This window comes from Melozone crissalis, unplaced genomic scaffold, assembly GCF_028551555.1.
Source record: "Melozone crissalis strain CALT ecotype California unplaced genomic scaffold, PUWL_Pcris_2 ptg000004l_1, whole genome shotgun sequence".
Lineage (NCBI taxonomy): Eukaryota > Metazoa > Chordata > Aves > Passeriformes > Passerellidae > Melozone > Melozone crissalis.
In genome coordinates this window covers 36,190,124-36,299,417 of record NW_026535782.1, presented here as the reverse complement: position 1 = coordinate 36,299,417, position 109,294 = coordinate 36,190,124, and the positions used below count along the sequence as shown (strand labels likewise).

The following is a 109,294-nucleotide window of genomic DNA, read 5'->3' as shown; positions in this document are numbered from 1 at the left end:
AGCCCTGCAACCTGCACAGGAAAGAAGTACAGGGAACAGCAGCATTGAGGTTAGCCTCTGTTAGCACTGAATTGTTGGGGTGTTCTGACTGAAGGCAAAGCATACAGGTGGTGGGACCCTGGGTACAGTGGATTTCTTTCTTCTGTCTGATTAAAGAATGTGGCAGAAACATGAGAGAACAGCTTCTTAGGGGGAGCAGGGAGTTAAACTTCTGTAAATATAGGAACTGTAGACACTCTCAACAAACATTCCTGAAAATAATGTATTAACATGCAGTATCACTACTAAGAGACAGGGTTGGGTTTGTTTTCCCACTGGAATTTATTTTGCTTGATTTAATAAGTGCAAAAAAATTTCCCTGAAATCAGCTTGGCTTTCAGCCATGATGTAAAACAAGATCTTTATTGAAATAAACAAACAAAAAGCACAAAACCACCGCAACCAGAATTCTTCTCCACTCTCCATTAAGTGAAAAAACAGTGTCTCCAATTATTTGATGTTCAGTGTTAGTAACTGTGAAAATAATTGTCATTACTTATTTTCTTTTCAGTTGCAGTATTTTTTATGCTGGTATTATGGGAGGGAGGGCATAGTTTGATGTGTATATTTCTTTTTAATCAAGTGCAATAGTTGGTGTAGAATTTGTGAAGACTTTATTCTGAGGAGAGGGAGTGGGTGAGGGGAAGGCAGGGGAGAAATCTGACATTTTACCACAGTCAGATAAACAGTGAATAATTACTATTTGTGGCTTCAAGAACTAAGGAAAGGACAGAATTAACTTAATAAATAATGATATAACTCAATGTTTAGAAAATTCAATTAAAATACTTAGAAATATTTAAAGAATTCTTTATATGTCCTAAGTCTTTGCACAGAGAATCAGGAAGGACTGTGCTGGTTTGCAGTCACTGGAAAAGGATCAGATTGGGCACACCCATCTTATCCTAACCCAGCCCTACCTCATCTCAAGTGGGAAGTGGAGTAGAAACCAAAACCAAACAAACAAGAGCCCAAACAAGACCAAAAACTGGTTCTGATCCTAAGAATGCTGTGACTCTTCATGGTGTTTTCTTGCCATCTCTGTTATAATCTCCATTCTTCTCTTCAGCTTGCACAGCCAACTTCTGCATTGGCCTCTTGAAAAAATAGTTAGTTTAGCATTTTGTTAAATGGGTTCAGAAAGCTAGACATGCAAGAAAGGAATACCATGTGTTAATAATGTTTACATAAGAAAAACTCCTTTACCTATTGCATGATTATACATTTATATAATCCTGCCATTGCTATTTGATGTAGTTGAAATGTTACATCAGGCAGCCTCAAGGACAGGCAGGAAAAAGGTTTTATTTGTCTTATAAGAAAGGATGTTGGGGTGGTAATTCACATTCCCTTCACACCTGGGAATGTGAAGGCTTCTGCTCCAAGGGCATCCTGTTACAACTCTGGGAGATAACCTCAGTACAAAATGAAAGTAAAATCTAAAATTTATGTCTCTACAAAAGATTGCTCACTGTCTTGACAGAATCTGACAGGGCCTACATTGTAAATTGGAAACAGGAAAGTCTTGCACTTCAATCTTGGCTTTACATGTGGCAGAGGACATAGAAAAAGCTATAAAAGCAGCATAATGTTAGTTATGTAAATTAGAACAACCTAACTGGTGATCAGGTGCATCTCTTTTCTAGGTTTTTTCCTCTGTTGGGTTTAAATCACTGAAGGATGTGACGCACATCAAGAAATAATAAAACATGTAAAGTGAAGAGCAAAAGCCTGCTTTTGATGCAACTATGGTCGTTTTGCACAGAGTGAGACTGTAGTGCCAGGAACTCTGCCATGTGGAAGGCCACCCAAGGAGGGAGGTCTCCCATCCTGCTTTCACTGTCACATTTCTTACTGTGTGCTAACTGCTGGTATGTGGTGACATCTTCCATGTGCCATGTTAGCTCACTAGACTGGAAGATATACCTGGTGAAAGAGGTGGATGGTTCTCCACATCTGGAGACTTGAAGGGCTGGTTAAAAGGTCTCATGCGTACGAAGCTGGGATTTTAAGGCAGATGAGACTTTTTCTTCTTATTGCAGTGAATCATCAGCTGTCCCTAAAACTGGGCTCCAGGCAGACTCTCTGCAGATTGTTGGGGCAGCTTCAGTGTAGAAAAGTCCTTCCTAACTTTTTCCTAGAGGGAACAAACAGCCCCGGCATGTGGTGGGACAAGCTAGCCAGCTGTGCCCATACTCAGGATCAAGAGAAGGCAGGAGCCTGGGCTAGTCTGGGCTGATGCCTCTGCCCTTAGCTTCAGTGTGGGCACCACTTCCCCCCTTTAGGCTGGGACTGTGTATTTTACATATTAGTGTGTGTGTCTGGCCTGCAGTCTGAGCTTCCTGTGACAGTATGCCTAGGCCAACACAAAGAACTGCAGTGCTCCTAATGAGAACTCTGCTCAGCTTCTCAATCAATTAACCATACTCTGTCAGGATACCATTTGCTTTTATATTCTCATACAACACATCAGGCATTCTTAGGATACTCCTTACACCTACTCATCATGAGCCTCTAAAACACTCCCACTCAACAAAAAGTTGCCAGACAGTGTCTTTTCTGCTTGGTGCTGCTTGGCAGGCAAATATTTCATTTCACTTTGGTAGCAGTTCTCTGATGGAAAAGCTCTTCAATAAGTTGTTAATACCTGTTCTATAGGCTTTTGGCAGCTTTTGTTTGGAGGTTTCTGGAGATTTAGTTTCTTATGAAAATTAGCACAATTTTCCTGATTTCTCCTATTTCAGCATTCAGGACTACATGAGGTTTCCTCTAAAAATTGTCTAATGGATCCCTCTGCTAGCTTCAACTCCATTACTGTTGAAAGTCCAATTAGTGATTGGCAGGACTGATCAAGACCCAGTTTAAATTCCTTCCTATTTCTGCTTCACATTATATGCATTCATGCAACTTCTCATTTGATTGCACTCCTGTGATGTCTATTTGCTCTGAATTCTTAGAGAGGCACTAAAAAATTTCACTGCATTTTAGTTTAATATTAAAATGTTTGTGTTATGCAGTGCCTCTGCTGTAGGACATCTATCAATATAGATCTGATGTCTGCACTTCAGGAAGGGTATTTAAAAGCCAATGGTTTTCTGTGAACACATAATGACTGCTTATCTGGGGAATAGCAATGCAAAAGGTGAATTTGCTGCAGGAAAGATACGTGATCCACTCACCCAGGAGTTGAAGCTAGACAAATCCAGTGTAAGCATGAGGTTCAGTTTTGCAATCATAAGGGTTGCCAGCTAATTATTAGCTACTGAATGACATAATAAACAAGGACTCCAGCATTTGAAGTTGAATTAATTCAGGCTTATGACTGATACGAAGTTAACTGCATAATAACAACTAGTGCTTTCTGAAATCAAAATCATTGAACAAGAAATTCAGGAACAAAACAAGAAAACACAGAAGCTTGTAGTTAATTCAGAAGGTACAAGAGCCAATTTTCTTGTTTGGTTGGTTTTGTTTTGGGAAACCAAGTCCCTTTCCACTATGATTGAGACATTTTACTGCTGCATTCAATGATACAATGGAAGATAAACAGAGATTAATGTAATTAAACACTTTAGTTTCGATAACAGAATTTAATCTCTTCTGAAAGTCCATCTAGGACTAGCAATCAGGCAAATTTATTCTCTGCTATTTTTAATCAACCAAATATATATCTGCTTTCTTCATTCCCCATCATGGCAGAACACGGCCTTTAAGTACAGGAGATTATAAAGGGCTTGTTTTCAGATAAACTTGGAATGGTCTCTCTGATGCTAGCCCTGCACAAAGTATTGGACAATTTTACATTGCAACAGTGAAAGATTAGGAAAAGTTTTATTTTAGTAAATGAAATTGCTTATTTTCCCTGAAAAAGCCAACTGAGAGGATGCTGTATATAGGGACTGCATGAGGCTTAGTAAAACAGTCTTGTACGGTTGATTTGCTGTACGTTTAGCATATTAAGTTGTACTGTTGTTGGAAAGTTTTGCACAAAGCCACCTTTCCTTTTTACCCAGGCAACCTGGGTCTGGTAGTATCAAGGTGTACCAAAAATTGTCTGCTTTTATTGACTAAAGTTAACTGTCTTGGTGTGTGACCTGCAATGTTTCTCATAGTATCTCCATTTTGTGCAGCACTGTGGAAAGATTCAACTATGAAAATGTAATTTTTGTATATTTGGTTGTGTAGTCATGACTGCCTCTAAGGTGCCATTAACATTTTTTAAAATAAAAATATTTACATTTATTTGATGATGAATATTGTCTCTTAAACTTTGTCTGATCACTCAAACCCCTATCAATTTTCCTTTCTCAGTACAAATTATTCAATTGACAGTGATAAAGTTAATCCATTGAGCACAAGGCCCAGTTTTAATATACTGACAAATCTGAGCATTCTGCTCTGCTGCAATTTTGACAAAAACCTGTTGAGTTTCACCTACAGTTGTGACATGGCAAAACTGTAAACATCAAACCGGGTATCATCATTGCTTTTATCCAAAGCCTGTGTGAAATTTGGCATGCAAATGTTGTGCTATTGTGCCAAGCGACTGGACTTACTTTGGATTTTTTTTATTTTGAAAATTTAGAATTAGAAATTTAAGAAGTATTTTTTATGGTATTGTCAGAAACCTTGGTCACGTGTGCCAAAAAAATAACATAGCTGATATAAAGCAAAACATTTGCCTTTATTATTTGTAAAGCAGAGGTCTTGTCAGCTGGCACTGGCAGCCACTGGCAATGTTGTTATTTTTGTTCCATGAGTAGAGCAGAAACAGCCATAACAGATTGCTATGCAATCACACTGTATTTCCTATTTTCTCCTATTTGATGAAATGGCACAGGGGCTGCTGTGTCACCTGCAGACTTTCCTAGGTCTTGTCATGCTGAGTTTCACATGTGTTCCTGAAACTTGTTCTATATTAAGGCTAACTCCATTCACAAACAGCAGCTTCTCTCAGAACCACTAATGATTTTGTCCATTTCTGGCATGGGCTGAATAATCCCTGCTAACCAGGCAAACCAGACATAAAAAAGTACACCTCACTCACCATCAGTTCTCACAGTTGCTCAAAACTCTGGCTTTGGAGAGTGCATAGCACACCCTGGTAACTGCTTTAACACCCAAAATTAGAAAGGCAGAGAGTTAAATACAACAATTCTGTTTGACAGCGCAGAAAGAGAAGTGTCACTTGTCACCAAGAGGCAGCCACTGTGTTGTTAGTGATCACTGGATGAAACAATTAGCCCTTAACAGCAGTGTACTCTGAAAATATTTTGTGTTGGTGCCCCAAATAACTGCAAGAACCAAAGTTGTGTGACTCTGCCAGAATCAGCTGAAGGCACCCAAGACTTCATCTGCTGTTATGCTGCAACTCATTTTGCAACATCCAGAACTGCTCTGAACTAGCTGGCTGAGGCAGTGCTAGCAGAGCAGATTATAAACTTAGTGATAAATTCTTCCTGAAAGTGTGTGCTTATTTCTCTGCTTGTGGTGCTGCAGAAGGTGCAGCAGTCAAATGGCAGGTCCTGCCTCCCCTGGCAACTGGCACCGCACTGATGTAATTGAAAGGAGAAGTTTCCACACTGTATCCCCTTCAATTCCTGTTTGGACTGTGACTGAGGTGACAAATCATTAGTTTTGTGAAGTTGCCTAGTGGATCGATGCTATGCCACCTTTTATGTGTAGCTGCCCAGATTCTGACAGAAGTAAAGTGGAGAGGCTGAACCACTGGACAGGCTGGTGCTAGACATTTGTGGGGTTCTGCAGGACTCCATCCCCTGCCCAGTTCTCTTCAACCTAATTGACATCTTGGATGCAGGACTCAAAGGAATACTAAATAAGTTGGCCAATGACACTAAATTGGGAGGAGCTGTCGAATCCTTTGAGGGCAGAGAAGCCCTGCAGAGAAGAGAAGCCCATCACCACAAATTAGAGATGGGCGATCACCAACCAAATGAAGCTTAACAAGGGAAAGTGCCAGACTGTGCCCCTGGGACAGGGCAGTCCTGGCTGTGTGTATAGAATGGGGAACGACTGGCAGCACTGCAGAAAGGGATCTGGGGCTCCTGGTGGATGGCAAGCTGAACATGAGCCAGCAGTGCCCTGGCAGCCAGGAGGCACCAGACAGCCTGGGGTGCCCTGGGGGAATCAGGCACAGCATCTCCAGCCAGGCAAGGGAGGGGATTGTCCCCTCTGCACTGCACTGGGGCAGCCTCACCTCGAGTGCTGGGGACTGTTTTGGGTGCCACAGTATAAAACAGACATTAAACTGTTAGAGACCCTCCAAAGAAGGGCCACTAGGATAGTGAAGGGGCTGGAAGGGCAACCTTTGAGGATTGGCTGAGTTCACTTGGTCTCTTCAGCCTGGAGAAGAGTCTTCACTCTCATGACCAGCAACGAGACCTGAGGAAATGGCATGAAACTGAGTCAGGGCAGGTTTAAGTTGGATATCAGGAAAACATTTTTTTATTCAGAGCATGGTTGAGACAGGAAGGGCCTCTTCAGGGAAGTGGTCACAGCACCAAGCCTGTCAGAACTCACAAAAGTTTGGAACAAGCCCCTCAGATACATGGTGCAACTCTTAAGGTGTCCTGTGCAGGGCCAGGAGTAGGACTCAATGACCTGATTGTGTCTTCCAAGTCAGCATATTCCATGATTCTGTGATAACTTACACCTCAGGACAAGCTTGAAACTGGCCAGTGCAGAGCTTCTGAAAGAAACACAGACCTGCTTGTGACAGAAACTTTAGGAATTGAGCTTGCATTTGATGTAGTCATGATCCCTTCAGCTGCTGAGTGTGTGGTTCTACCCACCTGTGTGTGTAAATTTGGAAAAACTTTTTAGTTATTGTGCCTAGAATGGAATCAATCTAATGGAAATGAAAGCACAGCCAGGACTGAAGCTGGTAATATATGAAAACAATATACATGGGAAGAAACCCTTGCAGCCTAAAAAATTCCTTTTATTTTTTTCTGTTGAATACCATTTTAATGAGTTGGTACTGGTGAGGAGAACATCCTTTTCCTCTGTAGTTATAGGCACTTGGTGATAAAGACAGAAGATCAGCATGAGATACTGTACATCCAGGCTGAACAGAAAAGGAGAGAACACAGTGCTTGTGTGGTCAGCAGTCCCATACAACTCACCTGAGTAATAGCTTGATAAACTGCTTTAGGCTTTATACCCACTGATGTGCTCTAGGCTAAAAATTGTACTCTGGTCCTACTGAGCTTAATGGTAAAAACCCCTCTAAGTTTAATTGGGCAAGATGTATCATAGCACTAAGGGATTTAAAAGCAATTCTGTCTTTTGACTTTGTAATGCCAAAAATATTCTTTTTCTCAGGCAATCTATCCACCACAGTGTATGGTTATAAGTCTCTTCCACAAATAGCACACTACATAGTCACAGACATCTCTGCCACGATTGTATGGGATGGTGAAACAATCTGGATGCTTTCAGGATCTGCTGACTCAGATGATGAACTGAGCTTGTACTCCCACACTAATTCCCCTCTTGGCCTCTATCCTGCCAGGCTGGATTCAGGTCAAGGTGACATAGACTAAGCATGGATTAAACTACAGGTACAACCAGCAGCGTGTGTACAAAACCTTCTCTCCAGGTATGCCACAGGGCTACAGGAGCTTGAGGATTTGTCTAATCTAACAACTATTTTCAGCTTGCTCAACTAAGGCAGCAAAGAAGTCTAAATGAGCTTTCAAACTCAAGACTTCTTCTGACCATACTAGTCAGTATGCTCCTCCAAAGACTGTATCTGCAAAATGGATTGAAATATTTTCCTGGGCTTCTCTACATATTTTACAGCTCTTCCTATTTTATTGCTTTCTTTGTGTGAGGATGAACTTTGTTGTTCTGTGAAATGTTGATCCACCCAGAACTAATATAATATGACAAAGAGTCACAAACAATCTCTAATAATGTTGATCAAAATCTGTAAGCTCTCTAAATGAAATCTCTTTACTTTTACTTGAGCCATAGTAAACTTCAAGTGTCCTTTAAAGAGATTTTCTTTAAAAATAAACTAGTGACACCTGTAGCTGCATAAATTTGATTTTACAAAAAAAAATCCCTGCCTGTGTTGTGGGAAATGTTTCAAAAAGAGAAGTTTGGAATAATCCTTTTTTTTGTGTAAGGGTGTTATACATGTTTCCTTTAGGTACTGAGTTAGAAGAGAAATCAAATAAACCAACTTCAGTATGTGGTTCCCCTCTCTCCCCAACAGAATCACTTCATATTTACTTCTCACTTATTTTCCCCTATATTTGCCTAGTAATATTTAAAGTCTTAATTTTCTAGCTGTTTCTGCCTCTTGTTGTCCAGATCCCTCTCTTGACTGACCGTCTCTTCTCTTTTTGCTGTGTGCATTATCCCCACTCCTACTCCTATAAGCTCTGCTTTCTATTCCTCCTTCTTTCAGCCATTTCCTCCTTGTGCCCTTGAAGTCCACCTTGATTCTTGCTTTCTCTCTCTTTCTGGGTACTCTGCAAGATTCCCATCTGAGTCACTAGAGCAGTTCTCCTTTGAAAGCCAGCAGGGGCAGGATGGTCACTGCGAGGAAGAATGGCCCCATTACCACCCACACTCCAGAACCACTGGCCATCAGTGAGTAACTGGAATTATCTGACTCAGCCAATCTCGGAAGGAAACAAGAACACTTCTCTGATTAATGTGAAAAACGTGGAGGCAAAAATAAAGTAACACAATTTCCACCATCTTGAGTTATTCTCTTAGAAAAAGATTATGCATTGGAAATACTTACACAATAATTATTCCTTGAATCAGCTGGCAAGAGACACCCAACCCTGTCTGTTGATTTTAGTTACCTAAATGATTTTAGATTTTGAAGCTTTTTTACTGTGTCCCCCACAGGGCTCACACTGAGTGATCCGGATTCTTGGTGTCATGTCTTGTTTCTCACGTGAATGAATTGTTTTCCAATATATTATAGCTATGTAATCCTGCTATGAACAGACACTAATAAAACCAGAGAAAGAATCTGTGCCATTCTACCATTCCTGTTAATGCAGATGTAAAAGGGTGAAAGGCTTGTGTTTGGTCTTAGTTAATATTTGTAGAGCTGATAGTGAAAAAATAAAAAAAAATTAAAAAAAAGAAGCAAACTGGATACAGAAAAGGAGAGTTTAACTTCATTACATCTTCTAGAAAGATTACTTTGCAGTGTAAAACTGAATTGATGGGTTTTAATGACCATATTTTTCATCAAAATTAGTTTTGGATAAAAATTCATTTTTAATTCATTGCAGTCATGCGGAGTCATTTATTTCCCTATAGGTGTACATTGCTATGGATGGAGTGCTGTCGATATTTCGCTTGTAGCACTGCAACAAGTGCAGCATACACGAGAGCCTGCGCAGCGGTTTCCAGAGTGGGGTTGGCAGGAGCGCTGAGCTCCCGCCATTGCAGCTGAGCCCATCGCGGATCCAAACCCTTCATTAGCCGGCAGCCACCTCTGGGGAGCGACCGCAGCTGTCATCTCCCGCGCTGGCAATGTCACGTTTGCCTTGGGGGTTTTTTGTCACCTTTTCTTTGGCTATGTGAGTGTGTGTCATCACCAATACCCACCTTCTAATATACTAATTGAAAACAATATTAATCCTTATGAAAGCGCTGTTAGCTTTATTAGAGGAATGCCAATACCGATTCAATCTCTTGCTTCATTCAAAGCGATTTTAGAGGGACAATGAGGATGTTTATGAAAGACGGTGCTTACATCATTTCAGCCGATCTGTGCGCGAGAGCAGCGGCACCGGAGAGCTCGGAGCGCCCTGAGGGCGGCCCCGCCATTGCGGAGCCCGCCCGTCTCCCCGGCAACGCTCCCAGCGTGCCCCGCGCGGCGCGGGCCCGGCGGCGGCGCGGCCGGCGGGAGGTGAGAGGCGCCATTTTTAAATCGCTCGGGCTGGCGGCAGCCGCGCCTGGCTGGGCTGTGGCGGGGGTTCCGCTGTGCCAGGGGGAGCCGGGGCGTGCGGGGCACCGGGATGTAAGGGGGGAGCCGGGCTCCGATGGGGGCTGGGCTGACCGCGGCCCTTCTGCGTGCGTGGGGCCGCAGCTCTTGGCGGCCGGGCGGGGAGGAACCTTGGCCCGTGCCCGGCCCCGCGCGTTCCCCCGGCCCGCGCCGATGGTGGCAGCGCAGCCGGGACGGGCGGGCCCAGCGCCGCTCTGTGCCCGCTGCTCCAGCCCCGGCAGCGGCTGCCGCGGCCTCTGCGGCCTGCCGCGCTCGCCGTCGCCTTCAGAGGCAGGCGCAGCCCGCTCGCTGCGGGCTCTCGAGTGTTTCCGCTTGTTTGCTTTGCTTTCCACCAGCCATCCTCATCCTCAGCCACGTTCGCTGGGAGGAAAATTGTTATTTTTCTGTGCTTCTGGATGTGTGTCAGCCGTGTTAGTGGTATTCCTCTGACCGAGCTCCTGCGTCTAAAAGTAACACAAAACAAAAACAGAGCAGCAAAAAGATCACAGTGACTTATGCAGCTCGCTTGGCCTCTCACTCGATCTTCGTCCACGTACTGTAGAGTGTATATAAAATCATGTTTCTGCCTACAGGAGGTGTAGGATATGTATGACAATGTGAAACCCATGCCCTCCCTGAACATCTCTGTTTTTGAGTCAGCATGAAAGGGAAGTGATTTTTCAGAAGAGTTTTGTTTGTGGAATATAGCTTATTTGCAAAAATCCTGGGTAGAACTTTGAATGAAACTTTAGTGAGTGAAGGTTTATGTGTGTTTGAAGGCTTCTTGCCATGAAAAATCATAGGAAAACATACATGGTGTTTGGAGACTGGCTGCTCTTGGCTACGGCTCAATTTACAGGTGTAGCTCCCATTCAGAATTCAAATTGATCAGTAACTGCTATTGATCAGTTTGGCTTGGTAGTGTGTGTGGGTAAAGCACAAATTTTAACCCTGAGTTAAGAGAGAACCTTGTTTGTTGTTTTTCACCTAATAAGTAACCAGATCTGAAGTGTAAGACAGAAACTGAGAGGGTGGTACCATGTGCAGTGTGTAGGGATGGACACTGCCATAATATGGTTAATGGTTGTTGAAACTTGTACCTTGAACACTGCTGTGGAGGGAGTGAGAGTAGCTTGCATGAGCTTGGTGTCTTCTGAAATGCAGCTGTCATACAGATATTCTCCAGTATTGGTGCACAAAAGTGTTAAGCATTGATTTTCAGGGGATTCTCTGCAGCAACATCTGAGCAGTGTCTGGGTTGTGGAACTCTCTATAACAAAGGATTTCCTGTTTCTCTTTGGTTTTGCCTCCCTAGATTTTTTTTAAGGTGATTGCATTGACTGTTGCAAGTTGCTGATGACAGATCAGTAGAATAAAATGTGGTGTGCTGCCACATTTCTCAAAAGATATAGAAGGGGGTTGGGGGTGTTTTTTGTTGCACACTTGATGCTCGTGGGAAGTCTGATCTCTTATGATTGTGTTGCATAGTTGTTTAAGATAGGGTTTGTTTCACTGAATTGTGACCATGTAAAATCTGGGCATCTAGTCCAAGGCTGTGATTTTGTGAACATCTGAGCTCTGTGCTGTGCCAGCTCTGTGCCCCTGAAAGGAGAAAGGCTTGCTCCTCCTCCTGTCTGTTTACTTGGCTCTTTGTTCCTTTCCCCCATCCGTACCAGCTGCCCACTTTCACTGATGATGTCGCTTGCTGGATTTTTCCATGAGCTCGTGTGACTCACTGACCTCACAGAAAAACTATTGAGTGTCTTCTGCTTGTTTGAGTGTGTTGGCTTCTTGAGTTAAAACAGTTCATGAAGGGGTCTGATGAATGACAAACACAGCAATGGGGACAAAGAAAGGAGCAGTGGAGCCCTCCCGTTCCTGGTGACTGCGAGCTCTTGTGTTGGATTACCCTTTTGCGTGTGACCATTGTCTGGTCTTACTGTAGACTCTTGAGCAGGGATGAGAAGGGGTGGTGTTTGAAGAGCTGCTTTAAAGAGGCTGTGCTTTCCTGGAGTTTTTCACTCTTTCAGGCAAATAGTTCATTGTTTCAGAAGATCTTGGCTAATTGGATTAGAAAAAAAAGAAAGAGCAAATAAAGAGGTCTGGAGTTGTGAGAGAAGCAGGCAGAGGAATTAGACCATGAATTGTGTGAAGAAGCTCTTTGGCTTTCACAGATTTTAATGAGAATTTTACTGCTTGAGCAAAACCTGGCACAAGGCTAAATACTGTCAGTTTTTTTGTTAGTTGCAAAATTATATTCATTGTATCATCTAGCTGTTTCAAACTGTGTTCAAAGACAATAAATTTAAGTGTTTTAAGTGTGGCATGGAAAAGAGAGCCATGAGCGAGTTACGTATGGCACTTGGGAATTACCAATACATGGTGCAGTCATGTCATTTGGTTATGCCAGGTGAACAAGAAGGAAGCCTTGGTGTTGTAAACAAAATGCCATAAAAATTCATATAAAGAAAAAAATCGTATCGATATATAATATTTTTCTCTAAATGCAAGTATTCTCACTTTTAAAGAGCTTGTAGCAAAGAAAAAGTTAAAATAATATAGCTGAAAAATATTGCAAAAGCAAAGCCCTTTCGTGATGTGCAGCTATAAAGAGATGTATAGTAGGTAATTCAGCAGTGTTTCTCTCTTTAGGAAGAGAAATAATAATAATTTGAGAAGAAAGGCAAAACAAAGGTGATTCTTGGAAATGTAATTTATTTACTTCACTTAGGTATTCTGCAGTACTACCATTTTAGCCATAGAGTGTGCATTTCCTAGGTTTCAGGACTCTGCACCAATGCCTTTGTATTTATACCTATGGAAAACTATGTTAAGGCTTCATAGTAGGAATTTGGGATGACTGATACAAATTTGCAGTTTGGTAGCTTGCTAAATAAGAAGGTGTAGAATTAAGTTTAAATATGATGGTGGGTTTAGTTTCTTTAAAGTATGTTTTATGCTTCTCCACTTCGTGAACACATCTCCAAGAGAGGAAGAACCTAGTGTTCTTTTAAAGTATTTCTCAAAAACTATGACTGTAGTCTTTGTGTAATTTTGAAGATTAATTAAGGCCTGTTCACTGACTGTGAGCAACTACTGTCAGCCATTAGCACAGAAGAGATTCTGGTTGGTAATATACTTAAAGTATTGGTATCCCTAAATGTTGTTGACTATTAGCACTTTACTGCCAGAAATTATTTTGTGATGCGGGAAAAAGAACCCCAAAACAAGACAAAACTTTTCTGCATGTGAATAGGTTAAATATTACTAATTGCTCTTTGTGTTTTCGAGGAAAGAGTTCATGAAGTAATCAAATCTCTGTTTCACAGTTGTCACCAGGAATGCAAATCACGACATTTGCCGCTAGATGTCCCTGCAAGCCAAAAGAGTTTTGTTTCCTTGAATACAACAGGTTTTCGCAGTCTGGAGCATTGTTTTGTCAGCTGCAATTATCTCCCCTTCTTTTCTCCTTTTATCTTTTTAATGAAATCTTCATGCATATGAAAACATGGCCAGGTGTGTGTCTTGCGTTGTAATTTGTGCGCTTTTTGATAGCAACGAAAGCTGTGAGGAGAGAATATACTTCTCACCTGCAGCAGCTTGGAATAGAGAGTAGGAAAGGCTGTGTTCCAGTTTATCTTTTGGCTGACATTGTCTGAGAAAACGTAGCGTTTCCTTGGTGTCTTTGACTTTATCTCCATTATGCCACTTCAAAAAATACTTCTTACTTGAGTAAGCAGCAGGATTCAGATCTGACTTTAAATGCTGTGTTCCTAATTCTGAACTTTGGCTTACAGTTTGATAGTGACATTTAATATCTATAACATATGAAAGCAAAGTGCTGTTGCCTGATTGTTGGGCTTTTTTTGTTGTTTTGGTTTGTTCTTATTGTTTGTGTGGGGTTTTTGTTTGATTTTAATAGTGATCATGTTAACCCTGTTGATATGCTTAGAAATTCTTAGGCACATGCTGCCTTGAATTTTCTGTGTGCCAGAGCTTTCTCTTCTCTCACATGATTTATTGTCTTTAGCATCACTGACCTGTTCTCCTCGTCCAGCTGTTGGTTTAACAATTGAAAATGTCTTTATATTGAGTTTGAAAATTGCTGTTGTCCTTTGTTTCTCAACAGCCAACAAAATTCAGGGATGAAAAAGAGATTGTATTGATTAGGAGGGTCTTCAAAACCTGTGTCATTAATGTTTGAAATTGGTTGTGCATTTAGAACAGCCACAGAGGAGAATGTTCCTTATTCTGATTTCTTCCTCTTCGTTCTCTCAGCAAATTTGGGTAAAGCAGAATACAAACTTGCTGTTGTTGCTTTGCCTAGACTGGTGTTATGAGTGGTAGGTTTTTCTCTGACCTTTACTCGTTTTAGCAACAGAGGAAGGAAAACAGGGAAAGAAAGTCTTACATTTACACATTCTTGACATTATCATGTCGTAGTGGAATGGGTTTTTTCCCCATATTTTCATCTTGCTTATAGTTCAGGGGTTTATAAAATCAAATTGAACTGTTTAAGATACATTCATGAAGGAGTGCTGTGGTAGAAAATATACATGCAACTGTGCATGTAAAGAAGGCAAGGTATTTGTAGTGATGGTAGGGATTTATCATTTTTCTGTTTGAGTTTTACTTTAGACAAAGGTACACTTTGCACACTGCAGACATGGACTTCTTAGGCATCAGTCCAGCTATGCAAAAAGCTAAAATGGCAGAGTAGTTGTTTTCAAGTCTTTGTAACTTCCCTAAAATTCAGCTACAGTCCTCCCTCCCCCAGATACTGTGGAAGTGTCAGTAATGATCAGATTTATACCTATTTCTTCAAATATCAAAAAGCACTTATGAGGCATATTAGAATACTTTCTTATTTGTCAGGAACTCTTGATTTGCAGCTTTCTTCACACCATTCTGATATTATCACATTTTGCAAAAGTCTTTCTGGAAAGGTCACAAGCAACCACAAAATAAGCTTTGAAAATAAGGAAGTGACATATTTCAGAACTGAACTGTGGGCAGGTGTCTTCCAGGCTGTCCCTGATACCTTAGCTCTTCTCCAGAGAGGGCTTGGTAGGAATTCAGTAGAGAATTATCTGCTTTTCTTCCAGCTGAAGTATTTGTGTGTTGATTAATACAGCATGTTAGGACAGTGTGACAGACTTTTTAATAAGTAGTAAGAAAAGCTGTGTGTCTGCTATCTGTGACCTCTGCTTGAACTCTGATTAAAAAGGCATAAAGAGGGCATCATGGTTGGAGTCTCAATGTAGACCAGAAGTAAAAATGTCTTATAATGTTTCAGATAGTAGTGCTTGTTCTTATTTTGTATTGACTCCAATGACCTTCATGTTTAAGTGGATCCTGTGCCCCTGGAAGCGCTATTACTTCTCTGCCCATGCAGCCTGCCCTGAGAAGAGTTGCACTTCCAGTAAAGGTTTCTGCTGTAAAGCAAAAGCAGTGTGTGAAACCTTTGAACTGTGAATGTACTTGAATGCTAATCACATGTCCTTGTATTTGTTCAGGTGTCTTGATCTTCTGAGGTGCCAGTGTAACCAGTGGATGATCTTGTAGATCAGTTATACGTTAATTGTCTCCTCCATACTCATCGTGAGCAGTGCTCAGAAGATGGATGCTTTGGGCAACCTCCTTCCCCTTGTGGGTGAAAGTGGTGAAGCAGCTAATTCACAGGAAATACTAAAACTTTTGATGGATGAAAAAATGCGAAGTGAGCACCACAAAGCAAATTACCAAACTCTAAGGGCAGAACATCTAAGGTACATCAATTTAAGCAAGTTTCTCTCTTTGAGTTGTTAAAAGGTGAAGCTAAATGTTGGAAGGGATTTATTTGTATGTGTGAGATGTGTGTTAGCTATTCCTGTGTGTAAGGAGAGATTTTAAGAGATTTTTGTTCATATAGGAAAAGAAGCAATTCGAAGTACCTTAAGACGTTGCAGGTGATGTTTCTGCAGCACTTTTTATGCTTATAACTGTGGGATAACTTTTCAATATATTACAGAAAGATGATATTAATAGCTTAGTTCTTATTTGGTGTCCGTATGTTTGCTCCTGTGTGTGAGTCTTTTGAGCTTTAAGGTCTAATTTTAAAAGGTGAATATAAAGTAAATTTTATCTTTCAGATTGCAAGAGGATTATACCAAATCACAAGATGAACTGAAAAGGTTGTTAGTTGAAAAAGAGACTGTACATGACAAATTTCAGCAGCTTCTTGCTGACTTTCAAGAGCAGTTGCTGGCTAAAACACAGGAGCTGGAACAAGTGAAGCAGCAGGTGAGATAATTTACTGGAAGGACTTGGGATGTATTTTTATCATGTAGTAGGACCATGCATATTTTTCTGTTCATGCAGCATGGATATATTTCAGATGACTTGAAATTCACCCAGTCCAAGCAATGGCTCTTCTCTAGAGTGACTATGGGTTGAAAATAGTGTTTCCTTGTTTAACTGAATCATCCAAATCCTGTTGTTAGGTGCTGTGTAAGGCTCTCAGTCTCTATCCATGCTTGCTCTGCTGTTAAGGGGAGAATCATCTGTCTTGGAGGGTAACTTAGGTGCCTAAATCTGTTAGGACAGGTGACTAGAAAGATGGATATTTGTTTTTCTTTGTGATGACAGCTTTCCTCTTTCTTTTCTTAAAAAAAAATCCCAAACCAAAATCAAACAAAAAAACTCCTCAACATTGAAGATAACTTGGGTGACACTCTATGTAACTGCTTGTTTCCTTAAAGTAATGCAGGACATGTTTTTAGGAAAAAAATATAATCTCTAACCAAAGGATCCCAGACTCTGAATGGAGGAGATGTGCTTCAGTACCATATCTAGGACTAGTTTCCAGGGACTCCAGGGTACAGATAAGTGAAAGAAAATTAGAATAAATAAGACTATGTCACAGTTGTGGATGAATTTTTTTGTTTTAAACTATTTCTTGGTAGATAGTTTGTTGTGTGAACCCTATCAAGAAATTTTAACAAAATACCTTACAGAATCGAGCTTAAGGCCAGGAGTCTTTCCTGATGGTTTTTTCTATTTAAACCAGTATCCATGTACCTGTTGGAGAACACACATCTAATGTGTTTTGCAAATAATTGTTTGGTGTTGCTTGTTTTGATCTTTTTGGGTTGGTTCACTTACTGTTTCAGTTAGATATTAATTCTTTATCTTTCATGTGAGACTGCTTTTCCTTCCCCCATCCCCCACAAAGGAGATAAATCTCTTGGCAATTCAGCCTGAAATTTGTGTTGCTTCTATTGATAAATGCTGACATTCCAAATGTTTGTTATCTTCCCAGAATATTTTTAATTCACTAATACTTTTTTGCTTTTGAAACTACTATTAAATTTTCTTTAGAAAAGCCTAGAAAATTAAGTAAAATTCCTAAAAACATATTTGAAATACCTTATTCCTGGCTATGTGACCAATCACAGTGTAAATAATATGAATGAATATGACTAATTATTTGTGATACTTTTCTGTTTTAAGGTGCTAACTCCTCAAAAATTAGAACGGTTAAAAGCAAAAATGTATGAGGAATTGGAGTCTCCTATGAGAGAGCGTTATCAGAAGCTAGAAAATGTAAGTCATAAGTATTGAAATTTTATTTCATTTAGAGTAGTGATTGCTGCTTTATAGTTGTTCCTAAAATCTTAGGAAATTAAAACTGAAAGGGGGAGCAAAGTATGGCATTATTTCTCTGGTACTGTTGTCCCAGATTTCAACCTCAGGAAAGGTTGAAATCATAGAAGAGAGAGGAGGCAGCATTCAGTTAATCAAAGACAACTTGTGAAGCAATAGAAACATTGCATGGACATTTAAAGGAAATAAATTTGAAAACTTTAATTTATTTTTTTTTTCTGACTTAGGAAGTAGAAAAATACAGAACACTGTATAACAAACTTCGTTATGACCATACCTTTCTGAAATCAGAATTTGAGCATCAAAAGGAAGAATATGCACATATTTTAGAAGAGAAGAAAATAAAATATGAGACTGAGGTATGTAGAATATTTTAGTAGCTTAGAAAGTATCTCTGACAAAGCTGCTTGAACATTGTGGAACTATTGGTGCTTGAAGGGTTGTCAGTTTGACTGCATTTCATGTTTGTTTCTATTCTCTTCGTTCTCGAAGCACTTCTGTGACTTAGCCTAAGGCTGCCTCTAAAGATTTGTTCAGTGATGGGTTGCAATATTTGTGCTATTAAAAGTAAGAATAACTTGCTTTCTGGTAAATGACGTTTGCTTAAAGCTGTTTTTAATCACATTTGTGATTTGTGACATGATGCTAATTTGAAATTAATTATCTGACTGACCAATGGAAGTTTAGGCTTTAAATTACTTATGTGGCAACTTCTCAAGGAAGATATATTGTTAATAGCAGATAAGGGTATGTTTTGCAATGTACTTACCATGATGTTAGTTTGGATCAAGATAGTGATAATCAAAAGGATACTGAAAACTTTGGTAACTTTATTTCATTTGTATTAGCTCCTGAAGAAACCTTTTTTTCATTTCTTTGGACTTTCAAAAGTGTATGTAGCTAAATAAATTGTCAGCTTATTTATGTTTTAAATAGATACATCATTGTAAATGAGTTGCAGATGTCATTTGCATATCCATTTAAGTATTTGTCTGGAAGCATATATTCTAGGATGCCAGATTTGAATGTATTACTCCAAACATCAGACAAAAATCAAAGCAATCATCACTTGCAAAATCAATCCAAGTTTGCAAATGTAGTGCATTAAAAACAGAACAGTTGTCCTTCCTGGAGCTAAACCCACATGCTGCTTTACAGCCTGCCTCTCTCACGGGCTTGTTGAGTTTTTGCTAGTCCTGCAGCTAATTAGCACATTTATACAGAATGCAACTACCTTAAGCCCAGGGCATTGTGTGATCTGGTTTCTCTCAAAGGTTTTCTAACATCCCATGTCATTTTGCACAAGGAGGCTATAAAAACATCCTGATTCTTAAATGATGGCTTGGGCATATAATGCAATTGAATCTCCTCATAAAAGGCATTTGGAGGGCTTTTGCTGCAGAAATCAGGTTTGTTCATAGACAACACTGGTGAAACTTTTAAAAGGACTGCTGCAGATCAGAGTTTGGACTAATCTCCAAATATGGAGAGAATTCTTACATACCTTTCTTTCTTACTCTTCTGGTCCCACTATTATATTCAGTCCATGTAAGTTATTTTGAAGTGTAGCAATCTATGAATTTATGTTTGTTAATTACAGTCTCCAGATTGGCTTGTACCTTTTGTACTACTTTGTAAGAGAGAGTTGGGGTTTTTGTCGTTGTTGTTATTGGGTTTTGGTTTGGGTTTTTTGTTTGTTTGTTTGTTTTTTGGTTTCTAGTCTGTCAGGGCCCGGTCATGTTGGCTGTCTGGAGTTATTAGCAGATTTGAGTTCTGTTGTAATTATAAAATAGAGGAATCATAAGAAGTTGGAAGAGACTCTTTATACTCCAAAATCTTGTTTAAAATATTGAAGTGTAATGAGATCAGATTGCTCAGGTCCATGTCCAGCCAAGTCTTGAACATCTGCAAGGATGGGGATTCCATTATTTTTCTGGGCAGACTCTTTCAGTATTTAACCATCTTCATGGTAAACTTTTTTCACAATACGTAGTTGGAACTTCACTTGTTCCGAATTGTGCCTGTTGCCTCTCTTCCCATCATTGTGCCTCTTCTCTGAGCTGTGGCTTAGTTCCCTCAGCTTGTCCTTATATGTCATATTCCCCAACCCTCTGAACACCTTAGTGGCCATCTGGACTTGACACAAACTCCAGGTACAGCTTTACCAGTCCTGGAAAGGGGACAAAGGATCGCTTCCCTGGATCTGCTAGTTATCCTTCTGCCAATCTGCCAGGATTGGATTGGGTGCTCTGCTGACTGACCTTTAGCTTTCTGTCCACTAGGACCCCCAGATCCTTTTCCATGGAGATGCTTCCTCCCCTTGCTATGGGCCTGTACTGTTGCATTGGACTACTCTATCTCAGATGCATGTCTTGCTCCTCTTATTGAAGAGGATCCGGTTCTGTCCATTCCTTCAGCTTGTCCAGATTCTTCTGGATAGCAGTTTTGCCTTCCAACAGATTGACCATTTCCCCCCAGTTTGGTGTCAAACTCAAGCTTGCTGAAAGTGACTCCATGCCATCATCCAGCTTGCTAATGAGGACATCAACCAGTGTTGCACTCTGTAGTGTGCTCAAACAGACCACACTAATAACAGGCATTCAGGTGGTCTTGCTTTGAATTTCCTACTCTAAGCAAATGAATGTTTAAATGTCCACTGCTACTCTTTTCTGAATTGTTAATTACTGTAAATATTGCTGCCTGACACCTAACCAATGTAAGAACTTTTATTTTTCTGATTAACAACTATCAGATTGCAAGACTGGATAAAGATAAGGAAGAACTCCATAATCAGCTGCTTAGCATTGATCCCACAAGGGACAGTAAACGTGTGGAGGCACTTTCCAGAGAAAAGGCACAACTGTGTCAGAAATTAAAAGCCTTAGAAGCAGAAGTCGAAGAACTAAGAGCAGAAAGACACAACAGTGTTGTGCAAGCAGAAAATGTTCAAAGAGTACAAGCACGACAGTTAGCTGACATGCAGACCATGATTCGATCTCTAGAGGTAAGATTTTCTGTTCTTATTTTACCTCCCTGTAGAGTGCAGTAAGAATAGCACTTGGCCTGACAGAACTGTCACAGAAATCACTGATAATTTTGCCACTGACTCCACAATTTGAATTTCTACATTTCAGATTTAAAGTCAAATTGTAGTTGACTGGGAGTCATGCACTGCCAGTTCAACTTTGGAAAGTCTCTCAACTGAGAGACTATGCTGAATGATTATCCTTTCAAAACAAGCGAGTCATATCCATATTTGTAGTCAGTAAGAGGGTCATGTCAACCCTTGCCACTTAGCTGGACTTAGAAACCAATATGTTAATAATCTGCTGCAGTAAATTCTTTATTCTTTTCAAGAATGTCACATGATGCACCCCTCTTTAGTCCCTTCATCATCTGTCATTGTCCTATGCCTCTTCTTGCTCCACCACATTACTGCAGTTGTTTATTACTCAGCTGTTGCTCTCCTTGGTATTTCTGGACTGTTGCACTTTTCCCAGGATTCTACTGTATTCCTCCAGACCTTCTGTCAGTCCTTGCTACCTCTCTAGGCAGTGAGCCTCTTCATCTAGATTTTTTGCACAGTTGCAGCATGCAGATAGATGGTTCTTTTTTTTTTTTTTTTGTTACTATTATCAGTGCTGTATACTTCAGTTACAAAATGCTCTGATCTCAACTTAAAAAGTGCTGTAATCTTCTTAGACAGCTTTAAAGAGAGCCCTGCTGAAAGCAGAAGTGTTTAGAAATCATGTATTAGATTACCTTTTTCATGTTCACTAAAGATCAGGGTCTTGTCTTGTAAAGATCAGAGTCTATAATGCCAAAATTGTATTTTATTTCCTCTCCAGGATGTTAATTTTTCCATCAGTATAACTGCATAGGCCAGCATATTACCCTTTGTGAACACTAATTGTAGTTACACTGTTTATAGCCCAGTAATTTAGTGGTGAGCACACCTGCTGCCTCCTAAGTAAGTCAGATTACATCACTCCTTATCAAGGAGGATTGAAAATGGGAGTGATTCTGTGTAGGAGGTGTTAGTAAAAATAGTTGTGCCTTTCCAGTAAAATTCAAGACCCTTGTTGTATTGGAATATATGGTAGAACAAAGTTGAATATTTATATGTGATACTATATATTATAATGAGACAGTAATATCTGAAAGCCCAGATTAACCAAAGGTTTCAAATGAGTAACAAGAAGCAACCCAGCTCCAAAAATCCTAAAAATACTTCCTTCATTCAAGGCAGAAAAGAAGTCTGCTGAACTGCAGGTTGATCGCATTGAGAAAGAGCTGCAGACGAGTCATGAGCAAAACATTCTCTTAACTAGCAAACTCCACAAAGCTGAACGAGAAGTCAATTCCTTAGCTGCTCAAGTAAGTACTTTTATGGTGTCTAAAATATATTTTTCACATCCTTTTATGTTTTTCTGCTTATATTTTAGACTAAAAGTTACAATGTCATCTGCTGTGACTTAAAATAGATATGGAATTTTTCCCTCAATTCCAGTTGAAAGACAAAGAATATATGACTTTACAGGAGATATGTCATACCTGAAAGTCTCTCTAAAGATTGAGGTTATGTTGTTACTATTCCTTCTTCTAGATCTTTTTCCTGAACAGAACAAGACTTGTGAAGTGGTATCTTTGTATTCATGTTTTCAATGTTCATGAAAACAGTCAGCCTAAAACTGATCTTTCTATCTTTTTTTTTTTTTCTGGAGGTCTTAAAAACTATCCTCTGAATGGGCTGTGTTAGCTACAGGAAGCAAGCTGCATTGGAGTTACTTGTGGAGATTTAGGTTAGATTAGAAGCAGAGTGATCACGTTAGCATAGCTTTTTTCTTTGGTTAATGCCAGCATAGCTTGTACAGAAACATTTCAGTACAGAATTGCATCACAGCATTTTAAGTTAACCATTGTCTTAAAACATATTTGAGTGACTTTGTTGTGTTGGCACCAGATCTTAGAGGTTTCGTTTTATGATTGTATGCTTTTCCTTTTTTTTTTTTATTTGAGATCTTTTTACAGTGCATATTTGAGTGCTAAGTATTTAATTTTGGTGATTCATTAAAAAAAGTTTTAATTTACCACAGGAATAAGGTGTAGCTATACTGCTATTTAAAGCCTCTTTATGTAATATACCCTACTTGGCCCCCATGAATGCTAAATAGGAAGGGAAAACTTCTGGTAAAGATTTTTCAGTCATTTCCCAGAATATATAGAATATTGTTACAGTCTTTATTTTTTGTATCAACTGGTCTTCTCTGCTCCCCTCCAGAAGCAGGAGAAAATTAAATATTACAGTCATGTTTCTCAAAGGGAGGAAAATAAAAGCTTTATTATAGTAACCTCCACCTGCTTCTGCTCCCACTCAAACCTATTCCTGAGCACAGGTGCATGTTTGTCCTCTGGATTTTCTGCCTTAAAAAAGCCACCTTAAATCTTTTCAAGTTGCCCTGAATGTTATCAACTTGATATATAAGCAACTAAATCTTCCATGTAGTTACTTAATAAGCTACTGTGTCATTCTTAACCTTTTGCCACTTGTATATGCAAGCAGGTTGTAATTACATTTGTCATTGTGAATGGATTTTCATTATAAGTGCTTTTCTCCAGATATTTAATTTGCATTGACCGTGTAATTACTGCGTTCAAATGCCTAAACTATAGAAAGTTTCCATGCAAGCAGTAATTTTCATTGATTTGATGTTCTTAAGGCTCCTACTTTTATGAGGCCATTTGATGTGTCTGTAGAGCAGTATTTGATTTAAAATGCACTTCAAGACTATGCAGACCTGGATTTTGAGAAATTGAGTAGCACTCCAGGAGGCCAGGGAGACTATAAGTAGTTACCAAATTGAAATTACTTGGGGAAGTAGTTGATATTCTGGCTTTGGATATCACTGTTTTGATTTACTTGTGGAGATTCAATTTAATTTTATTTTAGCTTGATTCGGAGGTATCTTTAGTCAGAAGTAAAGTAAATATACATAAATTTATTATAGTTAATTTGACGTTGGTTTTTACTAACTCATAGGTAAAAGAACTTAAACATTCACATAAATTGGAGGTAACAAATGTCAAACTGGAGGCAGCAAGAACAAAGAGTGAAGTAGAAAGAGAGAGAAACAAGATTCAAAGTGAAATGGATGGTAAAGTATGAAATTATTTTGTAATTATTTCATCTATTTACTTCAGTTAGAATAATACAACTGGTTTTTTTGTCTGAATGCTCCCCAGCAGTCTCCAGCTTCTACTTCTGGTCTAGGTGATAGATCTGACAATTCATTTGGTATTTGAAATACTTGTGTTGTTTCACTTGCTCTACCAGGCAAAGAACAATTGAGAGCAGTTTTTCATTTATGTAAATTAGTGCATTTGTGACACAATTTGAGCATAATGTGTTTCAAATTATGTACTTCATATGGTTATTTTTTTCTATTATTGGTAAATTCTCGAGTCTTTCATACTCTGCTTGAAACCGTATCGTGCCACAGAGCTTCAGTGGTTGGGTTTTTTGATTCTGTGTCTGTGGAATTGATACCAATTCCGTAAGGCTGCCACATGAAACAAAATACAGCACCTAGCTCATTCTTTGAAGGGAACAGGCATTGCTGTAAGCTACCTGATGCAGCTGAGTATCTAGGCAACTTGAAATAGCTTTCTAGAGTGAAAAGGCCAAAGCTTTCTAGTACTAGTTGTGTTTAAATCACACAACTACACAATTACACCGTTTTAAAGAGAACTGTCCTCATTGATTTGCCATAGCCCCAAAACAGTACATTTGTCTTTCTGAAATAGTTGTTTCTGTTCACTTGCTTGAATAGTAAGTTCACTAAGAGCAATGAAAAAGTGGTGTTTTCTGTATTGACAATATGCTTACAGTGTATTGCAAGCTAGAAATGTTGGCTCTGTGAAATATGAAACTGAATACAGACAAGATTTAAGTTAACCTGAACTTACTGTGGAATTCCATTTGCATTGCTGAATTAGCTGGATAACCAGGAGTCACTGTTAGAGCATGTTGGCTTATTTGCCAGTGAATACAGGTGTCAGTTACAAGATTTTAGTTTGTATAATTTGTCCCTGCCTAAGAAGTCATGGTTCTAGAAATGTCTCATTTGGTAATATAGGTGGATTAAAATTGAGATTTGTTGTTGCCCAGTTACTGGTTTCAATGACAACCAGTTCCTGTTTACTGTAAGCTTTTTCCAAAAATGAAAATTTTCTTGCTTGACCTTTGCATAGCTGTTATGGAACAGACACAAATGCTTTGTATAAATTGCTGTGGAGTTTAAATCTGTAATAATATTAACTGTTTAATTACTATCATTTATTAAAGTAAGAAACTCTCATAGACAGTTATTCCAGTGTAATGGTTACTTTTCAAAAGTTTTGGAAATATAACTGTTATACTTAGAAAGGTCTCTTCTTGTTTTCTTGTGTTTTGTTTTTTTCTCCTTCCCCCATTAATTCTGTCATTTGAATTGAGATTTTTAGTTCCCTTTTGTGAATTTATAAAGTTATTTGAATATAGGTTCCTAGGAGGTTCTTACCAATAATGACATGTTTAACTTTTTTAATGTATAATGCAGGATTGCTGTCTGACAAGGAAATTCTTACTGCAGCTGTTGAGCGACATAGAGTGCTTTTAGTGGAAAAGGATCGGGAGCTAATTCGTAAAGTGCAAGCTGCCAAAGAGGAAGTTTTTGACAATATTGCAGCCTTACAGAATGAAAAGTATGTCTACTGATTGCCTCCTCAGTTTCTAAAAGAGGATGGTTTTGTGATACTTTTAAAAATATCACTCTTAACTAAACACTTCTGACATTTTCTAGTGATTCTTGTGTGTATGTTGAATAATGTTTTAGGTTAGAACTCGAAAACAGACTAGCTGATCTAGAAAAGATGAAACTGGAACAAGATTCTTGGAGGCAATCTGAAAAGGATCAGTATGAAGAGAAACTACGTGCTGTGCAGATGGCAGAAGAATCTAGCAAAAAGGAACTTCAGCGTTTGCGGTAGTGTGACTTTTCTAATCTAATCTTAGCACAGATTTCTCATTTTCTCTCCTTAATGTCTTTACAGTAGACAGTATGAAAGCTTACTATTCATAGAGACAGAAGCCTTCATTATGAAGTGTTCACTGGTGTAGATTAAACAGGATTATCTTTTGCACTATGTAAAAAAGAGTGCAGGATTAAAAATTAACTGTTTGAAATGGTAACCCTTTTCGTCCAAACCTTTAAGTGTTATTTTCAATGACCCTTTTGAAGTAATAATTTGGCAATACAACTTTGTTAAAACTAGTTTAGTGCTGGCTGCTGACATAGCCCCAGTGTTAGAGTAAATAATTTCTCATTCCACAATGGCACCATAGCAGAAATTGGCAATCTGAGACCTAATATGATATCTCTGAGTTGGTTATTATGGTTGGGAGTTTACTTAGCTTACTATAGTTGAAGGTTAGCATGATAAAATTAATCATACTCCAAAAGTCTTATTCCTATGTGAATTCCAAGAATGAATAGAAATATATTTTCAGTGCTTTTTTAGTTAAATATTTATTAGCCTTTCAAATAATGCCATTTATTTGTCAGGCTGATTTGTCCTAATTTATAGCATTGGAATTTTGATTAGATAAAAATAAGGATGTCTTACACAATTTTAGATTAAAAATTCAACAGCAAGCTATGCAGACAAAAGAGCTGGAAGAAAAGAAATGTGAAAATGCTGATCTGAAACAGGTAAGGTTTTATTGCATTATAATGTTTTACAAAGAAATACATTCTTCCCTGTAGTTACCATGTCCTGCGTTTGAAGATTAGATTGAATTTTTAAGGCTTTTTTTTTTTCCCCTGGAGGGATGAAATGTGTACTTCAGATATTTAAAGGAGAAGTGTTCAGAAATCAATCGTGCTTTCCTGGACCTCTATAAATGGATTACAGTTTTTTGCTTCATGTGTTTTGTGGGTAACAGGGATTTCAAAGCTGAATGTTTATAGACTGGTATATTGAATATGGTTATGCACTATTTAACTGGAGATTCAGTTGCCATGGAGACTTATAAATTGTTTCTAGGTAATGCTTTGCATTTACACTGCGTCTCTCATCTGAGGTTCTTCAAGTGTTTAACAGATGTTTCATAAATGAACAAACTAGTGTAAAGAGGTATATTTCTATTGCATAGTCAATTGATGGCAGTGTTGAAAACCAAACCTATATTTTTTAACTCCTGCTTGCCTGTGATGTTATTTAGTAGGTAATAACAATAGCTGTGCATCAAAGTACTCTGCAAGCTGTGTGCACTTGAAGTTTGAGACAATTATTTTTTCCTCCAGAAATCAGAAATTGGGGGATCTAAGTGTCCATGTGAGGGGAGGAAAAGGAAAGGGAAATGATCATTTGTGTATGCTGGCTGCAGAGGTTGCACTTTTCAGTGCTTCCTTGTTTTGTGAACTGATTGGTACAGTCCCTGTTGGCTGTAACACTCAGTATGTTATGGAACAGAAGAGCCTGGAAAGCTCCACAGCTCTGCTGCTAAATATTTCATGGTCCTCGAGTTCTGTTCAGGCCTGGGGCTGAAGTGTTGGATTTCTGAAGTTCTGGGGGACACTTCAGTGGCAGAAGCATCCTGCCTATCTTTTTCATTTTAACTAAAACAGAAACCCTTTGTCTTGTAGTCATTTACTGTAAAGCTTCTGGGGAAAGTGTTGAGTAAAGAGAAAAGAAACGAGTAAAAAAGGCTAATGAAAAGCTAAAGCTAGTTGGTGTCTCCATTTTGCATTGTCTCAGTATCTCAAAATCAGTTGCTGGTTATTTGCATATCTTCTGAAATAGAAAAATTCTTTTTTGTTTTGGCAGCAAATAAATGATATCCAACTCCAGCTTGCCTCACTTTCTCAATCAGAAAAAGATTTGCTGGAATCTAATCAAAAGTTGAAGGAAATAATAGAGAGATTGAAACAAGAATGTCAACATGCAAGGGCTCAGGCAGAGAAAGCTCAACTGGAAACAGAGAAGTAATTTTTTTCTTTTGGCTTTATTTTTCATGCTGCTTGTGTTCTTCTCATATGGATTACTTAACTGTGGATTGTAGATTCTGAATAAAGTCAGAAAGTTAAAATGATCAGGAAATATTGAACAGTTGTAAAAAATGGCTGTACATTCTGTGGGCATAGCATGTATAAAAGCTTTCCTCATGTCAGCTTTAAAAACAGAGGAGTTTGTTTCCATTGGTTTCCATTTGTATCTGTTAAAATTAATTATTGATTAGTGAGGTACACTTCTTGCATAAATTGAAATTCTACTTGACTGAAGAGGGCGTCAAACTTCTATAGGTATAAATGGATCTAGAGTTTCAGAGAGTTCTTTTAAGAGTGTTTAAGCTGTATGTGTGAAAAGAGCATTCAAACATTGTATTATGCATGATAAGGTTCCACAGTCCCAGTCAGTACATGTGTGAATACTTCTTTCCCTTTCCCACTAGCTACTTTTAGCTGATATGAAGTAAGTAAAAGCTTATAAAATATCTTCTAGTTCCTCTCATCAAAATTAAAAATAATCACTTTCCTTTTTTTGCACAAGCTTGACCGCATGTCAACAAAGTATGACAATAAATGATGAAGGAAGCCAAATTTTATTCAGATTCCATACAGAAATGAACACCTTCCTGCAATTTAAAGATCAGTTTGTCAGTCTGAAATGGTTTTTCAGAATTTACTAGTTTAGTAACCCAATATTTGTCAAACTAGTACTGGATTATTGTGTGGTGGATGCTTCAAAAAGTCGGTGTCCCAGATTAAATACATTTCCAAAGGATATTATGTAACTTTTGTTTTAACATCTCTTTTCCTATTAATGGGTGCTGCAATTGCTATGGTGTCATTAGTTTAAGTAGTGCTTTTCAATTCAACATTTGAAGATATTATTGCATTTGGATGGCAGAGTATGTCACTAGCACATTAAATATTTGGATGTTTGCTTTAGGGAGGTGTACTCACATGTTGAGTGAGATCATTGCTGTTACTTGAATGAGGCTGTCATTGTCATTTACATATTTATGGATCACAAAACAGTCAGGACTAGTTTTTCCTGGGAAGGCAGTGGAAGGGACTTGTCAGTCCTCAGAGATCATTGTATACAAGTATGTAGGTACTAAGAGATGCACTAAGGTTGGTACTGCAGAAATGAAGCAGCTCTGTAGCCTGCATGTAATTCCTGCAGGCCTGTGCCATTGCTACCCTGGGAGCCTTGGGTCATGTTCCCATTGTTTTTATGAATCTGTGAGTGATAGAACCTCCTTTCTGAGTTCAGTTAATTCTTATGAGCTTGAACACCAAAGAGTTAATTGCACCAAAGCAACAGGAAGTGAAAAGATGAGACAACAAGATAAAAAGTTCCAGATAAATAGTGCCAGTTGAGCATTGAGCATAAGTAGGCAAAGCTGCTGCATATCTGGCTGTGTCAATCTTAAGCTTGGAAATGAAAATGTGAAAGGAGAAAAACAGCTGAAGGCAAACTATGAGCCTGATACAGATCAGAGATGAGCTCAAACAGGGACTTGTTTAGCATTTTGGGAACAATGTTAGTGGCATTTAAACCAAACAACAACAAAAACCAAAACACAAAACACCTCTAGAAACCCTCACACCTAACTCAAGCATTTTAAACCATTGCTTCAGCTGAAATCCTTTTGCTGCTAAGCAGCGCTCATCCAAAGTGCTTTGGTTCCTGGGTGCTAGTAGTTATTTGCAGTCTAGAGTGAGGCACAAGCCATGCTGCATCAACTAGAAGAGCCATGACAGGTGACACAGGGGCCAGGACTCTGTTTCCCAAGTGAGAGTGGATGCCCAATACTTCTGCTGTGGGGAAGGGAGAGGTGGTTTGGTGAGAAATTTATGGAGATGCATTCAGAGTCCCCGCAGGGAAAATGCATCTGCCCGGGACTGGAGTAGTGGTGGATGCACTAATACCAGGCCTTGGTCTTCTTAAAATCTGCTACATAGAATCTCACCATTTGATTTTAATTTTTAACAGTAATATAATGAAATATTCCATTAGTTCTTGCCTGCTTTGGCTCGCAATGCAGGCAGCCCAAACAAACAAGGCAGCACGGAGAAATGGCTCCTTTCCTATACACTGCTAGAGAACACAGCCTAATTTTAGTGTGTTGTAACCATGCAAAAGTCTAAACAGATAACATATGCCTTTGGTGGTATGTGTTCAGCTGGAATGTTGTCTAGAAACCATATTAGTGGGAGCTTCTTGTTGAGCTGGTGTTTGTTCTGGTTGGGAACACATCCTAAGCAAGTCTGTTATGAAGATTTAGTAGACCCCATAGGGCAGCACCCTGCCCTCCTAAACAGAGAAGGTAGTTGTCAACAGTTCTGACAACTGATGTTTGGAATAGGCATCTCCTCTTGTGTTCTACTATGATGGTTTGACCTGAATTGAGGAATTTTCTCTGGGTGGTTTGGCTGCATGCTGATCCAACAAGACACCAACAATCAGCTTCTTGGAATCAGTTTTCAAAATTTGATAGTTAAAGAAATCCTAGGATAATGCACAGGTTCAAATGTCGTAGTCACAATTAGATTGTTAACATAATAAAATTCACATCAGATCCTTTAAGTATATAAAAGTAAGAGTTGTGAAAAGATGCACCTGTTTTAAGAGCCTTAAAGTATTAACTGAATGTGCTGCATTGTATGACCTCTTGATTTTTTTGCCCTGATTTTTCCAAAGGACTTCAGAATACCAGCGTATGGAATGGCTGCAGGAGAAGCATGTGCTTACACAGCGTGTCACAGAGTATGAAGAGAAATACAAGCAAATGAAGAACAAGCTATGTCGAGCTGCTGTTGCTCAGAAAAAGGCACATTGTCTCTTCCTTTTTGAATGATCCACCCTGTGTAAAGTTCAGCTTTATGTTGGCCAGCTAGAATGGTTTCAATGTTAAGAGTTTATTTGCAATCTACTGTATATAATAACTAAATATCTTGGGTTCTTCAAGATTAGCATAGAAATAGGTTGAATGACCTGCAAAATAATATTACAGCCAACAACTTTGTTGTAATGCCATCAAAGATTTTGTGAGGCTTTCTTTGCACATATGTGTGCATTGATTAAGAGGTGAACCCCTTGATGGGAGAGGATGATGATACTAGATACTAGACAAATGATGTTCTACTTTTCCTTGATGGAATATTAAAATTTTATTTCTTCTCCTAAGCTTACTTTTTAAAAAATAGTTTGGAAGGTAAGGCAGGTAAAACCTCAAGATTAATTAGCGCTGTTTTACATTGAACATAGGTTATGAAACCTACCAGTGTCTTTTAAGGTCATAGATAGTTAAGATCAATATGGAAAAAAAACCATAAAAACCAAACTACAAAAAAACCCAAGAAAAACCAAACCAAAAACCAAAAACAGCAAGCATACTTTTTTGGTTATGCTTATGCTCATTTCTATGTGTCCATTTAAAGGATGACCATTGTGATTCTCAGATACTGCTAATGTTTGTTAGTACAGCTGGTCACTGACCAACAACTGACTGGCAGTTGTGCCTCTTTCATTCCCATCTATGGATCATTTTCCATCTCTTCTGCTTCCCAACATGGCAATCTAAGCACCTTCAAACATCCCAGCATCTCTTCTTAAAGAAGGAAACTCCTATAAAATGTTTCTTTATAGCTTGAAACCACATATAGTTTAGATTTAATTTTTACAGGATCTAATCTATTAAGGTATTACTTAGCTGTTTGAAATATCTGTTTGACAGAGAAAGACTCTCAATGACAATAAACAAAGGAGGATGCATGAGAAAATAGAACTTTTGGAAGCCAAGATGGAAGAACTAGAAAAGGAAAATCAAGTGTTAAATAGGTAATTTACTTTGCTTTTTCTTAGCTTAAATAATTACATATGCTCAAGGTATGACTTACAAATATGGAGTATGTTTGAAGATACATGTTACCTATATTAGTAGCCAGAGTCCAGTCTAATGGCCTTTTCAGCACTAGAATTCTTTGAATAGATTCTGTTTAGGATGGGCAGCTGAGAGCTTATGAGACAGTTGCAGGGCTGTCTCTTCAAGAAGAAAAAGAGAAAAAAATATCTGATAGGTGCAGTTGCAGGAATCCCTTTAAAAGAAGGAAGTGAACAAGACATCAGAATTGCAAGAGAAACAGACATGGCATCCTCTTTGAAAGGTGAAGTTCTGGTTTTTCCCTCTTCATTGAGCCCCTACAGAGGGCTTGATTTTAATAATTAATGTAGCTTCACTGACTCACTATTCTGAATGGCAATAAAAGCTTAATTTATTTTATGTAAACTCTAATCTATAATAGAGCAGATAGCTAAATATGTAGAGGGGCATTTAGACAGATGTGTAGGCAAAAGAACATACACAGATCTACCTTCCAGTTCTTCTGAGTAAGGATAGGTGGAAACTGGAGGTGTTAAACAGCAGAGCACTCGTGGAGAGCTGTGCTGCTGTGTTGGGATAACAAAGATCTTGAGCAATAAACCATCTGTTATTTCCTAGACAGAATGTTTCCTCTGAAGAATATGCTCGCCTGCAGAAGAGGCTGAAGGACTTGCAGCGTCGGCACAATGAATTCCGGAGTATAATTCTGAGTCCTGACATACCGGCACTCAACCCAGTCGGTGTAACCCCATCGTCTGCTGGGCCTCCTGGGCCTGCAGCATCCTTCTCCTTTCTTCAGGTGGGATATAGCACAAGCTGTGAAAATAATACAGCAAAAGAGGCTACTGAAATAGTCCTTTTTTACTGACCTTAGTCTTAAGGAAGGTGTATTTCATCTTTGAACAGAAGTAAGAAATTTTGAGTTGTCTGGAGATGTTCCCTTCATCGCAATAGGAAGGAGTATTTGAAAGACAAAGGAAAATGTTACTGAATGTAACAACTGGGTAGTTTTAAGTCAATTCTCCATACTTTGTCCTTCCCCTCAGAGGCTTCAAATGGCTTCTTCTGAGCAAGGAATGCTACTGTTGCTCTCACACCATGGTTTTGTTATTGCAAAGAAGTATTGCTGCTTTTGATTTCTTGTGTGGTTAAAAGTCTTAGGTTGAGCTGCTGAGGGTGAAAATCTCTCTGGCTGCGGTTGAGCAGGTTGACTTTACAGATTCATGGTTACTGAGACCTCAGGTTTATGTGCTCCTTCATCTGAGAGGAGGAACATCTGCAAATGTATTTCTTCCTGATGCTGTTCATCAAGAATATCAGAATAATAGCCATGAAACACTGATGAGTAAAATTTAACAAATATGGATGTTCTGGACTTTACAGTTTTTATTTTCCTTAAAGAAAATTAATGTATTGCTCATTTTGGTCCCTTGTGTGTAAAATGTAATAGAGCCACATTCTTTTTCCTTTAAATTTCAAGGAGGAGCAGCATCAAAGAGAGCTTGCCCTGCTTGGCAAGCGATTGGAAGAATTAGAAACCAGACAAAGAAAACAGCTGGAAGATCTTGGACCGTCTAGAGAGCGGGTAATGGTGGGATGTGGGGACTTGGCAAGAAATAAGATAACTGGGGGAAATGAAGCACAAAGTGAGGACTCCAAATAAAATCTGCATACTCTTTGTACTGTTAGCTTTCAATAACTTATCCTTTGTACATGCTTTTCATATTTTGCCAAAAACATGGTTGTGTGTGCCTGAATAGCATAAAATATATTCTGCATAGTTACCCCTTTGTGGCTCAACTTGTTTTACTGCTGGATTGAAGGACCAGCAGGTCTAAGGACTTTTCTCACTGGGAATCATACAAAGAATAAGCAGGGTTGCCATTCATGAGGAGGCTACACCCTGAATTTGTGTTACCAGTGCAATGATATTTAGCATAGCAGCAGTTACAGGCTCAATAATGAGATTCAGTTGCAGACTTTTTCTGGTCCACTTGACTTCACAGTTCTCTGAAGTGCTGCTTCTCTGGGCATGTGTAGGGGAAGTGAAGTGCCTTCCACTATAAGCCAAGAGCAGGTTTGGGATGATTTGATGAAACTGAATAGCCACAAGTCTGTTGGACCTGATGTGCATCTCAGGGCCCCGAGGAACTGGCTGATGTTGTTGCTTGTTTGGACATCGTGGCAATCAGGTGATGCCCTCAGTGACTGGAAAAAGGGAAACTATGCTCCCATTTTTAAAAAGGGAAGAAAGGATGAACCATGAAACTACAGACTGGTGTGCCTCACCTCAGTGTCTGTGATGATCATGGAGCAGATCCTTCTAGAAGATGTGCTGAGGCAAGTGAAAGACAAGGAGGGCAGCCAAGGTAGCCATCATGCCTTTTCTATGGGCAAATTGTGCCTGAGCAATATGGCCCTGTATGATGGAGTGACAGAAATGGTTGACTGGGGAACACCAACAAATGTCATCATGTAGACTTCTGTCAGGCCTTCGGTACAGTCCCACATGACATGGCTGATCTCCAGACAGAAGGGACATGGATTTGATGGGTGAATCATCATTCAGTGGATAAGGAATTGGCTGGATGGACACAGCCAGAGTTGTAGTCCATGGCTCCATGTCCAGGCAGAGGATGGTGCTGAGTGAGGCCCCTCAGAGCTCACTCTTGGGATGGATGCTCTTCAGTACCTTCACTGATGACTGGCAGTGAGGTCAAGTGCAGCCTCAGCAGGGTTGCTGACACAACAGAAGGAAGGGCTGTCATCAACACGTGGGCCCATGGGGACATTATGTAGTTCAGCAAGTCTAAGTGCAAGGTGCTGCATCCGGGTAGGGAAAAATCCCAAATGTGAATATAGACTGGGAAAAGAAGTCACTGAGACCAGCCTTGCAGAGAAGGACAGTGGAGTTCTCATGGATGAAGGGCTGGTCATGAGCCAGCAGTGTGCATTCACAGCCCAGAAGCCCAACCACATCCTGGGCTGCAGCAAAAGCAGCATGGCCAGCAGGGAAAGGGAGGCTTCGGGGAAACATTATTCTTCCAGTATCTAAAGGGGGCTATAAAACTGAGGGGGATTTTTTCTATGTCCAGAGAGTGTCAGAGGACAAGGGACAACAGTTTTAAACTGAAAAAGGGCCGGTTTCAATATTAGGAAGAAATCCTTTACTGTGGAGGTGGTGAGGAACTGGAACAGGTTGTCCAGAGAAGCTGTGGATGTCCCATCCCTGGAAGTGTTCAAGGCCAGGTTGGATGGGGTTTTGAGCAACCTGTAATAGTGGAAGGTGTGCCTGCCCATGGCAGGGGGATTGGAACCAGATGATCTTTGGTCCCTTCCAACACAAACCATTCTGTGATTCTGTGAACTATTGCCAAGATCCCTTCTCAATAAGGTTTGTTTTTCAGTTTTTTTCCATAAAGTCAAAACATTAAATAACCTTAGCACAAGAAACTTTGAAAATTGTTTTACAAGGTTTGGATTGTTTAAAATAAAACTGACATTTAATATAAAAATTTAAAACAATTTTTTATAATGCCTTTAACACTTGATAATATCCTCTTACTCTTTCAATGTGAAAGTTAATGTATGCTACTCTGGGTTGCAGTTTTGATCACTAACAATGCTGTAATCAACATCTAGGTTGGTATTTTGATGCAGATAAAAAGGATAAAATGAAATTTTAAAAGCTCTGAAAACTTCTATTTGTTACCCTTGACAATGTGCCTCTTGTATTTCTATAATGGGAATGGGCAATAATTGGATTTTTTAATATAATATAGCAGAGATTAGTATAGTAAATTGCCTTTGCATTAAGTAAATGTAAGTCTGTATTTATTCCTACTCTAATTTGTTAACCACAACAAAAATATTGATTCTAGGTTGAATATATTTTTTCAGTTCATTATCAGTCCAGAAATTTGTGAAGGATCAATTATTTATCTAAATTTTTTTTACCTGATAATCCAATAATGATTACTTTCCTGGAACTGGAGGAATTTTTGTTATCTAGGTTTTTGTTTGTTTGTATTTGGTTTGTGGCCATTGTTGTTGTTTTCAAAGTACTGCACAGTGAGAATACACTGTGCAATGTCTTGTAATAGGTTATTGAGTATTGCTGTTTGAGTATTGCTGTTAGACTGTAGGAATAGCAAAGGGATGACACCGGCATTGACTCAATTCTTCTCTCCAGAGGCTGCATTTTTCACTTTCCACAGTGTGTAAGTACAAGGATTTGTCTTGGTTCCAGCCAGGACAGGGTTAACTTTTGCAGTACCAGGGGGGCTGTGCCTGGGAGCTGGGGTTATTCTACACTACTCATTTTCCAGGCTCAGGGTCAGGGGATCCTTTTGGCTCATGTAGCATGCCAGGCTCCATGTAGTGAGCAACCACGTGTAAATCTGCCTCCCTTCTACCCTCTCTCATTAGTATTGTTCCTGTTACTGATCATTTTCTTATCTCATTGCTGTTTCCAGTAAGTTCTTCTTATCTCATGATCTTTACTTTTTCTGCCTCCAGTTCTCCTCTCCATCCTGCCTCAGGGGAGGGGAGGTGAGGCAGTGGGAGAGCAGAGGGTGCTTTCCAGTGTGTCAGCGGGAGAACTAAATTAGGGAATACCATTCCTAAACCAGAGTTTATGCATTCTTGGGGAATTTGTTAAACTTCTCTGAGGAAAACAGTGTAGCTATTGGAAGTGACAGGAGCTATTTGTGCTGCTCCTGCATATGAACCTGTACACAGTAACTCTCTGTGCCTGAGCCAGCTTTGCCAAACGGGATGGTCACCAGGATCTACCAGCACGGAACCGCTGTCATCAGCTTCATGTTTCTGTCCCCAGCCGAGGCTGTGTCAGCAAGGTCCTCTCTGATGTCAGGGGGCAGGGGAGGTTCATACAAACCAGGTAAGACTTGGAGGGCACAAAAAGGGTAATGGCAGGAGGAGGAATGAAGGTCAGCACTTGGTTTATGGGCTGCCTTTCCCAGTGGGTCCCAGGCCTTTTGTGTGAAAGCTTATTTCCTGTCCCTTAAGCACCCTCTCCTGAAAGAAGGATTATTGAGTTATCATCTTTTTTTAACGTGTTTAGTTTTTTAAAAGAATCATCACCCTCAGAGCTGTTAAGTGGTGCAGTTGAAGTGAAAATCCTGAAGGCTGTGTGGAGGTGTGGCAGGCACTGCACAATCAGCCTGTCCCTGGCCTTTTCCAGCTTCTCACAGGTGAGAAGGCAGCTGGGAATCCTCTGGCCCGGGGAATCCCCCTCCATTCAGACTCTGCAGCTGCTGGAGTTTAGGCCAGTGCCTACCCTCCCCAGCATTATCAGAAGTTAGATTCTACCTTCCTGTTCCTCTTCCCAATTTCAGGCTGATGAAAGCGTGCTGTGCTGACCTGTGGGGCTGGAGCTGCAGCACTGCTTCTCATCTGATGCCACTCTGTGTCTCACACTCCATTCCTTGCATGACCTTGCCTTGTTACCAGCTGTGTTTGCTTTCTTGTAACCATTTTAAAGTACACAATCAAACTAACCTCCAAATGCTTTTATTCTAGATAAACCCATACAAACACCAACATGTATTTGTCTTTGCACTTTTTTAAACCATTCATTTTAAACAACAGATTAACTTCTGTACAACAGGAATTACTTTACACATTAGTAAGATTTGACTTCAAACTAGATGACTGCAAAATAATGCTCTGTAAGCTAGTGTTAGAAACACGCTGTTTGCCATAGCAGTTTGCCTGTAAACATGGAAAGTTGAGGAGAAGTTTGCTTTTCATTTCTGAGGATGTGATTAGAACTGTTGTGTTGCCATAATAGTCAGAGGTGGTTCTTTTTCTCTGTGTGACAGTAATGGCAAATTGCAGATACAGAAGGTGTACCAATGTTTTGTGTGCTGACCCAAACCTACCAAAAGAGCCACAATCACTTAATTATACTTCACATCACTTAGTGAGATCCACTTGATGGGTTACGAAGTCCCAGTATGATTTAAAAATGGTTTACTAACAGAGTGACACTGTTTAGGAGGCTTGAATAAAAGGCAATAATCCTATTCCAGGCTGTAGATAAAGCTACAGGGCCTGCTTCAACACATACTTAATCTCTAGAAATCATTAAAGCTATTGTAGCAAACAAGCAGTAGTACAAATACAGAATAGGACTGATTTTCATTTCCTCATCAATATAAACACATATAGTGAAGTTCACAGGATCAGACCCACGCAAACAGATTATATTTTACAGCTTTTCAAGCAGAAATGTTGGAGTTGTCTTTTCTGCCTGTACAGAAGGTTACTGTTGAACAAAACTATCACAGTTCATTTGAATGCACTGCCAGCAAACACCTTAAGCAGAAGAGAACTAACTGGAAAGTGTAATCCACTCCTGCCTCTCCTTCAGTATCAGTTACTGTGCTTTTTCTATTTATTTGATGCTGCTTTAAAAGGTTAGATTAAGAACAATAAAAATCAAGCCCTTACGTGCAGGTATTCCAAGCTTAAGTGCTAGTCAAGCCATGGTCCACTCTTTTAGGACAGTGGGCAAGATAGGTTAGAGGTGTATGGGGTTTTTTCCAATTAAAATTGAACTTATCAAAATACATTGTGCCAGGCAGAGAACTGCTGAAAGTACTGCAACATTGTAGTGCAGTGTCCTGAACAAAGCCATACATTCCATCAAGTATAAAGTGTAAACTTAATAGCAAGTGTAAGACTTGAATTAAAAAAAAACCAACAAAGCCATCACAGTATGGGTTGGTTGGTGGCTGCCCTCTCTGGTATGCAAGAGGAACAACTTGTGCAATCACATGGTAGGGAGGGGGCAGACCAGCAGGACCCTGTTTTGTGTTTGCTTTTCTCCACATTAACAGCCTGCCTTGCTTCTGCCACTGGGATTGTGCCTGGGGCCAGCTGCCTTTGTGACCAGAGCAGGTGGCATTAGCACCGATGCCTGAGCTCTGGGGCTCCTCCAGCTCAGCACCGTGTGCCCCTTCACTGCCTGGGGACCCTGTGCAGCCAGCTCTGGCTGCTCACAGCCCCAGCACTGGCTTTCTGTACCACACTTGGGCCACCTGTGCCATTCACAGCCCATGGCACCTTTCCCACTGCCAAGGCAGGTGACAGCTCTGCCCTCTCCTGTGGGCCACTGTGCTACACCACTCACCTGCAGTGGTGGGTCCCTCCAAAAATGTATGGAAATGTATCTATCTCCTTGTCATGAATGCCTTACCTCAAATCTAAGGGCACGTGACAGCCTCAGAACGTGCCTCCTGTGGCTGAAGCAGAGTCCAGGCTGACAAACCCTTTCAGCTCTGTAGGGTTGTGCTGGTGCTGTAGCAGAGCCAGAGCCACGGCTGCTCCTCTGTGGCTTTGCTCAGAAGCCACTGCCCCAGCCCCATCCCAGCAGCACAGCCATGCCCCTGCTTTCCATGCAAGTGTAATGGACACCTTCCTTCCAAAATGGCCAAGCCTCAAAAAAACCCCAGCTGGACTAAGGCAGACAGCTATTCCTCCCCACCCCAACCCCAGCAAGTTTGTATCATTGTGTCAAACCCCAGTCTTCCTGTTCTTATTAAACCAATCTTTGAGCTGACCCCCACATGCTGGCTTTAGGTCTGTGAGGCCCTTGTACACAGATGGCAAGGCTGGCCAGGACCATGGGCACTGATGCATGGGCTGATCATGCACCTGAGTACAGCTTTGTGCACCAAAGTGCAGCCATGGGCAGCTGCTTCATCAAATCACAAGTGTCCTGATGCAGTGCAGTTTCAGCTGTGAAGCTGCTCACAAGTGTTTCACAGCTTATTTAAGGATGGAAAGGTCAAAAATGTAAACACAGACTGATGGTGGCTGAATGCCCTTCTCCAAAAGCCTCCCCTCACCTCTTCCCCTCAGTGGTTCGCTTCACTTTGGACATGGAATTTCTAACCTAACAAAGGTAAGCCTGCCATGTGGCATTTGGCCTTCCAACCTCAGACCCACTGTGTCTGCTAAACACACATCCTAAGTGTCACTTTGGTGCCAGGTTGTTGTTGTTGGGTTTTTTTTTATGTGTTTGAGGTGGATTTTTTTTTTGTGTTTTGTTTTGGTAGTTTTCCTTTTTTTGTTGTTGTTTTTTTTGGTGGTTTATTTTTTCTGAACAGGATCTAGCGAACATTTGACTGGAAGGAAGGAAACTGCAGCTGACCCGTATTCTCACCCTCACAGTTTGCCAAGCTGCTGAAAGGATGTGGTGAAACATCAGCTTTTTCTCTTAAAAAAAAGAGGTAAGTGACTTGCAAGTTCACATGGGCAACTCTGAACTTACAGTGTATTTTGCACATCTCCTATGACCTTATTTTAAAGTAAGCAAAAAGCTTACTAGATGGTACTTTTCAACCAAAGGGCTATGTGTGCTCAAGTACCTAAAAATGCTGACCCTGCCAACATTAGGTTCACTTTCACATGCCCCTGTGTGAATATGTAACCATGCCCATATTTCACTCCCAATCGTCGATTACGTGGAATGGTCAGAGTGGAGAAGAGTGTCCAAACGTTTCAAACCCTGTACATAAAGTCAGTCAAAACAGTTTTGGGAGCAGTAGCACTAATAGAAAATCCCCCACAGTGGTGCTGTGAGTCAGTGCTCTGCTCAATGCCATTTGCATTTTTTCTTTTCATCAAATAAGGCTTTTACTTGCTGGAGCTGTTTCTGGACTTCTTCAAACCCCCGTTCTCGCTCGAGTTTGCTGATAATCTGTTAACAATTAGCAGAAGAGAGAATAATTTTTTTAATGCTTATTTTACTTGCTATTTTATAAAGCCTGTTTTTCTGTACTCTAACAACTACTGACAGAAAAATGCATTGAGTGCCTGCTTATCTGTAAACATTCTTTTCAGACTTTAACACTTTATTTTGGTAGTTTTCCCTTCAAGTCATTCTGATCACAGGATTTACAACACTTCCACAAAAGAATGACTGAGCCAAGCAAAAAAATCCAAAACAAACCCAACACATGCTCATCTCTCAGACTGTGAGGCAAGGTCAGTGCTCCAGCTTTCACCCTACAGAAGATTTGCAAGTGATATTTTATTTCTCTTCCTCTGCCCTATAAGCCAAGGGCAATAAACTGCCTCTTTTCCTCTAACTCACCCACTTGGCTCTGGCCCAGGTGATAGAAAGGAGCACTACTGCTGTCTGAAATCTCAGCTGGGAATGCTACACAGGGACAGGTCTCAGTAAACAATGAAAGAGATTTGGCTGCCCCCAGTCAAAAGCCAGAGGGGGAAGAGCAGAGGGAAGATTTCCTTCTAAGGATGAGCTATGTTTAGCCTGTACTAGCTTCAAAAAAGCAAAAATGGGCACTAAGACTAGAAAGTACACTGAATTCTCCTGTATCAATCATTTTAATGAGCTTAATAAAGGATGATGCCATTTTGAGTATCATCTCAAGCTTGTTTCAGGAGGCAAAGATTTGATGCTGAATCCAGGTAATTTGGGATGTCAGAGATCAGAAGTGGTAAGCCAGCTAACAGGTGACTGAGAGCTGGATGACTACAGCAAGTGCTGGTGCTTGCTGCTGAGGATGAAAGAGAGAAAGGCCTGGTTGCTGGGAAACCCAGACAACCTGCTGGAAGCATAAGGAGGCCTTCAGGCAACACACCCCAGCTGGCTCTTATCTGAGTCCCTGCACAGGCACACGCAGCCTCTGTTAAGGATGCTGAACAAAATGGAGTGGAGAATCCTATCATGCAAAGTGGAGGACAGGGATTTTCTTAGAAAGCAGCTTAGAGATAGCCTGTGACTAAGTACTTTCAGCTGAGAAAAGATTTCTTTTGTTAGTAATAGCAGGGACTGGAAACTATAGCTGTTTCTTTTTAAGAGAAAGACTATTACAGGAGAGCATTAAGACAGCTATGATGGGAAAGGAGCAGACAACTCTTGCTTTAAGGCTGTGTGCTCCACTGAGGTGTTTGCACTGACTGTGAAATCAAGAACCCTGGTGCTACAGTCTAATCTGATTCTGAGCCTCCAGGGAAATGAAGCACGTGCACAGGAGTTGTGACGGGCATTTGCAGAGACTCTGCAAACACAGTAAAACAAGAAGCCTTGGCTATATAGGAACTTCCTCAAAACTGCAGGGAAAATGTTATTGCTACTGTCTCTGTGCAATGCAGCAGTGACAGTAAAGGGCACTGACAAACCCTTGGCCTGTGCCCCCTCAGAGGGGTGGGGGCTGCAGCGCCCTGGGGGCTGCGCTGCTCCAGCCCCTCCCAGCTCCGCAGCAGCCACGGCTGCATTAAGGAGGGGCTGCCTTGGGAGTGGCACCCAGCAGGTCCCACAGCAGCCCAGCCCTTGGTTACTGTGTTACCCCACATTAAGGATTCAGCTGAAATTGCAGATGTGCTTACCTCATCATAGTATTTCACTATGTATTTGTAGATTTCAAACAAGGCCACTTTCTCATTAAATTCATTTTCATGTTTCTAAAACAGACAACAGTTCTGGTCAGATATTTCTCCTTTAAAAATAAAAAACAATTTAACATGAAAGCAAATGAAGTTGCTGCTTCTAAACCATACCTTAGATTCCTGAGCTAGAAATTCTTCAACCTCTGCAGTGGTCAATGGAGGCAGATCCCTGATGGCTTTGTAGTACGCTTTCACCTCCTTCTTGTAGAGAGGAATGTCCTTAGCATAGAGAAGTTTATTTGTTGGTGCTTCCTTAAAAGAAAAAAATTGAAGCCTTGTAACTTTTCACAGCACAGATTTCCTGAGGTTCCACCTCCACACAGTTAATTACATCTAATTGTGTCTGTGTGACTCATTTTTCTTTACTGCGCTTATATGCAAGGAACCAAGATTATAAAACAAAGATGCAAGCCAGAGGCAAGATTTCACTAATAGTGTATTGTGTTTCATGACAATTGCTATGTAATTATTTCTATTGACATCAGGATTGATGACTTTTTGTCCCTCAGACATATTTTTCTTTCTCACTTCCTCCTTACAGATCCCTAGACCTGAAAGATTATGAAAGCTGAACCAAAGGGTCTGAGGGCAAAACCCAATTTACGTACAAGATACAGCAGTACTGCTGAAAGGAAAGTTCCCTGGCAGTGACACACCAGAGAGTCTTGTTAGATGCTGTCCTGGCAGAGGCTCCCCTAAATCTCTTTGGTCCCTACTACTCCTTTCCCTCAGGGGTTTGAGAGCATGGAGAGTTCACTGCCAGACACACAAAGCCAAAGGGATTTTTCTTCACCCCAGGACTTCAACAACCCAGGTCAGCATTAACCTATCCAGGAGCTTTAGGGTCATTTGAGGAAATAAATGCTGATGCTTGTGATAGGAGCCAAAGCCCCACCTGGAAAACTGATTTTCAGAATGTAAAAGTGGGGGCTGGTAAGCTCTGGGCAATAAGTGACATAATCTCGTGTTATGTTGTCACCACTGCTTCCAATGTGTGATGAAGTAATTTAAATGTTTGTTTTCTAAATGGCTAAAAGATGTCTCAAGAAAAAAGCCTAAAAATCATGAAGGTAAATACATTCTAGTACTAAAAGGTCAGAAGACGTTTGTTGCATTGCAAATCTTTATCAGGTTTCAGCACCCCTTTTCAAATAGCTAACAGGAGCTGTTGTTTCAACAATTCTGCATAGTGGATGTTAAACACAGAAACCTAACAAGCATGCTCATTTGCAGTTTTTCCATCAAGGAAGTGATGTGATTAGCTTTAATTTATGATACTTCACTCCTAAAGTAAGAGAAACAAGCACATTAATTGCTATTTACCTTTAACAGATAAGCAGTTGGATTAGATCACATAGGAAATTAGTCCATTTTAATATAATTTTTTTCAGGCTAAAAAGTTTCTAGCCTGTTTTTCTCGGTAGTATGAGCCTGAACAAAAGCTTCCTGCTTTGGTCCAAAGAAAAGGAAAATACCCTGGGGAAAAAGGAAGTATTTCTGAACCCCAGAGTTCTGGACACTATACTAAAGAGTTTTTGAATGTAAGATTCCTGAACTTGTTGCTCCAGCAAATAATTTTGCATATAAAAAGGGAGCAGCTAATATATGTGAAAGGAACTGTTTCAGTCTTCAGAGGCCTTTCAGTATTGTTACAGCTTCCACTAGCTTATTGTGAGTGTTTTCAGCACACTGGTGTGTGGCAGACAAAATTTGGACTACTTATCAAATAACGTTAATACTTTTAAGACCTTTGTTTAAAACTCCATTAGAACTTTACAATTTCCATCTTCTTGCCACCTATTGTGTAAACACACTGTGCAGAACTGAACTGCAGAGAAAACAAGCAGCAGTTAACTATAAGTAAGGCATTCTCATAGCTGTATCTGTCTACCGGTGAATTCTTCAGTCTCAGGAGACAGAGAAACGAGGAATGGAAACCCAGCTTAATTAGGCCCTTGACAATTCTGCCCCCAATATCAGCAGATCCAGAATTTCATCATCCTAATCATTATACATTTGAAAAAGACATTTGTTGAGAAAGTAGGAGAAGACTGGAGGGGCAGCATTACCTTCCCCAGTGTCTGTTCTGCGAGAGAAAAGGCATCCATGAAGGCCTGTGCGATTACAGACAGACAGCCATCTATGTGTGAAGTCTTCTTAATGTCAAAGACAAACTGGGGATTCTTCAGTATGTTCACCCAGAAGCGAAGAGGAAGACTAGACAGGAGAAAGAACAAACATCTTTAAAATCAACCACTCAAGTAGCACAACTGCTTTTAAATGGTCCTTAATTGCAACTGCACTCATGGAACAAAGCACATTCCTGGCTGCTTCTTCACACTAAAAAAGGGGTCAGGGAACAAAGGCTACAGAGCAAACACATCTGTCAGGCACCCAGCTTCAAATAATGCTCCCAATCTGCAGCTACTTCTTTCAGAGTGAGAAGTTGGTGTGCAGGCTGCACAGACCTGGAAGCTCTGATGATTTGTGTTGTATTAAATCAATGCACTAAAGTTCCTGTTATCCACAAAGCCAAACCACATCTTATTCCCAGACATGCCAAAATCTTATTCTTCTGCTCACACCTGACGCATTTCATTTTTGCAACTATGTGTTCAGAGAGCACACGCACCCCTGTGGATATCCCATGGGCATACCTGTTGGTTTTCCATATGTGAACCACATCAGGATCAGTAATTTTTTTGCTCTCAGCCTGGGCATCCAAAAAGTCAAAAAAGTACTTGATGGCAACAGGTGCTTTATTGTTGGGTAAACTCCAAATGCTCCTGAAGAGCTTTTCAACAACTGCATGAATTGCCACCTAAAAGTAACAAAGTTAATATTTTGTTACTATTACACAAGCAAAGAATAGGATGTTTTACCTCAGAGAGCTGTGTGTGCCCCTAGACAACCACACACAGAAAATTACCATATGCTTGTGGCAAACATCAAGGCCATAGGTTATTGGCAAACAGGACAGTAACAAAAATGGAACTACAATACATCACAATGAGCTCCTTCCACATGTCACATGTCCTGTAGCTCTGTTACAGGAGAATCATGGTGAATTCCGTGATAAATCACAGGTGGGAAGAACCACTTGGGCTAATAAAGACAACATCCACTCTTGGGATACTGCTGCCACTGTTGCTAAAAGCATTTGAAATTTGTGACTGGAATTAAGAGGGAGGTGAGAAAAAAGCAGTTTAGCCACTTTCCTAGGGCACTGGTCTTCCAGGTGCCATCTGTGACACAAACTCAACACATGTGCTCATCAACACTTCACAGCCAAGTGGCTCTGGCACTCGATCTAATTCTAGAATAACACCTTTGGGTGCTATAAGACACTAGTATTAGAGAGAAGAACTGAAAACTGGATATTTCTGATACATAAGTGTAGATATTTGGCTCATTAAAGGTAGGGTTTGGTTGCTGCTGGACTCACTGACATAATCACTGAGTATTTATAAGTAGAGGCAAACAAAGGAAAACACTGTTTTGTGCTTTATTTCTTCACATCTGTTCTGAAGCTCAGTTCAGCCCAATCTTCTCTTGACAAGAAGGATTTAATCATATCCCAGGGCCCTGATGAATTCTGGCCAGTTCATTTCATGGGGTAAACTCTGAGATTGTGTCTGTGTGCATGTATGGGAGACAGGGGAGCAGAGAGAGAGAGAGAGGGTGAGATGCAATTTCCTTTAGTGCACAGCCTATCATGAGAGGAATTTCACAGCAAAGAATATCACAGCTCTGTTGTTCAGGGCAGTGTCCTACTTTGGAGAAGATGATTAATTTAACGCCCTTTAAAAGGCCTATTTCTAAAAAGCCTGATCTTTTCTTCTGTACCTCAGTCTTCCACCATAAGACATTACTGGTTTACTCCAGCATTTCCTGAGGGCTCATGTTAGTTTTCACAGGTAATGAGAAATGACCAGTCTTCACTCTCACTTTGGGGACTGTCCCAAATTACTTCAGATGCTATCAACAGCCTAATTAAATAATGATTGATAGACTTTTAAATGCAAGAAGGCTATAATCATCATCCTTTCAGGCCTCTTGCACAGCTCAGTGTTGTGCACCCATGAATATTTTATGCAATATGCTATTGCAAAGAGCTTTCTAACCATTTGGAGTTAAGTCAGAAACAAGATGACGTTACCGGAGGGAGTGAGCAGGACTTATTCCTAAGCAATGCACATTGTATAAATTAGGTACTTGTATTATAAATCCTAAGGACCTTGCTTCTAAAGTTAATCTAGTTACTTTGAATGCCTAATCTGAAACCATAACAGATTATTTCATTTTGTGGGCAGTATCTTGTGAAACTCAGGCTTCAGAAGTCATCTCTAAGCTGGGCAAATGCTAGAGCAGAATGAGGAGATTGTTGACTGAAAGCTGTCATTCCAGAGTGGCTCATTCTCACCCTATGCAACTCTGTGGTAAAACTCACTTTCCATGGGCTAAATAACAACCTTTTTTTTTAACCTGAGAAGAAGGTTGTGCTTACTAAGGAGATACTATGTGTAATCAGACAATTTTAGAACTCTAGTATTAGAAAACCTGAAATGTGTCTGTCTTTGCAAAAGGTCATGCCCCATAGTTAGCGTGGTGATTTTTGGATGCTACCTTTTCATTTAACATTTGATTTACACTCAGGAAGTCTGCAGTACTTCTGGTTTTGTTTGTGTTTCTGTTATGCCAAACTATCCAAGCCAACACCAGCTCTCCCCCAAAATAAAGCCTTTACAGTTTACCTTGGTTGACAGAAGTTTTGTGAGATACATTTCTTTCACTTTGAATTTTTGTTTTCCTTTGTGACCTGCTCCCTTCACATCTTTGTTTGCTTCAGAGTCTGGTAAAATCTGTTACAAAGAGATTAGAGAGATTACACAGATCTAAATACTCAGCTCAGTATTAAATCTACCGCTCAGCAGTGGGATGATTCAACTCACCAAATGACAGTGTTCATCTGAGTAGTCCACATCTAAACAACAAAAGCAGAGAGCCATTAATGAAACACACAGCCACAAGCTTGTGAGTTCTGCTGGGCTCTGGGCCATGCAGCAGGGTGCATCCAAGATGCCAAACAAGCAGAGTCAGTGTCATCCTTTCCTGCCTGCACTGTGGGGGAAGTCTCTGAGAAATGCATGGACCCTGTGCACCCCTCTAGTGCCAACCTGTAGCTTGGACCACTGTGATACAGCATCCTATCTGCTGCTGGGGTAAGCTGGCAGCAACCCCAGCTCCTCTGAAAGGAGGACAAGATGAGATGATTGCAGGGGTTTAAGCCTCTAGGAGTGCTGAGTGCAGGTGGGCTGAGGTCAGGCTTGAACACAAGGGCTGGGAACAAACGACCTCAGCTTTGCTGAGGGGGAGATGCACGTCTCTCCTAACTTTGATGATAAGGAAACACATCTTAGGAGTGTGCTTCTGCACAGAGCTACAGAAAGTTCTACCCTCATCCACCAGCTGGGTCAGAGCAACCTGCATCACAGGGCTAGGTGAGATGAACTGGCCCCCTGTAAGCACCCTTTCTCTGCTGACATGCTGCTCAGACAGTGAAGTCAAAGCTTACAGAAACACACTCAAGAGAATAAGGACAATTCCCAAACAGTGGGGGTTTTATCATTTGTGTTTCTGCACAGTGCAGCACTATGGCTGTGATTCACAGCTCAGGGCACCAGGCAGAGAGAGCTGTTCCCTCTCTTTGTGTCAGCTGGACTTCCCTGTCCATAGGCTTTCCTGCCTATGAGCCTGTATCTCTAGGCAATCATTTGCTGAGGACTGTGAGCCCTTCTGTCCTTCTTTCCTTTGCCTTCTTTCTTGCTTTTAGGCCCACTGTGCCTGCCAGAGGCCCAGAGCTGGGGCTCTTCATTTGGCTCAACTATTTCAAAGTACCAATTCCTCCAACCTCCTGTTGCCCAAGATACAATCAGAGCTCAGTTCTCTGCATTCCCAACCATTCTGCACAAAAGTTTAAAGGGGTCACAGTGAGTGTGTTACCTGATCGGGTGTTTGCCTTCTTTTTGAAGACTTTTATGGTTGCTCCATTTGAAATCTGAAAGAAAAAACAAACATATCATGCTGAAACAGAAGTGCTTACAATTCACAAAAGCCTCAGTTTCATTTCCTCTGTCCCTCAGCCAGTGGCAGTGCAGGACAGCCCAGCCTGCTTTGTTCTCACCACAGTGTGCACAGCCTTCAGCAGGCAGCCAGGGCTGGGCTTTCAGGCACAGGTAGTGGCTGCACCTTGTCAGCACTACCCAGACACGTGGGAAGGCACCTCTTCCAGTGCACCAGCCTTGAAGACCTTTCCCTTCCTTTGATTTTTCTGGTTCAGCACATATGTGGACATTTTCATGTTCATGTATTGCTCTGTGCTGTTTCTTGCATCCATTTTTCCATAGATTGCTCAGGTTAAATTCTCTGTGCCCAGTGCAACAGAATCTTATGGGAAGGTGAGGCAGAGAGGTGCGCACAAAGGAGAATTCTCTTCTGCTCCCCTTTCTTTCAGCTCAGTCTGTTCTCCCCATGTCTTGTGGAGGGGCCATTCTGAGGGTTTAGCCTGGTGCTCCCAAGAACTATTTTCAAACTGAGCAAAATATTTATACACCATAAGATCAAGATCCATATCTTACCATCTTGGGATTTCTAGGAAAAATCAACCTCCTCCTTCCCTGAATTTATAGTGTTGCCAGGATGTTACTCATTATCTTTAAAACAAACTGGCAAGCCATGCTTTTATTGTCAAAGAGTAACTAAAAAAATGGCTCCCACTGAGAACTACACCACTGCTCTGCTATCAAATGTTGAGTCTTGCCAAGTGCTAGTGTACTTGCCTCTATAATTACAAAAACAACCGGCCAGTTCTAGGAAGGGATCTCTGCCAAAATAATTTAAGTGTTTTTTAAACCTTGGCAGCCAGCCTGGTGTGAGAAACCAGTTTAAACATTAAGATACTCTATCAAAAGCTGTGTCTTGTGCCAAAAAAATCTGCACTCACATTTGCTCCTGGAAAGTAAATGCAATCTATTTTATGATTTTTTTTTGCAGAGATTCCATCTATCATACAGACTTTCAGAACTATTTTAGATAGCACAGAACACTTGAAAACCACACTACAAATAGGAATATGCTGTAAGGCTAGCTTGTGAGGGGATACCAACACCCAGACATTCCTCCTACTTGTCCCTGGAGACAGATAAACAGGAACAGTGCTACACAGCAGCTCACCCCCTCCCAGAGCAGTGTGGGCAACATGCTGCCTCCATTCCTCCCCAAGAGGTAGCAGGGCAGCTCAGTGCTGAAATGTGTTGACTTCTGTCCTCAGGGAGATGGCAGAGCTCACAGGGAGAACTGTGCTGCCCTCCAGGAATCTGAGGCATTGCAGCAGAGCAGCCATGACCAAAGCCCACACTCTAGATTTTATTTTTGGGACAAATTATGCTTTTAGCAGTGAGTAGACTATGCTTTCCTTTTATCATTACTGCAGCAGCCATACTTGCTGTTTCTTACAGTGTGATCCAATTTAAAAAAAAAGCATTTTAAAAACTCCTTCTTTTTGCATCTTGCTGTCTAAATCACTTTTTTGTGGTGGGCTGCTCCCATGGGCATCTGAAAAAGTGTTTGCTTTGCCAGTTGCATTGTTGAGGGGGACAAACAGGGAAAAGAGAGATCTATTCCAATCCAGACAATGTGGAATAGAGCTACTTTGCAAAACAGAAGACACGGTAGTGTGGCTCTATGCCTCTTGCTCCCCAGGCCTCCTGTGCTCACTGTAATCCAGTCCTTGCCAGTGAGCTCCCAGGATTACATTCAGTTTTGCTTGATGTGGCTCTGCCTGCTCCTGGAACGTGTGGTACTCTTGAAAGCTGAGAAACTGGATATCTGTGACTGCACAGCAGGTCTGAAAGTGACTGTCCAGCTCTCTTCTTGTGTGGGGAATGAGATGTCAAGATAATAAGCAACTTTCTTATCATAGCTTGTGGTTATTCTCATGGAAGTGATAATACAGACCTCATAAATAAACATATTGATAAACCTCCTAGGAGCCAAAAAATAGAGCAAAAGTAGCCCACAGGCCAGAGGCATAAGAGAGTCTAACAGAACAGTGGATTTTTTTCTCTTCACAAACACTACACAAGAATGCAAATGCACCATTCTTGCATATTTTAAAAATCAGTGTAGAAACTATGTCTACTTTTTCAAGACTGACTGGTGATCTTGGACCCTCACAACACAACCCTCATGCTCCAGTGTCTTAAAAAAGTTTGATGGTACTTCCCAATTTCAAACATCTGGTTACTTTGTAGCATTTAAGGCTGGTAAACAAAAAGGAAAATTCAAGCTTGCCACAAAACTGAAGGCATTGTTGAAATGTAAGTTGGAATTTCTCAGGCAATGTTACTGCCCTCACAGAGTGTATGCAATGTTCCTTTTTCTTGCTATCTAGACACTTTTACATTCCTTTTTGCATCAATATACATACAAGAAAATAAACTAGAAGTGCTAATGGCTAATACTTGCCACTAAGCCACTGCCTAAAATACCACTGAGCTTTTGCCTAAAACATATATTATTTTGTCAGTGTCAGAAAATGTGAACTAAACTATGGAAGAGACATGCAGTACAATTTCCATAAGGCAGCTGCTAAGCTATAATTAGTGTAGTTACAGCTTTGCAAAAACAACTGTGCCTCCTACCTAACTTGCAGCTGCAAGAAACCCTTGCCTGCAGAAACCTCAGACAAAACAAGGGCTGGGACAAAGATACCCAGGGATGACAGAGACCAGTGGGGCAGACTTACCTGCCATGATGTCTGACACCCATGAGCCACAGCTTGCCATGAGCTCCAGGCACAGAGCAGCTCCAGGCTGCTGGGGAAAGCAGGGAGCACCTGCAATGGCTGCCTGTGGTAAAGAGGGCAGGCACTGCTGCATTGGACAGAAGTTCCAACACCTAATCTAATTCAAATCTACACTGACCTGTGCTGTACAGGCTCAAACTGCAACACTACAATGTCCTAATTTGTAAAAAATCTCTACAAGTGGAGTGGAGGAGGTCACACATTCACCTATAGACAAGATTCAAGACAGGCACAGAAAAGCCACTGGATGGTGACTCAGGACATCTGGGTTCACTGCTGAACCCCTGTGAGGTGAGGAGAGCATCAAATGCCTACAGAAATCTGTAAAGTGACTCCAAATGAGCTTGCTTCAGATCTAAGCAGCCTTGTTCTCTGCCCAGGATACAAATTTCTGCTAAAAATCCTTGCTTCTCTATAGATGGCACGGTATTTGCTCATGCAGACAGAATATGTTCCGTGTTGGCTCAGGTTCCTCAGCACCATACTGCACTGCACAGCACAGACCTATGGCAGCAAAACTTCTAAATCAATAAAAATTTATGAACTTGTTAAGAGCCAGACTTTCAAATTCAATGAGGCATGAGGAAAGACCTGTAAAAGCACTCAGCATGGTAACCTCCATTTCCAAAATCTATCTGTAAGCATCACATGTGAACTTCCATATCACCTGAGGCCAATCACCTGCTGCACATTTTCCTCCAACATCTCACTCTCTGTTTTGACTGGTGTCACTGAAAACTCCTCAGAGAGGAAATGCTGCTTGCTCTGCTTTCACAGTGTGCTACACCCAGGAGGGCTCTGCCACCAGTTGCAGTTTTGTGTGTTGTTGCAATGATGGACAGATTATCGCAGCATGGCAACAACTGCTTTACAGGGGCAACTGGAAGCAGAGGGGAAGACACAGTACAAGTGCCAACAGCAGATGGAAGCAGAAACAGAGAGAGAAAACGGCAAGGAGACTGACATAGGAGGTATCAAGAAAAGAGGGAGAAAAGCTATCAATCCTTTTTATTCTGACTTGCAATGAGATTTCAAAAGTATCAATACTGCCTGTTCAGATAATCAAAATATGAGGCAGGATGAGGTAAACAGTTGCTCATGGTGCAACAAAAACTCAACAGCAGAGACTCAAAAAGACCCAAGGCAATGTTCGTAGCTGGAAATCAGATTTTGTTTTAAATGAAATGCTTGACAGAATTAACAGTTTACCTGGTATGTTTGAACCAAGCAACCCTGCAACAAGGAAACCTCTGAAAAGTAACAGAAAACATGACTCATTGGCAAGAATGTTGTGTGCCACACAATTCTTTCCTTCTGTTGGTGATGCTCAGCTACGACTTCAAGCTGTGCAGATCACATTTGAGAACAGTGGAGAAACATCTCAACTCGCTGATCTGGCTTCTGTGCTTACCTCGTAATGGCCGATGGTATTGAGCTTCCTTATGCCATCATCCATCACCTCTGAGGAGCCATCAATATCTAACAGTTCTCTTTGCTGCTCCTCAGACACAAGTTCTGCAGTATGACAGCAACAGAAAACAATTACACCCCAATGGCATTCTCACTGTACCGACATTTGTAAAGAAAAACAACACCCAACTATTTTTGGACCAGTGACTCCCAACTGAGCTGCCTCTCTCCATCCTTGTGCTAGATCACATGAAAGTGGTTTTGCACTCCCACACTTCTGATTCCTTTTCTGGGGTGACAACCTGGGTGGCTTCCCTTTCAGCAGGTTTTGGTGCTTCACTCTGTGTAGGTCAAGGCAGAGTTTTTGGAGGTGCTTTCACCTAATCACTATTCTGCTGCACAAGTGTGTCCTGCTGTAAAGGTTACACTGGGACTAGAAGAAAGGTTCCACAAGCCATTTCTAAGAGATCACTAAAATGAGCTGCACAAGACTGATACTGTACCTGTGAAGGGTGGTCAGGCACTAGTACAGGATATAGGCATCAAGACATCAGATATGAAAGTAAATTATGAGCACTTGCAAACACAGAGTCTGAGATGGCGAGGAAGTATCGACATCTTAGGGAGTGTGACAAATGCCACCAGTCCAGGAGGTGACAAATGCCAACAATATAGAGTGAGTTAGGTTTCCTACTAGGGTAGGTGGGAAGTGGTATGGTGGTGATAGCTACAGACCTTGGGCTCTTGAAAACCCACCAAGGAAAGGTGGTTTGACTCATCTTCTGGAACAGCCTTATTTACATCTGCAGATATTGTAGGTGACTTTGTGAGTCACGGGCAAGTTATTATATAAACCAAGTCTGACTATAAATAAGATTTATTTGAAGGCTCTTCTGATCAAGGGCAATGTAGGCCTGTAGGAAGGAAGGAAGGGAGGTAGGAGGAAGAGTAGATAGGGACTAAAATACTTGATTATCATGATATGTCATCTTTTCCCCTGACAAAATGTAACAACCAACCAGCTGCACTTAGGTGGAGGGCCTGCCACCTTACTTACCCCAGAAAGGAATAGAGAAATTCTACACACATAATAAATAACATCACTGGTAATTGCAATGCTGACATCCTTGCAGAAGTGAAGCAGATGTAGCTCCAGTGTTCTAACTGGCAACATAAATAAATCTAGTGCTTGCCTCAGAATTCCTCTCAAAAGCTAAGTTCTGTATGAACTCTGAAAAGAATCAAAGCTAAAGGTAGGTGCTCCTAATAAGAAAACTCCACAACAGGCCAGTAAATACAGCATAGTGACATTCTCTTACCAAGACCAATTTCATCCAGCTGAAGACCATAGAGAAAGCCATTCTTATTGAAGAAAGCCTGAAGGCTCTTCTCCTTGGCTTGGCCTATGGTGTCACAGTCCAGAACATTAACTTGAATAGTTTGAGAGGCATCTCCACTCTCGTTTTCGGGGATTTTTTCAAAGATAATGTTCAGCGTCTGGGGAAGGAAACACATGTTATTCTGACTTATAGGGAACACCTGGCATAGGAAACCTACAAACTCCAGAGAGATTTTCAGCACCTGAGAGATTTTCAGCATATTTATTATTAAAGTTGTTTCAAATAAAGATTATTTGAAGGAATTACACAAAGAAGCATTTAAAATTCTTCCTGTTAATAAAATGAAAAATAGATATATATAACTATGTATTTCCAAGAGTGTATTTTGTCTTCTGCTTTTGTGCAAATGTATTTCAGTGAATTACCAAAAAAACAAGAGACAAGGAAGAATTACAATGCATGCTCTAAAAAAAGCAGATCTTTTATGTAAAATGAATGCCTTAACAGCAAAACTGTAAGTGACAAGAGATCTGATAAGGTTGCTGAGTAAGCAGCCATGGTAAGCATGATTGATTCTGAGTGGCAAGAAAGCAGTGTTAAAATGCATATTTACACCAGCAGATTATGCTGAGTGCCTTATATCCCACAGAAGGTACAGCTCCCCTGGAGCTGTTGGTGTCTGTCTGTGCACAGCCCTGTCTCTGCAGGCAGCACTGACAGGGCTGCCACAGAAGCAGTGAAAATAGACAGAATCCAAAGTGGTACAGATAGAATCCAAAGTGGTACAGATCTGCACAGAAAAGTGCATTGTGTTCCATTAGTTGTTATCTCAGCTCAAACACCCATGTCTGGTTCCAGCACCCCTGCCCTTTAGTCACTGCTACTCCTGGCTGGGACACAACTCCTCTGCTGGGCTGCACACGAGCTGAGCAGGGGCTGGAGGGAGCTGCCAGTGACACTGAGTGACCATCCCCAGGGAATGATTTTTTTGTCAGGTCATATTTCTCATCAGGTCAGGCAGATCAACTGCTAGAAGGCAGGAAATAAGGGATGAGCACAGAATTGCTAAGTTGTAATTGTAATTGCCAAGAAATAACATCAAAAATTTCCAGTGCCTCAGCCCGCTCTGAGCAGTGAAATCGCTGTCCAGCTACATGGACACAGATGTTCTGCTGGAGATGTCTTGGGACAGGATTAAAACAAGTGTTTTAGGTGCCAGCACTTGATTGCAAGTGGCATAGGAAAATAAATGTACTCAAACCATTCTGGCTTGAACAGTTGTGGTATAACATTTATCTTCAGACTGAAATGAGAGGACTCCATGTGACTCTGAAGGACTGAGCATTAAAACAGGAAGCAAGTAAACAATTTTTTTTCTCTGCTGTCACGTGAAGGACAGAATTTCTGTCCAGGGTGTTGCAGGGACAACTTTTCTATCTTCTCAGAAAAACAGGTAGTTATTAATAGTTGTAGAATAGTATTTTCTGCTTATTACCCAGCAAGAGTGGAAATTACAACATGCTACTAGTGAAAAAAACTAATCCAATGCAACAAAAATTAACTTTACTGTCTCTACAGAAGCAAAGGGACTATCAAAAACAGGGTTGCAAAACTATTAAGATTAAGATTTAAGAAAGACTAGGATGTAACTGAAGTAAGAGGGAACAACTTAATCAGGACACTGAGATGTTTAATTGTGAGGAAAATGAGTCCATGGAAAGGACAGATGGAACAAGAGACAAGGATATGTGGGAATTGTAGAAGGAGAAGCAGACTGGACACCATGCCTCAGGTTGGGATTTCATGCAGAAAATTAATAAAAAATATATTGGCACAGCAATGAGGGAGTCATGCTTGGTTAGGCCCACAGACCAACTGTACAGACAGCAGTTTTGTCCTTGACTCTGATTGCCGTGAAGTCATGGTCTTGTAGGATTAAAATGTGGACAGGGACTAACTGTATTTTGTCCTTGGAAAACTCATTTTAATCTGTTTTTGCCCCTTCTAGTCTCTGAACTGCTATTTCTGAAGCAGCTCCTTGCACTTTAACTGGTGTTGATTTGGCTCTATTTGGCTCTTGGAAGCATTCCTTCCTTCAGATGATCCTTTCCTTCTAACAATATTCCTACACTGCAATATTCATATTCCTGCTCCTGCTTCATTTTCCACTCCTTTCAGACCATCAAGAGGAACTGTCTATGTCTCTTCCTCCTTTCCTTTTCAGCATACACTCACACAGTCATTAGCACATGAGAGCCCTCCCATTCCTGCTCCACTCGCTGGGGGATGACAGGACTGTGAAAAGAGAGAAGTCATCCTTCATGTAGGTGGAATACAAGTCATGTATGGAGTGCTTAAGTGAAAGTATCCACAGTGTGAGGATAATAGGAATGCTTTATAACTCAAAGAAGTGGTCAGATGGGAAAGAATATTTAAACATGTAAAAGTCTCTAAGCCATGAGAGCCAGATGGTTTTGCTGATATGATTTCCTGCAGAAGTTAATCTTAAGTGATAAAGCAATTGATGGGGAGCTAGGAAATCCAATTATTATTAAGCTGTCCCTCTGCAGCTGAAGTTTTCATAAATCAGATTGCACCTGCCTGACAGCACAGTCCCTGGCTTTAGAAACCATTAATCAGAAGCCGACAGTCACAATCACTATACTTAGACACATAGAGTAGAACTAGAAAAAGAAATTATTGTAAAATTATGAAAGCCCTTTTATGATCAGCTCTGGAGGTCAGAAAATATATGAGAAATCAGAGGAGGACATGTGAAAATCAAAAAAATATCATCAAGCCTTTTTCTAAGCTCTGTCACTTTGCGGAGGAAACAAAAGTACTATTAACTTAGCAAAAGATTCAGGAGAAAATTATAGAAACTGGTTCAGGCTAATAATATCTAGAGATGAGACTTCACACACTAGAAATCATGACAGTAAGACAAAGTCACAGTACTCTTCAGAACAGCTTTAACATGGGTTGCAAGAATTGTTAAAGGCTACTTAAGGAGAAGGTGGCACCTGCAACTACTTGTATAGAACTGGCTTGGAACCTAGCTACAAGACAGGAACAAACCTAAAAAAATGTATTTTCACCCATGCAGTCATAGAAATAATGACATTTGATGACAGTGTTTGCAGATGGCTTTTCAGATTTGTAGTTTCCTTGAAAATTAATTACACACAATGAATTATTTAGCAGAGCTATTAATAACCATAGCAGATAATAAATGAGATGTGGTTTAATAAAGAAATGTGATAGTATCATATTTTCTTAGAAATAAAGAACAATAATCCGGGCTATTCAAAGACTGTTATTCATTACCCTATGCATCAGCTATGCATCTGAAGAAATCATATTTCCATTTATCAGATAGATGGAAGAAAACCCAAAAAATCCTCTTTGATTGGTGAAAGTTAGGCAATTTATGCAAAGAGCCAATACCAGGATGTACCACATAACAAAACTGCCTTAAAACTACACCCATTTCCCAGGCTATGAAATACAATCCACAGGAAAAATCAGATTGATTGTATGATCCTTCTGCAGCAGCCAGAACAGTCACCTGTGAAGAGGATATAGAACAGCTGTAGGAGAGTTAGCCAACTGGCACAGAAAATGCTGCAGGAGTTAAATTTAGGCTCGATGGGCACTGCACAATGGAAGGGTTGTGCTGTTGATGCTGCTGTATCTGACACTCCATCTGTCTCTAATCCAGAGGACTCTCCTGTAGCCAACATCTGCACTGCTCACTTTGTAGTGAGGGTTGCTGTGTTCTTTTCTGCTGACAAAAATCCCCCTATATCACATACTTTTAATAGCTTCCTTATCTCTCACAAAGTGTGACTAATAATACCACAACCATGATGTCTTATTAGGAAATTGGTTTCCTTGTCTCTGCTTTACTCCTTTACAGCCCACCCACCTTTTTTTAACACCCCTCTTTTAACTCATAAAGCAGTTAAACACTTTAAACAACCTTCCACTACATGGCTTTGCTTCACTTTTGATGAAAGGCAGTTGTCTGAACATGTGAATTAGATAATTTCTTCCCATCTAAAAATGCAAACAGATTTCAGCAAAGCATTCAACAGCCCAAATGCCTTTTTAAAAATAAGCAATGACTACTCAAAGGAATGCTGAAGCACCTAGTCCAGTGTAAGAAGTCTCCCCTGGTTTCCCACAGGAGATCCACCACTGAGAACATCTCCCATTCCAGGCTGGCATTTTCTATTCAAAATGAATCTCTTCAGTGAAAGGCTAGCACTCAGCTGTGGAGCACACTCCTTCATCAGTCATTGAACAAATTATCTGCAGAGGGGTGCAGCTGCTTGTCTGCCTGTGAGAGAGCAGCCCTGCTTCCTCAGCCTGAGAAAAGGATCCATGACACATCCAAGTCTCTTTCAAGGCAGCTTTAGTTCTCACTACTCAAATATAAGCACAGCATGAAAGAGCACAGCTTCTCAGCCCATACTTGACCAGTGCTTTTAGAAGCATCTTTCCTTCAATTCCTCCACTTGAGTATGTTCTTCAGCAGCCTATCTCTGTTCAGGGCCTCACCCTTTCTAGCAGAGAGGGTTAACAGAAGGGTGTCGGGTGATCCAAGGTCTGTGGCCTTTTTAAAAAAGGCATGGGGCCCTGCCAGGGAACAGCTCTAATGCAATTCAAACACTACATGTTTCCAGGTCCTCTTTTTTTTTCTGGTTACAAATGGCCTGAATGTTAAAAACCTCTCCTGATCTGTGGAGCTCGCCCTGATTTTTAGGAGCCTGTCTGTATCCTGCTTTTACTGGTTTGGAACTGAACTCCCAGTCCTGAAAGGAGAGATTCTCATGCAAAGCATCTACACCCTTGTTTGTATCCTGTTACTGATTCGAGAATTGAACTCCCTACCAGATATATCCCTGTATCTTCAAGTGCCTACACAGCTTAAAAAAATCTGGACACCAAATGGCCACAGATTTGCTTCACCATCTCTATATAACCCTCTTTTTGGCTGTATTTTTTTATGCTTTGCTCTGGAGAGGTACATTGAAATGTACTGCTATTGTAGGGCTGGGCAAAGAGGAAAATCAAAATACCAACAAAATACTGCAAGACTCAGAATGTAAATGCAATGAGCAACTGTACAAGTGCACTTGAAAACTGAGATCAGAATTTATTCCATTTAGCAAACAAAACCTGCATTCCTTTAGGCAGAAATGTTCTTCCCCAGTAAGGAGAAAACACTTGGTTCCCAGTCTGTAAGCTTACAGGTCCTGCACATCAATGTAGTGCATCTGAAGTGGTGTTAGTGAGGGAAGGAAACTGCCTACTTTCTCTTAAGCCTCCTGTTAAATGCCATTTTTGAAGGGAAAATGTGCACAGCTGCTTGCTTCCCCAGCCCAGAAAGCCTCAGTACTCCACCTAAGTCTCTTCACAGCACAGTTTCAGCTTCCAGCATAAATCTCAGATAAATCACCTAACAAAGCCATTTCCCAGTCCAGCCAGAGCTACAGTCCTTGACCTTCATCTCTGCAATTTTATTGCAGGAGTCCTCTCTGCTTTTGTGATGGCTTTAAAGGGAACATTCAGCACTTCTCAGCTAAGCCCGAGGAATGCTGCACCTAAACGGGAAAGCTGATCTATATTAACCCATAGCTGCATCATTATCTCCCATTCAAAAGCAGGAATACAAAGTACAAAGGCAGGAAACAACGTTCAAGAAGGGCTGTAGGCTCTCACTTCCTCATCCATCTGCAGTGTTCCCCAGTGATAGCAAGTCCTTCAGACCACTTACCTTTTCTCCTCTTCACTGCAGTCTGAGCACAAGATCCTATCAGTGACTACATGCATAGAAGTAGCTCTAGAAAAAGTATTTAAGGCTCTTCAGCAGTTGCAGAGTCAGCTATCCCCCCCAAGGGGCTCTCAATTTGAATGTGTGCTATAAATAAGAAAATATTTCTGTGCAGTCTACTAGTAACAGGCATATTGAGCTTGCTTGAAAATTGTTGCTCTGCATCACCACTGCATTTTGCATCCTATGGATACAGACAGCAATATATTTAAATTTACTCTGGATCTCAAATACATGCCAGCAGGCAGCACACAAACAAGGAAACCAAAGACCTTGGATTATATATTCGATTTTTAGTCACAAACTTCCTTTCCAAACGCACACTTGGTAACTTAGCTTGACATACCTTCAAATGCAGCCTCTACCAACAGCTTTGTAAGAAGAAGATTTGGCTACTGCTTTATCAGTTTGAAGCTTTCATTAGAGAATGACAGGTCAGAAATGACCCACAGAAATGTCGCCATTGCAGTGAGTTTCCTATGTGGCCCAGTGAGAGAAGTCCAATGGACTGCTGACCAGCCACATTTTCCAGGGTCATGTAGTCTGCTCCAGTATTATATCTTAGCACCTCCAAGTTCTTGCTTCCAGGCAGACCTGGAAACTTCAGCCCTACCAGAGGCTTAGCCCATGGGCTCAGAAAAGGACTGAAAGCACTTGAACTGTCCTTGCTGTGGCCATTGCTGCCTGCCAATTTCTGCTCCCAAGGTGTGAAGGCCACTGTTCAGCGGCACTTCTCATACTCCTCATTATGTCGCATAACTCTGACTGGAAGCCAGGAGTTAGGAAGCAAGGAAGCTACAAAAATAACTGGAAATACACATTTTTAAGTTCTCAGACCTAAAATCACTTGGAAACTCTGGAGCAGAAGAGTGCTCTGGTTATTCTGAAAACCCTTTTCAGACCTCCTCCTCCAAAAGCCACAATTTTTACATGCTCCAAAGTGCAATAATCCTGCTATCCCTTCTCATCTCAGTGTCACAATGACAATCAGTAAGGGAACTCCAGCTTTTAAAGATGTTTGGGTGCAACTGGAAAACAGGAAGTACTTCTTAGGTGCTTTGAGAAAGGCAAAAAAAACTATGGTAAAGTTCAGAAGCTTAGCTAGACTTCCCAGATATCTTGTTTTTAACCAAGCATCTAATTAAAATCCACAATGCTGTAACCATGCTAATTTGAAGATTATTTGGTGCTAATAATATGGAAACACACAGCAAATCATTGCCTGAAGATTAGTCACAAGTAAACACAATAGAAAAAAAAACTCCTCTGCATTCCATTCTTTCATTCATTCACAAAGTGTAGTTTAGTTTAAATTCTAAGCATGTTTATATTTTTGTAGTATACTTTGAAATAAGAATGATTTTTTAATATCCTGAGACTTCATTAAACCTGCTCTTTGGAGATTAATGCATGCTGTGAAGTGAGGAGTAAGTGCTATTTGTGAAATGTATATCAGACAAACAGTTAAACTCTTACCATGTTTAGAAACTTTGTCAGCAATAACAATTTACTATCTGGGCACTTAACCACTACCTTAGTGTCTCAAGAGCCTTATTTTAGCTTCTTAGAAACAGAGAAAACATTACAGCTGTCCATGCCTGGAGGAAACACAAGCTGGCAAACATACCACTGTTTTGAATTCAGACACTTGCCACAGCAGCCAGTCTTCGTTGAGAGTGTACAGGGCTTTGCAAGTGATTGCGTCAACAGGTCCTTTGTTTATCCTCTGATTGAGGGTTGTCACCAGCAAGTAGAAAGGTTCACCAATTGTTTCCTAGGTCAGGCAAAAAATACAAGAAACACTTATTTTTGCAATCATTAAATGTGCATGAATAACTGGAAAAAAAATGAAGTGTAACAAATGGTGTTATTTCCTTTTAAGTAACTCATTAACTTGCAATTAGAAAAGAAAATCCCTCCAAGCAGATTTATCTAGTTATTGTTTAACCTCCATCTTTTGCTTTTCAGTGTGAAAGTCTCATGCAAATAGCAAGGGACATCTGGAGTGAGTGGCAAGATAGCTCACAGCCCCTTGCTGTGCACAAGCACACTACAGACAAGCTGCTCCTACTCCACCTGGCAGACACTTCCTAGTTCCACCAAAGAGTGGGCGGGGGGTGAGACATGCACATGTTCACATGCATACTTCAGCTCCTTCTTCCATTTTCAGTCTTTTGAGAAAACAAGCTAACAACCAGTTTCCTTTTGAATTGGTGTCTCCCCTTTTTGTCTCTGAAAAATGGCTTGGGAACAAGCTGGTGGGACTTACCCTGGTGTATCAGCAAAAGAGGAAATGAAACTGGGGATTTCCTCTCCTGCCTTACCCCAGGGCTCAGGAAAGCACCTGAGAAAGGAAGGATGTGCCTCTATTTCCACGTGACACCATTCCTGCAGCCCGGCTAAGGCGTCTCACCAGCACAGCTCTGTAAAATGTCTGGTGTATGGAGAACATATCTCTGACAGCTCCTTGGCACTCTCCTCAGTTCCAGGAAACCACTGTGAACTGCTCAGCCTCAAACAATTCTGCTGCTGTAATAATGTAAGCACTGAAGAGAGTGATACCAACAGTGTGATAGCATCACGTTGATAAGAGAGACAGGAAGAGTAACCAAGCACTGAAACCAACAACAAAGTGCTATCAAGTTACTAAAAGAAGCAAATATTAAAATGAAACAAAATGCTTATTTTGTTTTCATTTGAAGTAATTTAGATCTTGAAATCTGCAATACTGCTTGGAGGTTGAAAAGTTTGGAAAGAAGTTTAGTTTTCCAAAGGATGGTATTCCTTAAATCTCCATTTCTTGGTAGCTTTCCAACCCCTTGCATACATGGGTACCACTGCATTCTATCAAGTGTATCAGTCTTTTAATATTATCACAATAGATCCCACTGGGCTGAAATGTCTGGTATAAGCAAAGGATATGCTGGAATTACAAAATTACCCAAATCTTGCCCAAATACATGACATGATCATTGCTTGGAGATGTGCTCTTTTCCTGCATTCCACCGATGATAGCCAGCTAAGCCACCTAAACTAGAAGAGTGCTCACTCATAATGTTAAATGCTAGACCGAATGCTTTAAACTGATCCCTCTGACAGCTCCTATGGAAAAAATCAATTCAAGAAATTCTCTGCATATCTCATGTAGTGAAAAGGTGTACACATACCCGCAGAAACCCAGAAAGGCAGACAGACATCCAGTTTGTCAGCAATTTTTCTACCACAGATTCAGTTCGTCTGAGCAGGAGCTTAGGCTGCACATTGCTTGATTGCTCCATCAAGTCCCTTGTCAATACTTCCAAAATATGGGTCAGATAAACTAGCTTAGTTTGCAGTGCAATAGTCAAGAAGGATGCAAACAAGCACCTGTGGGGGCAAAAAAAGAATGCTCTAATTCTGGAATTTCTCTTCCCAGTCATCTTTAATAAATGAAACACACTTTAGTGCAGTTCATATCCTAAGTTCTTCCTCCTTAGGCACATAAACTGTCCACTGTTCTCTACAAAAATATAAAAAATTCAAGTCCATCTGCTCTTGTGATTATTTTTTAAACACAGAATGTGTGTCTCTAAATTTAATTTCACAGAACAACACCTGCTCCAGTGACAGAACATTTCTAAACTGTAGAACTGTTGATCTAACTGCAGGAAGTGTTTACAGTTTTGAACTGAGCTTCCCTGCTCCTTTGCCTCTTTGTTTATATGTACAAACATTCCAATTTCTCTTTAATTGCTTGTTTTAATGGCAATGTTTTTTCTTCCTCAGTGAGTACAGATGGAGAAGGAAAAATGCTCCAGAGTACTGCAAATTTGTTTTGCAAAAACTACCAAATACATTTGTGTGCCACAACCCATGTTGTTTCTTCCGGCTAATTCTTTTTCTTGAAGATGATAAGCATAATCATACTTTACCTGTCTTTCACAGAGAAATTTTTCTGCTTTTCAAGGGTGTGAATGAGCGTAACAAGAAAGTTCTTGTTACAAATTAAAGCATGCAACATGTTGAAGCTTTCATCCTTGTTCGTTTGGTCTCTGCTCTGGAATAGTTAAACAAAAATAAGCAAACTGTAGTTTGGCCATGATGGATTCTTAATGCTCATAAAAAATTGAAAGAAACACATGGGATAAGATCCTGGCCTCATTCAAATCAGTGGGAATTTTGCATTTATTTAAGGTGTCTCAGGATTTTACCAAAAATGCATTTATGTTGGTGTACAACACAGAATATACACATGCAGAGCATACATTTTCTGCCCTATACACAAAGCAATGCCAATAGTTAAGTTTGCCCATCATTTCCCATGATGAGATTCTGTTTTATCTAAGTCAAATACACATTGGATAAGAGCACCTTACACTTCAAACTCCTTTTACATAAAAACCCATGTAACCCCCCTCATGGAGGAAAGGGAACATGCTGAAAATGCAAGCTGATGTGTTCTAGGACAACACTGAGAGAGAGGATACAATCACTCTTGAAAAAAAATTAAATAAGGCATATCACACTACATCGGCTTACCTGGGGCATTTCTTCACTGAAGATGGATGCAAAGCCTCCTGACTAAAATATAAGGGGATATTTATCATTCACAAGTACACCAGAAGTTTCTAACACATGTATGTTTAACACACCAAGCATGTTCCTGATACTACTCAAAACAAAACAGTGGAAATGTCGACTTCTAGCAGATACAATATAAAAACTCTACACAGTGACTTCTGTAAAGGTGCTACCAAAGTTCACTGCAAAGTGAACTCTCAAAAATGACCCGGTATCATCTTCAATGTGCTGTGTGTGTTACTCATGCTGCTGAGCTGCACTAGCACAGCACTCAGCCAAGGCTCCCCAGGAAGAGCTGTGTGTCACTGCCATCTGCAAATGTACTGGTGTGCAAGGGGTGCTGCAGGCTGCACCCTTCCTGGCTGGCACTGATAGCCTTGGGTAACAGGGCTGCTGTTAACCAAGTGACACTTGAGCTCATCTGCCTCCATTCATTGCAAGGCACCCCATGAATAGTCACTAATGAACTCGCCAGGACGTCCATGCTGGCAGTCTCCACTGAGGCACAGGTGCCACCACACATCCAGTCCTAGCAAAAGGTCTCACACAAAAGGAAGCTCCCAGGTCTCAAACACCTTGTCAATGCCTCTTGAGCAACAGATCTACAGCATTTACTGTCATCTGCTTTATCTGTCATGGTGGCAGCCCCTGGCTTCCTTACAGAACCACAGAATGGTTTGGGTCATAAGGGACCTTCATGATCATCTAGTTCCAACCCCACTGCCCTGGGTAGGGATATCTTCTACTGGACCAGGCTACATAAATCCAATCTAGCATTGAACATTTCCAGGGATGGGGCACCTACAACTGCTCTGGACAATCTGTTTCAGGGCCTCATCACCATCATCATAAGAAATTTCTTCCTTATGTTCAATTTAAGTTTATAATCTTTCAGTTTAAAACCATTAGCCCTTGTCCTATCACTACAGGCCCTGGTAAAAAGTCTGTCTCCATCTTTCTCACAAGCCCCATTTTAACTGAAAGGCTGCTTTCCTTTCTGAAGGCTGAACAAGCACATCTGGCTCAGACATTCTTCACAGAAAAGGTGTCCCAGCCTTCTGAGCATTTTCATCCCCCTCCTCTGGACCTGCTCCAACAAGCCCATGTCCTTCTTGTGCTGGGGAGCCTCAGAGCTGGATGCAGTGCTCCAGGTGGGGTCTCACAGGGCACAGAGGGAGAATCACCTCCCTCAGCCTGCTGGCCATGCTTCTTTTTGATGCAGCCCTGGCTGTGACTGACTTTGGGCTGTGAGCACACACTGGCATCTCACATCTAATCTTTCATCTACATATCTGATTGTTCATCCCTCCTTTTCCTCATTCCTCCTGCTCTATTCTACCCTACCAAACTGTTCTCCCTCTTCCTCCAGTGGCTATTCCCATTTCTCCAGAACTTCTTTAGTAAGCCAAACATCAACTACCAATAAAAGACACAGACACACATAGAGTGAAAGAACCAGAACTGTGTTAAAGGTTAAAAATGCCTGAGAACAGGGAACAAGGATTGGAGCATTAAACCAAACAATGTGTGAAACTGAGGGAAAACAGAAATAAAAAGACAAATTTAACAAGCAAAGCAAAAATCAGGCTTAGCAAGCATCAAGAACATTTTAAGAGTAGATATAATATCCATTTAAGACCAGAAGCACTAAAAGCTATTAAGCCAGATCAAATATAGAAAACTGAAGCAGTGGGAAGTAAGACTCTCAGAACAAAGGTGGGGTGGATCACTCTTCATTTTAGGTGTGGGAGTCCCTCTTTAAGCAGCTTGTCCCATCCTAAGAGAGATGCCTCAGACAAATGGGATGAATTGCTTTCCTGAGCTGCCCATCTCTGCACTGACTACAGAAGATGCTCAGTCAACAGCTTCAATTTTCATGCTAAAACAGCTTAGATTAGATGAGACAAAGCCCATCAATCACACTGGAGAGCACAAAGAGTGCAATATGGACATCATTCAAACACATGTGGTTAGTGAAGGAAGTGGTGGTTTGTCACTTTGACCCTCCTGTCAACCCTTCTGACACTCAGCTGCAACATATACCCCACTGGCTTTTCTGATCTTCTATAATATTTGTTCAGTGGAGCACTGCTTTTCTGCCACATTCTTACAGCACAAGGCATGTTTGGACACTACTGCAATGTAAACAGTAAGTACTTAGCAGAAGAAATTGCTATACAACAGTTTAAGTAAGTTGCCTGACACTGTATGTTTGTAGAGAGCTAACAGTAGCAAGTGTACCTTTGTGGGATAAGTATTTCAAACGGAGACTAAATCCAACTGAAATAATTTCCAGGATGTGCAGTGGCATGAGACTCACCAAGGCAGAACAGGAGCCCTTCCCATTTTTACTTTACAGACTGCAGCAGTGGCAAATTTTATACCTTTTTTTCTTAACTTTTTATTTGCATAGAGCACAGCATTTCCACCGAGTCAGCTTCCACAGACTACTACTGTTTTGACAAGGGAAAGTATAGGAAAAGGTACATTCTTAAGAATAAAATGCTATTTTAATGCCAATATGCCTGGACACAAAACAAACAGAAAGGAAAGAGATACAGGAAGTAAAGTTTCTTTTCCACTTTCTTCAAACCACCTGGTGACCCTCTAAAAATTAGACTAGGGGCATAACAGTAGTACCAGCAGAGATTTTCCCTTTGGTGTGAGAACTGGACTCAAATGATACAGGGATTTTACATATGTAATTGCTAAATATTATTCTGCTTTGGTGTCTGGTATTTGGTTTTAAGCAAATACCAAAGCCCTGATTCTGCACTGCCACATGTATTTAACTTTATCACAATGAGCCTTTGCTAGGATCACAAACAGCAATGGAGTGAAGCAGTGAGCAGACATGAGTGCAAGACCTGGCTGCAGCAGTGATGAGTAATACATGAAGCCTGGTAGATAATTCACATCCATACCAGTTATGCCCTAAACTAACCAAGCTGCTACTTACTGGTGCCAGTCATACAGGAAAATATCACCAGTTGGGATCACAGCTTCTGCCAATTGGATAAATGCTCGGAAGTACTGGTTACCTTCACGGTATTAATATTGAAAGCTGTGGCAAAGGCACTTATCAGCCTCATAATGCCATTATGAGGCTGATAATGGCATTATGAGGCTGATAATGGCATTATGAGGCTGATAATGCCACACAGGCAAAAAAAATTAGTAAGAGAAGTAAAACATTCAAGAGAACATCTGATGCAGTGGCCAAACTGCTTCGACAAACACTGAAAATATCTGCCTCTAAACTGGAAAGCACGTAACTACTCATGTCATTTCTAAGCATTTGAGCTGCACCCCTTTGAATCAACATCTTACCATTTCTGTCACCACCTTGGTGTAGAAAGTCAGCACCATCTTAGAGCCATTTCTTCATCCCACAAATCTAATTAGGAAGTGTCATGATGTTAGCTAGCATGTTAGCTGGCCTGACTGTTACTTTAATTAGCTATAGCATTGGAAGTGAAAGCATGGGAACAAAAAAGAGCAATGGATAAATTATAGCTTAGTTAAGATGGCCTGAAAGGCAAGCAGCTCAGTGAGGCTGAACAAAAATAAATGGACACACACAACCCTTGAAAATTCAAGAATATTGCTTTATCTACAGCACAAAGGCTTGGCTAAATATAGAGATATATTTAAGCGTTGTTTGGTAATTCTTAATTTAAGAAAAGTTTCTTGTGAGAACAACGTGCAATTACTGTGTAGTATTTCCTTTAGTTATTTGATCCTGACCTTCCTCAATTTTTTACTATTAGTCAGGGCTGACAACTGAAAGACTTGTAAATATTTACCTCTGGAAAGAAAGTTCTAAGAGCAAAGTGCTTGTAGTCAAGGAAGGGAACCGTTCCAAAACTGTCCACCACATCTAATTCATCCATCTGCAGTTCAGCAAATCCTGGAAAAGCACCCCCCCATCCCCACCCAGAGAGTTAGTTTAGTTGACACAAAATCACCACTATAACTTGGCCCCAGTAGATATTCCTTCAAAAACAGTTTTCAGGGAAAAGGGGCTGTTTTTACAGCTGAAGCTCCTAGGAGCTGGAAAGTAGCAATCTACTTTTTTGTTGAAGGAAATACTACATGCAATCCTATTAGCTCAGCGCTATCTGCTACTGCAGTGCTTACAATATTAAACAGCAACTCTGATACAACACTAAAATATTCTAACAGCTACAAAAGGAAAATGTTTATATAATGGGAGCTTCTTGACAGTTTCAGTTCAGAAAATATGCTGCAGACCTACCCTCACGTATTTCCTTACGAATCTCATACTCCAGCAGCTCAAGTTGCTGACTCTGTTTACGAGTTAACTCTTTGGATTTGTATCTAGTAACTATGAATGCCGCTAAAAGGAAGAGAAAAAACTCTGAGTACAGAAATCACAAAACAGAAAACTCCTATACAAGACATAATTTATTATCAAGAAACACAAAGATTAATGTACATTTGCACAATTAGTGTTTTATTGTTGTCCCTGTACTAGTACCCATGACCCCTAGTTATCTGGATCTATATATACCCCAATCTTTAGAAAAATCATTCCTTTTAACAAGGTCTTGAATTGTCAACCCAACTTTATTTGAAAGTGCAGCATATCCTGTTATACACAGCCTGCACAGTGAGACACAGACTCTAACAACCACTTCTACTAATAGCAACCTACTTAAGGTAGCACTGATTAAACAAAAAAATCAGTTGAACAGAAAATCCACTTACAAATTGTTAACTTTTCTAAAGCTTATTTAGAGAGAATAAAGGTGTGACATATGGCTCCTTTTTAAAATGAACTTTAAAAAAAGCAATCAACCAAATGAACAAACCCCTATACTTATTAAAATAAATAGAAGTTTATCAAATATATAACCAGGTAAAAAGACTCAAAAAAAAGGGAGCACCAGGAAGAGAAGGGGATAACTATTTACCTCCCTCAGTTTAGTAATGACCCACAAATTCATGCATCATCCAAATGAGACTGGGCAGAAACACCACAAACACTGACTGAGGATAGGCAGTTTGTTAGGGTACATCTGCCCCAGGGACAGGAGGGTAGCTGAGCTCTGACAGCTGGAAGGGACCAAGCTGTGACTCAAGGATGTCAGTTCTGTGGCTTGCTTTATGAAGTGAAAGTGAGTAATCCCAGCAGAACAGACAGAAATGTTACTGTCTTGTAACATGCTCGTGATGTGCTGCAGTCTGACAACTCAGATTTCACCACCAGAACAGAGTTAACTTTGTCCACTCTTATTGGGAACAGGGCAAAACATCAGTCTGTTTGTGACAGTTCCAGACATGAGTATGTGCAGTGTCTATGTCCTGATCACACCCTCCAGCAAATCAAAAGCTGATAATACATTATTGTACTTACCTATAATGACACCCACCACAATAGGTAGCAAAATAAGAACATATAAATATATGTGTGATGATGTTGGTTTGACTTCATGCTCAAAATTTCCTAGTTTGACCTGAAGAAAAGCAATGGCTGTGTTAATAGAGGACAGGCATTATATCAGTGCTAAAAACGACATCTAATGTATTTTAAAAAAAGTACTTAAGGCACATAAGGACAATGGTAGATTATTGGGAATAACAGTAGAGATTCATCAAAATGCATATGAACCAACATTAACTTAAATTTTACTGTATTTGATATTTAAGCAGGGTAACAGAGCAATGATGAAAAAATTTAGAAGTCCTCATGTACCACCAAATTTTGCCATGCTCTTGCTGCAAAGTAGACCCTCAAATGAAAGGCAAGATCTGGCCTCCAGCTGGGCCAAGTGGCTGATGCACTCAGAGCTGCAGCTAAACATTGTGGCATTTTGAAACAAGGAAGTCATGTGTTTGCACTCACAGTGTTACTCTGCTGAGCAGAAAAGTAAGATAAGCCTCATAATAAGAATGAGGGAAGTAGAATTTTTTCAGAGACACCTGGTCTACAGCCCTCTTCCCTATTTCTCTGAGGAAGTTTCAACCCCTTTGTGTAGGACGCTGTTCCTGAGGGTCATTAAAAAAAATGCAACATACAGTACAGGTACAACATGTACATGAACATGTTACAATACATGTACAACATCCCCCAGCCATGGGCTTGGCAAAGGCAGGACAGGCATTAATTCTTAGGGATACAGGAAAGTGCTGAAGTCTGCCAAATGCCAAACTGAGGCATTTACCACTGATAATTATGGCAGGAGAAAATTCACAAAGGAGGATCTGAAAGAGGACTGCAAAAGCACATAAATAAAGGGTAGCTAAAGCTATAAACAGGCTAGACACAAAAATATGTTTTGGCACATAAAAAGAATACCACCAAGTGCCAGGGACAGAAATGATCTTGAGATAATTGAAAAGGAGGGTTGAGTTGAAATTATTTTGGGTTACAGCAGGGAAGGCAGAGATCTGGTGATTGCAATCAGTGGCTTGTCACAGGAGGTGAGCAGCCAGGGCAGCTGCAGACTGCCAAATGGAGACTCACATCACAGCTACACAGACACAAGCAAGCAGAAAACCCACAGGGCTGGAAGGACACAGCCTTTATATTTCTGGGGCTACAAGGAACAGAAGACAAAGCAGATCTATTTCCTTCATCAAATGTTACTTTTTCCTCTGATGTTTCTATGTTTTCACAGTTCCTATGCAAAGCCCTTCTGGTCTGTGCCTTCCTAGGACCCCCATTAGCCTTTTCCAAGGCTCAAATGCATTAGTGGCTAAATTCATTACCCATCCTGTGACTAACACATCTACTTTTCTAGACTTCTCATGTCCAAATGAAGATTTCCTAAAGCAGAAATTTCTTTTACTCATCCTTGTTTTTTGAAAAGTGAGACAAAGCATTCACTTAATTATCTGCTTTTATTTCAATTATCTTTATTCTTCACCATAAGCTTCCTATCTAGTGGTCTCATTCTTTCCTTATCTTTTTTCTTGCTTATGAATCACAGACTATGTAAGGTACACCTGAATTAATCCAGTTGCTATTCCTAAATTAATTTCATTTTTCCGCATGACATTATAAAACATTCTCTGGCCTGGTAATGCCTCTGAGCTTTATGTTACCAGTGCATGCCTGATTTTTGTGTTCAAGTCAGTGGTGATATTAAAGAATATCTGTATGAATATCAGCATTGCCCAGAGCCAGCTCCCCACACACAGCATGTGATTTTTCTAACCCCTGGCAGCCTCATAATCACCATGTTAAATAGTTTACTGAATGACTTCCAGGTACATGTGATTTATAGCTTTTTTGTTGTTGAGGAAAACACTCATCTTAGAAAATGAAGACATCTAGCATGATCTGTTTTCATTAAAAAGATTTTGACAATTATCCCATTTTTCACTTACCTCCAGGTCTTTAATGAGTAATTCAGAATACATTCTCAAGTGTTACATAGAGCCAGGATTAAATCAGCAAGCCTCCATTTGCCTAGGGTTTGGGGGTTTTTCCAATGTAAAATACTGAGTTTTTATTTGCTGCTCTCCAGTCACACGTCTCCTGACCTCTGTTTTATTTAAAATCTTTCCTACTAAGCCTACATTGTCATGTGTCAGTTTTCCCTCAGTGCTGTGATGGGAATGATCCTGCTCCTGCTGTCTTGAGCCCTTTGATCTATCTGAATCTTCCTTCTGCCACAAGAATGGCATTTTCTTCTCTGACACCTTCATGCAGACTGATCATTCTGTCTTTGAACCCACACTCAATATCTTATTTCTTCTGGAAAACTAAGGCCAGAGATACATTTATTCTTGAGTCAAACTTATATTTTATACCCATCTTATCCTTTTTTTCAGTGGCCCTACTTCTTCTATGATGATCTATTCATAAGGTTTTAAAAAATGTGAGGATTTGCTACTTCTATATTTTTCTTATGTTGGAAAAAAATTTTAAAGGTACTAGAAATGAAATGTTTCATGGTAACTTATTGCATTTGATTTGCTTTAGTAAAGTGCTGGCCTTTCTATGACAGTCACTTCTATGAAGTCTGCAGGATGAGCATGTGATAGAGCAGGGCAACATTGATTTTTAAATGCAACACCAAACTCAGAAAGGCTTTTCCATGCCATAACTGGCTCAGATGGCAGGATCCACAGATGGGGGATCAGTTAAAAGTGATAAAAAATCAAGAATAGCTTGGTTAATCTTTACTATGAGCCATATGCCTTGAAGTCAATAGAGTTATTTCAGTTTTATACCACCATACACTGCAATAAGAGTCTGGCATAATTTTTCTCCTTCATAAATGGTAATCATAGCATTTAAAAAATTTGTATCTTCATCTTATTCGTGGAGCAAATATCTTAAGCTGCAATTCAGCTTTGACATCCATGCTAATGTCCTTATATTTGGGCCTGGCTTTGTGCCACATGCTCAAAGCATTTTAGCTTTCCCAGTGCACATTGAATTCCACCCCATTTTTCATCTAGAAATGCCTTCTGTTTCACTGGTGATCCCTGAGACACATCCTTACCTACTTTAGCAGGAAAAAGTGACTGGGAGAACACATTTTCCTCATGGCCAATGGAGAATTAGATTGCTTACAGATGTAAGATGAGGGGCTCTCCTGGAGACAGTGATGCTGTTCCAATGATGTCTGCTCTGCAGATTAGAGGTGTGACTGCTACTGCTCTCCTGGAGCTCAGCAGCAGTGAGCTCAGCTCTGCCTGCAAAGCTCACCTCTGACACCACCCCACAGAAAATGAACTCAGGTCTGTCAGTGCACCTAAGCTAGGCAGGCATGCTTAGGCATGAGGAAGAAAACTGTACTACCAAGTACCAGGACAGCACCAATGATACATTTCACTACTCTTGTATAAACATTCAAACGCTGCTGAATTGCAACAAAAGGGATTTCTACTTACAAAAACTTTCACAGTGGAAAAGTCAATCTTGTCGGTTCCTTCCCTTTTGAATTTGCACAGTATGGTGCTGCGGTCTGGCTTTTTGGTAATATTTTGGACACTGAACCATATCTTTTTGGTCTGTGCACCAGTCATATATAATAGATAAACCTCTACCTCCGTTTTAGAAATATTCAAGTTATCATTTTCTTTCTAGAGGGAAAAAATTGAAGGCAATGATCAGTCACTAAATATAGTAAGAAAAAAAATTATTTCCAAGCACTATTTTAAATTAGGTACTGTAGTTTACTATTTCAAAACTTACATATATTTTTAATTCCAGATCAGGATCCAGTTCAGTGTGCAGCTGGTAGTTAATGAACACTGGGTCTGGGTGATAGTGTAATTTGACACAAGGTATGAAGGTAGTATCCACTTTTAACATCATATCAACAACTTTACCCTCTGTTGCATGGCTCAGGCTTGGCGTTAAATAATGATATTCAGATGCATTTCCAGGACACCTAGAGACCTAGAAATGCAATAGCAAAGTTCTCACAGTCATTAAATACTCAACAGTGGGTACAATCACAAACAGAGGCACTCAAATTTATTTTAATATCTTCCTGGCTTCACACAGCTACCGGCTAAACCTCTTCTCTGAGATCTCTGAGATCTTCTGCTGCATGCAGAGCACCTGGAAAAATTTCTGTCTTGAGCTCATGTCTACCTTTAACTGCATTTGTCACACACTCTGCGCCCTGGTTTAAGGCTGATTGCTCACTGCTAGGGTAACTATTTCCTGCAATGAGACAGGAATTGTGACAATGAATTTTCCTTCTTTCCCCTCAATGCAGGTGACAAGAGAAGAGTAAGACAAGCTCTTCAGCACTCCTAGGAATTTGCTCTTTCTAACTTAACTCCTGAGAGAAGGGGTTGCTACAGTCCTTGTAGCATTGGGTCATTGTTTACCCCATGGTGATTGTGCTGTGTTCTGGTCTCTGTGCTGCAAGGGTCAACAAAGTGCTTACCTCCTCACAACCTTGGAGAAAGGTTGTGAGGTTTCATCCCAACCTCAGCTCCAGCCTGCTGCCCCTCACTGAGGCAGTGGCACCCTGTGGGCTTTCAGCACAGAGCCAGAGGGAAGCATAGCACCCCCTCCTCCAACACACCCAAATGTGGAGACTGGGGAGACTCAAAAAGGACAGATTTGTCCCTAGACCATAAAAAAAGCTCAGGGAATTATGCAGGAGAGCAGCTCATGTGTATTTGTGAGTCTGTGCTAAGAATGTGTATAACTGTAATCCCGTAAGTGGTCATATTTATTTCAGCAGGGTGACTGACATGTTCGTGCAAATGGCTGGAAATTATTGAGGTCTCTTCTCCTCAAACCTTAGGAAAACAACCTAATGCATCAAGAGACCTCTATCTGGTATTATAAAGGAGGTTCAGACTTACTGTGAGGTTTGATCTCTGGTCATCTGAAATAATCACACTGTCCACCACATTAAAATTTCTACCAGTTGTGGTAATTTTGCGACCACCACTGCAAAAACCAAAGCAAAACAAAACACAAAAACAAACGTGGTGAGAAAGGGAGGTTAATATTATCTCTCTTCCCACAGACACATCCTGCATTAAGGTTTCAGCTGTGATTAAACTACTCAAGTGCATTTTGCTTTGGTAGCAGACAATATAATAAAGTCAAACTACAGAACAAGGTAATTTGAGCTATACAGTGTACTTCCACTCTTTCCTCATAATGTCATGGTAAATACTTTTGCTACCCCAAAACCACAGGACTTGATTGCACACACATGCATACTCCTTCTCAGGGACTCTTCACCTTTTTTTCTATTTATGCAGCCAAGGAACCCAACCATGATTTAATATTCTGTCTCGAAGAAAGAGCGTTGTGGTGTTTCACTGCCCCAGCACAGCCCTGCCTGTGCTCAATTCTTGCTTCTTCAGGACAAACTCACTGTGCCAGGCTCCTCACAGGAAACGTTCTCGGTGGTGTTCAGACCATCTGTCTCAGCACACAATGCCGCTTGTGTCTGAGGGCTGTGGCTCACAGTCTCTGCTCTACAGAGTTGGAGTGGCTAAAGGTATGATTAATATCCAGCTGCCTGAGCTGCCTCTCACCTGGAGATGAGGGCATGCATCCTGGCTGCTTAGCTGCTGCAGCTGCCAGCCCAACCCATTCCCTCAAATCCTCACTTGACAAGATATCAGATTCAGAACGTGAGAACAGGTAAAAACTGTGAAAGCAGAGGGACAGGTGGAAAGCTGTGCCAGAGAATATCCTTAAAACCACTGTAAGTCTTTCACCAGGTCTGTGAGTTTTCTGCAGAACACAGCAAAGGCTTGAAAAGGGCTCTCTTGGCTTTAGGGAATCATATTGTAAAGCAAGTCTGTGTACATCAGTGCAATGATGATTATTTTCACTTCACTTCCAATCCACTGATACTTTATACCGTTTCACAGATGAAGGCTATATTAGCATCAAGAAATCAAATTAATTGGAGGTAAAATTTCTGCTATCCATGTTTTGGGTTTAGGTTTAGTAGGAATAGACTACTTTTGACTTCTGTAAAGGAGACCTGAGGTAGGCAGAAGTCTACAGAATCCATCTTGCATCTACTATGACCCTATCTGTTAAATCACTTCACAGGCATAAATTTATTCAACACAAAGCTTACAGCAGTCTTCCAAGCTTGCTTCAGGTGCAGTCTGGCCAAGGAAGAAGGCTCATATTGGCTCAGTGCAATTACATTTGAATAAATACATAAAAAGTACAAGAAGACAAACTTACCTGATCCAGGAGGTATTTGGTGTAATTCTAGAACATGATGGCAGAGAAACATAATGCAGGGTCATTGGTGGTGAACATTTTTTCCCATTAGCCTGGATACATATACTTTTGGCCTCTTTACGTGTTGGTGGGAGAGCAAATGTCATTTGTGTATCATTTAGCACATTTCTGACTTTAATGCTGAAGAAGAAAGAAAACAAACACTGAAACACAAGATGCCACTTACTGGTGTTACTACATGAAGCCCATAGCCTACAGCAGGAGACAAGGAGAAAAGAGAACTGAATCTCTGTCTGAGCCAGATGGAGGTGGAAAGAGAGAGCAGGGAGTTGAAGAGACAAAGTAGGGCATCTTTTGAATGAAGTTGCTATGTGACAATAATCACACAAAACAGTATAGATAATCAACCCTGGGATGAGGCTATGTAATGTGTGATTTTGCTGTTTACTGTGTACTTCTCTGTGCCAACAGCATGCTCCATAAGCTAGTCAAGAATGACAATCTTCATTTTCCTTTTCTTTCTTCTTTTTTTCTCTCTTTTCTCCCATTTTTTTCACTCCTTCCTCTTTCTCTCTACTTCCTGTCTTACCCTCCTTCTCTCCTTTTTTCTCAGTGGTTCCCTGAAAATTCATGGTTGAAGCAAAAATTGAACACTACCTTTTCAAGTGCTAGCTATGTAAAATGGGCTTCCTAATCACAGGCAACCATTGCAGCTGCACCTGAAAATAACTGATTCAGAATAAGACTGCCTAATTATCTAGGGGCTTACACAGTGTGATCATCAACAGAGAAAAATAGGAGCTGTTGTACAAGAGATTTCATTCCCTGGCATGGTGTCTGTGCTTTACAAGCAGAATCCTAGAATATATGAGGAATATTTTGAAGCAGAGGAGATTCAAACAAAAACTGAAGCTTTCCTGTGACCTGGCTTCTTGGTGCTTGCTAGAAGGCATAGAGAGCCACAGATATGAAACTGTCCCACTGCCACTGAGAGATCTGACAACCCGCCCATCCTTTGTGTTGTACTCAAACACCAAATTCATTTTCAGCCCTTGGTAATTTAAAGTGAAAGTTTGACTAAAGGAGTGCAGAACATCCTCTGCTCTGCTGAGGAGAGTTATATGACAACTACTCACACAACCATATTGCTAGAGCTAAATGGATGCAAAGTAAATAGTGTTATTTTTCAGTTTAACTCACACGTCTGGTTTACAGCCAGTGATTCCAGTCAGTATCAGTTTTATGCCTGATGCACGTGTAAAGTTTTCTCCTTTGACTGTTATTTCACTTTTGCCTAATGTAGAAATCCACAAAGGTTCAATGGATTGAATGCTGATATGCTATTAGGAAAGAAAGCAAAACAAGATCTGGTTATGAAAAGGCTGGGCAGATAAGCAACAGCTGTAAAAACAACCAGCACTCAGGAACACAGATTTCATGGCACTGGGATACATTTTTATTAATAATTTTAAATCCTGTTTAACTTAATCCTGGGAAGTACTGTCAATCACAACTTCATTACAAAGCAACTATTTTCGCCTACATATTTTATATTTCAATTTATCTCATAAGCAAGTTGCCTAAAGAAATCAGTCTGACATGCTGGAAGGTAGGTAGCATAAAAACCCAGCTTGAAATGATACATTTCATGTGACCCCTGAAGAACTAAAAAAAAAAGGCAAGACAAAACCCATGGTGCTGTCACTATGAGAGATCAGATGAACAAATGAAGGCATCTTTTATGACCTGAAAAGGGGAAGCAGGGTGAAATCCTCGAATGAAAATTTGAGAAAGCACCCCAGAATTAGCTTTAGTAGAAAGTCTTTTCAAAGTCATACACAGAATTAAAGGTATAAAACAACTGCAGGGGAGTCTTTTGGTACCTTATTTTTAGGCTAAGAAGTTCTCCAGCATTTAGAAACAACTCTAGTTTGCTGTGACGTTGTCACAGTCTTGCAGAAACTGTGCTCTTCTTTGTCTGTGTTTACTTATTCTAACTTACTAACACTATTGAGCAAGAAGAGATATTTTTTCCCTACTGTATTCTCTTGATACTTTTAACAGCATCTCATGTTTAATCAGTTTTGCTGCTTCCCCAGTTTTACAATCACACAGACAGCTTCCTCTCTATCTTTCAGACAACAAACTGAAACATTCAAAAAAACAGGAAAATACGCATGTGAAACCACAAACTGTTTGGGACCTGCTCTGGCAAACCATTTTTAGCTTAACTTTAGACTGCCTGTACTACTAGTTTAATTTGAGTTTTTAGAGCATTGCGATTATCCTGATTTTTGCTGTGCACCCCTGGACACATTCATTGGGAAGTTCAGTCTTCCTGATCCTGTTAAGGGTGCTGGTGCACAGCCTCTAGGAAAGTCCATCCTACAGGTTTTTCTCACCATTAATAATTTCATGTACCCAAAGCAGCACTAAGATTTTGGGCTGGTAGCCTGAGGGACCATCGGGGTCACAACACTTTGACCATTTCAAAAAGGTCCCTGCACATTGTCCCCACACGCTGCCACGGTTCACTGAATGCCAGAGCACCCCAGAGCAAATGAGGCATCTGTCAGCACTGACTGAAAGCTGCAGCTTGTGCCTTAGGAAAAGGCCAGAGAGTGCAAAGGCTGGGGCCAGAGGTCCTGTAAAAGGGCCTCCAAGATGACCTCTTGTGTGGATAATAGAGGAAGGCAAAGGAAATCCCTCACAAACAGCCTGAGGGGGAAAATTCACTCCCACGATGATCTGGAAATCAGTTTAATCCTTGGGACAGGACAAGTGAAGCAGAAATCTAAGATATTAAAGCAAACAAACCACTGTTTCTTTACCTGCATCTTTCTGCTTGTGTCCAACCTCTAGTGCACCAAGGACAGTCAATATCCTCACACAAATTCAGAAGCCAAATAGCACAGAAAGGAGGAAAACACTGTTTTGGGTTCTCACTGGTAACCACCAGGGATCCCTGAAGCACAGAATACCACAGCATCACACAAACACATGGAGATTCCCAGACTGCATCAGGGCTGTGAACCCCGGTGAGGGAAATGCCAGGCACCCATTGCTCAGGGGGGCAGCGTTTCACTGTGGTGCCTCAGGGCTCCCACTGCTCTCTTTGCCAGGCACCACACACCCCAGAGTGCTTCAGATGACCTGCCTTGCTTCTTTTCTTACACACAAAGAAATCACGGGAAGTATTGTTCACGGAAAGTTTCAGTCCCCTGTGCAATCATCCCTTCCCTGAGGCTGCACAGCAGAGCCCCTCACAGCACCCTGCCTTGGCCTCCTGGAGTCAGTGCAGCCACAGCACCGAGGCAAGGTGACCTCAGCTACTCAAGAGTCCACCTCCCACCCAACCTGACTGCCATAATCTGCAACACTTGCCTCAGCAGCAAAGGAACCCAATGATTTCCTCACTGAAAACAGGAAGGACCCAGTGCCCTCCCTGGGCTCTGCAGTGCTCATTTCCCCAGCGCCTGACAGCCCCTGACCTTCCAGCTGCTACATGGCAGGGGGAGCAATGCTCAGGGGCAAGAGGGGCCACAGCAGAGAGGCAGAAGGATATTTATAAAAATCACTAGTTGTGAGGCATGTGATTAAAGCGTTAACATGCAAAGAGACATACAGACAGCATGCACCAGGTCCTCAGGTAATGTAAATCAGCACAGCCCTGTCAGCTTCAATAGAGTTCCATATTTCTGAGCTGCAGCCTCCTCCCCCCTCCCCTGGACAGCCCAACACTTCCCGGGGGCCGTGTGAACCATGGCAGCCATGTCCTCAGAGGTGAGCTGAGCATGGCTGCAGGTGTCACAGAGTACCTGGCAGCAGCCCAGGTGGGGCAGGGTCTGCCACGCTGGGGAGCCCCTCCCTGGCACAGCCCCTCCTGCATTGCTGACACACAGCCCCGAAGAGCTGGATGGGGGAACTGGTCCAGACAAACAACAACCTGCTGAAAGATAACACTTATTTCCAGACAAAGCAGCTCCCTAGCCAAGGGTACTCAATCCAACCACTCCAGCTGCTGCTCTGGCAGGGGAGGGGGAAGGTGCATGCATAGAAACCAGCAGCTGGAGTCAGGAGGAGGGCTGGGGCTGGCACTGAAAAAAAGTATATTAATCTAAATGCTCAGCTGGGGCTGTGGGAAAACACAAATCCTCTTTCTCCACTCTCCAGTATGTTCTCCTTAAAGCACAAGCAGTCAAAGAAGAGCAGGATTTCAAATGCAATTTCAAGCTCTCTGAATGGATCAATCACTTCTAAATAAACATCTGCCTTTACACTGCCTCTGGTGCTTTCACTGCCTTGTCCATCACTGTCTTTCCAAGATAAGGCATGTGGAAGAAAGCCATCTCCTAGGCAATTCCAACTATTTACCAATGTCAAATTAATGCACTTGGAAGCAGAGCAAAGAAGAATTTCCTCTGTTTCACCAGCCATAATGCTTTAAATGCAGATCAAATCCAGAATATTAATGCTCAGAACCACAAGTATTACAATCCCACATGTCTCTGTGAAAAACAAGATGTATTTTGTGATTTTGCTTAAGAAACATCAGCTGAGCAGCTGAATTTAAGAGGCAATCCCTGTCTTAGAGGTAAAAGTCTGGGTAGTTCTAATGAAACACTTAGAGATAAGTCACTATTTATAACAACTGTGCATCACTCTCAGAAAAGCAGAAACCAAAAAGTGTAGGCAGCAAATCTCTATGTACTTACTCATCAGTCAGTTTTCTCTCCACTACTCATTTCTTTCCTAACACCTGTCATAAGCAACCACTGATAAAAAGATCACTCAGTTTGGAGAGAAAATAAAAAGATTTTGGTTCCATAAAGAATGAAGGGATAACCTTGTGGTTAAAGGGCTGACCTATGATCAGAAGGTTAAAGGGCTGGCCTATGAGACAAATCATTTAGACTGTATGCACACATACAATCTATATGAATTCTGTAGAGAATTTAGTAACCAGATTCAGCAGGTACTTTGGCAGCACTAGTGACACTTCTTCCTTCCCAGTGATCCAGCTTGTGTGGATCCATCTCCAGTTTTGTCTACAGCCTGGAAACAAGGAAAATTTTTCTCAAAGTGTGAACTAGAGATTTACTAACACCCATGGATTTCAGTTCCTGGACTCATCCTCTAGCCACTTCTCTGTTATGCAGAAACTGGGTGGCACATCCTCCCCTTCCTTCTGCTCCCCTGGCAGCTATGTTTCAGGGGAAGCTGTGATCTGGCTGCATAAAATGAGGAAGAGGTTTGAGACTCTGAAGCCTAGTTTCCCAGAGTTGTCTGTGACAGCAGAACTCAAACATGCTTTTAAGTCTAGGTAAGATATTAAGCCTGAAATGTTCTGCTTTTTTTGTTGTTGTTGGTCAGCTCACATGTTCCAGCCCTCAGCGTGCTGGCTCCTGTGGAGTGACTAAATACAGCATACAGGGACTTTGGCATTTAAAGCAATGTTGTAAACACTGCATCTAGAGGTAGGCACATGACAATTGCAGTGTTCACTGCCTCAATGCTTGCATCTGAAACACAAATTTTTGCTGGTACCTTTTAACACCAATAGAGCACTAAGAAGAAATAGCATCAATCCAAATTCTGCATTACCCTCCTTTGCAAATGACTTCCTCCTCATCCATTTCTCTATTTTTTCTGCAAAGTCCTCTGATTTTAAATAAATTTCTCCCCCAATCCAGAGAGCCTTAATAACGCTGATCTTAAAATGCTAACTGACCTCTCTTTTCTGCACAGCAGTGATCCCCTTGGAAGCAGCTGCACTGCAATCATCCTGGAAAAAAATAAGCATTTCACCATGTCAGGATAGAAAAGAGACAGATTGCTGCTCAGATAAAAAAATACAAGGAAAAGGCATCACAGGGGATTCCAGTTTTCCCCAACGAACTTCACCTGGCAGGTGGTGACAGGAGAGACACGTATCCATTCACAGCTGGCACACTCACCCTTGTGTATACACCGTGAGCAGCTGGTAACAGAAACAGAGTTTTTGTAAGACACAGGAACTCAATCTAGATTCAGTCATGAATGTCAAATTTCAAGTGACAGAAAAGAGCATAAACCCAAGGGAACAACCAAGCAAATATGTAATGAGATGAATAAAAGTCCATTTACCCTCCAAGCCCATTGTTCTGCTGTACTTATTCTGAGAAGAAATTTAGTATGAAATACAATCTGTACTGAGATGCTGAAAGTCATTAATTTCAAAAAAGGCAGGAAGCAGAGGAAACACTTTGGGTTACATTTTACTGTGATTTACTCCAGTACATTGAGTGGACAGGTAGTACTTTTTAACCATAAAAGGGCAGAAAACCATCACTGATTTTTTTTCAGCTTGTCTGAACCTCTGTTCCATGTGTAGTGCTAGAAAGTATTGCCAGTTTGTTATAGCTTTCATCTACCAAAAAATATTCCTGTTCTGAGACTACTTAGTCTCTATTTTGCTTTGCAATGCTTCTATCAATATGGAAGAGAGCCAAGAGCAGCACAGTCCCTCTCCAAACATGCTGAGAAATGCTCTGATTTAGAGAAAGACAGCTCCTTCCCCATGTTCCGCCAGGGACGGGGAAGTGATGTGCCACTTCCCAAAAAGCAAGAGTTTTATCTCATCCCATGAATGAGCCTTTTTGCATAGGGGAGGAGCATTCTGAATGGGAACACTGTAGTTACCTACAGCATATGTTAGCCAGATCTTTCTAAACATTAACAACCACCTATCATAAAGTGTTAGGCCACGTACTGGGCATGAATGCTTCCTCTGCCAGCTCTCAACAGAGAGTCTGAAAAATAATGTGTATAGAAGAATAGGTATTCATTATTCCTATTAGCAGATTACATGTTACTTTCTAGTTTAATTATATTCATGTTACCTATAGAGCATATTTAAATTGCATCTGGGTCTAATTTAAAACAGCTTCACAAAGTGATTTTAAAGAATCTCTTGACTTCTCTAATCTAGGCCTTACACTGAGTACCAGGGGCCCACCTTTCATGAAAGGACAAAAAGAATTTTAATCTTATTGTGACATCCTTTATTATCTCTTCAGGCACTTGTCATAAATTCAGTCATTGTAATGACTCTCCTACAGTTAGGTCCCATTAAATAAGGGAGTCATCAGAAGAAATAGCTTTTTAAGGGAAAAAAAAAAAAAGAGAAGGAGGAGGAAGTGGGCCAAGAAAACAGATCTGACTATCTTTAGTGCCATGTAGTTCCTTGATAAATACAGAAAAAAAAAAAGAAAAAATAATGATGAATGACTTTAGTCACTTTCCCCCCCCCCACACACAACAACCCCACAATGAACTTTAACAAGAATCAGGCTCTTACTTTTTCAACTGAAATGTTTGTGTGATATTCCAAGAGCTTGAGGACAGTGATGCTTCAAGAACTAGACAATCTGGAAAAATGCACATGTTAGGTATATGATGGATATTAGAAGAAATAACATTTCAAAAATAATTTGAGTTGAAAACTCAAAGTAGCTGTTCTATACTTGGTATGCACCTTCTCTCATACATTCACTCCTGCTTCTGACTGATAAAAATAACCAGATTTTGTCCTTCCACAGAACTCTTCAGCTGAGTTATGCCAATGCTTTATACACATGTATTAATTAAGTTTGATACCACCATTGCATGACAAATAAAAGTAATGTTATTGTCAGGATATAGATAAGGAAATGCTACTGTGAAACAGGGATATAAAATCATCTCTCAAAAAGCACAGAGTGATATATATACTGTGGTATAACCAGACCCTGAATTTGTCTTCTAACACAGCAGACTGTTCTAATGCAAGAGACCCCACCATACCATACTTCTCTCTCTTTCTGTCTCACAGACTTGGTTTCAGAGTCTCCTTTTGTAATCTATGCAGTAGCAATTTTCATCCTATTTAAATCTTTTATGATTGCATGAGTCAATTTGCCATTATTTCAGCTAGCAATTACTATACCAACAATTCACTGGCAGCTGTGGTATGAAAGAGTATCTTCCCTTATGAGCAGAATACCACATCCAACAGTAGAATTGGATATATACCACTTAAACCATGGTCTCTTTCATCTGTGTGCCTGCAGATGTGTAGTCTGTGAAATGAATGGCTGCCTGGGATCAAATGAAACCCATGTTTGCAGACTTTTCTGACTTCTCTACGCTAGAAAGTAGCTAGCTTTTTAATCCAGAAAAGTTACACAGATTTTAAGTATACCTATCTTGCAAAGACAGAGAAAACTTAGCCTTTATGACAGGCTGTCCTGTTCAGATGAAAGCCAGCTTTGGCTACATCTGTGTTGCTCATGTAGGTATCGCCTCCCTCCACATGGCAGCATGGCACTTGGGTGCTCACTGCAAACTCATCTGAACTGCTTGTTAGAAACAGCCCTTGGGACCACTCTCAAGTTCAAACTCCTTCCTAAATGGATAGCAGAATCTGGCTTTAACAGCATTTTTATGCTTAAAGATGTGGATGAGTACAGACAGACATTTTGAAATCCTTCATCAAGCACCTGTTTGCATCTCCAGAAATCTAGTTATCAGCAAAAATCTGATGTGTTGATACACAATTGCCTAAATCACTCGCCTAAATCAAGATATGAGAAAGGTCTCAGGCCATGAGCTAGAGAAAGAGTAAAATACTCCTAGTATTTCACTAGAAGTAGTAAGTAAAAGTAAGGAATTTATCTCCTACTGGCAGAGCTTGTATTTACTTTTAAACTTGTATAAATACTTTAAAAACAACACTGTCAAATATGCTTTCCTGATTCTGTCTATGTTGAAATTAATGGAACCTATTATTTTCTGTATGGTCTCCACTGACCTTTAAAAATGCATTAGACTGCACTGAGTAGCAGGCATTTTCAAAATGTTTTTTCCAGGAAATGATACCTAAAGGTGTTTTGCAAGTGCATCCTCTTGTGAAACTGAGGTCACTTTACAGGAGATACCACAAATAAACAATGTTACTTCACACTTGAAGTATCCACTAAGAGATCTCAGCTCACAGGAGCACGTGAGTAGCAGTAAATACTGGCAGGCACAAGCTAACCTCACAGCCTTCTGGTTAACACTGCCAGAGGGCTCATTTTTGGCACAAAGCACAGGCAAGGTGAGCTGGCTTCCATAACAACTGTTCTCTGAAAACCTGCTAATGGAATTAAGAGAAAGCTTTAGTCTGTGAAGCTATATACTCCAAAATTACAAGATAACATGGCTTTTGGGACTGGCCAATAAAGGACATTTCCCTCTTAAAAATCCACTAATAGTATTTACTAAAGAAGGCTTAATGGATTAAAATACTCATGGATATCACTCCAGCTGTCACTTTCTAGTGACAGTCTTTTCTTCTCAATTCCCAACACTGGACAGGAACTTGACACAACACTTCTGTGACGCTGAGGAGTTTTTCCCATGCAGCCTACTCAGATCCAGATATTCCAAAGAACCTTCTTCAGGGGCAAGGGTCCCTGAGAGAGAGAGTTCTTTGTAGCACTGAGCTCTTCAAAACAACAGGTCCTTGAAAGTATCTGGTAAATTTCATTCCTCTTCCTGCACCAAGGTTTTTATAAGAGAATCAGATTCATGCACAGTATTCCATGTCCTTTGGGCTATATTACTGAGGGAGAGATAAAGGCAAGGCATGTGTCTGTTTTCTGTTTCTTCTTCAAGTCACTTAAAAACATGTGGGAATCCTTGTGTTTGCTATGTGTTCCTTAGTTTATATTAAAACTCTTGCATTCTGACATAAGCAACTTTAAGAAGTTATAAGGCCAATCTCTGTTAAAAAAGCTTTGTGCTTCTATACAGACTCTTGAAGAAATGCAAGGGGGACGTTGCCCTACCATTAGTCAAATAAGACTCCACTGTGAATGATTTTTATCTGATCCTTGAGACCAAAGCCTAAAGAACAGCTCAAAGGTCTAGACATTCGGTAATTTACCACCTCATTCTAAAACTTGTAGCCGCCCATTAGATACACAAACCAGATCACAAGCATCACACATCCAATACAAATTGCTCAGGTGTCTAACTCTGAGAACCACTGGTGAACAAAGCAGTGTCAGAATTACTGCAACATGATTCAACCAATAATTCAGAAGGATGAATGAAATCAAGTCAAAAGGATGTACCCACCAAATTGCCCCTGAACCATCTATTTTTCTGCTAATCTTCCACATTGCACAATCACTTTCTCACAGTGTCTAAGTTAGGTTGAAACAGTTAATTAAATGTTAAGATTATTTATTGTACAGATATTCATAATTAGATTCTCCTCTTATTTATGCCAGTACAGTTTCTTGCAAAAACAAATTCGGTTTGCAGATTAGAGAAGAGTTAAGATGGGTTAATTTGTCAAGGCAAAGCACTAAACCAGCACTGCTTCCATTGCTCCAGCCAGCTTGATTGTCATTGCAGTTATCTTAAGTTTCCTTAGACAGTTATTAATGGCACCATGTAAATAAATATTCTAATGCTAAGGCACTGCACTGCCACAGGGTCAACTGAAGAAGCTGCTTCCAGACACCGGGTAATGTCTGCTATTACTTCCACAGAGGACTCTATATTAACAAAACTTTAATCACCAAGAACACTGTGATTATACTCACATCACTCAACAAAATATGAATTATTTTTCTTCAGTGACATTTAATAAAAAGCATTACATACTTTTACACTCATTAGGCCTGTATTCATACAGTAGTCCCCAGTGTCAAAGGACAGTGAATAAGCATTAAATACATTTAATAGTAAAACATACCGTTGTCAGTTACCATTGGAGTGGTTAGATTGCAGAAACAGGATGAATTTTTCAGCACTACGTTTTCATAAAATATTTCAACGGTTGTTACAATTTTTATCATACAGAAAGTAAGGATTTTGCTTACATTTGCAGTCACAACAACCTATAAAACAATAAAAACACAATGGGGTTTTTGTTATATTTGCTAAGTCATCACCTTGTCTCTACAGAGAACAATGAACGATGAAATGCACAAAACGAAAATTTTTGTGGTGAAAGCAAACAATTCACTAGGTAAGGTCTCAAAGGAGAGTGACTCTTCCAACTGAAGAAGCAATACAGAAAGAGATCTGAAAGTAACAGCACTGCTTACTTTCAGAAATAAAATGGATCTGTATGGTATGTTAGCAAGCAATCTTAAATAATTTTGGAGTTTAAAACTAGAATATTGCTGTGTTATATGCTGTTATATTCCTTTAAAAAATATTTAAGAATCTTCACGGAGAGAGATCGTTTGTATCCATAACCAAAGAGTACTTAATTATGAAACAGAACTTATATTGTAATGAGTTATCCTTTGTTTCTGGCTGCAAATGCTTTACAAATATGATTACATTAGTGTATTCAATCAGGAAATCAGAAACAATAGCGTGCAGATTAGGTGGCCAGTCACAATAGTTGATAATCAAATATTCAAGGCTGCATGTGCTGAGAACCGATACAGAGTAAAGACTAATATTGAGCACTTAAGAATTTCTGCTAGCATATGTGTCCCAGTGAATGTTTTCTAACTTGTTACAAAGCTCAGAACTTCCATACTGCACTTGATATACAGTTACTGGAAATATTAAAATAGCTGATACAGTGATACAATTGGAAACATTTCCAAGCAATGTTAGCATAGTAAATATTTGAAATTTTGACTCAGCATCATGAAGTGTAGCTTAATGATATGTTTCATAGGAGAGGAGGAGAATCATTGAGCTTACTGAGATTTCCAAGATGTTTGCCAATTGTTGGGGTAAGAGGAACTAACGTATGGAACATGGTGGCAAAAGAAGACAAGCTGCAATAAGCAACAAAATTACATATTTTAAGTCACAATAAACAAACACACATAAAACTGGGTGTACATACCTGATATTTGGCAGGGAAACTTAGCAGGATTTTCAGATCTTTATCAGGTGCATGTGAAATGTTATACCAACCATTTATGCTGTTTGAATGTGTACAATTCTCTTTTAATGTGCACCTAAAAGTATACATAAAATTATACTAGCCTCCTTATTGTGCCTTTGACTTCAGACACTGTACTTCAACTTATTTAAAGTTATTGATTTTTTACAGGAACACTATTGATTTTTTTTACAGAAATATGGCTATAACTGCAAAAAGCTTCAGGAAAACAATCAGTAAAATCTTCTGCTTATCAAAATTAATTACGCTGCATTGATATATGCTCGAGGGTTTTCATTAAGTCAATGGGACTCAAGCAAACACGAGATGCTTGGCCAGTAACAGTGGAACTGGTAGCCCGGGATGGAATTCATCGTTGCCAACTTGACTGTTCCATTGTACAGCTCTAGATCTGCTCCCCTCGCTGCCCCCCAGCCCCCTCCACACTCTGTGGGGAGAAATGCGTTCTTTAGGGTACAATTCACCTACCCTGCTAGACATTCATACCAAAATGAAATGAACCACACTGTAGAAGCTGCTTGCTCTCTCCAGAGGGTATAAGAAGGGATAGGAGTGAAGCTCAAATGTAAAGCTAGACTATGACATGCATAGTTGATGAGATGCATCCTCTTCCCTAATCTCCTTTGTCACCCACAGATTTGAATGGTAATCCTTCCCTTTTTTGTCAGTGCACTGGGATAAAAACACCAGATTTGAAAAGGCTCAAAATAGATTTCTCTGTCTTCAAGTACAAAATACATTTCAGAATTAGGATAGCTCAAAGTAAATACAAATGTTAGAGATGCCAAATCATAGAAAATACACTGTGCAACAAAAAATGAAGAAAGAATGAGGAAACACTGGGATACATAAGTACTACAAAGACTACATATATTAAAAACATGTTATAAGAAAAAGACAACTTAGGCATACAAATTAGATGGACAATCAAGTTAGAAAGGTGAATCCTTAAAATGCTGTCTACTGTCAACAGCTAATGAACAATTCATAGACTAACTCCAAGTAATTTCATACAGTTAGCAATTAAAGACAAGTAAGTGCTAACTGAATATATCTTAATATTTTAATACTAAGATTGAATATTTATAAATAAATGTAACATTTAATAGTTTTAGTTCTATTTTTCTACCAAATGTAGAAGCATATATATAGCTTCAATCCTATGAACAGTGATATCTGCCTGGCATAAAACATTCCTTGGCTACAAACTGGAAATTAGTTCAGACTTGCAAAGTATGGGCCTTTTTCATTAGGAGCTCACTGTAAAAACATATTTCACAAACAATGTGCTTTCCCTCCAAAATGAACAACATATTCAACAAAAATATCCACCACATTCCGAAATGACCAAAATAGCCCCACAAATCTTAGGAGCCATAAAATCATCTTCTCTGCAGATCAAGATGTTGGCAAATGGAATGCAGTTAAGCACAAGGTCACTTCCTTTGTGGTCCAACTCAGGAAACTGAGTTCCTGCTGGACAAGAACCTGGTGAGGTTTTGCATCTAAATACATTCAGATGATAATGATATTGTAATAAATTGGGACTATATATGCCTGACGTATTTCAAACTGTCTGAGCTAGGGTGAATTTCAGTCTCATTTATATCTCTCTTCACCCTACTGAGATCACAAAGGCTCATTAGCACTACAGTTTTAGAGCCACAGAAGACAGAATCTGTCATCAACAGATGTGCATAAACCACATTCTCAGAAACATACAGGCAGGTAATTCACACTGGCAACGAGGAAAGACAAAAGAAAGACATTCTACAGTTTCTGACAGGGTGAGAATTATAATGGTAAAGATTCAAGGCAACACACTCCTAGTATTTGGCACTAAATAAGTGTATGCATTTCAGTGATGCTAATATTGAAATATTTAAAAACTGTTTATCAAACTGAATATTTACAACTGTCCCAGGAAGAAGCTACTTGCTTTCTTAAGACTGCCTGAGGAACATAAGCAGTGAACAATTGGCAATGAAGAATCTGAGAGTTTAATAGCAAAACCAGTAATGCCTCCCAGGACCCAGGGTCATGCTTGTCTTTATGTGAGGGAAAAATGTGTCTTTTGTTGCTTTAAGAGCTGACCTTTAACACTCTAACAGTGTGCTGTGGAGAACAGTCATTTTCATAGGAATCAGTCACATCTGATGCCCCTCAGCATAAATTCTCAAAATTGCCCTGCAAAGGCTAAGAGCAAAATAATTACACTCACCTAAAGATGAAATTATTCTGTAGTACCCCTATTTTTAAAAAAAATTATATTACTTGCAAGTGAATGAATATAGCAGATAAATATTATTTGTGAACCACAGGATTCTGAAAATTAACATACAGACTCAGGCAACTAAGTCTGGCTTTCTTGGAAAGGTGAACTGCACCTTATACAAGTATGAAGGTGTATGAAAGCTTTGGATCAGATTTCAGACGTGCCTAGATATGTGTACAGAGAAAAACAGAGTCAAATTTTTTTTTTTAATACTCCACAGCAAACTAGTCCTTTATAATACTAAAGATTTCTCCACACAATTGGAACTGAGTTCCTCTTATTCACTCTGATAACTCAATACGTATGTATGCTGGTTAATTTGTACTTACTTAAGTCTCTGCTTCACTAATCTTTGTTAACTACAGATCCTAACATGCCTTCTCTGTCCTGCCAAAGCATACTGATTTCCTCATGGAATGAGAACATGCTTTCAGAGAAAGCTGAGGCTTCCTTCTTTCTTGAATGTACCAAACCCTGAATGAAGTCTACTGATGTCCCACACATTGACTACATGCAAAAGTAACTCTGGTCATGGTAGATAATACATTGTGTTGTTTCCATGTGGAAAATGCATGTAAAACATCAATATCTTGTATTTGAATTGTATTTCAGCATAATTCAGGCCAATCTGATTAATCTACAAAAAATCTAGAAACATCAGGAGAAATCACACAATACTGTGACTAACTGGTTTGAATGATGGCAAGTGAAAAGGAGAATTAATATATGTCCCTATTGAAGAAAGAGTAGAAATAGGAACAGTGGAAACATTTTGTTTCATTTTGTTTTCACTTGCAATGAGATGCACACATTTTTTCATTAAAGGACTGGATTTCAATTCACACTGTCCTTAAAATGAAAAACGAGCATTCCTAATAAATTTTACATAAAACTGGAGTGTGTATTTTATTTTACAGAAAACTTATTTCCCTGTAAAAGTAGAAAACATCATTGACCTCAAAATTATTATGGACTACATTGCTTTAGTGGACACATATGGACTTGGACTAAAATATTGGCTAAAAATTTCTTCCTCTTTACCTAAAGTTTCACTCAGAGGTGTCTCTTCACAAAGCCAAATATTTAATGACATTAAGTACTTAACAGTAAGAAATTATGTGGGTGTTGAACAAGACTCGTATTATAGTAATTAATTTTTTCTCCAAAAGAGTAAATTATTTCTGTTTCAATCAAATTGAAACTTTTCGTGATTCCCCTCATAAGCAGGGGATTTACTGAGTAATAAGAGTTATTCACAATCTCTTTATAAGGCAATTAAAAACCTGAAAAGCTTAGCACTGTAACATACACAGCTTCTATCAAGGGAGCAAAAGAGAGTTTGAAGAAAATGCATTACAGAACAAATACCTACTCTCTTCCAATAACTACCTTTGCAAACACAAAGTAGCAGATCTTCAGCAAAATCATGGTAACACCAATTGGGTAACAAACCAAAATGAGCAGTATTAACCTTCTAGAAGAGGCTACTAGTGGAATTCCTCAAAAATTCATCTTATAGGCACTTTAATTTAAGATTTTAATCACTGGCAAATTGGCATAAAAGAAGGTTTACACTGTTGACATCTGCTGATGATACAGAGTTGGGAACATTAACATGCAAAGGAAGATAAGAATATCACACAGGAAAATTTGGATAACCTTGAAATGGAATGACATTTCAAAGCATAAAGCACAAGAACATGTACCTACAGCAATAAAAATCTCACAACCCATATGTGTTATAGACTGGAAACTCATCAGTTGGAAAGACAACAAAGAAAGAGAAGAACCTGGGGGCATTATTTGATCATGGATGATTGTGGCCCATCAATGTGATGCTGTCATGAAAAAGACGTTTGTGATCTCAGAACACACTAAGGTGCATCCTGGACAGACTGATTAAACAATATTAAGCAAGGCACAGCTGAAATCTCTTCTGGAACACTTTGAGAGTCCTGGCCATCCTTATCTTAAAAGGATGCATGAATTTCTTGGAAGGATTACTGGAGTGGGGGTAAGAAAGGAGTGTGTCAAGTGAGAGGACCTTAATGAAGTTCAATGTTTCAGCACATCAAAATGAAAAGGGAGAGAGAGAGATTGCTTGCACAAAAACGTTGAAGAGGTGAGTGTGAGAGGGTGGGGGAGGAACTTATTTAGGCAAAGGTGATGTGAACACCAGAACAAATAACTATAACCTGTCCATAAACATACACATGACGAAAATGAGCAGACATATTTTTGTCAGCAAAAAATGAGACTGCCAGAAGCTGCACAACCAGGGCAGGAAGAACAAAAAGCCAATTTAAATTTAGGATGGTCCTTTGCAAGTTTTTAGTTTTACATGATGTAGTTGCTTGCAATTGCTAAGACTAGGCCTGACAACCCAGGAATTTCTCCAGTCCAGGCCCCAGATGTAAAATAGATTTCAAATTTGCTTCAAATTTAGTGTCAAAATTAATGATTCAAATGTGGGAACAAAGTACTTAGAAAGAAATTCTCCTTTGGCCTAAACCAAAGTCAGTGGTTCCAAAAAAATGAACTATTAATATAGAAGACAACTAAGCATTCTTCTTTTTTTCACATACAAAATGCTTCCAGCTATTAAGATGTTTCAAGCACAAGTATACAATTTTCTCTCTCGATATGAAAAACAAAAATATCTCTTCTAAAAGCAGATATATATCTTCTTATTATTACAAATATATCAAAATATCTGCTCTTATTATTCTTAGCCCAACATATATTTTATGGATAGATCTCAAAAATCTGAGGGTTACAAAGCCTTTCACAAGTTCCCTTTCACATGACAAGAAAGTGTCTCACATTTATGGCTATGACTGATTCCACAAAAAATCAGTAGATACAATTTTGATGTTGAATAGCCCTGAGCCAGTCAAAATGTACACTGACTAGTAATGCTCTACTTTTATGACAGTCTAAAATACTAAAAGATACCTTTGATTGAAAGAACACCACCCACAGTAGGGGTCCTTTGCAGATAAGCATTCTTGCTCAGAAGCAAATCTACCGCAATTTGCAACTGGTATTCTTCTCACCTGAAACCAAAGAATGCAATAACACATTGAATGAATACAGCCTCCATAAACAGGGAACTTGAAGGTTACCATTAAAAATCTGACAGCAACCAAGCACAATCCCTCTGGGGAAGTCTCCTTATGGATTCCCCTCTGCCAGAAGACCTTTGGATAGAAATATGCAGCCTATTTTGCACACACTGTATTTTGCCATCAGATAATGAAACACCTCTGACAATAACAATTTGGTTCTACTACTCAAAGGCCAGCATGGGCAGATTAATGCAAGAAAGACTGATCAGCATAGTGAAGTATAGATCATAAGAGAAAGGAGGTATATTTTACAAATAATGCTCTGCTTAGCAGAACACCATTTTCCTCTCCTCCGAATGGAGATATTTAAATGATTGATGAAAGTGCATCCAAAAATGCATGCGCATAACAAAATGCATCTGTGTTTGCATCACCATGTCAGGTTACTGCATGTGCACACTAGAACAAACGCATGCAACTGCTTAGCATGCATGAAAATGCCATTTCAGTAAGTAAATGTAGATAATTGTGGCTATACTGTATGTATCTATACTTGTACATTCAGCTTGAATATCCTAGCCAGCCATTTTCAGAAAAGGAAAGGAAAAAGAAAAAGAGAAAGCTGATTACAAATACTGAATACAGATACAAATAATGTGATTAATAACAATGTGAATTAATGATCTTAGTAAGAAAAACTAATTCAAACAATATTTTACAAATTTGCAAGAATCAGAAATTCCTGTATTTTGTCAACAGAAACAACAACTGTTTCCTGCAAAATTATATTTACTGTTTTTTCCCTCCACATATTATAAAATTCAATTTATCTTGAAAAGTGTGTGAGACAATCAATTTAGAATCCAGTCATAATCTTAGATTACTACCAAGTTAAAGAAGGCAATGTAGAAGCCTTACTTCACTCCAAGAGAAAATAATCAGAGAAAAAAAATCAGAGAAGTTTTTATTCCTAAAAGCTGTTGTTCCTCTATAACAACTTGGTCTTCTATCAAAGCTAAGGAAAATTCAAGTCTTACTTTGAATATCTATGTATACTTTTGACTGAGACTTTGATTCCTTCTATATTTGTGATAGATGTTTTATATCAGTCAGGGGTTCTCCTTACCCCTGCTCTGTAACAGCAGGCTAAAACACTATGCTCACTGCCAGAAAAGTGATCTTATTTCAAGTGACGGTAATTAAGTGCTGGGTGAAATCCTGTTCAGCTAAGATGGACAGCGAGCCCTCAAGCTTCCAGTGCCATCTTTCCCACTGCTGGCCAGACAAAGGGATTTTCTGATTGCTGCTCAGTAGCCCTGCTGCAAGATGGGCTGCAACAACTGTACTGGCTCCTGGGAGCTGCTCACTGCTCCACGTGCAGCTCCAACACGTTTGCTCACGTGCAGCAGCTCTCAGCTTCTGCTGAACTCCCTGGCCTCACTATGCACACATTGCTCACTTCTCTTTGCCCTTTTGTTTTGTTCTTCTGAAGTCTGTGCCTAACTGAAGACAATGGGAATTTTATCACTGATTACAGCATTATCACCGATTTTATCAGAACTAAGGCTTCAAAGCCATCTCTCAAATGAAGAGATTTCTTCACTTTAGAAAATCCTTAATTGACTGGCAAACGCTGACCTACCAACATCGGGTTTGCTTTGTCTCCAAAGAGTGTACAAGTTTTTTTGCTATCTCTAAGCCTGGCTCTGCATGACCTGCATCTTCCTGCCTCCAGGAAAAACAGAAACAAACACTCTCTTGGCAGAATGGCATGAAATCACCACGGAATTAAGGGTATTGCTGCATCATAGCAACACTGGGCAGCACCATGACAGCAGAAGCTCTTCCAAGCTCTGCAAGAGTGCAGTCCAAACATAGGCAACATAAGCAGATATTAGATGGAAAGCTGGTAACTGCAGTTTGCATATGAAAAGTCTAACTCTAACACAAACTGATGTTTCACTTCTAAAGTGGTAGAAATCCTTAAAGCAGTAGTTTATATGAATTTATTATTTTATTAAATGCTGTACTTACCTTATTGGCAGAGGACAGATAGATGTAGTTATTATTCACTGGATCAAGTCGTAGTTTGGGGAAAATGGAAGTTTCTTCCTCAATTTCATATAAAACCTCTGGGCAATTAGATTTCATCTCCTCATTAAGAATAGCCTAAAACATGTGTAATTGAATTATTCCCATGTTCTTTTATTGATCAGTCAATATCTTAAACAAAAGCCTAATTTCAGTTACATCAAAGCTTCTGAGATGAATTATTGTCATGATTCAATTCACTTACTGCACTGGTTCTCACACTGGAGAAGGATGAAGGAAAAGACCACAAGAACAGAATTTCAACAAAATCCATGCCAGACACATTTAGCACTGAATTTGGCACTGATTTAGCATATGAAACATGCCTTCCACCAAACCTGTTACTGACTGATTTGGAAACTGAATGTGGAAGAAATGCCTACATCCCAAAATAACAACCCTTTACTCCTGTCAATGGAGAAGAAAGTATTAGCGTTCGGAAAACAAACTAACATTCAGACACCCATAAAGTAAAAAGGAATTTACACAAATTTCTGTGGCTTCTCTAAGTATACACCTGTGATGATATTTCTTTTTCTTACCTTGCCCAACTTTACTATTTTCTACCACCCTTTGCACAGAATTCAAGGGAAGCAGAGACTCCAGAAACTTTATTTTGTAAGTCAATAAGCACACCAACTTTGGTTTTCCATGACTAAAATAGGGAAATGTGTTCGCTGTCTCCACTGTGCTAAGGAGACGTGGAAGACTTCAATTTCATCTTTCATTATCAAAAGCAAAATGAAATCAAATGGACAAAGCTTTTCAATATCTCTACTATATTTCTCCCCAAATGTCTGCTTAATAAAGACAAAGAATGAGAGTCATCCTTCGCAGTGTAGGCAGGAAATGCACATTTTCACAAAACTCAGAAAAAATTAAAGCACAAAAGACATTTGACTGGATGGTTGAAATGTTTGATAATGAGGTAAGATGGCTTCCACCTTCAAGCAATAGATTTAAGTTTGTGTTGGTCAACTCAGAAGCTAAGGCAAAATGAATCTTGACTCTTCTCTCTAATGGACAGCTTTTCACATCACACAGGCAAACAAACAAACAAACAAACACCCTTCCAAAATCTAACAATATTTCTACTGGAAAAGCCAAAGCAAGGATTAAAAAAAATCAAAACAAGGCAGAATAACTGAGAACTCCACAGTCCGTAAATTAATACTGTGGGCATTAGAGTTTTAATGAAATGTTTACTTGAATTTTAGTGGGCTACCTTATTGGAATTAAATACCAATATAGCCGGATGGAACGTGCCTGGGCTCGTCTGGGCCTGCTGCTTGACCAGAGGCAGCAGCTGTGGTGGTTTCACCTCAGAGACACCTTTGGCTGGCTGGATGCTGCAGCTGGCGCTTGGGACAAGTCCAGGCATGCAGGAGCTCAGGTTTACCTCTGGTGGAGAAGCTTTAAGGTGAGGTGAAGGAAAGGAGTCGGGTTCTGCTGGAGGGTTTGATCCAGAGCTTTATTCCTGGCACACAGGCCTCTGAATGCAGCAACAGCTCCCACAGAACCACAAACCACGTGGTTGCTGTGTCCTTTAACCCCAGGGAGAGGGGAGGGAAGGGGCAGGGATCCCACCGACCAGGTAAGGGGAGGGAGTCTGAGGGGATAAATGACACCTGGATGGCCCAATGGGCCCAGGGCTGAGAGGCATCTTTTGAACTCTGCCAATGACAGGATGCCCTTGCTGGAATGCCAAGATAGACAGACAGCACCCAGCAGGAGGCAAGGGGAGGGGAAAGGAGAGGGTATTGGCACACCTGGGGAAAGAACCAGGATACTGAGACAGGCTATTACACAGCAACACTACCTAACTGCTTTCAAAAGTTATCTTGCTCTTCAAATGACCATACAGCAGTTATTTCACAAACAAAAACCAGAGATTCAGGGGATCATATTTGTTTATAATATACTGAATTAATGAGGAAATATTTACCCGCTTGAACGCAACAGCAGCTGGTGGAGAAGGGAAGAACTGCCACACCCAGCTTACCTTCAGTAACTGTCCATCATCTGTTCCCAAAAAGAGAACTATATGATTCAAAACAACTGTGCCATAAACAGCTACCAGTCCAGAGTGAATCAAGGTAGGTAATTTCTTGATTGATTGTGCCTCCTGAGAATCAGATAGAAGAAAAACATATTAAAAAATCTTTCACCTATACTCCAAAACTTTGAGGAAAAGAAGAATCCTTGGAAAGATTCTCAAAGAACCAACTTTAGACATCACTTTGAGCAACATTCCAATTCTGATACAGTTTCAGAGCAGCACACTATTGGAAATTACACACAAAACTAGTTTTTCATATGTGACAACTGGTCATATCTGTAACAAATATACTATCTGCTGCTGTTAAACCACTGACTTCAGTGGGATACAGACTCAGCGTGGCAGCAGTAAGTTACTTTGCAATAGGATGTCTCCTTTTTGGGACATTAAGTTCTGGGTTTATTCTGAATTTCCAGTTCTTCTCAATAAAGCCATGCTTTGCCATCACCTGAAGGCTAGATACACTCAGCAACCACTTTCAAAGGCATGCAAATATTCTGGAGAAAGGAGACACTTCAAACAAACAGTGTCTGTGTGTATAAAAATGCAAACCTTCATCTTCCATGACACTAGAGGAAGTAGAGACTTGTGTATTACATAAACATGAAAACGAGATAAAGCAATATAAAGTTTGTGTCATGGAGAACATAAATGTAGCTGTGTGAGCTTTAAAATCAACATGTTACCCTCAATTCTCCATCCCACCTGGAGGAAATTAAGTGGCAAATGCATGCAAGCAGCTCATGAAAAAAACATCATGCAGGAAATCCCTGTATCTTGTGGAATGAAAAACCAAACCAAAAAACTCTGATTGCACATGATCGGCTGTTGAAAGGAAATCTACATGTGTGAGAATAGGGCCACTTACCAGGGGGAGTCCCTAGAAGCCCCTGTGTTCCCTTAGCAAGCGCTAACTCGGTTTTGAAGTCCTCCAAGTCAATCTCTGTGGTACACATTGCCAAAGGCGTGATCCCACCTGCTCTCCAAGTGGGTCCAACCCCAGCCAAGCTTTACTTCACTTTGCCTGTATAATGTTTTTCAGTGAGCTTAGTTAAGGCAATGATGTGCCTAGAAAATGCTCTGTAAATCTACCTACCTACATCTTCATTTGAGTCATGCTCCTCATCACATGGACATGTGGCTGCACAAACACCAGAGCTGGCACAAAGGAGTGGCAGGCATGGAGAGGTAGGAACCAAGAGCTCAGGTAACACCAGCTCCTTGGGCACAAGCCCTGTAGGCTAGCTGAACAAATCCAGAATTTCAGCCTCCAGGACTGTTTCCTAAACCTACAGGAACCCTCTAAGTGCAAGAGCCCATTTCACTTAAATGCACAAAACAAAGTGTGGAATGGACCATCAAAACTGGCATTTAGAAGTAAGGTGAAAGCATTTCTCAAAGTTATGAAGCAAATCCGTAACACGGTAACAGCTGAATTCAACTCTCCTGCATGCTATGATGCTGGCTTAATCCCCAAAAGTATTTCCACTAGAAATATTTTATTTTTTCTGAACTGCAATCCTAAGTCAATTAAAATGTTCTTCACTCATCTGAATTATTTTAATTAGCTTGAAAGAAGAGCCACTCGGAATAAAAGAAGGCTTGATTAACTTTCATATTTAAAGTCACTATTTCTTTTTTCATGCAGCAGGAAGAAGACACAGGGAAGTGTCATGCACTGGCACAGAATTCTGGTAAAACTCACTTGGCCATGAGAATCCAGTACCTTGGACGTCTGTGCTAGACAGGGAAGTGAGGCAGGGTGTGGTTGCAAGCATTTTAAGGTAGAAGAAGTTAACTCACTTTATAATAGATCAGAATATAACAAAACTCCAGGATTAGTGCACTCAATGAGTCTTCACTCAGGTTAGGGAGAGAGGAAATGGAGCTTCCACACTTTCATTTCCACCAAAATTAGCAACAGTTTTTCTACAGTGCACCATGTAATAGTGTAAGAGAGATAAACTACCCTAGGTTCCTTGCAGACTCTACAAAATCACAGAAAAGAGGAGTACTCACCCAGTTTCTGAAAAGCTTTGCTGCCAGATTTTATTTTGACCCACATACTAATAAAATAACCAGTGTCATATCAGTGCATCCTCCTGATCTGACTGAAGAACCAATACTGACAAGTGTGGAAGTCTCCTCCCCTCCCTCTGCTTGCTGGAGGGAGGGTCAAGGCGACATTGAACTAATACGGACAAGAACGGGGGGACAGCCACAATAAAAATTGCCTTCTCTCTTTTGAAACCTATTCCTCAGTTTGCCCATTTCCTCCAGGGTGCAGCTGCTGCTTTCACCCTTCTGTCAGCACTTTTCCACATCCATTTATTGTTTTAACAAGCCCTTTTACCTCTTCCACTGTGACTAATGGGGTTACAGCACTGTAGGGCCTTCCCAAGCTGCTTCTTTCACAGCTAAATCCATTCTTAAAAATGCATTTACAGTCTAAATTTCCTTTACACTTGAAGAGTCGTTCATGTCCATGGTCATCTGTTTGTCTATCCTAAAACATTTTCAGGCACATACAAAAACAAGAAAAGGAAAAGAAAAAATAATACCACCGTGTAAGAACTCCCTTTTTTTAATTCTTCAGTTTCATCCTCTGCTCTATTCTGTAGTCCCTCTAAGTCTATAGTTGTTTGGGTTTTGGCATGGAAGGTATTTATACTAATTTTCTGTTTAGCACTTCATTTTCAGATGTATTTCCATATGACTCCAGCTGCAGCAACCATATTCACACTTCTACTTTCTGTCTTGATTTCCTCCTGATTATTTTACATTGGCCTCAGAGGAAAGGGCAGCATTTTTAGCTCACACAGCATTCATCATATGCAGCTGTCCAAAAAGTAAAAATAAAGGGTTTAAGCATCCCAGTGAAAGAACAGATGAAGCTATACAAAAGGACACAAGATTTTTAAGTAGTGTATATCAATAGTCAACACTGAAACAATAGATGTTTTTCCTAGGGGAAAAAGAACTTTTTGAACTTTATTTTCTTTCTTAACTTCACCATCCTTTAACCACCTCCATCAATTTTTACTATATCAGAGGGTAACAAATATTGGGGCATGCAGCGAGGCTTTATTAGAGCTAAGGAATGAGAACGTGAACTGTTCCAAAATTTTATTCCCAGGAAGTTTTTTGATTTGTGCATTGCCCAGCAGTGTTCAGTGGACAAGCCTGTCGAGGTGAGCAGCCTGCAAATATCAAGGATGACCAGAAAATCAGAGTCTTCATGAGACATTGCTGAGGCAAATCCTGAGGCTCGTGATGCAAAGCAGGAAGAACAGTCAGAGGCTATGGTTGAGTGAGATGCTGATGGAGACTCCTGAGATGGGGAAGCTAGAAACTAGTGACTTCTTGCATCAGCAAAAACAGTCCTTCTCTGCCCTCTGATCTAAGTTCACAGAAGTGGTAAAGTGTCCTATTAACCAGTGAGAGAGAACAAGCTCCATTAAGGAAGGCTTTGAAACCAACTGAGCTTGAACAGTGTGTCAGCAGAGAGCAAAAGGAAGTGGTGGGTGACTGTGAGGGATGAAGGCACACGCTTGCTAAACAGTCATGCTGTTACAACAGGTTGGGGCTTTTTTTAGGGGATTCGTGGGGACTTTTTTTTAGGGGACCCTACTCATTGCAGAAAGACTATGGTAATTTACATTCCTTGGACCACTACCCATTGTTGCACATCCACATGGACACCAAAGCCATGGCCTAGTGCAGATCAGGACTACAAAGTTCTGGGGGCAAAGTGAATAAGATGGGACTCCAGGCCATGTTAACCTGTGGGGTCAGTCAAAAGAGATGCTCTTCTGGATCTGCTACTCAAAAACAAGGAAGAGCTGAATGAAGATGTGATAATCTGAGCAGAGGCTTCAGTGTGTTCAGGGAAATGGTCAGTGGGATCCCCTGAGAGTCACCTTTGAAGGGAAACAGAGCTCAAGTAAGCTAGCAGGTCTTTCAGGACAATCTCTGTCAAGCACAAAACTCAGGAAAACAAGCAGAAATAGCAGGAGATGGCCTCTAGCTGAACAGGGAAGTCGTGACTGAGCTACACTGCAGAACAACAGCATAAAGGAGGAGGAAGCAGGACTAAGGACATGCAGGAATGGTGATAGGAAAAGCCCAGCTCACCTGGTTTTGGAACTGGCAAGATATGGTATGGACAACAAGAAGACTTCCCCTCTTCTTTTTCTGCTCTTCCATGAGCAATAAAAGAAAGAACAATGAAAATGCACACCAGATGCTGAATAGCTCAGGAGATTTATTGACAGTGGATGCAGCCATGGCTCTGGACTTCACCAGCAACATCTTGTGGTCCTTTGTACACACAGAATTCAAAGAGGAGAGAAACTACAAGTACTGTGAGGATTAAGCCAGAGATCTCTTAAGAAACCTCAGATTTTACAAGTTCTAGGGAGGACAGATGGGATCTGTAGGAAGATGCTGAGAGACTGTCTGATGAAGCTGAAAGGTTATTTTCTTCTATTTCAAAAGGTGTGGAGATCAGGTAAAGTCTCCAACTGAATAAAAAGAAATACTACACCAATATTCAAAAAACCCAAGATTTTTTTCAGGGAACTACACATTAGTAGGTCTCACTTTTTTCCTGGGAGAATTACAGAGAAAATCTTCTTTGAAACCATTTCTGGACACAAGAAACGAACAAAGTGACTGAGAAAAGGCAGCATAAATTTACCAAGAATAAATCATGCCTGACAAATCTGAAGTATTTATAAGACTTGTAGATGTGGTGCTCAGGGACATGCTTTTGTCGTGGATGATCTTATAGGCCTTTTCCAAAACTGGGCAGGTTCAGCTTACAGAAGAGACAATTTCAGAGGGACCAAAGAAACAAAGCCAGGCTCTTAAACAAAGTGTATGTAAGGTAACAAGAGATAATGACACAAACTGAAACACTGCAGGTTTCTAGCGAGCAGGAGATGACAAAGCACCACTATGAGGGCAATCAAGCAGAACAGGTTGTCCAGAGAGGTTGTGCAGTCCCCATCCCTGGAGCGTGAGAGTTGACAAGTCTTCGGTGGCTTTACTTCCCACACTAAACAGGGATGAACTGAAAACTCATTGTGATGAGACAGAAACATTCCCTTCAGAAAGGCTAACTCTAGAAACCCATCAAACATCAGATGTAACACTAGCAGTCTGTAATACTCAGGAGATTGACTTCGCTACTACAAAATTAATTACAAGATCAATTTTGTTACAAAATTATATTTAGAAGTCTGTAATTCTTTCCTTGAATAAAAGACCATGGATCACTCTGGAATGAGTTACCACACAAATTCAAATGTTGTTCCTGCAAATTAAAAGCAGTAATTAAACTGATGTGACTCTGTTGACTTCAAAATCTCATTTTGGTAGAGCTTACACAAGCTAGGATTGTATCAACCCTCATATGTATCAACCACTGAAAAATGAAAAAGTGCAAAGAACAGACTGCTACAACTCTTTACTTGCATTAAATGATAGATGAAAATCCAACCAAGATAGCTTATTTTTTAGTAACTATCACAACTACTTAGCCTTTTCACATAATAAACACCTTAATATAGACTACAGCAATTCTCTTTCTCACAGTTAGACGCCTAACAATTTTTTTTTTTTTGCATTTTCTACCTGAAAAATTGTGAATCCTTGAATCTTCCTGAGTCCTTTCCTTCTCGGGCAACTTTTTTAATGGCAAAACCAATTTCTGTATTTGTCATTATCATGGTTAGGTAACACTCTACATCTCTCTCCTGCTGATGTTCTCCAATTGGAACACTTTTCCTACTCGTCTACTAGGCTGTGACTCGCAACCTCCTGGCTGGTCTGTGAGAGACCTGAGATCCTTGTAGGCCCTGTTCTGTCACAGAACAACAGAAGAAAAGCCTTTCTTAAAGTTCACTAAGTCCCACAGCAAGTTTGTGACAAATTCCAGCATTCCTCCTGTGTTTGTAAGTACTCAGGTTTCTGAAAAGAAATTGAGAATGAGATACGGCACATTCACATTTATTAACTAAGGAAATTGTGAAGAAGATGCACTTATGTACATGTAGGATATGGTAAGAGTCCAGTAACACATACACCCTGATAGTGCATGTAAGCAGATATATTCAAAACTAAGAGACATGTGGATCAAAGAAAAAAGAGCTGAATATAAAATTGCAAAATGTTTTTACAGTAGTTTCAACTAAAACACCACTTGCCTTTTGCTGGATAGAAATCCTGTCTCTGGGAATCAAGTAGTGCCAATGTCCTGAATAAACACATCCAAGTAGGACAAACTTCTTTGTGCACACTACTGCACAAAACAAAAACGGACTTACCTACATCTCATATGGAGAAATTGCACAGAATTTGTAGCAGCCAGATACTTTTTGATAAAGTTGCTAAGCAAGGATCTTAAAAATTACTAGTTTTCAATGAGAGTAATCCAGCATTAAATCTTAATGCAAATGAGGACTTTGGCCTAAGAGGCAAAGCGAAGCTAAAGAGATTACACACCTACAGTGAGTTCCAAGAGGATGCAGAGCAATTTGGTTCCAATCCAGTGAAGTACTCAAGTACATGCTCTACTTTAAATGCATGGGCATGAAGATGATGGAAATACTTATATATGCCTAATGTTAAATATGTCATTAAGTGCTTTACTGGGTTAGGCCCAGAAAGCTCAGCACCTTACAGGAATGAGTTCAGAGTACAGCATACAGCAATGGCATAACAGGGAATTCAATACCCTGGGCTAAGCCCCTCTTGCAGTGTCCTACTGAGAAATGGAATGTGAGTGGAGAGGGGCAAGAGGATGTCTTGCCTAAAGGTAATCAGAATAAGAAGAGAAATCTGAAGGATTATAAGATCAGAAGGAAAACACACTGCTGCCACTACTCCTTAATGTATATGCCTACTATAAATTGTATTCCTGCAGTGAAAAAATCCCTGTATTTTCAATTCCTACATAAACTGACAGTCCATGTCTGGGATCCACATACCTCATCACATCACACCTGAGCTCCTGCATTCAAGTGTACCCAGCAGAGACGACCCAGCACCCTACAACACATGGTAACTGCAAAGCAAAAGCCAGACTGACATTCAGCATGGTCCATCCACCACAAGCACCAGAGAGGTCTTGCACTTACAGCGCTCATAATGCTGCCACACATTCCTTTGCTCAAGACCAACACTGTCTTTAAAAGACTGGACTTTAAAGCAGTGTTAAGTACTGTTGTTTGCTGCCATTCCCACACATTGCAGCACTCCTGACAGCCCTGGCTATGAGGCACTCCCTTCTGGCCAGAGCCACTGCTGCAAGCTGCACAAGGATGGACATGCCACATTCATCTTCCTGTCAGCTCAGGAGCCCACGTGCCTCCGAGTCCAAGCAATGCCTTGTGAAGGCTGACCTAGAACAGAGACTAGATGGAGCTAAAGAATAAAGCAGGTATTCATTAGAATACCTCAATGGATACACCTTGGGCAGCACAAGAGCCCAGCCAGGGCTACACCCAAGATGAACCCAAAATTGTCACAAAAATGGATGACTTGTCATGGAGTCTCATACTTTTGTAAGTTCTGGTCCATTTGCATATTGGAGTTAATTGTCCCATTATAGCTTTAGCTTATGAAGTCCCATCCTTCTTGTTTTCTCTCTTCACTCCAGCCTGAAATTTGGATCATTTGTCCTTGGTCTTCATCTAGAGAAAGAATTGTTTTGTCTACCTACTCTGTGAAGAGAGCTTACTGTGCCCTAATATGAAGCTCAGAAGTACACACCAAAGCAGAATCTGAAAAATGTAATAGCAAAACCTGAGGCATCACAAGAACATCATATTCCATGATTGCAGGGACTCCCATACTTTGGTGAGAGACGGCTGAAGGATCTGGTCTAAAACAACCCAGAAGCAGCAGCATATGGACCTGTCATCTCCAAACTTATTCTGCAGTAGCCTAGCCTAACCTTCTGTAGTATAAAAAAATATTAAAGCTGAACTACATGCATTTATTTCTATGTTTATACACCATAAGCACATGCAATTAGCTTTTAAAAAGATAGCTAATTAGCCATATAATGTTATAGGTCATATTATTTCACAGAACCCACTGCTATCTCACAAAATATTAAAATACCACTTTTCTCTCAGTGGCAAACTGCATTTCTTGTGCCAAAATATTACAATCAATAACATCATCATAGGTAGGGACATAAGGTTAAGTAAGCAACCCTTTTAAAGATTGTTCCAGTTGAGATTCTTCAACATTGTATCCAAATATAATCTCAGTTTCCAGGAGGGATGAGACTTTAGGGACATGAAAGTAACTCTGGAGTCACAGGAGTCTGAATCAGACCGATACTGAAACAAGTGGATCACTGATTTTTCATATTCAGGCCCTGAGGGGCAATGGGGACAGGGAATTGCCCTGTCCACAGAAATATGTGCCTCACCCTACCTGCATTACGTTACTCTACGAGATCCATGAGGCTCTTCTGAAATCTCTTGCATGAGGTTTTGTAAAATGTTTAGAAAGGATCTACTACCCAGGGAGCTTTCCTTTTCTGTTTTGTTTAGCAGGCTCAGAAAGCACTTTGCTAAAAAAACTTCACGAATAATTAGGAACAACAATGCAAAATAAAATTCCAACAAGCAAATAGGTATTTGGGGATCAGAATGAGACTTCAAATTCATTGTGGAAGTTTGCCTTGTGGGAGCACAGAAATCACACAGTAAGCAGTAAGCTAGCATGGAAATCAAAGGATTGGCTCTGGCTCCGTAGTGAGTTTCACTATTTACTTCAGCACAGTTGTCTCACCCACATACGGGGTTCTCATTCACAACCACGTCCTCTAACACTGGCAATAGTCTCACAGCTCGGTAGGGAGATGAGCAGACTGAATCACACATGCCCTCTGGTAGTCTGTTTGGAAAAAATCTCAGCACTGCACTCTGCTATGAGTTAGATTTGGAAAGCCAAGGAGTGCCAGTAAATCTACTGTACTTCTTTCAAGGAATTTTGAAGAAACTCTTATTGTAACACATCAAGGATTCAGAAGTTTAGCTGCTAAGACCCCGGATGGTCTTAGCAGCTGTGGGAACTGCACAGGGCTTAGGGATTGCTTTATGATACCCTATGAACCCCTATGGTTCTCCTTGATACTTTCAGTGATCCTTTGCCACAGGTCTGTAAAGTCTTCTGAGTCTAGCTTAACTTAAAAGCATGGACAGGACTTTTAAAGCACCTCCTTCATCCGAATGACATTTTTACCTTCCTATATAATGTAATTTGGAGGTAATTTCTTTACTCCTGAGGCCACAGCAAAACCAGTAGCCTTGCCTATCCCACCCTCCATGAGCCCAGCTCTCCCTGAAAAGGAGGAAGGAGCTGAAGAGAGTGTTACTGAAGTAGGTGACATGGGGAACTCCATGGGATACCACTGTCTGTGAAAATGTAACCACTGCAACAACAAAGAGATTTCACCTATTGTCTGCTGCACACAAGGATTTGGGGAGGTGGCTGTGAGAGCCCTCCCAAGCAAGGCCAGTCGTGAGAGGCTTGGGAAATACCTACCACTGAACAAGCAGCCACAGATAACTAGGGAATGATAGGGATAACAGTGCACACAGCCCAGTGCACAGAGCCAATTTGATGGGCTTTTTTTTTTATTTCTGATGTAGCTGCAATGACATGAGATGTGAATGCACAGAATAAGAGAGGAGATGCTTTATCTAGGCTGTATGGAAAATAAAATGAAATATGACTAATCCTAGGCTGAAAAGGACACATTGAGGGAGAAGCCTCAGACTCAGGTCTGACCCAGGATGCCCTCAGGTACTCCATCAGATGTGTCTTTCCCAACAGGTAGATAGGAAGTATACCAAAGTCTGGGAAAGGATCAGCTTTTTAGAAACAGAACAAGCTGGAGGAATCACTAGAGCTGACAGAGCCAGGGCTGATGTGCAAAGCCTGGTGTGGCTCTGAAGTTTCTCGCAAACTTCATGTGCCTCCAGGTCGGGGACACCCCGTGAGTCATGCAGAGACACCAGCCACAACAATAACAGTGTCAACAAGGGCGTGCAGGGTGAAAGCTTAGCAAACGATGCCCAGACTTACACAGCTTTTCCCGTTCATATTGAAGTGTGTGGATGCACAGGCTCGCTCCTTCATCTCCTCCATCCCAAAGATGCAGACGGCAGTGCTGTTCCATGCCTTGGCGTTGTGGCTGTGGCGGAACACACCCACCCACCAGCCCCGCTCACCCTGGCGGACAAGGCTGGAGGAAATAATGAGGCTCCTGCACCCGCAGTCCAAATAGACGTGCCCTTGCAAAGTAAGGCCACCATCTGAAGGGCCCAGCTGGCGCAGGACAGCCATGCTGGGTGGCTCCGTGTTATTGGCCAACCTGGCCTTCAACGTGTAGTAGGGAAAGAAAAGGTGATCCCCCCACTGGAGCGCGTCAACAAAGTGCAAAGGTTCCTCCCTGCGCTTGATGATGCCCAGCTCCTCCTTGGACTTGAGGTTGACCATGCTGCGCACCGTGATGACGGTCTCCTTGTCCGACTTCGAGGGCTCGCAGTGCAGGTGGTTCGTGTCCGCGCTGGTTGAGTAGGTGGCCGCCACGGCCAGGTACCAGGCGCCAGCCTGCTGGAAGACGACGCCGGCGGTGGAGCCGTCGGGCAGGCAGCTGACCACCTCGCTTTGGTTCAAGCGCTGCCGGTACGAGGGCTGCTCCCACACCTGGCAGGCGCCGCCATCCTGGGTCCAGCCGGTCAGCAGGACGCCCACCCCGCCGGCCTCCTCGTAGTGCAGCAGCAGGTTGCTGCGCATGCCGGGGGGCTCCCCGCAGCCCTGCCCCGCCGCCGGCACCACGCGGCGCCGGGGCCGCAGCTCGGGCCGCAGCTCGTAGAGGCAGCTGCCGCCCGCCACCAGCACGGCGCCGCCGCTCACCTCGATGTTGTCGATGGGGGCCCCCGGCAGCTCGAAGCTCTGGGGTCCGGCGGCGCCCGCCAGCGCCGCCAGCAGGGGCAGCGCCCAGCTGAGGGCGGGCGGCGGCGCCGCCATGGGCGCGGGCTCGGCTCGCGCCGCGGGGCGCCTCAGGCGGCGGCGGGCGGCGGGCGCTGCTGCGCCATGGTGCGCGAGGGGCCGGGCGCTGCCGCCGCCGCTGCCGCCGCTTCTGCCTGCGCCGCGGCGGGCTGCGCGGGCGGGGAGTTCCTCTGGCGGGGCGGGGAGGAGGGGGTGCCTGCACGGGAGAGGTGGGCCGGGCTCCTCCGGGAGGGCTGCCGAGCCACCGAGCCGCCGTGCGCCGCCGCTCCCCCTCCGCCCCCCGGCCCCGCCGGCCCGCCTCGCCGCGGACGGTGGGCGGCGGCGGCGCCGCGGGAGCCCACCTCGGCCGCCGGGCTGCCGGGGGCGGCCGCTCGCAGCGGCGTGGCGGGACGCGGAGGGGAGCGAGACCCGCCTCGCCCGGCGGCGCTCGGCACCCGGACCCGCGCGGGGACCCTCCGGGACACCGGAGCAGGGGAACCCCTCCGGGGAAGGGCGGCCCCCGGGCGCTCCCTTGGCCTCGCTCCCGGCCCGGCTGAAGCCCCCGCGGGCGGCGGTGAAGGTGCTCAGCGGGGGCAGCCGGTAGCGCGGTCCGCCGGGGGATGCCGGGTGTGGGCGTGGGTCAGACCGCGCTGGGCTCCGGCAGCGCCCGCTGCGAGCCTGGAAAGCCGTCCTGTCCCCGTCCAAATGCACCGTAGAACCGCCCCGCTAAACAGCATCCCCGTCACCAGTCTGCCGTTGGCACCTTGAGCGGGAAGGCTGAGGGATCGGAGATCCCTGCTTAGATCTTGGTCTTGCCTGAGGTAGAACAAAGGCATTCTCCCGGGTCCTGCGAGGCACACAAAAAACCTGTCCCTTCCCAGCTGTGCTGCTGAGAGATGGATGCCCATCCAACGCGCACGGGGCACAGGATGGGCCACGTTGAATGGAGCAACAGATTTACTTCATCTCCCATTCTGTCACTGCTGGCTGAGGTTCAACACAATGTGAAGTATAGGTCACATGCTGAGCTTACGGTAAATTACCGTTTTGCTGAATTTTAAATAAAAAATTAAAAGCAGCAAAGATGCATTTCAGTGTTCTCTTTTTGTAATTT

General features: G+C 40.9%; 2 protein-coding genes across 2 annotated transcripts; one reads left to right on the top strand and one right to left on the bottom strand.

Annotated features, from left to right (window-relative positions):
• The first annotated feature begins 9,914 nt into the window (after nucleotides 1–9,914).
• CEP83 (centrosomal protein 83) lies at nucleotides 9,915–35,369 on the top strand. The gene is made up of 16 exons (XM_054274147.1): nucleotides 9,915–9,946; nucleotides 15,538–15,789; nucleotides 16,153–16,303; nucleotides 17,513–17,605; nucleotides 17,893–18,024; nucleotides 20,418–20,669; nucleotides 21,911–22,042; nucleotides 23,706–23,820; nucleotides 25,264–25,408; nucleotides 25,540–25,689; nucleotides 26,340–26,415; nucleotides 27,533–27,690; nucleotides 30,416–30,545; nucleotides 31,452–31,555; nucleotides 32,217–32,397; nucleotides 33,079–35,369. The coding sequence occupies exons 2-16, from the start codon at nucleotides 15,641–15,643 to the stop codon at nucleotides 33,259–33,261; spliced, it is 2,151 nt and encodes a 716-aa protein (XP_054130122.1). The 5' UTR covers nucleotides 9,915–9,946; nucleotides 15,538–15,640; the 3' UTR covers nucleotides 33,262–35,369.
• A 3,406-nt stretch (nucleotides 35,370–38,775) lies between these two features.
• On the bottom strand, nucleotides 38,776–108,219 carry PLXNC1 (plexin C1). Its single transcript, XM_054275872.1, has 31 exons — nucleotides 107,272–108,219; nucleotides 97,105–97,227; nucleotides 95,046–95,180; nucleotides 92,899–92,999; nucleotides 87,609–87,723; nucleotides 86,490–86,634; nucleotides 83,061–83,130; nucleotides 81,626–81,701; nucleotides 81,453–81,506; nucleotides 76,922–77,061; nucleotides 75,722–75,901; nucleotides 74,365–74,452; nucleotides 73,232–73,438; nucleotides 72,928–73,119; nucleotides 69,437–69,536; nucleotides 68,315–68,416; nucleotides 67,863–67,966; nucleotides 64,015–64,056; nucleotides 63,408–63,532; nucleotides 62,664–62,862; nucleotides 61,124–61,270; nucleotides 53,637–53,814; nucleotides 52,319–52,422; nucleotides 48,045–48,099; nucleotides 46,994–47,025; nucleotides 46,796–46,903; nucleotides 44,699–44,862; nucleotides 44,111–44,258; nucleotides 42,153–42,293; nucleotides 41,982–42,056; nucleotides 38,776–40,326 (listed from the first exon to the last, which is right to left on the bottom strand). Exons 1-31 carry the CDS (start codon nucleotides 108,217–108,219, stop codon nucleotides 40,222–40,224), a joined length of 4,503 nt encoding a protein of 1,500 aa, XP_054131847.1. The 3' UTR covers nucleotides 38,776–40,221.
• Between the last annotated feature and the right edge of the window lie 1,075 nt (nucleotides 108,220–109,294).

Excerpts from the sequence above, each read along its gene's own strand:
- CEP83 (XM_054274147.1), top strand. The coding sequence starts at position 15,641 with ATGGATGCTTTGGGCAACCTCCTTCCCCTTGTGGGTGAAAGTGGTGAA. Across the intron at positions 20,670-21,910 it reads CCATGATTCGATCTCTAGAG|GCAGAAAAGAAGTCTGCTGA; the intron begins GTAAGATTTTCT and ends CCTTCATTCAAG. Across the intron at positions 32,398-33,078 it reads CATCCTTCTCCTTTCTTCAG|GAGGAGCAGCATCAAAGAGA; the intron begins GTGGGATATAGC and ends TTAAATTTCAAG.
- PLXNC1 (XM_054275872.1), bottom strand. The coding sequence starts at position 108,219 with ATGGCGGCGCCGCCGCCCGCCCTCAGCTGGGCGCTGCCCCTGCTGGCG. Across the intron at positions 75,902-76,921 it reads ACTGGCTGTAAACCAGACGT|CATTAAAGTCAGAAATGTGC; the intron begins GTGAGTTAAACT and ends TTTCTTCTTCAG. Across the intron at positions 67,967-68,314 it reads TCGTAAGGAAATACGTGAGG|GATTTGCTGAACTGCAGATG; the intron begins GTAGGTCTGCAG and ends GTGCTTTTCCAG.